General features: G+C 41.4%; 2 protein-coding genes across 7 annotated transcripts in view; both read left to right on the top strand.

The window, feature by feature from the left end:
• Positions 1 to 16,467, top strand: part of PGM2 (phosphoglucomutase 2) — a 17,719-nt gene extending 1,252 nt beyond the window's left edge. Inside the window, exons 2-14 of the mRNA XM_084285467.1 lie at positions 2,789 to 2,956; positions 3,781 to 3,887; positions 4,202 to 4,286; positions 5,929 to 6,012; positions 6,862 to 7,055; positions 8,229 to 8,418; positions 9,196 to 9,293; positions 10,631 to 10,811; positions 10,943 to 11,036; positions 11,935 to 12,064; positions 14,618 to 14,807; positions 15,479 to 15,612; positions 15,862 to 16,467. Coding sequence (XP_084141593.1) covers positions 2,789 to 2,956; positions 3,781 to 3,887; positions 4,202 to 4,286; positions 5,929 to 6,012; positions 6,862 to 7,055; positions 8,229 to 8,418; positions 9,196 to 9,293; positions 10,631 to 10,811; positions 10,943 to 11,036; positions 11,935 to 12,064; positions 14,618 to 14,807; positions 15,479 to 15,612; positions 15,862 to 15,964 — 1,758 coding nt within the window. The 3' untranslated portion in view covers positions 15,965 to 16,467. The remainder of the gene's footprint in view (positions 1 to 2,788; positions 2,957 to 3,780; positions 3,888 to 4,201; positions 4,287 to 5,928; positions 6,013 to 6,861; positions 7,056 to 8,228; positions 8,419 to 9,195; positions 9,294 to 10,630; positions 10,812 to 10,942; positions 11,037 to 11,934; positions 12,065 to 14,617; positions 14,808 to 15,478; positions 15,613 to 15,861) is intronic.
• A 7,641-nt stretch (positions 16,468 to 24,108) lies between these two features.
• On the top strand, positions 24,109 to 133,434 carry TBC1D1 (TBC1 domain family member 1). 6 transcript variants are annotated; one of them, XM_084286088.1, is made up of 22 exons: positions 24,109 to 24,184; positions 31,203 to 31,717; positions 73,614 to 74,147; positions 77,568 to 77,657; positions 80,731 to 80,835; positions 81,264 to 81,396; positions 82,812 to 82,903; positions 84,528 to 84,638; positions 87,039 to 87,167; positions 89,868 to 89,954; positions 91,652 to 91,941; positions 93,661 to 93,789; positions 96,074 to 96,193; positions 97,395 to 97,534; positions 109,421 to 109,606; positions 112,229 to 112,390; positions 114,984 to 115,142; positions 121,751 to 121,995; positions 122,468 to 122,627; positions 127,090 to 127,259; positions 129,570 to 129,740; positions 131,848 to 133,434. In XM_084286088.1, the coding sequence occupies exons 2-22, from the start codon at positions 31,301 to 31,303 to the stop codon at positions 132,046 to 132,048; spliced, it is 3,831 nt and encodes a 1,276-aa protein (XP_084142214.1). In that variant the 5' UTR covers positions 24,109 to 24,184; positions 31,203 to 31,300; the 3' UTR covers positions 132,049 to 133,434. The 6 variants fall into 6 exon arrangements, with proteins under 6 accessions (XP_084142214.1, XP_084142215.1, XP_084142213.1 ...); XM_084286089.1 differs by lacking the exon at positions 24,109 to 24,184 and adding an exon at positions 24,456 to 24,706 and having other exon boundaries at positions 91,652 to 91,902; XM_084286087.1 differs by lacking the exon at positions 24,109 to 24,184 and adding an exon at positions 24,456 to 24,706.
• Positions 133,435 to 144,179: the final 10,745 nt, after the last annotated feature.

Here is a 144,179-nt window from a genome sequence, read left to right as displayed (position 1 = left end):
TCAATTCATTTTAATTGGTTATTCCAATTATTTTGTGAAACCCTTGTGAAATTCAGCATCCCTTGAACTATCGTTACCTCTTTGAAGGCTAGCTCTTTGTTAACAGTTGCGTCTTTGACTGCAGTAATATTTGACCAGTATGCAATACCTCGTTGCAGATTGCTGAAAGCACCAAGGTATTGTCATTCATTTCTCAGGGAGCTCCTACAGTGTTTGCATTGAGCAACAGCCTAATCTGATATAACCCTTGTCCATTTACTCTGATATAAAAAAAAAAAAAAACTCCACGGGAAGGACTGCTTTTGAATTTGAAGGTAGAAGTTAATTTTTAATGATGATAAGCTGCACGTTTCTTGCAAAATAATAGTTTGCAAGAGCAAACCCTTACGCATGGAAATGGTCCTGCTGACTTCACTGGAGGTAACAATTACTGTGCATATTACCAGGCTCTTTTCGTCACTGTATTCATTACATAAGTATCATATTTGTAATTCATTCTTTTATCAAACATAAAATTATGGATAGAAGGTAGCTTCTCTTTTTAATAAAAACAAAACTTGTTTAGTCAGAAGCTGTCCCTCTACTTTAAAACCTTGAGAGGACTTTTTACACTGAGGAACCATCTCTAGGGCCTTCATTTAGTGTAAATAACTCATATGTAACAAGGTGATGTTTAAGTAAATTGCAGTAATGGATATTAATTCTGTATTATAACACCTGCTGCTGTAGTCAGAGACATCAGTATTCTCAAAATCTTATCCAACTTGTTTGAGAATAGAAAAAAGAGAGAAGCAAAGAGGAATGAAAAAAAGCAGCACTTCACTTCATCCTTCAGATACAATTGGGTCCTTTTATAGAGATTCTTCTGCTTTTAAAAAGTTGGTTTATTTTTGGTTGTTTTTTTTTTTTTTTTCCCAAAGCTATATACACTGATAATTCAGATAATACTCCCAGAGTTCTGCAAGGCTTGAAACAAAATGGGGACAATAGTATGTACATTCAAAAAGAAAAAAAAGAAAAAGAAAAGCAGATTCTTAGGAGAATATAGCCGTAAACAATTATAACAGTAATTCTGGAAAAATCATGTGTCCAAAAAAGTCCTGTGTTTGTATTAAACAGACTTGGGCTGAAATTTTACCATTATGTTTTTATAATGCTTCTAATGGGGCAGGGTCATAACACAGAGAACTGAAGGCACACAACCAAGCTTTTTCTGTCTAATTATCAGAATTAAGTTGAGCCTTCTGCAAGGATGGTTCAGTTGCAGCATTCCTGCATTGGTAAATTGCTAATTCTTAAGCTGGAATTCAGTAATTCAGGGGTACATACTTGCTTATTGCACCTGGGAAGAACAACTTTTTTCCGTACTGAGTCCAGCTTGTTCTGCATTATACAGTTTGCTTATTCACGCAAAGCCTTGTTAGCTTTTTGAGTATTTATTTAAACTACCACATTTGCCCTTCAGCAGCAGGTACGTAGATCAGTGATTAGGGCAGGAGGCATCCACAATTTTTAAGTGTAATATGATGTCTAAGAAAAACATGGTTTGGTTATTAGGTGTTACAAACTGTGGTCTCAGTTTGATGCACAGAAGGCTTAGGCACTTTCATAAAAGTTCACCCAGATGAGTGCTGTTGTGTGTGTTCTTCAGCACTTTCTGGAGATGCAGGGAAGAAAATCTATTTGTGCCCAGGATGATATGGCTTCGTTTGCTCTAAGCATGCCTGGGTTATCCAGGAAATAGTAAAGTCTGACTTTCATGAGGTCATTTGGTTGACCAGAAGTCAAAGCTCGTGATCATTTGGAAATAATAATCTTTGTACTCCAGTGTGAAGTGTGTGTAATGGTGCCGTGACTAACCTGTGGAGCATGCTGCCTCTTTGCATAACGCCGTTGCCTAGTGGCTGGAGTGTGCCATCTGTCCTCTCGGCTCATCAGCTTTCAGGGAGTCAAATGAATGTTAAACTTGACAAATCCCACGTTACTGAGGTGTTGCAGAATACAGGACTTCACTAATTCCAGAAAAAAAGAGCGGGTAATAGTTGTATCATGCAAGTAATGCACCAAGAAAAGGAGGATAACTTAGAAAATAAACTTTTCACTGTTTATAACAAGCCTGATGAGGCTGCACATCACTTATCTGCACAGTCATTGTATTTAGGAATTCCGCCTTAGTAGTCAAGCTTTCATCTTGAGTGTTACCTTTCATATATTTTCAAACACACACATATTTTGTGTCAATTGTTACCTTTATCTTCTGACCAGTCTGTTTAGTTTTGTTACTGCTCTTTCTTGTTAACCAACCCTCAGACAACCATATGTGTTTTTTGTTGGTTTGGTTGGTTGTTTTTAACTCACAGCACTGTGGAAGTAATATTTCGTAGTCATGAGCCTATCTTATTCTCTGCTAGTTTTAGAGTAATTGTGTTCTGATGACAAAAATTCTCTGAACTGCAAAGGCTGGGGTTTGTTTTAAAACAAGGAAAACTTAAATTTGACATCTCGGAAATCTTTCCACTTTCCTAATTGATATATATGCTGCTGCCAAAGCAGCACGTTTTTAAGGAGATAAAGCTAAGTAAGGAGTAGTTGAAATTGTACTGACTGCAGAAGTTCCAGGGTTCCAGAGGTGGTGTGCTGTTGTAATACTGAAGTAATCCAGTAGAGAACATGGGAAAGAATGTCAGTTCTATTAAGAAGCTTAAAGGTATTTGAAAACAAACCCCATGAAATTCAGATATTTTAGAAATGTTTTTTGTTTGTTTGTTTGTTTGTTTTTTACCTACAGAATCCAAAAACTTCTGCAATAGTGAAGCAACTGGTTGCTGAAGGAAATGTGGAAGAACTACAGAAATGCTTTGGCTTGCGGATGGAATTTGGCACAGCAGGGCTCAGGGCTGCCATGGGAGCAGGAATTTCTCACATGAATGACTTGACTATTATCCAGACAACACAGGTATTGTGTTCATCATATTATCTCATTTAGCTGGGTGGATGTAGGAATGGAAGGGCCTCACAACAAGCAAATGGTCATTCTGTGGAAGTACAAGTTTTTTGTTTGTTTTTTTACTGTTCTCCCAATTTTCAGAAGTCATTTAAATAATTTTTAGTGCTGATCGCCAAAAATATGCAGAGTGAAGCTCTTAAGCTGGTAAAATAAGTTACCTTCCATATTTGATTTGCAAATAAATTCATACACAGCTAGTTAAGCTAAGGATGAATTAATCCTGGCATAACAACTACAAAACAAAACAATAAAAAAGAAGGTAGCCAGCATTCAGCTAAACATCGTGCATGTTGCATGTAAATTTACATAAGTGCAGTGAGTATGTCTGCACGCATGTAGGTACTAAAGTAGATTAGTCCTTGAAATTGCTGCTGCGTGGACTGCTGCTGCCCTAAACAGGTGTCGTTATCAAGGATGAGATGCAATTCAGAAAGTGAAATGTTGGCCAGTTGTTCACTTCCTCGTCTGAGACCTAGAAAAACTAAATCATTTCTCAAAATCTGCGGTTCAGACTAATCGTGTTAAGTGTTTCTTTCTGGAATTGGTTCTCATTTCTGGAAAAGTGCATAAATGCTGGCAAACAGCATTATATTGATTTGAAGGGTTTTGGTGCCGGTGTTTGTTGGTCCTAGATGAATTGAATGGCAGTGCAGTTCAGTGAGATGGTGTGTGCTTACCTCTCTAAGACGTGAACATCTTAGTGATCATCTTAATACAATGATATATTAAATATTACGATTATGCTAATGAAGTGGATTTGTTGTTGTCTTCAGGGATTTTGCAGATACCTTGAAAAGAATTTCAGTGACCTGAAAAAGAGAGGAGTTGTGATTGGTTTTGATGCTCGTGCCCATCTTTCAAGTGGAGGTAGTAGCAAAAGGTACCATTTAGGTATTTTGTAGACGTCTTACACGATTTGTTATGGCCTTATAACCATTTAGACAATTTTTTATCTTTCTCTAGAATGAATTAATTCAAGGTTTTAGAATATTTTTATGTTTTCTTAATACCAAAGCAGTTCTTATAGTTGTGTTTTGTCCATTGGGAATAGGGAGTGAAAACATTTGAATTGCGTATAATATTTGGATTTATTTTATTTCTTAATTGGAGTGGGGGAGAGAAAGAATGTGAATTTTAGGAAATTAATTGGTGAGAAAAGGAATAAATTTCCACATTTTTTGTTCTTGTTAATAGGTTTGCAAGACTTGCTGCTAATACCTTCATCAGCCAGGGAGTTCCAGTTTATCTGTTCTCTGATATAACTCCAACGCCTTTTGTGGTAGGTTTTTCTATAACATATCTATATACACAAATTCTGTGAGATATCAAAAATTAATACATTAAGGAAAACTAGACAAATCGCTTTTGACATCTTAAACTCTAACTATAGTTTGTTTTATGCTTGTTTAGCTAGATTTGGTTTGCAACATCCACAGACATAGACTGAAGAAACTTAGTAGAATACCTATGACTGTGGGCCATGTTTGTATTCATTCACGCTTTCAGGAATATTTCCCGTAGAAAACATCTCATAGTTTCTAGTTTAATAGAATGATAGAATATCCCAAGTTGGAAGGGACTCTCAAGGATCATTGAGTCCAACTCCTGGCCCCATACAGGACCACCCAAAAATCAGACTAGATATTTGAGAACATTATCCAAATGCTTCTTGAACTCCAACAGGCTCGGTGCCATGGCCACTGCCCTGGGAGCCTGTCCCAGTGCCCGGCCACCTCTAGGTGCAGAACCTAACCCCCAGCCTGAACCTCCCCTGTCCCAGCTCCATGCCGTTCCCTCGGGTCCTGTCGCTGTCCCCAGAGAGCAGAGCTCAGCGCCTGCCCCTCCGCTCCCCTCGTGAGGAGGCTGCAGAGCTAGATGCTGGGGGAGTCTGAAATCTGACCGAACTAAGAAGTTTGAAACTTCTGAAACTTTGAAGTTTAGTTCGTGATTTTCTTTTTTCTTTTTTGGCATATTGAATCCATGGTAGCTTTCTGAAAATACAGGTTGTTAAGAGTGCATTAATGTTATGCCAGGAGTTACTGAATGTGTCTGAATGTACACCACCTAGGTGGAAATTAGACATGTAGGTGTATGTTACACTTAGGATCAGTGCTCTAGAACAATAAAGAGAAAAACTTACTGTTACACTACATGTAACAGTTTCTCCTCTGATAACTGTTGTTCCGGTGAAAGCTGCAGAGCATAGAGGGTTGAAGACTTTGTATGTAGCATTCTTTTATTGATTCAAATTTTGGTAGATACAGTGCCAGATTCTTCTTTGTGGAGCAGCTCAAAGCAGCGTTGCAAGAACTACAGTTGATTTTATTTGCTATTAAATAGAAATTAGATAGAAGTGAATTCCAGCTGGACCTTTGGTCACAAATAATGCTTTATTTCTGTTATTCACTCCATCCATTTTGGATTAATTTAGAATAGCTCTCTCCAGAACAATTCTCTTCTACACCATGATGGAGTAGTTGCTCAAAGAACTGCTCTCAAAAGAAGATATGGATGAGAATGCTGCAGTTTTCATTCTCTTTGCTGTACACGAAGTTCTGTCATGACCCCAACAGACGTTACATTCTTACACACCTGAGATATCTCAAGTCATTCTGCAGCAGGCAACACTTGCATTCACCTTCCCTCTATTAAAACACTACTTTCGTGAGCCACAAGGTATCTGAAGCAGTGGTAAATATATATTAATGGAAAGATGCACAAGAAGTGGCAAGGACTAAGGTTGTACCACACAGGGCATAGTGGATCAAGTACTGCTTAGCTTCTGCTTTAGGGAGTCAGTCTGTAGGAATCCTATCCTGACGTTTTTATTTAGCAGTATGGAAGTATTCTCATAAGAATGGGAATAAAACCTCCTATAATATTTTTTGTATTCTACTTCAATTAACCTTTTCTTGTTACAGCCATATACAGTAACTCATCTGAAACTTTGTGCTGGAATTATGGTTACAGCTTCCCACAATCCAAAACAAGATAACGGTTACAAGGTAATCCCGTATGATCTATTTTCTGGATTCTTTTTGATGGCTTTTTTACATCCATTTGGATGTTTTATCAATTACTTTTTAAATTAACTTCATTTTTGCTGATGTTTTTTGTTATTTGAGCTACATGTATGCATGACCCAGATGCTGTTAGTTATCTTTCTTTAAATCTGCGGTTTGTAAACCATCAGTAAGAGGAACTATGCCAACAACTGCCAAAAATTAAAACATAATTCTGTTTATACATAAAACGTAAAACCTGCTGTTGGATGTGTGGGCGACTAAAAATCAACAACAGAGGACTAAAGTAATGAACATCTTGAAGCTTAGTTGAATTTGTGCTTGCTATTGTGGCAAGGTTGCTGCTATAGGCAGCTACAGGGGTTTTATGCCTTTCTCTTTAATGTATTTTGTGATAAATGCATTTCATTGACAATTGACATTGACAATTTTTCCAAAGAATTCTTTTTATATAAAATGATTATATCTAAGAATCATGTGGAAAGTATCTGAAATGTCATGGGGAATTCAATATCATCAATTCCAAGGCTAGCAGCCAGACTGATATTTGAGTTTTCTCAGTAAATGAGCTGAGCCTTGTTTTGTGTTTCATTATGTATTTCAGCATACTCTGATAAAAAATTAATAGCTTTTTTTGTAGAACAAAACTAGTGTTTGAAATAAAACACTGAGAATATGAACAGAAAAATACTCTGGGTATACTTCAGTTGAATTTACTGTAATATCCTATCAAATACATCTTGGCCAACAAAAAAATTGCAAAGCTGTCCTACATTATTAATACTACATTATTAATGACCAAAATACTCTCTTACCACATTTATCATTTAGGTTTACTGGGAAAATGGTGCTCAGATCATTTCCCCTCATGACAAAGGAATTTCTCAGGCTATTGAGGAGAATCAAGAGCCGTGGCCTCAGGCTTGGGATGATAAACTAATTGACAGCAGTGTGCTACTTCATGACCCGTATGCCACTGTCAATAAGGAGTATTTCAAAGACATACAGAAGCAGTGCTTTCACAGGTAACTGGTGTTAACTCTGCTAAGGTACAGGATTTTCCAGCTGGTATGTCAGCATGGTAATTTAAATTGATCAAACTCAGGGCAGCCACAATTCTGTTGTGTTTTCCAGTTCTGTCTGTGCATTCCTGTGATCTTTTGCAGTAGTTCTGGCAGCAGTGCAGTAACATAGCAAGCCAGTTAATAAAGTTGTTCTGGCAGAAATCTAACCCAGCAAAAGCTAGTTTCTGATTATATTATCTCCCTGGACTAGTGTGGCCATGCATCAGCCAAATGCTGCTGGAAGATAGGGACTATCCTGTGTAGCTAGAGGCAAGCTAAGGGTTGGCACTGACTATCTAATTTAATGTTGTTGAATCACAGCCTTAAAATGAGCTGTTAAGAGAGAAGGTGAACCAGGCTTTTCAGACAGTTTTGACAGATGATCTTGCTCTATAATTCTAGCCTTGCATGTGCTCCTGGTAACCTCGGAAGCCTTGCACCAGTGTATTGCTGTCACTTGCTCAGCATAAGCTTCACCTAACGAAATGAAGTGGATGTTTCTCTTCGAGATTATCAGGTAGAATCAATTTGTGTTAGATAAGCAACAGCCTGTTAATCTGCCTACTTGCATCAAAATTTGAACTACCAGTAGTCGCTAGTAACTGGTGCTAAAATCTCAGTCAATGTTACTAGAAAGGCAAGCCTATATGAGAAATAATGTTCTTTTTTTTTTTTTTTTCTTTCTCCCGAATAGGAGGTAAATGTCTCAGGAGTTTGAATGCCTTTACGTGTCTCACATTTTTAGCAATGTAATTTATAAAAATGAATGAGTTCAAATGAGACATGCTCCAGCAGGTTCACTGTTCTTTGGAGATGGCTTAAATGCCAGAGTTGGGGATGAAGAATCTTACTAGTCAGTTTTATTTGTTTTCCACTCGCCTCCTTTGAGGTGTATAGAGCGTACTGTCTTATTCCGGTGGTTTGCGTGTACCAGAACATTAGATATTTCCAGTAACTCGCAGAGCTGAAAAATGTGGCTAAACCAATTTTGAAGTCATTACTTCTAAAAAGCAACCTCCTTTAGTTTTTCATGTTAACAGTGCTATAGAATAACAAGTCACATCAGTTCCCATACATAGTGAATTTTCATGTAGAATATCCTGCCATATTCAAGTTTAATCTGTTTTATTTCAGGAGTATCAACAAGGAAACAAACTTGAAATTTGTTCATACTTCTGTGCATGGTGTAGGTCATGAATTTGTGCAGTTGGCCTTTGAGGCATTTGACCTTAGACCTCCTTTTGCTGTTCCGGAGCAGAAGGATCCTGATCCAGAGTTTCCCACAGTGAAGTATCCAAATCCTGAGGAAGGCAAAGGTGTTCTGGTAAATATATATATTTATTACTTATCAATATTTATAAATATATATATATCTTTATAGTTACAAAATGTGTCAAGCAACTTGGCTGTTTCCTTTCTGCCAACAGTCATGGCTATAAATATTGGTTAAAAGATTATTTATTTCTGGTTTTAGATCTTAACATTTATCGAGGATTTTGTTTGTATCATTTCATTAAAATTCATAACTCTTTGAACCAGTCAGGTAATAATTAGCTATAACTTTAAACTGTATTTTATTCTCTCTATCAGAATGTGCATCATCTGCATGCAAAGCAAAGTAATACAGTTCTTTTTAAAAATTAATAAATAAAAAGTAAAGATCTTCACCTTCAATTTGGGAAAGTTTCTAGTTTACATCTGAAATACAAAGACTAAATTGTTCCCAAACCTCAGTGGCAATCCTGATCATTAGGAGGCTGGAATTTCTGATACAAGTATGATCATTTTATTATTAAAGACCCTATTGAATATATCTAGCTTTTGAATCAGGCTACAAAAGTGGAATGATGTCGGTGAAATTAAATATCCTGCTCATGCTCAACTGTTGCCAGGCTTATAGCCTGTGAGTTGGTTAAATGTAAATGAAGTGGTTGGAGTAGTGGTTTTTGTTGTTGTTTTGTTTGTTTGTAGACACACATCATGACTTTGGGTGTTTGAGATTAAATAAACCAGCTAAGTTTATTTAAAGTCTGTAAAGAACACAAAAAATATTATTTGGGAGTATTAATGCTTCTCTGATGTTGCTTATCACTGTTTCCAGACGTTATCTTTTGCTTTGGCTGAAAAAGATGGGGCAAAAATCGTTCTAGCAAATGATCCAGATGCTGATCGACTTGCAGTAGCTGAGAAACAGGAAAGGTATAGTAATAAATAGTAACAAATGCAAACCATTTTGGACTTAAAGGTCCGATAGATTTGAGGTATTCCAACTACCTGTGTTTCATAAGAAGATAGAATAGTTTTGTTTTTGTTTTTTGGACTAAGACGCAAAAATATGTAGTACGAATGAGCTCATGCTTTTTAACAATGAGAGAGAGAGATAAAATCATGGCAACAGTCCTTGGTACCCAAAACATGACATGGTTTCTTGAAAGATATCTTCACTGATTGCATAACTGATTTCAGGCTGAAATATTTGTCATCCACAAATTCCAAAAGCCCAGCAGAAGGAGATAGTGCAAGTATCCATTTTGCTCACCAGATAACGTGTTTTCATCTGGTACCACCTTCAAAGATGGCAGTTTTTCTTTTGCATTTTTTTTTTTCATTTGTCTAAAAACATAGCTACCACAGTCTCGGAGGGGGTTGTTAGTTTATTGTAATTACCACCATTGAGTGTATGGTGCTTTTGTTCTGCTGCCTCTTCGCTAATTGTTTAGCCAGCCTTAATTGTCACCTAACTTTTGGTCCTGCATCATTTCCAAATTCCACTGCAGCTCTTTATACACTAATCAGACACAAATATAGGCTTCCATAGTATTTGTATGTCTGCTTTGACACAAACTCCTGCTGGAGCACATTCTCTCAGCTCTTTTAGGCTAATTGTTACATTGCTTAGTGCCCGATGGCATCAATAAATGCAGGAGACCGAATCTGCTTCTCTTTCACAACAGGTGCTGTTTCTGTACGTATTCATTTTTGCCAATTTGACAGTTTCTCTGTCCCCTTTCATGATTGGCATTTTTGTGCTATTCTGACATCTGTTTTTTCCCTTTTTTTTTCCTTCAATTTTTCTTGTTCTAACAATGGGTCAGTTTTAATGTATATATTTTGGACTACTTGATTTCTGTTTCCACTTTTCTTTAATGACAGATTGATGTATTTGTTACCAAGTTGACCAAAACTACTGATTATTTGAGAACTGTATTTTCACATCTGTGCCATTGATTTTTGTGATCTGTATCGACTGGCTTTTTTTTTTTTTTTTTAATTTAAAATATGCTGGAAATATCATTTTCATCTTTGGACAAATTCATAAGCTGGTAAATATGACTGAGGAGTAATATAACTTCAGAATTCTTTGGGGAAGATTTTTTTTCTTAATGGATACAAAATGCCTTGCTACTGTCATTTGGAATTCAAATGTGGTGGGTTTATTTGCTAGTATTCATGTATGGAAGAACCACTAGATTTTTTTCCAGTACTGTCCTTTGAATTCATATACTTTCTTTTTTTTTTTTTTTTTTTATCTCCAGTGGTGAATGGAAGGTGTTTTCTGGAAATGAACTGGGAGCTCTTTTGGGGTGGTGGATCTTCACTTGCTGGAAAAATCAGAATAGGGATGCTTGTGCCATTAAAGATGTCTACATGTTATCTAGTACAGTATCTTCCAAAATCCTGAGAGCAATTGCACTAAAGGAAGGTTTTCACTTTGAGGTAAGCTGTTACAGGTTTATTCTATATCCTTTTATTTGCTTTCCTACACGGTGTTTTGTGTCCTCTATCTCTGTCAAACATTGTTTTTATTCTTAATGTTGTTGGTTTTTTTTTCATCCTCGCTGCTGTAGGAAACACTGACAGGTTTTAAATGGATGGGGAACCGTGCCAAACAGCTCATGGATCAGGGAAAAGCTGTTCTTTTTGCGTTTGAAGAGGCTATAGGTATGAAAGAGAATATTGCGTTGTAGAGTCCTGTGAAATAGTGAAAGTGGACTACTGCCAAAAATAGTTGTGTAGCCAAATGGCCTCAACTTAATAGGAGTAATTGATATCATCCATTTGGCTGATTGATATTACTAGTATGCAATCCTCATCTCTGTTTAGCACCAAGTATGGTGATGCAAGCTAGGTGGATATATTTTCAGTAATGGCCATGTAGACTTGGGCTGCAAATTCCCTACAAGCTATTTAAACACAAAATAAACCAAAAAAACACATTTCTTTAAATGTCAAGTTGAGTATGTGTAGCTGACACTTAAGTTTAAACATGAACAGCATAAAGTAAAAGCTCCTCCAAACAATCCTTGTAAACTGGAAAGACATGGGGAAAAGTTATTAGTATGTAAGACAGAGATTGTAAAGCTGTAGTACAATTTCTTGAGTATCTCAGTGCCTGAAGACCAGAGGAAATGTGACTACCTCATGGATAATTACCAGTGTTAACGTATGCTACTATGTAAGGATACTCACATTTAAGAGAAAATGCCATGCTTGTATTTTTCCTAAAGTGTGTGTTTCTTTTTATAAGAATTCCGAAAGTACTCAGGAGCATGTGGCACAGATAAGATACAAATAAGCGCTGAAAATTCATTAAATACTTTGATTATTGAGATTAATGTTGATTAGAAGGTAAATAATCTTCAAATCCTAGGCTATGCTGAAAATATTTTTGGTTTAATTCTGAAATGTGTGTAGTATGGCAATACGCATTTCTCCTTTGAACAATGTCCATTCTTATGTTCCCCTCCTCCACCAGTGCTACTCTTCTATTCCATACTATCTACTTTTCTTATAAAAATCAAATATGTAAATAATATACATAAATTTTTCCTTTGTTTAGGATATATGTGCTGTCCTGCTGTTCTGGACAAAGATGGTGTCAGCGCTGCTGTTATAACTGCAGAGATGGCTAGTTTTTTGGCAACCAGGAATATGTCTTTGTCTCAGCAGCTGAAAGCAGTCTATGATGAGTGAGTTTGTTTATAATTGTCTAATAATCAGATTTTCTCCATTCCACATACATTGGTTAATAGGACCTGATAGTAACCTACAGTACATGAAGAAATAGAAGTACAGGAGTATGGTAACAGTGATCTAGAAAGCTCTCCTATTTCGTGGGTATGAACACACATATGACTTGTTTTTATGTCATTTTAAGGTATTAAAAGAATAGAATTACTTTTTTAATTCTTAATCTGTTAATGAGATTTTTTCATAGCATTTCTGCTTGTCTTTCTGAAGGCTTTCCTCTATTTGAGAAGTTCTGCTCGTGGGCACTTTCTTGTACATAGGACTGAAGTTTTTTGTCTACTTTTGTTTTTACCAGAAGTATTGTTGCACTGTGGAGCTCACAGTGCTTCTTGCTGCTTAAACATACTAGATGCACACAAGCATTAATGGCAGAGTGTGCCTAAGTAGCTCTGGCATATTTATGTTACTCATTGAAGCCAGCTTGTTTCTGTCCTGCTTGCAGGGCTATTGGTGATTAAATTAATTCTAGATGGCGCTATAGCTATGCTATATCATTCTGTCTTTCATTTTTGGATCATTTTTGGATCAAACTAATGTGTTGGTTTGCCTTTCTGCTCCTGAATACTGATATTTGAGCTGATTCAGCTGAAGTTCTGTAACTGATTCTATTTGTTGTATCCAGCTGGATGTCCCTCTGAGAGCTTTCAGTATTAAGTGCTACTTCTTGTTTTTCTTTTAACATATTCTAGGACCTGCAGAAATCAATAGCTGAGACGGTTATTGGATTTCATGGGGCAGGGCATGTTTCTTATGAGGGTTTGGGGTTTGTAGTTGTTTGTGCTGAAGGAGCAGCACAGGCTGGTGGATATTTTCCACCTCTTCATGTCTGGTAGCATCACTAACAAAGCTGTGGTGGAACCTGAAGAAAGATTCATGGAAAACTCTAGCCTTGGTGTTGCTTGTTTCACCAGTCCTCAGAGCTCTCCTTTGTGTGCAGTACTAGACAAGCTTGTTTTATCAACAGTTTAAGAAGGAATCAGGTGGCAAAACCAATGCATAAATTGTGGAATTTATCAGCTGTTGTACATGGTAGCTTAGGTGGGTTCATGAAACAGTAGGACAAATACATGGAAGAGAAAATCATGCCTAGAGCTGCACATACAGTATCTGACTTGAGAGTTTCCTTAACTGCTAGTTCCTTGAGCACTCTGATGTGCTCTTTTAAATGCTCATTCAGTAAACACCTGCTTCAGCTTGCCTTCAAAATCACAAAATTTAGCTGAGTGGAACTTAGCAATGCCACAGTGCTGCTGTGGCCAGCCACTGAAGAGGCCTCTGAAGGTCCTAGCTTCTTTAGCATAAAAGCAGCCTGTAGGTGCAACGCAGAGTAAGACTGTTCATGTCAATGCACATGGCCACCATTCATGGGAAAGCTACAGATCCAGGGAAGAAAACAAATCTGTCTTCTTAACAGGTGCTTGGTAACTGTGGGGCTTTTCTTGTCTTGCTTTGCGGTTATTTTTGTTTGCTTGCTTTTGTGGCTAGTATAGTGTTCCACTTTTCTACTCCTTTACTTCTTTTTCTCCTGGTCAGGATTGTCTTGTGAACTGCTGTTGAAGCAGAAGAAACTCTACTCTGTATTTTGGAGGTATAGTACGGGGATCTGTTCTCATTGTTACCTCATCCCAAAGCCAAGGTAGATCAGGAAAAGGACACAGTCCTAACAGGTTCGTTACTTCTTTCAAATGTAGGATAGGCTTTTTTAATTCCCTTGCTGGATTCTCAAAACTGATTTAACAACTATTGATATTCAAGATTTCCATTTAGGTATAAATGTGTTGCTACTTTAGAAGCTTTCCAGATTTCTAGCATGAGCATCCTAGTGTTAGCGAAAGCTTCTGCCCTTCAGACTTTCCCTGGCACCAAGGATGCTCATTAACTGTTCATCTTTAGGAAAAGTTCACTTAAAGAAGCAGCCCAGGCTTGTATGCTTTCCAATAACATGCTTTTTTGAAAAGTCTGTATTATCAGGCAACTTGTTTTTGATGCAGATTCTGCATTATACTATCTGGCAGCAAATAGCTAATGTGAAGAGGTGATGTTCGGGAACAGTTTAGTTCAATAGAAGGACTTTAATGGGAAAGCAGCCTCTGAAGTTTGCTTGGAAAAAGGCCTGAAATTACTTTTACTCAGAAGAGATCAGCTAGCATCCAGTCAAGGGACCTATTTAGACACATTTGTTTCTCTTCCTGTGGTGTTCTGATCTTCACAAGGCAATAATGGCATCATTTTTTTTCCTTCTGATTTCAAAGTAAACTTTCTCATTTCCAATCAGTAAGGAAATTTCTGTGCAGAGACCTTTCCCTCTTAAAGTGTGTAAAATAGGACAATTAAGGTGTCAGAGCCTTTTAAAAAGTGTAACGGGGTGAAGTTATGCTACAGTTGGGTGACCATGTGCTTTTTTTCTTGCTGTATAGAGGGTTGTGTGTGTGTGGTGTGTAACTCTAATAAGAATGTTACTTTTTCAATTCATTGGTATCATGTCTTCACAGATACGGCCTCCATATTACCAAAGCTTCATATTTCATCTGTCACGATCCTAAAGTGATTCAACAGCTTTTTGACAACCTCAGGAATTATGATGGAGAAAACACATACCCAAAATCTTGTGGTAGATTTAAAGTTTCTGGAATAAGGGATCTAACTACTGGGTATGACAGCAGCCAGCCAGATCAAAAAGCTGTAAGTACATTTTTGTTACACACAATCATGTATATGTATGTGCAAACACATGTAAAAATACTCTGGAGAAATGCTCTAGAACATGTTATGTTCAATGTTGAGTCTAAGATGAGTTACGTTTGGGATGATTGTTTTGTTTCAATGGGGAGTAAATCAAGGTTGATTTCTTTTTTCCTTTTCTTTTTCGTCCTCTTCTCTCTCCCCATTTCCCCTCTTCCTCTGCCCTCCAAGGTGGCAGTCTGTAAAGGGAGGGAGGAGGATCTTGCTATAGCGCTGCAGCAATCTTCTGTTAATTTGTGTAAAAAGTGTAAGCTAGATGGTCTACTGAGATGCGGGTTGGGGTTCCTTAGTCTTCCATAAGCCACGTTTCTTCTTCCTCCTGGGGAAGCTCCTCATAAGGAAACTCCTGTTCACAGCCCAAACGTTGACTAGAGTTGAAATAAGTTACCCAGCAGTGATATTTAGCAGCAGTTTTACCAGCAGATTGAGGGTAAAGCTGTCATTTGCCTGTTGTGGTCACGAGACCACAATGTTGAAGGAAATGGAACAAAACTTACTTTTAGCTGATGCATTAGTTATATGACATCAGGTCATGGGGTTTGTTTTGAAGTCATTATAGTCCCCTTCTAAATGTTACATATATATAAATATATTCTTCTTACTATTTCTAGATACTTCCCACTAGTAAAAGTAGCCAAATGATTACGTTCACTTTTGCTAATGGAGGAGTGGCCACGATGCGAACCAGTGGGACAGAACCAAAAATCAAGTACTATTCTGAACTTTGTGCACCTCCTGGAAACAGGTATTGTCCCTTACAGGGGTAAATGCTGTGCAGTAGGGGCTGAGTGGCTTTTCTGCATTGCTTTGGTGGGGAAAGGGCTCTTCATTATTGAATAATACTCCTGTAGTCACCTTAAGAACTCAAGTATATATACTTCTATCATTGATAGGAAATATTTGCCTAAAACAATATATTAGGCTGTAAATGTTCTTTTTAACTTCTCTACTCTGACAGTGTTTTCTGTGTTTGTGTGGCTTTTTTTTTTTTTAGTGACGTCGAGCAATTGAAAAAGGAACTAGATGAACTGGTCAATGCTCTTGAAAAACACTTCTTTCAACCAGAAAAAAATAATCTTCAGCGAAAGACCGAGTAAAATAGAAAAATTACTATCATAGTGTGTTTTTTTGGCAGTCTTAGAAATGCATTATTTAAGAAGTAAGGATTTTTAGGACCAAATATCTGAGAATGCAGACTAAAAGGCTTCTGCTTTTATTAAGATCCATTCTGCATATTCTTGGATGTAGTATCTTGTTATGGAAGGGAAGCATGTCTACCCTTGAAGGACCAAAAAAAAAGCCAGTCAGCTTGTGAACAAAAAGTTGTCTCTGAATGTATTTCAAACAATACTTTTTTTAATTAAATACTCTAAGTAACATCTTGATTTCTGAAATCTAGCCTGTTTGGGGGGAACTTTTATTTCTTCTGTCTGTGTGTAATCTGATAATGATATGCAACTCTGTCTAGGTTTAGATTTGTAAAGCAAGTGTTCCTGTTAATAAGAGCTGAAAGCCTGTCGTGAAACTTTGGCAAAGGTGGGGGAGTTGTTTCAGAAGCAGTGCTCTTTTGATAGAGTTTTCAGCCCAAATAAACAAGGAAGTCACATGAATTTGCTGGAGAGCTTCTGTTTGCTGTGGGACTACATATCAAACTCCAGGTCGGAGATGCTAAGTGTGCTGAACTTTTCTTCCTTAGAAGTGCAAAATGCACTTGGCTTCAATACCATGAACATTTTAAGGCAGAATGTATCTGCACACAGCACCTTTCCGTTGCCTCATTGATCTAAGCATAATTTGTTCAATGCATACCCCGGTGTCAGGTCCTGTCCTGCTGTATGCTACATGACTTGCTGCAGAACTCCTCGTGTGGAATTTAGTGCAGGAGTTTCCGTTTCATTTCATGCTGTCACCTGCACATACAGGGTCCGAGGTGGTTATGTGGAAGTTACCATTGAACTTTAGTATAGGGTTTTTTTGCATTTTCAATATTTCCTTTGAGTATCAGTGTATCTCTAACAGCCCTAGTACATCTTGGGTGCGATCTTGGGTAAAGAAACCTCCTCACTGTAACTACTTGTGCTGTCCCATGACACTGACTAGTTGCTAGGTTAAGCGTAGATCAAATTTAGCAAATTATTCATCAGGAATCAAATCTGTCATTCTGTGCCCAGACTTACCTTGTTCTTTGCTTGCCATCTTAGCTAACGTGATGCCTGCTTTTGCCTTGTACTCTTTAGAGTTATAATCAGAGGATACAAAGACAGGAGTAGTCCCTGTGTTCTTTGGCTGACATTTCAGCTTTTCTTGGCTGTACAGAGTCAAAACCAGCATCTACATCTGTCATACTGAGGTCCAGCTATGTGGCACAGAAAATAAACTTTTAAGAAAAAGTAATAATAATATTGAGGAAACAGTGCGTATTGTTAATTGAATCCGAGTCCTTTAGAGCGGGAAGTCAGGAAGTAAGCACTTTCTGTGCAAATAACCTGCTCGTACCCTCCATTTCTTTGTTTCCATTTCTCCTATGGTAAACCAAATACTAGATAATTTTATTGATATATGTTTGTTTGGTGCCTTGAATAATGCAATCCATGTTCCTAAATAGGACCCTAGGGGTTACTGACTGTAGTAATAACTGTAAAGGGAGTCTCAGTGTTCACTTGAGTGCAATCAGCCTTCAGTGTGAAATTCCTACACATGTCAACTACTACTGTTTTGTCCTTCTGAAAATGAACTCAAATGACAAATTAAGGATTTAAAGTAAATATATAGGATTTTAGACTTTTTACATGTATGTGCTGAAAGTGTAAATCTGAACTGATTCTCAAAAGCAAAGTAGAACTTGCTAAGATACTGATTGATTGATTGGTAACCAGTCCATTTCCACTCAACCTTGTGGCAGAAAGGTTTTATTTATTATTAAAGACACTTTAATAATAGAGGGGGTAAATGATTAAATTGAGCTAGTATGTGGTGATTGTGTACACAAGTTGGAGGGAAATAGCTCCAGCTATTGACTTAGCTCCAGCCTTGATTTAAAAGAAAAGAGCAGGAGCATCAGAAGCAAAATGTAAGATAGGGGCACCTGATTCTCCTAACTTGTCCTTATTTTGTTCCTCCTGCCATTCCAGGTAGGAATCTTTCTGTCTTGAACATCTGCCCTAGAAAGTATGCTGTCTGTTGGGTGAGTGGGATAACAGCTGATGTAGGGTGTCATGTTTAGCTGCACCATCGCTTCTGGCAGAATAGGTAGGCAGACAAAGCTTGTAGGGGAGGTGGAAACTGCTTTGGTAACTGTGACTTGAATACATTTACAACCGTAACTATGTACTGCCCATAAATTCAAGACTTTATTGCTTTATTATCCTCCCAGAGGTCAGGTTCTCTATCCTTGCTTTTCTTCAACAGAGCTAGAAGGTTGCACTGGCTGTGCAGCTGGGAACTGCAAAAGAACCTCTGGAGAGCTCAAGAAACCTCTCAGCATCACAAGGGGAGGGCTACACATGCCATTCATGTTCAGCCATGACTGTTTTACCCCCCTTGTAGCTGTGATGGGCTCTTTCAGGAGTAATAAATTCTGGGTAGTTGTCTACCACCACCTGGTACCAGTCAGTTGCTCCCTGCATGGGACACGTGCTGCTCTCTAGCCCTATGTCAGGTTAGCAGAGAGGAGGGGGAGACAGTGCACAGTCCCAGAACAGGATTAGGGGGCCCTAGTTTGAGATGCTGGCTATGAGGGAAGTGGAAGGGTGAGTGCCGGGCCAGTACTTGAATTTCACTCTTGGTAGAGTTTAATGTGTGGCTTAACCACGGGCTACTCTTGCAAAACAGCTTCCTGTGCTGCACTGCATCCTGGCCTTCAAAGCAAACGGCCGTGCCCGAGCTCCCAGCGCAGAGCACTCGCTGCCTGGCCAGCCGACAGCGCTCCTGAGGCTGGTCTGTTTGTGGAATCCAGCCTCAGCCTCACCGCTGTGAACTGGGGTCAGCATTCAGACAGCCCACCCAGCAGCAGCGCCGCTGTCAGAAGATAGACGAGTAGGGACCACATCTTGTCTGGAGTGTGTGCCATCTTCCAGCACCCTCAAGGCTCTGGTTCCTTTCTGTGTGGCAATCCTGCCCCGGCTATGTTTGGCCTCAAGGCACAGTGCAGCTGGATGCACTGCTGCTGGCCGTGTTGCTTAGCTGGTGACATCCCTGGGCACGTGGGGCCCCATGTTTAGGTTCCAGAGAGCCCTGCCCGAGGCAGGGGGGCTTTGTGGATCTGTACAAGCCTGCAGTCCTGAGCTGCTTTTTGTTTTGCACTTGTAAGGCAGCAAGTCTTGCATTCCTTTTGTTACAGAATGTGACAAAGGACTCTTTCCTGAATTCATGGGGAAGATCTGAACACAGTAGGGTTAGAGGGCCTGATTACTTATTTATCGTAATTATTTTCTGTGTTTATCTGAATATCTACATAGGCTAGAGAGGTGTTTTTTTTTCACATCTGCATTTACATGCCAAGCACACACCTGGCTTTAGCTAGCGTTTTTTCTCTCTAGGAAAGCCATCTGTATTCAGCCTTGGCCAGAGTCCGCCAGGTGCCTCGGTCCTGAGGGATGCTAAGGAGATCCAGATGGTCAGCTCTGTTGCTCAGCTTCCCATGACAGGCTGAGATTCCACAGAGCTGATGCTGTTATTTGGGGGAGGATCTCCATGGCAGAGTTCCAGCTACACGTGCTAATTGCTACGTCTGTCCTGCCCCGAGATCTCCCAGCCAGTTCAGCTCTCGTGGGCAGGCAGTCCCTGACCGTGCTGGGATTCTTGGGGTGAGTGGGTGCCTGGTTCTGCCATCATGCTTATGGTGGGACCACCATTGTCACCATCCTTTAGTGGAGAACCTCCGTGTTCCTCCCTCATCTTCCACCTAACTGATCCCCTGAGCTGGTTACCTCTGCACAGTAGGACTGATTTACAGATACAGGCTCGACCATCCTCTTGACCATATCATCCTGGCTTCCCAGGGGCAGGGAATTTGCTTGCTCCATTCCATGCTCTGTTCAAAACAGAAGTTTAAACCTCTTGGGGGTGGAGGAATAAAAACGCTGGTTTCTCAAGTTGATGGAACAATTACAAATTGCAGAATTACAAGATGAAACTTAGTGGGGTCTGTCTTGCATTAGAGGAAGAGGATCTAGAGCTGCAATGAAGAACTGTACCGTAAGCAATAGGAATACACCCAAGAGCAGTCAGCATTGGGCACTGGAATGGGCGCTGAGCTTGAACCGTTTCACGGCAGGTCTCATTCCTCCATCAAAGGGGTGTGTAAAGTAATGAAGCCAATTTAGACAATACAGCGATGATTAGTCCCAGGACAGTCATTAAAAACCAGACAAACGTAATTTGCGAGCAACCACCCTTGAACTCGGAGCAGAGGCACTGATGTTTTATCCAGAAATGGCAATTGCCAAGACAGGAATAAAGAACGCTTGGAGTCTGGACGGAGCCCAAGTGTCAGGGAACTCCTGGCTGCTTCCAGAGAGAGACGCATCCCTGAGTTACCAAAAGCATGTAAAACCAGCCTGATTTGTATAACAGATGAATACTCATCGTTCTAATGAAAGTCAACACCAGCTGTAAACATTTGATCCAGTAGGAAATCGTGCCTGTGGGGGTGGGGAGGAAATGCCTGTTGACTAAGGAGAAATTACCCCAGTACTTACAACTCTGCCATAAGAATAAAAGCAGGGCAATGCTGTAAGGCTAGACTGATGCATTTCACTTGAAGGTTATTCGTTTGTTTACTAGTCACAGCTTAAAACCACCCTTGAATTTATTTTCATTTTTATTTCAGTAAACCTTATGAAACAGTTCAGACAGAAGTAAGCAAACACATTTCATCTTTCTTGCAGGCTGTGAACTTCATCCACAGCATGGCATGAAAAATACAAGTACTGTACTTGGGTTGCAGAAGGATTTATTTGAGACTTTTGCTGTATAACAACCAACCAGCCAGGGACAACTGGAATTCACTATAAAAATTTAATAGATAAGCAATTATTCTCATATTCATAAAGTATGTTTAAATCTGTAACTAATTTGTTTACAACATTTTCATAAACTTCCTGCTTGCTATTGCTTTCCAAAGTTCTGGTGCTTGTGCTTTTTATTTTGACACACCAGCAATATGCAAACCTTACATCCTAGCTTAACAGCCACTGTGAGCAGTGACATTAAACAGGGCAGGACCATTTGTTAAGCACCCACATAAATCTTTACAAGATTAGGGACTTTTAGGACACCGTGGCGGAGGGCACCTGGATGCCACACATTATGTAAAATTTAAACATTAATTGTAAATACTAATCACCAACAAAACTGTTCTCTGCCCACAAGTACAAAATAAATCAAAGGTAATCTTCACCTTTTGTACTACGTAAGTACACAAATCCATCAAGGATAGTGTTCCTCCTGTCCAACTTCCAAGTGGAAGCCAACATTTCTCTTTTGAATAGCGATTGCCAGGTCACCGAAATGAGGCCACGCACCACCAGAACATTGTGCATAACGGGGTGAGCCTATTAAACTATCTAATCATCTCCTAACATCCACCTAAATAAAAAGCAATACGAATGGTGGTGGCATAGCAACAGCAGCTCCCAAACAAAAGGAAAAGCTTGAAATGCTCACACAATCGCTGGTAAGTCATTTGCAGATGTATTTAGGGGAGTAAAGGGGAGGGAGGATTTATCACGAAATCTGAAAGGGCTGCAGGCAGGATCTGTAACAGTCACTCAGCTCTTTCATGACACTTTACTCATGATGACTGGTAACAGAAAGCCTCTTGTCTAGGAAGATAACCACTGAGAAAAGTGGCTGTCACGCATTTTTACAGAATATTAATCAGGCAAACATGACATAGTAAACAATTCATTCCAATAAATTTTGTTTATGGAATGTCTGGAACCATGTATAGAGAGTGTCTGGAGATACAGTGTCATTGGACAAGAATGTCGTACTTTATCAGGAGCTCATTTAAGTCAAAGGACTACAAAACAGTGTCAGGTCCTTAATGAGGCACTAAATTGATGCACACAAAACAAATCACAAATAAAGACTTGGACTTTTTTTTCTTTTTTAATAATAGAACTACAAATTGATTAATATGATTACCCAGGGGGAAAGCATAGACATTTCTAATGCAAGCACAGCAAGTAAATTTTCAAGCAAGTAAAGTAATTTTCAAGCAAGTAAAACACCCACCTTCTCAGTCCTAATCCAGATTGTTACTGCTCAGCTGTTGGCTAACTGTGGAGGAACTTCAGCTCTGAAAGTACCTTGGGTGGAAACTTTAGACTTCCTGTTTGCTTAGTCGTGCTTTAAAGGGTGAATCCACAATCACAGCTGCCCAAAGTTCTGCCTCTCCCCCTGTGCATATGTATTCAGCCTAAATTTCACTGATCTGCTTCGTGCTGGTCTACAAACCTACCTCAGCTAGGATCAAATGACCAGATGCTTCTCTTCCTTAGTCTTTAAGGAAAAAAAAAAAAAAAACAACACACATACACAAAGATTTACCATTTCAGAAAACCAAACAAAATTAGGAAGTCCGGTGTTCAGAGCTTTCACCTGAATACAGAAGATTCTGCTTTGGTATATTACATGTTCCTGGAACGCATGGAAGCATTTACTTCTCATGGATTCGAACCTATGACCCCCTTCTAGTTTTCTTCTTGTTTTCACAAATCAAACTTTTTTTTTCCCCTATAACTTTACCATTTCAGCAGGAAATAGGGAGAAGGAATGCTGTCCAATGTATCCTTGAGGTTCATCATTAGGAAACTTCCATGGAAAGTAGGTCGAACGTTCTGCTCAGTCCAAGCAGAAAACAAAATGGTCTTCCTGCATCCTGGGTAAATGTGTCACAGATGTACAAGCCAGAACGATCTTTTTGTTCTTCAAATACACTATGCAAATACTTATCTGCAGGAAAGCACAGCTGTTATATCATGAGGATGGTGAACCATATCTTGCAGCCCTGGGAAAGGTGCTAAAACCAGAAACAGAAGGTGACTTAATGCACAACCCTATTTCTCTGCATCATTTTAGGTACCTCATAGAATTTTTGTTACGCGGACTTTTAAATTAGTTTTGAAAAAACTAGAGTAGATTAAACTATTAAACCAATGTAAGTATAGTTCTTATCAGAGTCATTTCACTTTGCACATGAAATACTCTAGCTTAAGTAATTTGACCAAAAACATGCAAGGCAAAGAATTAAAACTCATGAGCTAAGAATAATAGAAAAAGTAAAAGAGACCCCTGTGAATGAGATCAGTCACGGTCCAACTTCTTTCCCAGCTATCCAGGAGGAGAATGAAGAGAGGATTTGTATTTGTGGTGCTCTAGACTTCTGTTGATGATCAGGGCTTTTCCAAGCAGGAAGAAATAGCCTTGTAGGATCCTTATCTGTTTCATTATCACCTTCTGAAAGGCAAAAGCTGTAAAAAAAAAAGTCTTCCTAAAATCCCAGTTTGATAACCTGGGATTATGTTAGTCTTGGCCAAAGTGCTGGAGCTGTGTAATTGGGGATTGCAGTTTGTTGTCTTCCATAACATGATTGACTACTAGGGGCATGAAATGCTCAGGCTGCAGGCTTAAAGCAAGTAAAAGGACTTGTCTCAGGTGCTAAGGTTGGCAGCTGGTAGCTCTACGTACCATTGTCCTTAGCTGTGATGGCTTGAAGACACGAGACTGGCGAGGCTTGCAGGGGTGGCATTCCTTGGGGATGCCACTGAAAGCACGAGGTGCTCCTGTGTCTGAACCCTGCGTCTGAAGGAGGAGCAGCAAGCCACAAACAAAGTACAGACTGGGAACAACTGCTCCGAGCAAGCTGCTGCTTTCATACTTTCACCCACACATCATCAATCCTATAAAAGTACACAGAGCAAGCAGAAGTCATGTAGATACAACCACTGCGCTCTTAGCAAGTATGGGATGTGCTTAGGGACCGAACTGCGGCTTGTTTGTCATAATCTGAGAAAACGCTGCGCTAGGATTTGACAGCCTACTTAATTACTTCCCTCATGGAGCAGCGCACGTTAGCAGCGGAGCAAATTTTCCGGAGCAAGCTTTGATTCCACTTACTTAAAAGCAAGCAAACCAGCCGCCTCAGTGCCAAGAAGAGCCGGAATTAATTGAGAGCCAGAGCGGGCTGCAGAGCCAGAGCCGGGACGCAGGGTGCCTCGGCCATCTGGAGAGCAGCGTAATTAAGTCCCCGGACCCCTAATTGCTGAGGCGGGCTGGCAGCACAAGGCCCAGCTGCTGTCAGGGGCGAGGAGGTGAGGCTGAGAGGCTCAGGGCTGTGCTGGGACCTGGGGGGGGGGGGTTCCTGCTGCTGCCTCCAGGGCTCGCACACAGCGCCGGGCCCCGCTCCCTGAGGCGATTTCCTTCCACAGCCCCTCCAAGCGCTGCAACTTGTGGTCACTTCGCACCCACCTGAGTCCCTCTAACCCCCCATAAACCTCCCTGACCCCTCAGCTCTGCCCTCTGGGGGCCGCCACCCCCCTGCTCCCCGCCCCGCTGCTATTTTTACCCTCGGAGGCTGCGGCGGGAGGCGGCGAGAAGCGGCTGCGGAGCCTCGGCCCTGCCCTGCCCTGCCCGCCTCAGGTGCGGGCGGCCCCGGGCTCGCCTCTCCCCGGGCGGTACCAGCAGGCGGCGGCCACCGGGAGCCATCTCGGGAGCCTCCTGCCCCCTGCCGAGCCCTCCCTCAGCCCCTTGGCGGCTCTGCCCTCTCCCCTCAGCGGCAGCGGGCGGGCGGCGCTGCCTCCTCGCAGCGAGCACATCCTGTGGCGGCGGCGGCGGTAAGAGGCGGCCCCGCTGAGGGACCGGGGGTGCGGGGGGAAGGCTGCTCGCTGCTGGGCTGGGAGGAGGAGGAGAAGGGCGGCTGGGGGCTGGGAGGAAGAGCAGGAGTGCGGGCGAGCCGCCCCCAGAGGGCTGCCAAAATGTCCCCCCCGCGGGGCTGCGGGCACCCGGCTGCTCCCCGCGGCTGCTCCGAGCCGCTCGGCTGGGCTGAGTTAAGGCAGTGCTGGGGGCTGGGTGTAACTCTCCTCCTCCTCCTCTTCCTCCTCCTTCCTCGTCCTTCACTGCGGGACGCCTCGGTGTAACTCTGCCACAGCCCGGTCCTGCCCGGAGCAGCCCCACAGCGACTCGCCCCCGGAGGGTAACGCCAAAGCTTCGTGGCTGGGGTTCACCCCCCAGCCTTAAACCTCCCCCGTTTTAACTTAACGAAGGAATGAGCTCCCGGTGAGGTGTTCCTGAGGGGTAGGAGCCGTGTGGTTATTTATAGAGGGGGAAGGAGAGGCTGAGACCTCGCTCGTGTGCTGTGTGTGGGCGCTGGGGCCGGCTGCTGCAGGAGCCTTCGTGGGAGAGGTGCTGCTGCCCGCACCAGAGGCTGAGCGGGACATCCAGGGCCAAAATTAATAAAATGGACACTCCATAAAGCTCAGACACTGCTGAGCCGGTGAATGAGCTTATGCCTTTAACGCTTGCAAGGGATGAGATTGAAAATCAGCACAGCTCGGTTTGTAGAAACACTGGAAGTCACAGGTAACATGCAAAGGCAGAAATACGTGCAGGTGAGGAAAATGGCAGGTTGGCAGGAAGGCCGAACAGATTCAATGGTATATGGACCTCTTGGCACTTTTTTTGCTCCATAATTTGGTTAACTGAAAAATTGGATGCGAGGAGTTTGGCTGTAGAGATGCAATTGAATGAAATGGAGCGGCGTTCGGGAGGCAATTGACACAGGGAGCTTTCTGTTACAAAGATTTGCTTAATTGCACTGCAGCGGTAGGGCAGCCTAATTTTGGTCAGGTCAGCGTGAGGCTGGCTCAGAAGCATCCAAGGTCCAACCTCAGTCATTACAATATCACTTTCTGTGGGCTGTACTGGGGAAGTAGCAACAGATGTCAAGGCTGGGAATGGGAAGCTGTTTTCTTCATTTGGTAGGTGATTGCATGTTTATAATTCAGAATATATTACCATTTGCTTTACTCTTTCCTTGCTATTAATCTATTTAATTGCTTTTAACCTATTTGAGGGGTGAAATAAATGCTGGCTGTATAGGCAAATGTTTTTAGGTGTGCTTATTTCCACAAAACCAAACAATTTGCTTGGAGTACGTGGCAGAACATTATTCAGGGTCATGTCCAAAGCTGCTGAAGGCATCAGAAAGACTCCTTAAAAAGTCAGCATTTAATGCAAGCATGTGAATAAAGAATGGAAATTAAAAATAACTTGTGAGGCAAACTGACTTCTGGATTTATACATGATGTTACTCACAACAAGTGGTTCCAGGAGGAAACAGCACGTAGTAAGCGACTGTCAGATAAAAAGAACAACCTTGTAAAGGAAGAGCACTTTGTGATTCCAATGCCAGTTTGAGTTAAATTAGAGCTATTTGAAAACTTAAGGCAACCTGTAGCATGATACCTAAATGGCCTTACTTCTCTAGAGAAAACAAGCCAGAAGTGTTGGTTGAAGCTGCAAGAAGAAAGATGGGGCTCACAACCAGCTGCCCCAGAGAGCGACCTAATGGATGCTGTGACACCAACAGAGAGATTTGTTTCACGTGGCGATGTAGAAGGACCCCTTCTCGGCAGTGTCCATATCACGACATGCCTAATACATGCTCCAATTTGTATTCTTCTGCATTTCCTGCTAGGTGGATAGAAAAATCTGTCAGCATGAGTGAAGCCAATGTAAATCTCGGTTAGGGATCAGAGGGAGGGAGGGGAGTGGTATTTCATTCTGGCTTGCTTTCCAGAGTTCTGGCTGCAGGCCAGGGCTCCTCATAATCCTCGACTGGGATGATATTTCTGCTAAAATAATCAGTGGTGAAGTGCAGCCAGTACCAGTGCCTCTGGTTCCATTTGTCGGGAGGGCTCAGCGCTAATGCCCTGCAGGGAAGAGCTGAACAAATCTGTGTTCTCTGGGACCAGCTGTTCTTCACGGGACCTTGCTGCGTGGCTGGAAGTGTTGCTTGGCTTCTTCAAGGGGAAGCAGAAAATGGACCTACAGAGACTGTGCTGTCAGCAGCTTGATGCAGGGTAACTGTACGGTTGTCTTGGATGAACTGCAAAGGCTGAGGAAGCGGGGGTCTTTGTTCAGCAGCCCCCAGGCCAAACTCCTGGTTTCATCACTGATGTGCAGAAGCCCTGACTGCTGCCTGCCTTGGCACAGTGTGAACTCAGCGCTTCTGATGTGTGTCTGGGACTTTTGGCTGCTTCTGCATCGAATTTAGCCTAGGCCAGGAGAAACAAAGGTTGTAGGATAGCTCTTAACCACTGTTGCAGTTCCTGCTTTCCTTGGTTTGTGTATGTACTTGAAGTTCAGGACAGTCTCTTCCCTCTTTATGTGGTTTTCTGTATTAGCCTGAGTCCATCCCAAAGCTGTCCGGACTCTTTCCAGCAGCAAAAAGGTAATTTTTATTGCCCCACACTGGAAACAATGCACATTAACCATATAGGTTCACTGTACAGCCTGTTCTCTGTACCCAAAAGGATTTTCCTTCCTAACCTCAAAGCTGACCCTGACCTCATCTAACCAAACTACACACAAAGTCTTCACCTTGTCCTCATGATCAAGTCTTAGCTCTCTTGGGATGAGGCGAGTTTTGAGAACTGCTGTCCTGCGTGATGCGCGGCTGCTTAGCCACGTACCTTCCTGCAGAGACAGCCTGGGCTCCAGAGGGTCGAGTACTGATTTTTGTAGCTCTTGCCTTCAAACTGTCCTGCCATCACGCTGGCTTCTTGCTGGTGGCATCCCTTTTATTTTCTGGTGTTGTAAAAAGGTGAGAATACAACCGAATTTGGGAAATTTAGAGAGTCTGAAGTGTATGTGTTTTTTAAGCACAGTATCAGATTTTGCTAGAACAAAGTTGAGTTGATCACATTGAAGGAAAAGTTAAGGACAGAGTACAACCATGCTCCTTTGTGCATCTTTCACATTAGTGCCAAGTCTGCTGTCCCCAAGTACAGAAGGTGGTATTGAGTTTGTTGGTATGGTTTTGCAGGGTTTGTTAGGCATAATTCTTTGACACCTGACTCGTGATAGCCTAAAAGTAGTGCCAGGGCAAGCAGTTTTGAATCCAACATGCAATACACAAAATTTATTTCATTTTTGTACTGCTTTTATTCATGTCACTGTACTGCAGTGTCACGTTTCCTGGGGAATGTGCTGGGTGGCAGCACCCAGAGGAGGGTGAAGGTGCTGTGGTGTCAGGGCAAACAGACGGGCTCAAAGCACAGCCACTCTTCAGTTATAAGGTGGGCTAAATTTCATGGCTAGGAATAGGCCTGTGGAGGTGATCAGAACTATTTTTAGGTCTAAATTCATCAAGGACATAAATACTCGAAGTGCAACCTTAGTCCTCGGTGTGAACGTAAAGGATTTTAACCTGAGCAATGTGCAATGGGTATAATTTCTGGTGGGATTTGAGTGTAAATTAAGATAAAGGTGGCAGCAGGAGCATAAATGGCAGGGAAAAGGGAGAAAACGTGCAGAACTGTGTGGTCCGGAGTGCAGGGGGCTCGGTCTGGAGACCTCTTAGTGCTGCTAAATCTGTGCTCTGAGAAGCTGCACTTTTAGCCCCTCTCCTAGAAAACATTCTAACTTCTAGTCCACTGTTTTGATTTAGTATCAACTGTTTTTCTTTAGAAATACCAAATGCAGAGACCAGAGTATTTATGTTGTCAACTTTGCGAGGTGTTTATTTTGTTGAGAAGAGATGGATGCCACGAAGCTTTGCATTTATATGAAATACATTCCAACAGCACAGTGTTGAAGTATGACAGAGTATTGACCTGTTTATTTAAAATATTGTTTGGTCCTTGTAGCTGGAGCTCAGAATGATGTATTATGCTGTGATATTTAATCCTATTTGGGGCTGCAGCCCTTTGTAGGCCCAGGGTAAAAAAGCATGGTAAATGATGGTGCTCCCAAGGAAACTTCTCTTCCTTAAGAAGTTGACTTAAATGACAGTAACTTTGTATTTTTACATGCACTTTATTTTTCTTCTTTAAAAACAAAAGCAAAAAGAGTTCTGAGAAACCAATTGAGAAATATGGTTACAAAGAGGATGTGGCTAATCAGTCATCATCTGTTCAGCTGCTCGCTCCTCCTGGTTTTCAACTGAGAATCGAGTTCTGTTAGGCTTTTTTGTCCTCAGGTTATTGTGTGTGCTACTAAACAACAAGAACACTAAAACCTATTGATGGATTTTTCATGTGTTTTGGACTGTGCACCGTTATAGACGTGAATGAATCCAGGCTTCCTTGCAAGATGTTGACCTAAATTTCACTGTTATGTTCAAGGAGAGCAAATTTGTAATAGTGTGTCAAAGAGGAAGAGAAGATACTGCTTCCTGACAGATGCAAAGCTATAATTGAGCGTAGCACTTCGTGTTGATAAGGTGTAAAAATACTTCTTGAAGCATATCCCATACCATGCAATGCATGTGTATCTATCTCACGAAAGCTGGGTGTCTTCTTGCTTGGGAAACAAACAAGTAAAATCATTTTAGTGTACTTGAAATGAGGTGTATGACTCCTGCCCATACATGTGCGCACATATAGAAAGGCTTTTTAAAAACTTGTTCCACGCTTTTATCATGCTACTTATACAAAGACTTTGTCAGTGTTTTTAAATTCCTGTGCTATTGGATTCTCTTTCTGAATTTGGTGTCCTTGGAATTGGCCGTGTTGCCACAGAGTTCATCTGTCATAAGATGCAGAAGTTCCCAAAAGGTAAATCTACCCAAACGCACGGCTTCTGCAAGTCTCTTGGTTTTCCAGTTTGCCAGTCACTGCAGAACCACTTTTCCCCATTTAGGCATCTGCAAATCAGTTGCATTTTAAGCAATTATTTAGTTTAAAATGAATTTCCATCTTGAAATTGTCTTTAAAAAAAAAAAAAAAAAAATCCTAAAATTTGTCTTCATTTTCAACAGAGGTGAAGTACTGCTGGAAAATATTTTCAGTTTGAAAATATTTGTGCAAGGACAAATAAAGGACAAAGTTTAGTGAAAACTTGTGAGAAAAATCCTGCTATTTTTGCCTGTGGTTGTAGATGAACAAAGAGCAGAAATACTGTTGCCACAGTAAACAGATGCCATTTATTAAATACTTGTTCAAATATAATTAAAAATGTTTTGTCAGGAGTTCTTGGGACTGCTCGTGTTGTTTTTAATAGGTCTTCCATGGGAAACTTTCAGAAGGCTGAGGGTAAGCTCGTGTCATGGTATTTAGATGTAGGCAATTATAGGCCTGTCAGCTTCCCATCAGTCTCACGCAGAATAATGCAACAGCTGAAACCAGATTCAATTAATAAAGAGTTAAAATGTGGTAATGTACCGAATGCCAAGCTGTGTGTTTTCCTAGACCATGTTTTGCAGAACTAAATGGGTAGATAAATGCAAGTACTGGATTTTCTTATGACTGTTCCTCTCTATATATCATTTTAGTAGTGGTGTATATGCTGGGTATAACTGGGTTATAAGAGGGCAATGTGTGACTTGGTTCCAGTTGATAATTGAGACAAACAAAATGATACAATATCAACGTGGTAAACATTACGTATTCTGGCTGGCCGACAAGGCCCTAAAACACAGCCACAAGTTGTGAATCCTCACTTGCCTTTTAGGGGGCTCCTACGAGGATTGTCGCTCCTCTGTGCCATCCGACAGGTGTGTTAGCGATGGGTCAGTTGGCTGCTGTAAGCTTTTACACATGACAAAGATTTCTGGGGTGTTAGCTAATGAGAAAGGTCTGCTTGGTCAGCAGGCGATACCCAAGAAAACAACTCCGTGTCAGGGGCTAAGTTCAAGCTCATCCACCCATGAACAAGAGAGATGACCTTTTCTTCTAATTTCATTTTCTTTTAAATGTGAAAGTGGCTCAGCAAGCATTGATTTCAAATGGCGTGCGGGTTATAATGCTAGTCTGAGTCCTCTCTCCAATAATGGGATTGATGAAGGCCGATGTGATCCACACCTGCCTGGCCATGAAACAAAAACAGACTAAAGAGAAAGCACACTCTTGAGTTTAGTTACTCATTAGATGATTTAACAGGGGTTACAAGAGTAGCTTTTTTAATCAGGACTGAGCTTTTTACAAGCAATATATTTAGTGCTATTATGTTTGTTGCACAGTAAGGCCCAAGGTAGGGGAAGTGTGCAGGTATGTCATGGCATACGGTCAGTATGTCTCTTTTGATATTAATCTGTGAAATATTTGTGTTGCTGACAGTTCATTTTTAATAGGGTTGCAGCACCTACATAACTGTCTCTTTTCCTTCCAGATTTCTTCTGTTCCTTAATTAAGGAGCCATCCAGAAATTGTCATTCCATGGAACTGATGTGCTGGTGAATTAGTCCGGGATCCCTAAAGGATTGTAAAATGGAGCCAATAACGTTCAAAGTTAAAAAATGCCAAGCACCTGGGGACTTCTCGGCAAGTTTCAGCCTCCAGTTTGTTGGCTCTCTGCCAGTGCATTCCCTGACCACCATGTCCATGCTGCCATGGGTTGTGGCGGAGATCCGGACGCTCAGTACCAAGTCTCCCAAAGAAGACCCCGGCACTAGCCAAATCCGGCTCTGTGTTTCACCAGCGAGCTTGCGATGTGAACCGGACATGGGGAAAGACCAGCAGTGGGATCCGTTGATTTGCTCCAGTTTGTTTGAGTACAAGCCACAGCAGGTCCACAAGCTGATCCACAACAGCCATGATCCCAGCTACTTTGCCTGTCTGATAAAGGATGGAGCAGCAAATCAGCAAAGTATCTGCTATGTGTTCAAAGCTGATGATCAAACGAAAGTAAGTAAAAAGTAAAAAAAAAAAAAACAAAAAAAAAAAAAACAAAAAAAAAACAAAAAAAAAACACAGGAAGCAACCCTCATAATCACACTTAAGAACGTGTTCTTGTTGTGTTATCTGATGCTTCACAGAGCGTGGCGTAAGTGGAGGAGCTGACACTACTTCTTTTAAAATGGAGTTGCTTTTGTGCTGTTGGAAACTTCCCTCCACAGTGTAAGATTTTAAGGTTGCATTTATAACTGAAGATTTTACCTCTCTAGAACTCACCAACAGGCTTCACTTTACTTGAGGTTAATGGTTCTGCTGAATTTGAACTGGTCAGTATGTGAAGGGAAAGGTGTGTAAATCGGCAGGATCGGAGCCTGAGTTTTGTTGTCTTAGAAGACACTTGGGGTACGAGCTGAAATCTTGGCCCTTGAGTCAGTGAGAGTTTTTCTGTTGATGTCACTGGGGCTAGGGTTTCACCCTTGAGTCATTGTGAACTTTATCTAATCCTACAGTCAGACCTCTCAAATTTCTGTTTTCCTGAGTTGAGATCTGTGTGACTGGGGAAGAGAGGTGCCTCCTTTCTCAGAAGAAGGAAGGAATGGGCTGGAGCCTCACGACATAGCATACCCTGAGACACAGGTCACTGTGAGCCTCTTCCCAGCTCTGCAATCCACGTGGTGGCAGAGAGGAAGAGAGGCCACAGCGCGGTGCTGCACAGCTGTGACCTGTGGGCTTGCTGCTGCTTATTGCAAGACAGGAGTCACACGTGTAAATGTCAGACTGTGGGTGAAATTCAGCTCTGTCTGCATGCAAATCATGTCCTTGCTGACAAGGTTGCGGCATTAAAAATAGACGGTTGGCTCTTTTGTTTGAGAGTAATGTGAGACAGGAACTGTCTGAGTGAAGAAGGTGAGCAGGGTTTTGCACAACGCTATTGCGGCAGGTTGAGTTGCTGTGGGCAAAACAGGGACACGTCCTTCACCTTTGGAAGGTAGGCTTCAGTGATCACGTTGGAAATCAGCAACTTGTGAGGCTTTTTTTGCCTTGTGAGAGATGTCCTGCTGAAGCACCTTGGAGGTGTTAAGCAAATATACACTGCACGTGGGATTTGTGCCAACCTGCCCAATAGCAAAACTCTGCGTGGTTCCAAATCCATGGGCTCAAGCTGAGTGCCCAAACCATATGGAAACAGCTTTAGTTAAATCACCCTAGGTAAAAAAGCAGTTCCAGTAAATTAGAAGGCAATTATGCTGTAAATCATAAGCGTTCAACTGAGAAATCGTGTCAAGTTAGAGTGCGGAATACCAGAGTTACATATGTTAAGAGAGCAGAAATAAGTGGGTCTGTCAGGACTTGGCACTGAATAGCAGCTGGTAAATGTATTTTGCAGTTTGCCTAAGCACTTCATCTTGTGGCTTGTGGTTTTACAGGATTATTTACAGTTAGTATGCGATGCTGGTCACTTCCAATATGTCGTCTTTTACAACAAAAGATTGAACAACAAGTACTGCTTCTTCATGTTTGATCAAATTCCTAGACCTGTTTGAAATGAAAGCACAGAAGGCTGTAGTCAAATTTGCAGCTGCCAACATGTTCTTGTAGGCACCCCCTGGAATTTTTGGATGCTTTCTGAAACTACCTAGCCCCAAGTTCACCCAGCTATCTGTCCTTTCAAAAACCTTCCCCCACCTCAGAAGGAAATCCAGTTCACACCTCTGAACTTGCCAAGGAGTGTTTCTCTTGACCTTTTTTTTTTTTGCCAGCGAGTTTCCTAACTAGGAGGTAGAGGCCCAAGCAGCATTTGTGGAGCTGTGTTTTGCTGAGAGGGTAATGGAAATGCCAAGTGATCTCTTCTCCAAAAGCAAAACCCTGCGTGTTTTACTGCCATTCAGTGTAATTACTGATTACATAAGGAACTTACTTCAAAGTTGGATTAATCAGTGTTGTTATTCTGCCTGCGTATTGTCACACAATGCCTTTTAGCTAATTGGTGTCTACGTGTTTCTGAAGAGGACTGAACTGATGTTACCTGTTTAGCAGATACACAGGGCACTCCAGCCCTTCCAAAGTGGGCATCTTTGTTACAAATTGAGGGAGCTGTTTGTTAAAGGTGAGGGAGTTGGGATGAAGAATTTAGCACTATGTTGCTGCAGTTTCTGTTCAGCTTCAGAAGAAAGAAATTTTAGAAGCAGGACCTTTGCAGCCTGTGTGACTAAGCAGACTCCTATGCTGGCACTCCTGCCTGTGAGTTCCTGCAACATCTCCTCTGAAGATTTAAAAGCAGTCTTACAAACTTAGTCTGCATTGTCAGGGTCATATTCTCCTCTGAGCCCAGAACAGACAAAAAATGTTGAACTTTTTTACAGAGCTGAAGCAAACAGGGAAAAAAATAAAAGACACAGTAGTCCAGATAGGTTTGGTCACAGAATTTGCATGTTAGTAACAAGTCCTCATCCAGTGGTCCTGAACATCTAAGCTTTTGTGGTAATTGCACTTCATCTATTTCTATTGGAAAAACAACATTGACAACCAAAGCAGGTTGCTAAGCATAATGCTGTAAACTACAGGAGCCACAGTTCTTTGTATCTTCGCAGACAAACTCATAGCAGGGCTTTATTTTACACGGAGTTCTCAGATTAGGGCATGTCTGACTGCAGATTTGAAATAGAGGGTACGTGTGGCTTCGCAAACAGGTTCTGACTGTATCCACACATTAGGGTAAGCAGAATGAAAGAGGGCAGAAGGCTCTGTAGGAGAAGTAGACTGGGCAGATGAAGACGAAAGCAGGTGAGTAGGAGACTAAACAGTGAAAGCCTTTAAAGAGGAGACAAGAAACTTGGACTTCATTCAGACTGAGAACTAGCACTGAAGGGGATAGAATGTGCAGAAACCAGGAACAGACGGGCCTTTAGCATGAGCATTGCAGATAGATAGCAGAACATCAGCTGTAGTTGGATTATTTTGTATACATACAGAGACAGAATACTCACTTGAGTGGTGAGAAACTATCCGACTGTATAATGGGAAAGCATTTTGTTAGTGGGAGGTGATTTTTTGCTGGGGAGTAATTAGCTAAAATCTAGAATTGATGGAGCAGTGGAAACATGCAATGTGTTTCCTGGATATGGATGCGGGGCTGTCAGGTTCCTTGTTGATCCATTACCAACACGTCCTCCTTAGAGAAGACATCAGTAGGCAAGTGATTAATGCTAAATAAAGGCAGGGTTCTTAGCCAGGGATTCTTTCTGCTGCTTCTCTTTAGAAGTGAAAGAACAGGCAGTGCCCGATTGTGGTGTTTGCTTCACTCTGTAGGATCTTGTATAATTATTTCCATTGCATCATTACGGCAGCATACAGCCCGCTTTCTGGACTGATAGAGCAGTGAATAGGGAAGGGTGGAAGAAGTGTTCCAGACAAACTGCTCCTTGGCACATTTCTTAAAAGCAAACTTGTGCATATAGGGATCATTCCACTCCACATAGTGCTAAAAGGAACAGTTTGCGTTGCCTACAGAGAGCTTCTGCTACGGATCAGGGTTCCCCTTTCTAAGAGGATCTGTTGTCTATAGGATCTGAATCCTTCCTTCCTCCATGTACAACCTCAGTAAATTTCCACTAGTTAAAGTTAGTGAAGTTTTTTATGCTTTCACCCTCACCATGCAAAGATTCTGATGGGGCCTCATGATTAAGTGGTTTCTGCCTGGTGCTGCGGCTGAAGTGTTCATGCATATTCCTTGCAGGTGCTCAGGAATGGAGCAGGACTCAATTATATTGCCTGTGGGGAGCTTGGAGGGGCTGCTAATAGGTCATAGATGGGGATTATGCATGCCGTGTTGAGTAATGATGGTGGAAGCTGGGGGAAAAAATGATCTCTCCAGTACATCTGTGCTTGCAGAACAGTTCCTTCATTGTAAGAACACAGAGTTGTTGAACAGCTTGGCCAGGGTGCCTGGGCACGATGTGTACCTGATGGCTCCAATGAGAACCTGCATGCTACCAGCCTGCCTGTCTTCCCAGTGACCTCTGCTCTGAAATTTATTTAGGCTCTACAGAAATGGGATGCTGTTGGCATTGTGGTTGTTGAACGCTGTTGACATTAAACATCACTGGCATTTTTGTCCTATACTTGGGTCGTGGTGGTTTGAAAGGTACAGTGCTGGGAACTCAGGCTGTGTGTTTCCTGAGGCGTGTTGCTTCCTTCATAAACTCATTGTCCACGAACACATTGTCCTTCCATATGACACCTTGCTTAGCACTTCTTTCACTCTGAGGCATGAGAGAGATTAATACCCTGTGTCAGCGTGCTCCTAGCTTCTCCTGATCTGTCTCCAACAAATACAGAGTAGCCAAAGCATTAGAGGAAGAGCAATTTCTGTTCTCTACTTTCAGTTCAGAAAAGCACTTCTACATCCCATTATGCTGGTTTTAGTTTGATGTATCAAATGATTTGTTTTTCTTAGGTATTTTTAATCTTAACTGATTCATGTTTTGGCTGGCAAGTGAAATATTGGTCACTGCAACGTATCTGAGAATGCCCTGGGCCAGTTGAGATTTAAGGCAGGTGAAACTTGTATTGTCCTCTATTATATTTTTATATTTATTGTCAATAAAGAATGACAGTTCTCATCTCAATGATTTCATGGAAGCCTGATGTGAAGAAGGCATTGTGTCCCTCAGCCTTTTGCATGTCCTGTGTCACCAGCAGCCCTGCCCCACTCAGCAGTAGGCCTACATTTCCCTTTGCCTTTTTGTCACCTGTGGACTTAGAGAAGCCCTTTTTGTTGCCTTTGACATCCCTCTCCAGATACAACTGTAGGTGAGTTTTGGCTTTCCAAGCAATGTCTTTACATCCTTGAGCAGTGTCTCTGTATTCCTCCGAGGTTACTGTCCCTGCTTCCACCTTCTGCATGCTTTGTCTGTTAGAGCTTTGCCAGCAGCTCCTTGTTCATCCATGCAGGCTGCTGGCATTTTTACCTGCCCACTGGGACAGCCTGCTCTGGAGCTGGAAGGAGGTAATCTTTGAGTAACAATCCACCTTCTTGGATCCCTCTTCCCTCCAGAGCCTTTATCCCGTGGGACTTTTTCAAGCAGATCCCTGAAGAGGGAGGCCAAAATCTGCTCACGTGAAGTCCGGGGCTGTGATCTGGCTTTTTGCCCTGCTTCCTCTTAGGATCCTGAGCCAAGGCTACCTTCAACCTTCACATCCCCAACAAGCCCTTCCTTGGTTGTGAGTACAAGGTCCTGCAGAGCACCTGTCCTCGTTGGGTTTTCTGTCAGTTTGGTCAGAAAGCTGTCACTGATGCTCTTTAGGAAGCTCCTGGACTGTTTATGCCCTGCAGTATTGTTCCTCCAGCTGCTATCAGGATGGTTCATGAGGACAGGGCCTGGGAACGTGAGCCTGCTCCTAGCTGGCTGTGGAGGGCAGTGTCCGCTTGTTCTTCCTGGCTGCAGGGTTCAGTAAGTTCCTGTATGCGGGGTACAAGTCAGCAGACAGCACTGCCACCTCTTGTAGTGAAGCAGATGCTCAGAAAGCTTGACTTTCCCTGTTTATTTCCTTTTGTGATACAAGCAGGAGGTTTAAAGGGTTTGAGGGAGAGCCTAGAAACTTGCAGCTGGTGTCTTCTCAGAAGAAATATTTCTCTGAGATTATCAATGATTATCAAGAGCTGGCGTATGAAGATATATGGAAAGTTTAGTGCAGGTTTTGAAAAGATTAAGGTAAGTTCTCTCTCTTTTCTAGAATCTCCATGCAAGTTGTCCCAGGAGATCTCTAATGTATGCTTGTGTGTACCAGAACTGTTAATGGCACAGCGGGAGAACGCTGGATGGGACTGTTCTTTTCCATGACATGGAGTGGGACTGTTCCTGATTGAAGTGGCCTCCCAGCTGCAGAACACATTCACAAGTCTGCTTGCTGCTTCTAAACCCTCATTCTGCAGTGTCACAAATCAGGGAGAGGTTTTGGCCCAGGAACTGGGCTTCTGTCAGCTGCGGGCATGTTGCCAGCAGAGTGGCAGTGCCTGCGTTTCTTGGCCCTGCAGTTGCTTTAAGAGCTCCTGCTTCTTAAACAACCTTCACCTGCTTTTATGAGTTACAATAGCTTATGTGCTTAAGGAGATCAGGCTGCATTACCTGCAATGCAATACGCTTTGTTGCGTGCTGTTTGGGAGCTGCTTATGGCCTGGAGCAGCTGGTTTCAGATAATCAACACTTAGGTCTCTGTGAGGCTGCACAGAGCTGAAGTTGGGAGTGAACTTCACATTATTCATCTATAAAAGGAACGGCGAAGGCCCCGTGAACTCCAAAGCAGTTGTTGCGAGGCTTAGCTTCGTGACAGAGGGTTCTTATGCAACTTGTTTTTACATTACACTTAAAGGTATGACCTCATAAGTAGCTCATTTTTAATAAGGCCATTTCCTTTTCTTAATGAATTCAGCAAGGTAACTGTAAATATGGAGGTATTTTGTGTGTTATTGCTTGATGAGTCTGGGGAGATTAAAATTTTGCAAGGGGCATAAAACTCTGCTGGAACAAAACACAGTAACTGGCCTTAGTGCAGCTGAGAGCTTGATTTGGCTGTTTTTTTCCCTCCTATTCACATGCACTTTTTTGCTTGCAATTAAGAAGGCTCCATCAGAAACCAAGTGCTAGCATTACTTCTCAGTTTAGGAAGTTTCTCATCTCCCAGATACCAACTGGAGAAATGCATGTTAAAAACAGAAGGAAAAAACACAGAACAAATGGAGAATCAAAGGCATGCCTGTGCACATATATAGTCTGCTATATGAAGTGGGTGAAAGTTTAGCTCTGTAAACCTTAACGGAGTATCCTGTGTAATGCAATAGCCAGCTCTGCTTTGGCCGTCCTCAGCAAGCAGACGGGCTTTTTGCTCATCCTGAGCCAGCCGTGTAACTGTCGCTGCACCAGCTCCATGCCTGGGGGCTGTTCCAGGGATTTAGGTATGGGAGCTTCCTCTGCTTTCAGGGGCTTTGGCAGTCACTGACCCCATCCCAGCAGTAATGTCCCAAGCCTTTCTGGTGCCATATCGGAATCTAGAGTGACTCTGTGGCATTCCTGGCTCAGCTAAGTTCTCCTTTGTTCACTCCTGTTTTATAAGAAATATTGTATGATTTCCCTCAGCCCCGCTTCTGATTGCCACATGGAGGAAATGATCTGTGCAATGCCACTTCCTGACTTGAAGTCAGAGATAACGTCTTAGCAGGGAAGATGAAATGCATCATATGGGTTGTTAGATAAATGTCTTCTCTCACAGTGGCAGCAACGTATAAAATTGTATTTTCCTGTGATTTCCTCAACCTGCTAAATCCTACCAAAAAATCTGCTCCAGAATGACTATAAAGAATTTTTAACAGGACTTTGACAGTACAGTATTCTGTATCAGAGGAGATTATTTGAGGATTTTTCAACTTAATATTGAAATGTTCTCTGTCTCACCTGATCTGTCATGTATGCTTCATTTTAGAGCCGAAGTTCATGCATGCTGACATTATTGATTGTTCCTTCACCTTTTCTGTTGGGTATTGTAGCAGAAACAACAGTGGAACTGATGCTAAAAAGTAACTAGCAGGCTTGGGACCGCTTCTCTTGGACTACTAACCATTCCTCTTGTCTTACCAGGTCTGATGCTGGTAATTTGTTTCCATCTGAAACTTCACGTAGGGAAGAACTGTGGTCTCCATTTTACAGATTGAGACCACAGAAGAGTTCAGGTACCCGTGTCTCACAGTGCAGGATTCATAGCCTCTATCTAAACCCATATCTGTAAGGCATCTTATATTTACACTTACGTTTTTCTACGCTTATATTTTTCATCAGTAAGAGTCCCTGGAATTAGTGTGCATGCCCAGAACAAATTCTGCCTTGGAAGGATGAAGCAGTTCAGCACCTGTCCTAGCTCTGCTTGGCAGGCTCCTGCTGCCACGGCCGCTGTGAGGATGCTGAGCAGAGCCACCAGGCAGGCTGGAGAGCAGAGCATTTGTACAGGAGGAGGGAAATGGAGCTCATTTCTTCCTCTTGGCCCAGGAAACTAAACACAGGGAATGAGCTCAGATCCTCTTCTATTTCTGTTCATAAGGCACTATTGAGCAACTGCAACACCAGCATGTTCCCAGCTGCCTCTGGTTTTTGTTACATTTTTACACAATTTTGGAGGTTGTCTATAGGCTCTGGGGGGCTTCCTTGCAGAATTCCTTCCTTACATCCTTACCTCCTTCCTTCCCTCTCTTGTGCAGAAAATCTTTCTGTCATTCTCCATTCCTTCCAGCATGGAAATTTGAGCTGATTTCCCAACAATCTCACCTAGACATTCCCCACACTTTAACAGACAAAGCATACTTGGGCCATAATGTTATAGGTACAGTGAGTGCCTGAAAAACACCATTGATTTAATTCAAGAATGATTTGTGTGTAAGTAGTCATCTACACATGCAGCATTGTGCACTGAAATGCAATTACATATGGTTTTGTACTACGGAAGCAAATAATTACAGGAGGAGGTTAAGTGTATGTTCCATAGGCTTTGATAAAGCTCTTTTACACTGTTTTTAAGATTTATTTTTCTATGAATTCTGGGTGCAGTAATTAAGATGGTAGGGGAGTGAAGGTGATGATAGAAAGGGAGAACTGAATTTTATCAGGCCAGGTCCACCTTGACTTTATTTCCAGTATTTGTAAGGCTTCATCCAAGTGTAGGAATCTACAGTCAGTGCATATGATTCAGAGGTCTCCTGAATCATCAAATTAAGTGTCTGCTTTTGCAGTCATCTGTTTGAAAACAGTTTATCCAGAATAACTCTATGAATTATAGTATTTAGGCAGTGGGCCAGATTTTTCCTTTGCATTGAATCACTTGCTTCATCCCGTGTTTGCAAAGATCATAAACCTGTGTGTCCTGAAGATGCATCCTCTGCAGGTACATTGTCAAGTGGTGCACGCTTAACCTCCACCATAATAAGTTCTTACCTTAGTGAGAATGGTGTTGGGAAGCAATTTCCCTAATTCTGGTGTTCCTTTGATCCCATGATTCTACTGTTGTCAAAAGGTGCTTTAGGCCTGTAGATATGGGGTCACATTTTAAAGTCCTGCCATAAAAATTGTCTTGTTTCCTTTCATCTTCTACTAAGCACACGTTGACTGACCTGTTTCTTTGCATATCTCCAAAGAGAAGCTCTCCCTTAGCCTAGCCTGGTGCAGCTGCTGGTGCCTGCACTCCCTTGGTTGCTGATCTGTGCAATCCCACTTTTCCCTCTACTCACATATCATGCTATGCTATCACTCACGGAGCCAGCTGAGAGCAATTTAAATATTCCAAAAGAAAAAGAGATGCATTCGTGAACAAATTGCCGTCCTGACCTGATCACAGTACGGCTTCATGAGCACCTTTGTGAGAGTTGGGGGAAGCAAGGCCACGCTTTCCGAAGCAGGTGGCACCTCAGGTCCCTGATTCAGACCTATACTTCCATGGGGTTTTAGTTCAAATGTAATCTGGTGATACTTTGAGTTGCTAATAGCTGTCCTCCCTCAAAAGAGGCAGTTAAATTGTTATTTCCTCTTCTGAGCCATCCCTTGACATACATTCTCAGTGTTTTCCCCTGTGCTGGCATTGATGGTTCTGCAGCCCTATGTTGAGCTGCTTTAGGACTAAAATAGCTGAGAAAACAATAATGCAGAAAAATTGAATTGCTTTCTGCTCCAGACCAGTTCAGCATACCCTGTTAGTTGACCTTATATGTTTTGTCATATTCCACAGATACAGAAACTGAAGTGAGAACATAAAGTAATTTGGGGCAAACTTTTCCTGGCATTTTTCCAAGCAGCTGGTGGAAATAGCGTGCAGCCCCAGAGGTGCCCTACAGGGCTGTGCAGCAGGAACCCTGATGGAATTTTTTATGGTGATCCTCAACGAATGGCTCTATGGGTGGAGGTACACTGGGAAGCATGGAGCCTTACTCAGCCTCAGTACAGGTAACACAGCCCCCTGGGCTCTGGAAGAGTCATGGGCCTTGAAATGTGCCCTGCTGGGAGGAAATCGCTGCGTCCCAGCCCAGTGAGCCCGCAGGCGGAGGTGCCTTGCTGAGCAGTCCCAAACAGCACGGGGACAATCTGTGTGCTGGTAAATAGCTTCGTACAGCCTTGTCTCTGCTGCTGGTGCTGTGATGGGAATTGAGAGCTTTTAGTACGCTTCTGTGATTTATACCTAATTGTCTTAGAATTACAAGTGAAGCTGTCTCTGAGGGGTTGAACGTGTTGTGAAAGGCTGTCACATGGCAGTTTCTTCATTTTTGTGGCTTTAGCCTCACTCTGGCACTAACTTACTGGTACTTATATACTGTTACCAAGAACTAAGTGAACCCTCTGTGACCAACTTCAAAAACATTGCGAGAGTCTTGGTGTTGCTACAGTATTCAAATCTGTTTGAAAAGCTTGCAGATAACTTAGTGTAAAAGATGAATTTGAAAACTTGATGGTTTCTAAATCCACACAGTTCTCGAAGAACAATGTAGGGCTTCAGTTGAGAGGCTATGTGTATCCATGCATTTACTCCAGCACTATACATTAGGTTCTCCAGCTTCAAAACTGCTAACAACAACTAAATTGGTACTGACAAAGTGACTCAGCTCACCTTACTGTAAGGTAGGAAGTCTGCCTTCTGCAAAGGTGTTGGATGCAATGCGCACAAAGTGAGTGTGTCTCACATCTCCTTGCAACGAAGTACGGGTTGTGCCTGTGCAAAAGAAAGAGAATTCAACCTGGGTTTCTAGATGCGTGTACAGAATTAAGAATTCAGAAAATACTGTTTGATTCATATCAATGTTGAATGTTAGCCTGAACGTAAGATACCACAGAGGATAACTAATCATAAGGGAGCTCTGCCGTGTTTCCTGTAGTTACCCATTGCTGTGGCTTATTAAAGTTGATTTGAGAATAGAGGACGCTTGGAAGAATGCAGCCTTGTTGAATGCCAAATGCAAGTCAGAAAATCTAATCTGGATTCAATAGACAGTTTATATTTTTCATGTAATTAATGATCGTAAGGAATTTAAAGTATGTGCAGTTGCGATGTTTTAAAATCAGTTTTGTGCTATGTGGTGCAGTGAGGGTTCTATGCAATTCAAAGCCAGAAAATATGTTTTAGAGGGGAAAATAGAACTGCTTTGGCAAAGAACAGTTTGTGTAAAGAGTCAGTCTTATTTAATGCAGTGTTAGTTTTCATGGCACACCATACAATAACATATTGAAAACAGTGTAATTCAGTTAGTGAAAGATAACATTTTTAAATGGGGGAGATTGCTCTCTCAAATATATGAAAAAACAAAGGCCATAGCTGTCATGTGGGTTAATGCAAAATATCCAGACAAACTCTTGCATAAATCAGGTTTTAGGACTGGGTCCTATGTCAGTGATCTTCCCTCAAGACGAGTAAAACCAAAAACTTTCTCTTTTTCTTTGCTTCACAAGTTTCTCCAAAAAGCTTGGGCTTTAGCTCCCTTGGAGATGCTTTAACATGTACGTTCGTGTTCCTGCAATTTATTCCTTTTTCAGGTTCTAAAGTGGCCCTAATGGATAAATTCAAGCCATACGCATTAAAACACAAAGATGCCAATTAATAAATAATGATACTGAATAAATCACCCTCCTGAAATAGCTCCTTGTTTTTCCACGCAATCAGCTTGTCATTTAGAGTTTTGCCTGCATGGCCCCGGCATTTCTGCTGTGCCCTCAGGGTCATCAGATGGGGGCTCTCTGCCTGGTGGAGCAGAGACCCTGAGCAGAGGAGGCGTATATAACTGCTCTATTTACTGCACTACCACGGTCTCCCATCCCAATATATGTCCAAGTGAATAATGGTAACAAATCACTATTATAAAATCGGTGCTTTCCCTTGCCTGCTGTAGACACAGTTGCTCTATATTTCTGTTATTTTACCCTCTCTGAGGACGTCAAGTTATGGGAAGGGTTGTGGGAAATATTTTCCTAAAGGATGATTTGTGTGACTGGACAAACACAGGCTTAAATGGGTATGTGTGCCTGCCCCAAAGGTTGAGCATCGACGATCTGATACAAGGATTGAGTGGATAATGCCAGTTTATCCTTGCCTTGTCCTTTGCAGGAAACTACAGCCCGATGCGTGCTGCTGCTTTCTTTCCCACCCTCCCCCTGCTTTTCCCTGTGACACTTACTGAGATGTATCAGGGCTGTAAAAACAGCTGGGCTGCTGATCCCTCCTGCCTTGGGCTAAGTTTCATCCTTCTGTGTAACTGATGGAGAGCTTTTAGTTTCCTAAAGCCTCTTGTTTCAGCCTTAACAAATAAACAAGCAAAGAAACAAAGCCCAGCCTGGCTTCAGGCACATGTAACGCGAGCGCGCTTGCAGGTACGTGGCTTCTGATTTCTGTGGTTAATTCCTTGAGAAAGATTTTCGATGAGACAAAACCACCTTCGAAACCAGATCAAAAGAAAGCAATAGCTGTCGTGCATTAGTGTGTTCAGGATGATTAGCACAGCTGATATAACACCCCTAGTAGGAAAATCAGGCTTATTCCTTTGATTAAAAATGTAAACGGGGGCCTGGCATTTGCCTAGGAAGTAATAACATGCTGAAGTCTTGAACAGCAAAGCTCCGTTCACCACTTTCACTTCTCTGTGGGCGCTTAGCCCCTGCTCTAAGGTCCCCTGAGCGAGTAGCTTTTTTCCCCTCTCCCTTCACAACAGTTCGCAGACTCATCACAGCTCGAGCCGAGGTGTTTAAGTGCCACTTAGTGGCTGTCCAGAGCAAATGTAAGATGCTGTGCTAGCTGGGACAGTTTCACCTCTCCTGCTATTGCACCAGCAGGGGAATGCCTCCTTGCCTTATCTTTGACAGCTTAAGATTGTCTGAAATCAATCCAAAAACCCTGGTGGGCTTTAGGTAAGAATTTCAGTGCCATTGAAACTTACTTGTTTCCAAATTTGAAGTTCTGTTTGCGTTCTCCTTGTGCCTTTTTTTGGCAATAAAAACTTGTAAAAGTATTGTGATGAGTTGCTATTTTGCTGTGTGGTGAGCTAGCACAGGACCCAACAGTGAGAAAAGGTGCTGCCTGAGAACCAAAATGCTGGCATTCCTAGAACTGCTAACAAAATGCACTTTATTCTTCACTATTAACACTGGAGGGGAAAAAATAAGGCACATGATTCATTGGGCTTAGTGTTTGGCATTAGCTGATGTTCTGGGATGTCTGCTCCTTAGCAGGATGGAAGTGAAAACTGACACGTTATGAGCATGATGTATGGATACCTGGTCCTAAGGACCGAGGTTTCTCTTCTCAAAACTGAAAGAACTTCAGAGTGTAACTTACCTCTAAGTTACTAATTCAATAATGAAATAGTTGCATCCAGAGGACAACAGACATGGGAGTGCATGCACTGTTTGTGTGCAGGCCTCCTCTTTGCTTGTAGGAGATTTTCAGTGGGTGCTCTGCAGGTTGTGAACTGTAGAAAACGTGCTTCCAATTTTCCATTAAAATGAAGACTTTTTGCCTTTTTGTTTTGTTTTGTTTCAGCAGAAGCTTTACAGTTGTTGTGTTTTTAAAGAGTACCTGTATGCCAGCTGTGTTTGCAAGAGTCAGAAATGTTCCCAGCAACATCAAACAAATAAAGTGTGGGTTTCGACTTACAGGCTCAAGTTACAGAATGCAAACTGGCAAGATCTCAGGATAAACCCATTCACACAACCTGAGATAGTGAACTTCCAACAAGTCGTATAAGAACTCTGTACATGATAAATTTTCCTTTTGCAGATAACGCGCAGTGCCTTGACTTTTACACACATACACACAGAGATATTTCAGTCTGCTCTAAAAGTCTTGATGCCACCTTAAGACAGCTCAGCCACAGCTGAACTAGACTTCCAGGAAGCAGTCTCAAGGGGAGTTCAATCCCAAGTGGGCTGTGAGTGAAGTCAAAGCACATGTATGGGGCTGACATTACAGATATGCAATGAGAGAATGTAGTATGTGTATTTTTTAAAACTCTTTCTGTTTGGCTGTATATTACATTTTTTGGATATTAGAAGCAAACTCAGAAAATGAATTAAAGCTAGCCAGAATTTAACTTATAAATCTGTTATGCTTGAAACAGCAGGCTGAGAATTCACTGGATGCCGGGGTAGAAAACCCTGCTCAGATAACTTCTGAGGTTCGCTTGTGAATTTGGGTCTCTGTGCCTGTGAATGCATTCAAATACGTGAGCTCAGCCCCAGGTTGCAGTGGTATCTGAACTTACCGTGTTCCAAATTAAGTTGTGTTGCTCTCCTCCTCCAGTGCTCCCACGGCAGGCAGATGGGATGTGAACTGTAGGGTGAGATTGCTGGAGTGAAGAGTCCGGCTGTCCAGCCCAGCCTTCCAGCTGTGTGCATTATTTTTCCGGAATACCAGAATTCCCTGTTGGTACTGGTAATGCTCAGGAGGGAGGAAACAGCAGAATCAGCCCTTGATTATTTTATTGTAACATCATTAATCTATTTCAATGGGGTAGCACAATCCCAGCTGTATTTGGGGCTTCATTCATGAGAACACGCACGCATTTTCTCAATTTTACCTACTCCAGGAGCCTCGTGGCTGCGAGTTCTAGGATATCTCTGCTGTAAGAAATGATTAAAGAGACCTGCAGGGAGCGAGTCCCTCTTGCCCGTGGGGATGGGTGGTTTGGGGAGAGCTGATTCAGCTGCCGAGGCTCCATTGTTCTCGCGGAGGAGCGGAAGCGCAGTCAGCACATGTGGCAGAAATGTGCAGCCGTGCCCTCCAGTAACGCATCCTGAGCCCTTTGAAGTGATCCGCCTTTATCAAAACCACAGAAGATCAATAAGGACGAGCCCCGTCGCTGGATTTTATGTCTCCGGCTCGTGTGTTGTATTTCACAAATGATTTCCAGCGTGTTTTTAGGAGTCAGACAGAACTGGCTTGGGACAGCTACACGCGGAGCGCTGTCTGTGGGGAAACCTGGGGCTGCAAGCTCCTGAAGGAGAAGTTAATGGGAAAAAGGGGGGTTTCAGAGCGGTAGAGACGGTGCCTGAATCCTGGTTTTAAAGGTGTTTTATTGCCGTTTTGTGGCTTTGCTGCTATTGAAAGACAGCGTGGCTTAGCCAAAACCAAATAAAATCTGACCCAAGAGCCCAGATCATTGACTACGATGTGCTTCGTAGGTGAATAAGCCCTGAGAAGAGGGTAGGAGGGGGAAATGTAAGAAGCAGTCAGTGAAAAGCGTGTGTGAGGGAGCTCTGCTGCTGAAACTTTCCACTGTCGGGATGGAAGAAGGAATGTAATCAGTGGCACAATACGGCAAGCGCAGAACTGCAGAGAGCTCAATAAAAACGCCGGTCTGTGGGCATCGTACAAAGTCACCCAGTGAGCAAATCGCAATACCGGGAGCTTTCCAGGCACGTTCCGGCTTCCGCACGGCACAGGAAACTTCGAGGGCAGGACCGTGCTGCAGCCTGCAACCCAAGGGAGGGCTGGCGATGGGAAGAGGTGCGGGGTGTGGGCTGGGCCGGGCTGCTCGGTGCACTTTTTAGGTTCCTGCGTTGGGTCCAGCTCTCCCAAGGAACCTGCAGCGAGTGGATCTCACCCCGGGTGGTGCACAGGAGGCCGCTGCTATGAGGGCGACGCTGCAGAAACTGAAGCTGCTTCAGCTCGACGCTGGGAAAGAGCAGGACAATGCGGTACTCCCTTCCTCTTCTTGTTTTATCTGTGTTTAAGGTGCATATAGCAACTCGGTCTGGGTTTTTGGCGGGGGCAGGATTAGGTCCTTTTCAGGCAAATAGCTTTTGCACCCGCGTGCTCTTTGTGTGCAATTTGCAGTAGCCCCATGGACAGTAGGTGAGTTCTGGCCCCTGCACCTGCTGAGGTGTAAACCTGGCCTGATAGCCTTTGTCATTTTCAGCAAAAACAAGAATATTATCATTTGATGAGGGAAAAGAAGCGTTAATGCTTAAAGTTTTACTCCAACTACCATTTTTTCCTTCTGTTTGTAGTGAAGTGGATGTTGCTTTAGAATATCTCAACTCCAGTATGCTTCCAGTAGACTTTGTGTACTGCCTGTGGGGACTGCTGCAGAACCCAGCTAGCAGTTGGTGTGATCTTTGCATATATCGGTGCTGTTAGGTTCGTGAAGCCATTAGTTTGTTATGGAGAACTGAGAAGACTGGCTACTTCTCAGGCTCTTCATATTGTGGCATTCAATATGCTTTCCTAGTCTGCTACTGTTGCAACTGAAGTGCACAAAATAATATGGCCAGGGTAGTGGGGCTATTTTCATGTTTATGGTTAATTATGGGAGCAGAGAGCTAGGCTATAACTAAGTACGTGTTATAAGTACGCATAAAGTATGCATTAAAAATTGTTCATATTGAAACTCATTACTGGACGTCTGTAATACAATGAAGTGCATGTGGACATCTTGACTAACACAAATCCCATTTTGTAGGCATTTGTAGGAACGCTTCACCCACAGCATGTGGAGTAGATAAGTTTTATGACTGGTTAAAAGAAACCAAAACACAGTTAAGATGTCACTTTCTGTTCATAGTCTGTTTTTCCTCAACACTTTCTAGAAGTCTCTTACTGCTTAACTTGTCCATTATTGGAAGTAGCAGCGTGTAGTATTTCCATGTTTTTTTCCAGTGTGAGTAGTGCCTCTGCACAAAGGAAATGAGACATTTTCAAATCAAGTGTCCGTCTTCCTATCCGAGTAACTTGGTTTAACTATTTAACTTTCAAGGCCAAGAAACACTTTAAGAGCAACCTTTTAATTGCATTTTAGAAAAGACTTCTTAAACGTCTGGAGGGTTTTTTGCTGGTGATTGCTGTGAGGAAGCAGGGGGAGGCTGGATGAGAAGGGTGCAAAATCCTTCCCTAGACATTTAGCTAATGCCAGGGGATGGTAATCCTTGTTTAATTGTCACATCCTTCACGTCCCACTGCCAGGGGTGGGGTGGCTGTTGAAATAAGCAGCCTTGCATCATTCATGTTTTAGGGTTTATCCAGTTATGTCCGTGTGTGTGTGCAGGTGTGCATTGTCCCTGTGGGTGCTGCTCTCTCCCCAGAGCTTTCTCAGCAGCTTGAAGAGCTCAGCTAGTTGTTGCTCAGCCTGGTCGCACTGAGAAGAACAAGAAATACTGGCCTCCAGGGAGAAAAACAGGAAGTTTCTAACCGTTTCAGATACGGTCAGGATCTCACTGATGATCTCGAGGGCTCCACCTCTGTCTTTGTCACCGCTTGTTGGCAGCATCCCCATATGTTTTGAGCTCCGTTCTCTGCTCCTGCAGTTTGCCAGTTTGCACTACCTGTGGTCTATGCTTCTTGATCCAGTTTCACAGCTGCTAGAAAACCCTCTGTCCCAAAAGAGAGTGAGTGCTTGGAACCTCTGATGCTTCTACGTGCAGAGTTTCCCCTGTTGTTTGCTTGCCACATTGTCCTTTTGGTTTTCTTGCCTCCAGCCATTCAAATTGAAGTGGTATCTCTGCAGGTCTGCCTGAACTTATCTTCAGATTCAGGCTGTGGTTTTTTGCTCATTTAGGGAGATCTGATCACTTGGTCACAACCGGCTCACTCAGCAGTGCACATTTGATCTTGGTCAAATGCAAACATATAATTACACTTTAGCTGAATTAGTCAGAAACCATGGCAGAGTTCCTGACAGCTTCAAGCTCTTTTTTTTAATTTTTCCTGTGAAGACAAAAAAAAAATACTCAATCCAGCATAAAGTTTGCCAATCCAAAGTTTACTCATCAGTGGTTTTGAAAGTATTTGAAGTGGCAGGATGATTTCAGCCCAGATGAGTATTATGCATCAGATGGCATCGGTGGTCGTGAATGGGTACCAGGACCCTAAAGCTGGATTGTGTTTATTGACACACTGATTGTATATAGCCTTGGTCTCTTTCTTTTTCTGTGTATTTTTATCCTAGTATCCCAAAAGTTATCTCTGTACCTGAATATGCCCAGAGAAGCTATGGATGCCCCATCCTTGGAGGTGTTCAAGGCCAGGTTGGATGAGGCTTTAAGCAATCTGGTCTAGTGGGAGGTGTCCCTGCCCCTGGCAGGGAGGTTGGAGCTAGATGGTCTTTAAGGTCCCTTGGACACAAACCATTCTGTGATTCTATACTATCTTGGATACCTTTGGTATCCCTTGTGTTTGTTGGTCAGATGCTATGCATCTAAAAGTGTCCCTTTGTCAGCTTCTCCTCCTGTAGCCAACTTCAGGTGCTGCAGGTAAAAGTACTTTTTCCTGGGTTTGGATTCTTTATACTCTTCATCCTTTTCATTAGAGGGGTCCCATATGGGATGATGGCAGCATTTTCCCCAGTCCCTTGTTTGATGAAAGACTTCCAAAACCTCTCTGCTCTGAACTTTCATCAAATGCTAAGAGATGCTCCATTCCATTCTGGGTACCTGCTGTCACCCACAGCTGCCTCATAGTAGGGCAGAAGAAGAGCAATTCATTTTCTCTCAATAGACCGTTTTCAAGGGAAAAAAACAAACAAAAAGACCTCTTTGGTCAAAACAGATCCATGGGGAAAAATCTTAAGAAAATGTTAGCAACTAGGAAAGACTTTAACCTTATACATCGTCTCGTGTTATCTCATATGCTCATGATCTCACTCTAGCTGATGAAACCTTGCCTGAAAGCTTTTGCCCAAGGAGGGTTTAATTCCATTGTCTGCTGAGCAATGTGGCCCTGGGGCTCTTGTTCTTCTCTTCTACGTGGTGCAGGATCACAGATCCCTTCACAAATCCCTCCTTCCCTTGGTCCTCTTGCTGACATCCAGGTTCCCAAATGAGCTCATGGTAACTCTTTTGCTCTGACACAGTTGGAGAGGGATGGTTCCTGCTGGCTGGGAAGAGGACAGCTAATCTGCCATCAAGGCTGTCTTTCACTCTCACACAGTCAACGGCAGGAAATGGTAATGCTATTCAAATCAAAGAATTTTGGCAATGACAAATTTGGTAGCTGAACGAGCAATCGTATGGAAGCTGAAACCAACAGAAGCGGCTGGAAAGGGTTCCGCTGCCGAGGTCAGTGCCCAGGGCTCTGGCAAGGAATCATTGCCTTCTGTCGGGCTGCTGCACAGGGAGGGGATTGCGTGTTATCTCTGGGCACCAGCCCAAAGTCTGGTGTTTTTCTTGCTTGCTGCTGGTTAGCAGATAGCCAAAATCCTTCAGTCTATGATCTTAACTGACTAACAGTGCAGAGATTACCCCAAACATCGTCATTTCCAGTATTCTTACAGAAGTAACTCTTTCCATCTTTTTCCTCTGACAAAAGAGAAACCATCTAACCTGCTATGGGGAGTGGGAAGGGTTGAGACAAGACTTAAAGACATCCTAATGAACAGTTAAAACTAAGTATTGAAGGATAAAAATTGTGGGTGTTTTTAAACAAAGGCCAAATAACAGATGGTGGTAATTACTGGCAGGTATATTCTTCTGTTGCATTTTATCAAAGACCTTGTGTAGGACAGACTTGAACAGGGAAAGAAGGGGTAAATGGAATATGTAATGGGTAATGTGAATAGAGGGGGTCATCCAAGAAAAGAAAGGCTTGCAAAAACATATTTATGGAAAAAGTTTCAGAGAAAGCTTCAAAAGGGAATAGGGTCTGCTATAAAACTACCACCAAAGTTAAAAGCAGCTGGAGAGGCCAGCTCTCAGGTGATTGTGGTTGTGGCTGCAATCTTAATGCAGTTTCTTGTTAGACTTTGCTCAGTGGTGACATACTGTGAAGACTCTTAAAAAATATTTACAGCCATTAAACCTAAAGAAAGCTAAAATCAGAAGAGAGCAAGTCAGAAAATGTTCCTTTTGAGTTAAAAGGTTGATTACATCAATGTGTCTTTATATCTCTCTCCTCTCTCTATCCTTATGTCCAACTGGTTTCTTTTAACGTGGAGAGCTTTGTTTGAGGAGAAATAATGAGGGTAATATTTGTGTATGTGTAAATTTATGAAGGACATCTGTAAAACTGAAAGATCCTTTTTCTGACGATGTAAGCTTTCAGTTGTGGCTTTGAAGCATTTTAATTGCTGCTATTTTAAAAACAGCCACAAATATCTTGTTAATATTTTCCATGATAACATGGAACAGTTCACAGGAATGAGGGTTTTGTCTCTCTTTTTTTTTTTTTTTTTTAAGATCATATGCTTAGATAAGATAGTGTCAAGTGCTACTTACTGTTTATGCAATACAGATGTCATTCCCGAGCCCTGAATTTTTCCATTTACCCAAAATGGATATATAGTATTTTTGGAGAGACAGTTATTTGCACAAGACAAACTTAAAATAGAAAAATACAGAGGTTCTTTTTTTAGAAAGTTGAACATCCTGAAAAATGAATGCAGTTATTGTTCCTACTACATTGCTGTTTTGGAAGGTGAGCAAAACAGTGACCTTTTCATTTACACTGAAGAATTCCATGCATTACCAAACATTTTTATATCTGAGCACTTAAGCCTTGCCACCAGCTCTTTCTCAAATGCTCTTGAGTGTACCCACTCCTTCCTTCAAGGCTGGCAAATATCACCTCCATTTAACAGATAAACTAAAACAGACAGTGGTGAAACAGCTTGCCTGAAAATCATGTTAACAGCGGAAGCTGGAATTCATTCACTGTTACTCTACCTCCTAATTCAGTGTCTTCACCACAAGACATCCCAGCCCTATAGCACGTAGAAGATTTCAGAGCGTACATAAAATCATACAGGCATCACTATAACAACTGCATGCAGCAGGTTTAGAAGCTGAGTGGCATGAAGTAACACACTGAGGATGCTTTTTGAGCTGGTGGCAGTCAGGGCTACAAGCCAGGTCTCCTGACTGACATCGGCATTTAAGAGACTCAGAGGATGTGTGTGTATTGTTAGCTGGAAACTGCGGAAGGGTGCCAGTCAGGAAGGGGGAGCTGGAAAAGCTCCCAAGCAGGCAGGATCCCCTCAGAAAAGGGGGCAGAAATAATCATTTAGACATGATATTGTTCACATTCAATGTTAGAGAAATGCAGCTCCAATGCTACCGTCACATGGTAGATATTATGTGCTGCTCATAGTTTTACAGTATGCTGTGGCATTGTTCTTGCATGAAATAAAAGTAGACCGAGTTTACATACTTAAAACCTAAGTATTTCTAGGTTTCTTGTAAGGTGCCTAGTTTAAAGCCCTAAGAACAGATTTCCCTTTATTCATGTACGTGCTCTGTACATCACGAGCAGTAGCAGCAGGAAAGTCTCTCCCCTCTATCATGCCAGTAAACCTTCTGGTGGGTACAACCACCAGAGTGAGTGCTGGTCACACTTAGTCATTATTAGGTTTATGGGTAAAGAAAGTCCATGCATTCAAATGGCCCACTGCCACTACCATAATGACAAGATAAACCATTGGCTATGCCTGTGAATGGCTTCTACTTTCACCTGTACAGTTATTAGAAAAACGGATCTCTGTTCTTTTATGAAATATTAAATGTATTTGTTATGGCTTTAATTATAGAAGCTGTAGCATAGGTTTTAAGTTAATTAAAAACAAGCTCTGGGGAGGCTTTGGGCTATCCAACCATGAGAAGGTAACTGCAAGTAAACTGCACGTTGCTTTTACAGCTCATATTGGTTAGGATTTTGTGGCTTCCTGGCAAATGTTGCTCAGGAAAAGGTGTCTACAGGATTTCAACCTTCCACATTATCTCTCTTCCTCTGACTGTGTGTCTTTGAGCAAGCCACCTAAACTGGTCAAGCCTTATGTTGATTTTACAGGTGGGTAAACTAATATTTAGGTTAAAGACTCAATTACTTAATTAAAGACTCAATGAGTCCTAATATCCAAGGGAAGGAGGTTTCCCCAGTCCCCCTGCCACCAGCCCAGCTTGGCCAGGGAGCTGCTGTGTAAGACCAAGGCTGGGCATGCACTGCTCTGCACTAGGTCTTGCATCCACCACGGTCAGATACTTTCAGCCGTAGGCTATCAGCAATGTGCTGTTCCAGACCAGAGACACTACTTCTCACGGACTCATTCCTTCATGCCGTGTGTGCTAGCCACCATCCCCAGGTAATTGTTAATATTCTCGGTCAGTGATCTGGTTTGGTTTTATGGTTTGTCTGGTGTTCCTCTGGAGGTGGGTGGAAGCGTTGTGTTTGGTATAGCAAAGACGCAAGCATGAGCTGTGCAGCTGAGCTTTTGTGTTGGTAAGGAGCTGGGCAATCCCCTCAGCCCGCTATGGCACACTATCACACGCCAGTGCCGTGATGCTCACCAAATCAGTGACAATCTGAGAAACACTGCTTGTCATTTAGTCTTAGTGTAACCTCTTAAAAATGCGCTCTGTCTAATTCAGTGCTGCTGAACTGGCCCTGTCAGCTGGAGGCAATAAGCTGTCTTGCTCACTTCGTATAAAACCAGGGCATGCAAGGCTGTGGGCAGGGGAGAAGGGGCCCAAACTGCCCATTTTCTGCCTCAATGAGCTGAAAGGGTGGCTCTGCTTCTCCCCAGCCCGCGTGCTGAGGTATCGCTCGGTGCTTCGCTGGATGCCCAGCGACTGGGACGAGTGGGACGGTGTCGGGTCTGAACCGGGAGGCGACTCCGTCAGCCCTAGGCCCACAAATGCTGGCACGTGCAGGACATTTGGCTGGCTGGAGGAAAGCAGCTTTGGGCAAAGTGGAGAGCTGAATCTGGCACTTCAACATCAGGCTTTGAGCAGCTGAACTGTCCTGGGGAGAAGCGCAGGGCAAAGCACGGTGCTTTTCTGTTGGGATTTCGCAAACCTGGTTCTTCGCTTTGTTTCTGTGAGGTGATGGAAAGTAAAGGGCTTTTTGTTTTGGCTGAAGCGGAGCATTTCCTTGAAATCCAAGCCTCTTTTCCCCCAGTTCTGTCCTGTTTCCCCCTCTGTCAGGGGGCAGGTCGCATCCCTTCACCCCCTCAGCTTTTAAATCTCTCCCTGATCCACCTGAAACACCACCAGCCGCCTGCCTGGGAACCTGCCGCCCTACGGGGGCTTTCAAAGGGGAAGATAATAACAAGAATCGGGCGAACTTCAGGCATGACTGCGATGCTGCCGTGCCCCCAGGAGGGTTTTTGGGGCCGAGGCCCATGAGCACAGCTTCTCAGGGCGAGTTACCCGAGGGGGGCGACCCGGCCCGGCCGGCAGCGGGCTGAGGCCGGAGCCCCGGAGGAGGCGGAGCGCGGCGGGGGCGGGCGCGGCCCCCGGCCCGGCCTCCGGCCCTTCCCTTCCTCCCTTCCCTTCCCTTTCCCTCGCCTCCTTCTCTTCCCTTCCCGGCCTTTCCCTTCCCTTCCCTTCCCGCCCGGGCGAGCGCTGTCGGAGGGCGGCCGGGGCCGCTCCCGGCCGGCGCATGAGGAGGCGGCGGGGAGCCCTGAGGGGCGCCCGCAGCGATGTCCCCGCTCTTCGGTTGGGTGGCCAAGGTGAGCCCGGGGGGTTGGAGGGGCTCGGAGAGGGCAAAGGAGGAAAGCTGGAAAACGGGGTTAAAAACGGGTAAAAAACGGGGTTAAAAGCGAAGCCCCGGCTGCGCTGCGGGGCTGTAGGGGGGGAAAGGTGCGAGTGAAAGCGCGCCCGGGGGTGCTCCGGGAACACCTCACAGCGATCCCGCTGCTTGGGTCCGACTCTTTCCTAAGTTTTTTTTTTGGCATTTGTGGAATTTATAGAGAGCGGTAGGCTAGTTTATGATGCGGGACTTAGTTAAGTGTGCCAACATATGGGACCTGCTGGCTCTTGCACCTGTGTGTCAGAGGCTCCAGCAGTGCTTGTGGAGCTCCGTGTGGGTACAAGGCAGCTGAGGTGGCTTAAGAAAGCCTGGAATTCAGTTTAAAGCTGATGTTTCAGAAGCAGGTTGGTTTTCTTGTTGGTTTCCCCCACACAAACACACACAGTGTAACAGTCCTGAGTGGAAAGTGACCTGTGTGAGATTCGGTGTGGAGGCACAAGGGAAAGTGCAGAAGAGGGGCAGGTGAGGCCGAGCCGTGTGACAGGCAAGAACTAGGGGTCCTTTGAGGAATTAGCCATAAAAATAAGACCATATCTTGAAGTTAAAAACTAATGGGCGGTCTAGTCCGTTAGGCAGACCCACAGAACCTGGTTCTCCCGTCTGCTTTGCTGGGTGTAAATGGGCAGCTGCTTAGCTGCTGTAATGCAGCCCCCTTCCCAGATCTGTAGGAGGCAGAGCACCCCTGGGAAAGGTGGTGGGGAGGGGAGCTCGGTGCTGACTGTGTCACCCCCATTCAGGTTCTCAGCCGGAAGGATTTGTTCTGATCTGTCCTAAAAAGGATAGGCTTTTTGTTTTTTAGCCGTGCCCTGAAAAGTAGAAGTGTATCCTTTCCTCTTCCTACTTGTGATCTTAATCTGTTTAAATAGCTACTGAGTGGGGCTTTTGCTTTTGTTATTTATTTATTGATTTTAAAGTAGTTCCTTCTGCCATCATTGCGGCTCTGTCCCATCAGTGGTGCAAGGCCTGATCTGCCGTGCGTTTACCTGAGGAAATGATCCCGTGCCGGCTGCCACAAGCACACCGATCCCGTCTACAGGTGGCTGCTGTTGAAAATGAGCGGCTCTGTTGAGTAAATACTGCAGGACGGAGCCGTGGGGCAGCCCCTTTACCCCCCCTCATTGTGAGTTTCCCGGCTGGACAAAGCCGCTAGTCAGAGAGGAGCGAGTCTTGGAAGAGGCACAAGGCAGAGCCTGTGGTGCGCAGACTTGGCTGCGCTTCTGGGGGGAGTAACAGGAGCTCCTGCAGAAACGCGCTCCTGGCTTCGCTCGGAGAAGTGTTTTCTGGGCTTTCAAAGCCAGTTATTACAGTGCTGCTTCCTTGCAAGTGTCTAGCATTAGTCTTTTAATGGCAGCTAATCGCCAGCCCTAACTTGGGAGGGAGAGCAAAGCGGTGTACTTAGAAAAATGAGGCTTGCTAACAGAGGAAGCCATCCAGCCTGCTAAAATTTGATCGGTAAAAATGTAGGAAATACTGCTGGATGCTTTCAACACAACGGCAAGCCTTGATGGGTTTTATAAGATGGTGGTCCCTTCCAGAAGAGGGAATGACTTGAGGGTGTGTGTGTGTGAACTGCCCCCCCTCGAAACAAAGCTGGGCAGCTGTTACTTAAAAAGAAAAAATGATTCCCTCACCCAGGAACCTAAGTGCTTAGTGTCCCTGTGCAAGTCCTCAGACCTGTAGGTGCTTACAAGTGAAGTAATTTACTCCCGTGTGCTATAAAATTGATCCCCGTTGTTTGTATAAGTGTTAGCTTTTAGCATGTCTTTATCGATATTTTACGTGCTGTTTTGCCTTGCTCATCTCCCATCTTCACACAGACTCCTCAGAGGTGAGCTCTGTCGTGTCGGTATTATCCACACTAGCAGTGTGGGTGCTGGCTAAACCACTGAGTGATGTTGTGGTAGATCGTGAACTCTTAAACACTGACTTATTGTAGTCTATTAAATGATTTATATGAAAGAGAATAGTTATACCTGCTGTTCCTGCATGGTTTTATACAAAATCAGACAACTGACTTCAGGGAAATCCTTGACTAAGCACCTTGAAACATAGCTTGTTCAAAGCGTAAGCTAACTGTAGGTAGACAATAGTCACTTTAATAACCAAAGATACTTTGGTTTAGTTCACTGCAATAACTGCTATAAAACATACATAATTTTGAAGTCAAAAACCCAAAGCTTTCCATCTGCAAATAAAAAATATACGGAAATGTGGGGTTCTTTAGCAATTTATGGTGTACTTGCATACCGTTAATTCATCAAAGAGAGATAACAGTGCAGTGATAGTTGCAAAGAGCTTTTTTATTTGGTTTAATTGTATTTAATACAGCTTTAGTTTAAGTAAGAAAAAAACAACTTTAGCGTTAGTCATCTACAATTGTGGCTTCATTTTATAATACAAGTTTCTATTCATAAGCTACCTGACAGAGCCACAATTAAGAAACGATCACTGAAGAAATAAAGAAATAAACTGCTCTTGGCATAATAAATTGTATAGATAGAGAATCTGAGTAAATGTGTCCTCAGCTTCTCAGCTAGTTAAGCAGTTTATGCATAGTGTCTGGCTAGTTACAAAGAAATGCTGTATATTATATAAAAGCTGTGTTTAGCTTCAGCTCATTTTCCCTATAGGATTATAAACCAACAAGGTAAAGTGAAGTAAGCTAATATAAAATGCTAAGCAAGGTTACATGATCTAAATTGAGTTTTTTTTCTACAACGATTTTGGTGGTGTGGATCGATCAACCCCTGTCGGCTGTCTCCACAGCCCCATCCCCTTCCAGCCTGCAGGACGGCAGGTCTCCCACCGTCCCCGAGAGGGAACGGGGTGCAGCAGGGCTTCACTGCAGCCCAAAGTACTTTCGAGAATGGGCCACCAGGCTGGCAAAAAAAGCACGCAGGCATTGCAGGGTGGGTTTGCCACGCCGCTGTCCCCATCTGGTTTGGCTAATCTTGCACCTTGCACTGAGAAGCTGATCGCTTGGACTTCTGTGCCAAAGAATGGGTTCTGGAGTGTGTTCACAATAGGTCCTCTCAAATTCCCTATAGCAAAGCAAGAAGTAGTTTTCTCAAGGACTGCTGAGGCAGAATCACCGGTGATCTTTATTCAGTGTAGGAAGCTCACAGAGCATTAGGAAAGAAAACTTGTATGCTACTTAGGGCAGCAGTGTGTGGATACCTGGCTATCATTACTTAAGTAAGATAATAAGACTAGAAATGCCACTAATTTTTCTTCGAATACTAATATAATTCAATAGGCAGTGGTAGAAGTGATTTTGCTCATGTTTTGCCTTTTTTTTTTCCCTATAACTTTCTAAATAACTGAGTGCCTAATAGACCTCTGGAGGAGAATGTGTGGGGGTAACCATCTACTTAGCTTATGTCAGAAGCTGCAAATGCAGTTCATTTGCCTTCTGGAAGAGAATGAGAAGGAATGACAGACTGAAAATCAGGAAGCACAAGAAATCCCTCCCCTTCCTTTTTTCCTTTTTATTCTGAAGGGCCTATCTTGTCTCTTTTCCTGGTCTGGTTTAGGGTACATCCTACTTGCACGTGGGTGTGTTTTGTTGTAACTGTACTCACTTGTCTTTCCTTTATTCCCCACTGCTTCTAGTCAAGCCGAGGACCCGTGGGCATCTTTAATCCCTCAGTGAATGGTTTGTGTTTTCGCCAAATGAATCAGGATTTGGTCTCATAAGGAGCCCTGATAACTGGTCATTTTAACACTACCAAAGGCTTGGTAAACTTTGAAGTTTATTAAGCCTTAGTTTTAAGTCCATCTTACTTGTAAGATGGTAAATTAGCTGGGGAGGTGAATCAATGTGCTTGTATCCTTTGGTGTACACCCTTGTTTGTGCTAGTGCAGTTACCCCCATAACCCTGTTTCTAAATAAATTCAGAGACTTGCAAGCTGAATCAAAAATCAGGGAGTTAATTGTGAATTAATGTCAAGGAAGATTTGGGGAGGAGTGGGGAAGGAATGCTCAGATGCTGCAGTTTCTCTTCTAGAAGAAACCTTTAACGTGGTGAGTAGAGCCAGGGGGACAGACCCTCACTTGTCTCCCATGCCAGATGCCTGCAACGCAGAAAAGAGAAACTTGAGATTTCTGCAGGAGCTGTGTTTCCGTGCCCGAGTTCATGCAGTGCCCCTGTCAGAGACTGCAGGACTGCTGTTTGGTGTATTTCTCCAGGTCAGGTTTTTTTTTTTTGGAGGGGGGGGAATGTTGTCACTGACTGCCAGCGTTGGGATAAGCGCCGATCCTCGTTGGCGTTCTGTATGCCAGTCACTCCCCGCCTTGCCCGCGGGTCTCGGCGATGACAGAGGAGCACGCGCTCAGCATCCCAATGAAGTGGGTCCCGCGGTCACACCGCTCCCTTACTCAGCACTTACACAGCTCTCTGGGGCTGCTCTGCCTCTGTTCTCCCTCCTTCCATTGCTTTCTTTGGACACGGTCCAGATTAGACCCACCTCACTTACACGTCCCGGGTTCCCTGGGAGAAACGCAGGACGCAGGCAGGCTCACACCGCTTCTGTGGGGCTGTACCATGCTGTGTGGCAGCGTCCTCTGCCTCTGTAAGGTGCTCGAAGGGAGCTTAGGAAGGAGCAGGTCTCTCTAGACTGAAATTCCTCATCATGTAGATTTCAGCTCACAAAGGCTTTTCTATTGAATCATTTATGCTTTTCTGAATTAATTTCTTATGAGCATCTACTTTCAGGTTCACGTCGACCTCCAGATTTATTAATAAGCCAAGGCTGACGAGGCTGCTTAGCTTGCTGTTTTACACAGGTCCTGCCCTCTGCAATTCAGACCAGAACTTTTAGACTCCAATTGAAAGCTGTTTGCTTTTCTGCTGAAAAGCTCTCCTGCAATCTTCACGTGGTAAACATGTTTTGGGCCAAACCAATAGCAAAGATACCAGTAGGTCCTGCAGGATCAGGGAGGGTTCCTGGTCCCATCAGAGACAGAGAGTACAGCTCAGTTTTGGGGTTTTATATATGTATATATGGCATGGCAGTTTACCTTTGGTTTACACGTTGATGATCTAAAATACTGCCTGAAATCATAGCCTGCTTTTCTGGAAGGCTGATATAATGAAAGTCTCCTGTGTGCAGTAGAAGTGTTTCTGAGAACGTGAAAGCAGCAGTTTGGCTCTGGGTTCCCCAAACAGAAATATCCGTAAGGCAAAAGTTGGGCAAAACACCACTTTGTGCAGAGATCAGCTCGCGGAGTTCCAGTTTGCATTGGCTTTCCAGCAGCCGGCATGGATGCGAGGAATGGGGCCCATCAGATATTTGCGTTGTTGGCTTGTTGACCTTCTGACTGCTGCTGTGTGAGAATCTCATGCCTGAAGAAGTAGCCCAGAGTTTCTGGGGTTTAGGCTACTTTTTTAGTCTGCCACGAAGTGGAGCACTGTGGAGAAAGACTGTAAAAGTGTGCATCTCCTTCTGTCCTCTGGGCAATGTGCACATGAGCCTGTGTGCGTTGATGGTGCCGTTCAAAAAAAAATATAAAAAATTACATGAATCTTGGCTGAAATACCTGGAAGCTTCTCCCCAGTGTAAAAGTTGCTGGCTGTGGACATGGGAATGCTTTTCTTACTGCCTTTTACAGCATCATCACAGGATTATTTTTTTTCCAGGGGGGATCTTTGATATGCAGTAACCAAACAGGATTTTCAGGTACACATATCCTGAGAAACTGCAGGTCTGAGGAGAGCAGACATAGTTAGTTACCCAGGCACACTCCCAACTACTGAAAATGGGAAAGATGAGCTAAATGAAGCAGTATTCCCTCTCCTCCCCCCCTTTTTTTTTGTGTGTGTGTGTTTATTTCCAGGAGCTCTGTAACCAGATGTCTTACTCTTACTAGATCCAATAACAGTTGCCTCTCTGCATTTACAGGACCCTTGGCCTGGTGCTATAGTACCAATGAGGTGAGCTCACTCAAGCTGTTGTCATGGAAATTTGGATGGCTAGCACTTTTCTCTAAATGTTTCATGCTGGTTTTGTTTCTTCAGACTTTTTTTTTTTTCTTTATAGCTTCCAATCTCCCCACAGGCAAGCCGTGGAAAAGGAGATTTGATAGAAATGCTTTGGAGTTCTAGGCGACGATGTGCAAGGAGCCTGTATTTAAAACTCTGTCGGTAGTTACCCAGAACCTGAACCAAAAATCCGTGCTGAAATTTTGGAATGAGGATAAATCCCACTGGAACACAGCCTGTAGGATTTAGCATCCCGTGGAAGCGACTGACAGTTCCCCTTGCTGTATAGCTGGGGGAGGCTGACTTGTGTGGACTTCAGAAACGTTTTTATTTGAAAACACAGTTTAGGGAGCTCATACTACATTTAGTGGGTGAATCACAGAGTCATATACAAAACTATTTATTGTGGGCTGTTATAATTCAGGCAGCATTTTGTCAGTTTGAAAGCATTATCGAATCTTTAAAAACACCACATATGTTTAAAAGAATCAATGCAGAAGAGCCCAGTCCACATGTGTGTTAGGTGGGGCTGAAATACCAGCAGTCCCCAGTGCTGACATCATGCTTGGGGTGGGAAAGAGACACAGACACAAAGGCTTTCCTTAAAATCTTGTCTTCTTTCCCTTACTGCTTTCCTTCAGCTGTTCTCACAGAGCACTGCCCTTGCGTCCCCCTCCAACTTTTTGTGGGGACCCTCTATGTCTGTGACGTCTGTTTTAGAAACGTTGAATACTCACCACTCCCTTTTGGGTTTCCTCTCTGAGTAAGGATTTAAATATAGAATACTTTGGAAATACCATGAAGGTCAGAATTCCCTCGCTGTGAAAGGGGTGTAACCGGCGAGTTGTCCAGCTTAGCTGAAGTTCAGTCCTTGTGGTTGTCCACCTGCCTTACCATTTCCTAATGGGGAACCCAGCTGTAACTTGTGGTGAAGAGAGGAATATGAACAAAAAAGGAATAATGGAAAATTTACTCTTGGAAGAAACAGGGTAGGTTTAAAATAGCTGTCTCATAACCCTGAATAGGGAAGAGGATCTGCATTTGTGTGCATCGTTACAGTTTGTGGCTCAATAAGGTATGATGTAGATCAGATTTGGTATTTATACAATACTAATGCAGATAAGTAGCAGGAGCTCCAGAAATGCTTACGATGATGGGCCAGCATATATTGTTGAACATCTTTGTTTACACTCTTATCAGTACAACTTTTTATTGATTAGGGTTCTCCCCTATCTTGCCCTATCATGTGGACACTTGGTTTGGAAAGGCCCCATGGCTGGGTCTGTGCGGTGACTGCTGGTTATCTCGCTTCCCATCAGTGCAGCGAGCTTGCCCTGACTACAGTGATGGAAGAGCATCATTAACATTTTAGTAGATATCTTGAGAATCGATCTTCCATTTTCAAACAAATCAGTTGGGTGCTGTGGTGTGTCCTTTCCACACTGTGTGCTTTTGGTTTTTTGTTGTTTTTTTTTTTTTTTTTCTTTCTGCATTGCTTTCTTACACAAAACAAGAAGACTCAAAGTAACTAATTGCCCTGAATTTCTTCTCTTGCTGTGTATTTATTACATAATTAGGGGTTCCAAACTCCTGGCAGGCATCAGGTAGGGCTGGATGCTGGTTCCGTGTTGTAAGGGCAGCTATCTGAAGAGACCAGATGATGCAGGTAAATGACCTGACTGCAGCTTCAGAGGATTGTTGATGATACTGTGTAATGGCTAATGGAGATAGAACAGGAGGATGGATTTCAGCTGTTACTCTTCAATTACTGGAGCCTTCCTAGATGAGTGCTGAACTGAGGTGATTGAAAGAAAGTTGTTGGCACAGGCTGCAGGTCTAGAGCTCTGTCCTTGTAGGGCTGTAGTGAGTTTGGTACGGGTCATTGACATTCTTGTTGGAGTTCTAGGCAGTGGGGAGAACCATTTTTATAATCTGGAAGCATTGCTAAAATTGCCTCTGGTTTCTTTTGTAGGGAGACACCTTGGCTTGTCCTTGGGGTGGCTTTCAGGAGTGATCCCTTAGCTGAATTTATCCTGGTGGTGCCTTTTATCCCTGTTTTGGCAACTCTTGTCCATGCAGGACTGAATGTGCAGCTTTATCTAAAAAGGACAGTGACATCTGTGTTTTGTCTTGGGTCATGCAAATTCACTTTTGGCTGTCAACACAGGGAGGAGGCTTGGCTGTCCTGTAGCAGTTAAAAGAGACCAGCCAGTGGGGATGCCAGCCTTTAGATGAAGAAACGAGGCCTGATTAACTGCCAGAAGCACAGGCAAGTGATAGCAGACGTGAAGTAGTGTGGTGTGGGGTGGTCTGCCAGACTTGGGATGCTTGGTTTTAGCTATGTTCCTATGACCCATGACGGCATTGGCAGTGAAATGCTGTCTTGCAGACAGTCTGTAATTATAAACAGCACATTTTTCACACTGATCATCTTCTTCTGAATACATCATTAAATATCTTCTTTAGACATCTAGCATCCCTTCTCTTTTTTTTCCTTGCTTCACTTTTCTAGCATCCTTACATACCTGATGTGAATATAATAGGCTTCTTACAGTGACTTTCAAAGGTACTTCAAGTAAGGGTTTATGGATCCAGTACTCTACAATGACACCTTTTTCCAAACTTTTTTTCCCCAGATTTTTGTCAAATCTGGATGTGAGACAGAACAGGTCACAGAAAAGTTTTCACCAACTTTAAAAGATGCAGCTGTCTTAAAATTCTACCAGGAGGGAAGAAGCAGGCTCTCATTTGTCTTTTATCAGCAGGAATTGGAAGCACTTGCTTTTTAGGACAATGATCCTTGACTCTTGGGAGGAAAAACTGGCAAATGTCCTTAATGTGATCTGGCTATATCTTAATGGAGGGAACCTTGAGTAAACAGTTTGCTCTTCCCATTACTTTCCTAAGGACGTTCTGCAGTTACAGGAAGCTATCAATGCGATGTTGGGCAGCAATGTGCTTTGGAGTGTCCTTGATTACAGGTTAGAAACTATTTCAGGAGAGTTAGAACCATGGCCTATCCTGTTGCAGCTAAATTTCCTTCCCCCTCCCCCCCGAAAAAAAAAAAGAAAAAGATTTTCATTCAAATTACATGATAAATGTTTTAGTTTAAATAGCCTTTAATGAATAATGGGAGGTGAGTGAGCTTTCTTTGAGTTGTTTGCTTCAAAAATCAAAGTACGGCTTAATTCTGTAGGTTGTTAACAATTTTTCTGTCTGTTCTCTAAATAGTAAGGGTCTTGATATCAGTTGTGGGTTACACTCAAGTGTATGTTTGTGTTGTTCTTCCTCTTCCATTACACTGAATGCACTGTGCCTTAGGAATGCCTGGTCAAAATCAGCAGCATTAACTTTAATCTTCAGATCAGCCTCTGTTAGTTCAGCGGAGTATCTTGCTTTTCCGAAGACAACCACCTAGGTAGGAAACAAAGGCTGGCAAACACCTAGTTTCAGTTCATATTCTCAAATGAAGTTAATTTTTGTAAACAAATACACTCTAACTCACCCAAAATAATAATGTATTTTAGAAAAAAATAAATATTAACAGCTAGTATCAACTACACGTGTGGATTTTTGGAACTGTACAGTTAGATGACCAGTTCTGGTAATGTCTAACCTGTCTTCAGAGATCACTAACTTGTCACATGAGAAGGTGATGTAAATCCTGCTTTTCCCAGATGGAAGTTGGGTACTTTTCAAGGCATTAACTTCTGTGAAATGGGATGTTCGTGGGCAGTTTAACTGTTCCAGTCCTGTCCATCTGTAAGCTGAGCTGAGGCAGGTGAGATCTGTTACCACGCGACACAGCTGCAGATCCTTGCTCCTCCAAGAGCAGATGGGTTCACGTGCCTGTTAAACATACCAGGCAGGCAGAGTGCTGGAAAAAAAGCTTCGTGCTTTCTGCATTCTGGTTCTCTTGGGACCTCCATAAGTTTAATGTCCGAGTAAGATTCTCCCCACAAAAAACACCGCATGTAGTTCTAGGGAGAAAGACCGTGGGGCTGTCTCATCCCTCAAGAGGTCTTCCTGAGCTCTCAGAGTAAGGGAGAAGTGTTGTGCTCTGTTGCAGGTAGAGCTGACTTACACACCAGATCAGTCAAAGGCACTCATAGGCTTTCCTTTTTCCCTCTCCAGTGACAATTTCAAAAGAAAAATCCACGGGAGGTGGATTTTTGACACTCACTTAGATCAGCCATCTGAAAAGGTTGTGTCACAACTAATCTCAGTTGTAATGAGGGCACACATCACAACTCGAATTTTCCTCCCTTGTTTGGAGTTGGATATTGCTTTTTAAAAAAGAGGCAGAACAATTTGAGGCTTTTTATCATCTGAAATCTGTTTTGCTAGCTCCTGTTTTGCCAGTTGTCCCTATGTAAACTGTGATAAAAGCTTTGAGAGCAAAGGAGGTGGGGAGAGGACCTGTCTTCTATTATGAAACTGGAATTTAATCTGATATTTTTTTGTTCCCAAAACGTTCTTAGTAACTCATTTCCTGTTCTAAATGCTCTTGTTGCCTTTCAGTTTAAAAACCAAAATGCCCCAACAACAAAACCTGTCCCGAAAGCTTTCAAATGTCATTGCTGTCTCTTTCCATTTATACCCATGTAGGAACAGGATTCCTCTTGTTCCCTTCCCTTAGCCTCCAGCTCTGCCCTGGGCCTGTCTCAGCCGTGTAAAAGGAGCTGCTTGCAATACCAAAGAGCAAAAAGGGATTTAATATCTGTTCATAATGAATGAGCACAGAGGTTCCTGGCTATTACTTTGCAACTGTTACTGCCTCCACATTAAGCAGTCACCTCATAACATGTGAGCCAGGAATCCTTCAGGTATGCCCAGTAATCATTGTTATGTCTTCAAGTGCCATTTTAATTCGTAAAACTGCACGGAAGGAGAACTTTGAAACAAACGACGGAGAAGGAAACACTATGAAGATGTTCACCTGCCACTTGAGATACCCGGTGACTTGCTTCATTTCACATTTGTTGCTTAAAGGTTGTGGTATTGAACAGAGGGGGGATGGAGCTGTACAAGACAAAAAGAAATGGTTTGGATTGCAAGCAGAGAGAGGGGCTGAGGAAGAACTACTACCATGTAATAAGCCCTCTGGGTATGAAGTAAACTATACCACCAGGTTTCTCAGGAGCAGATTTTGCAGGAATACCTCCTTCAGAGCCAGGCTCTGTGTTCAGAGCTGCACTGAAGCCCCACAGGGGCGTTCCATCAGCTGCAGTTTATTTTTGATCGTGCTTTTTCCCGGGGAAGGGTCCCAAAAATAAGCAGCAGTCCAGGAGACGGTGGCTCATTTGTGGCAAGTTGCCAGGTTTTGTCGTATTTGGGGCTTCAGGGAAGGTATGTCTTGAAAGCATGTAAATAAAACATCAAAGTGTGTCAGCAGCATGAGGCATCTGTCCTGGGGAGGAAACACTACCACAAAATAGAATAGCCCAGCTTCGCTGGAACATCAAGTACAATTATGTTCTATTTCTGAGCTTGTTTGCATTAATTTATAAAAGCTTTCTGCAAATATTGTTGGTTTTTTTTTTTTTTAGAAAGGACAGATCTTTTTGTGCCTGTTTAAGTTGCAAGGAGTGTTTTCCAACTCACGTTACTTTGGAAAAGATTACACTTCTTGCTTTGGTCTGAGGATTTGTGAGGAAGTTTCTCAAGCTATTTGTCTGTAGCAAAGGAGCGTGGTGGTGTGGGAGCAGCACGCTGTACTTGGAGCATCAGCCTGCAGTACTCAGCAGGTTTGTGACTTGTGGGAAGTACGGTCTCCTTTGACTTTTTATGATCACATGTAAACTAACAGCACACACGGAGTACCTGGAGCTATCGTTCCCTTCAGAGGATGCTGCTAGTGCCACTCGGCCACCAGGCTCCAAGTCAAAAAGAACTGGATTCACACAGGTGACTGCACACAGAACATCCTTGGAAAGTGAGTGCACTCTTGGTTATCAGCTTCCTGCACATCCCTGCAGAACTGGAGTCTCAGCCCCATCACCCTCACTTACCCCATTCTCTGTAGAGTGCCCATGTGAACCCTAACAAAGCAAACTGCACGTGCAAGCAGACCTGCAGTATGATCACTTCTCCTTTCCTAGGCCTGGGGTGATATTATTCAGCCATTGAGATTTTTGTGCTCCACCTTGTTCACTTTCAAGATATCACCAAGTTGTCTGGCTACGTGAGACACCTAATGCATGTTAGGTACTACAAAGAGAAATGATGCTGCCTATTATTATTATTTGTTTTCCCTTCTGCTTAGAACCCATGCAGCTTTGGTGGTGGTGGGTAGTAGGACTGTGAGATAGACCAACACGCCTGGATGGTAAAGCTGCTGGAATAAATTAAAATTTCACCACCACCAAAAGCTGAGCAGTGTGGGCGCAGCAGCAAAGCGCTGGGTCATACACATTGAGACGTGAAATGATGGAGCAAAGGTGAGCTGCCTCTCCATGCACCCACCGACCTCAAGTACTTAGAGAGCCTGGTTCGAGTCTTTGACTTGAAGTGTGGAAAACAAATGGACGGGAGCTTGGAAAGCATTATCGTTGTCCAGGGAATGGAGGAGCTGTAAACTTTCCACCTCCCTTTCTGAATTAAATTTTGGTTTAGAAAGAATTCCGTGGGAGGAGTGAAAGTCAACAAGTAGCACGGGAAGAAAACTAGTAATTAAAATACCGTTGAAAGACCTGTTGATTAGGAATCAAGGGCTGAAAATTTGGAAAATGAGAATTGCAGTTAATGACTGGAGAAAGTCAGTGAGGTCTAGGAGGCTGTAGAGTAGTTTCCAGGCAAGATAATAAAACCCTGTGACTACACTTAAGGTAAGACCAGAATACAAAAGGTCCTTCACTGAAATGGAAATGAATTGAAGATTGTTACTCTTTTCTACCTTTAATTTTTACTGATGTAGAACTGCAAGGAAATTCTGTTGCTTTGAAGACATCCTTTCATTCTCTTTCAGGGAGAGATTAAAGGCTGCGTTTGTACTTTATGTATTTAGTTCATTCTTTGGTTAAGCTAGCAGGCAAGGCTTCTCACGAAGGAAATCTCAGCTGGTTGTGTCTTGATGCCATTCTGGAAGCAGTCGGTTTGTTTCCCTTTGGGAACAGGAGGCTGTGGGGTCTGTGCTGGTGGGACTGCACAGAGCCGTCTGATCAGGTTTGAGGTTGGATCTTACTTGAAAGCTCGCCCTGCTTTGTGTGTAGGGTGGATGTACCTACACAGGTCGCTTCCAAATTAAATTTCTTTGTGATTCTTCTCCTGTGCAGTCTCAGCTTGTTTTTGAAATCATCCCAATGAAATCTGTAGATTTAAATGCGTTGGATCTAAAAATGCTAAGCTTTACATCCCTTGAATGAAAAAAAAATGTTCAAAAAAGGTTACTGACTACTCATGTGGGTTCATGGAGTGGTCAGGTTGGAAATGTCCATCTGTTTTATTACTGCCCAGTTGTTCTGCTGAAGTGTGCTGAAAACAGACCTGCTGTTTTTCAGTAAACATCACTCCTCAAATCAAGGATTCCACATGGTCTTTTAAAAATGCAAAGAAATACTTTGTTATATCATCTTTTTGTACATATTATGTGTCTCAGAAATGATTTTGCTTTCTTCAGTTCCTTCATTTCACAAAGTATTCCATGCTAGTAAACACTGTACTGGTGACAAGCATTGCTATAGGTCCTGATACAACTGGCTGGCTTCTCCAAACATATTTAGCCATGGACTGTGCTTCTCTTGTAGCAGGACTCCCTAATAAAACAGAGAAGGAATGGCAATAACAGCAAACAATGTGTTAGACTTCTTGACATATTTTATTGAGCTTGCAGTGGACAGAAGAGCAGGCAAGTAAATATCCTTAAAATAATTCAGATAGTTTGTCCTGGGATGCTTGAGTAGGAAGGCAAAGCTTGCTTAAGGAAAACATAACCTTTACTCGTTTCAAGAGCTTTGTGAAAGGTTGTTAAAGGTCTATTCCAGCCACTGCCATGTGCTGTCTTCTGAGGTTCAACTCCAGATCTTATCAGATCAGATCTTATCAGATCAACTCAAGATCTTATCCTAGTGATTTTCGGTCTGCAAGAGTTTACGTAGCGCATTACATAAAATCAGTTCCTGACAGCACAGGTCTTTACTTTAAACAAAACCACTTACTCCCTTGAAATAGTTAAGCCTGTGCTCAAGTCCTTCACTGACTTGAAGCATTTTGGAGGCACTGGTACCTCTAGTTATGAGGACTTTGCCACATTTGAAAAATCCTACTTTTTTTGCCCTGAGTCCTTACCAGCTGATGTGTTTGATGGCTCCTCTTCTGTGGCACACTTTGCCTGTGTGCCTACTGCGTGTTACAGAAGCAGGGAACCTTTTCGTAGTCTGTTACACCAAAAAGCAGCTGTTGCAGTCAGCTGTTACTGGTCTTTCTTCATTAAAATAGTTTCTTACTCTTTCTCAAATCCGAAATCTGCTGACAGGCTAAAGGCGTTTGGTGTCTTACTGTCTGTTAGCATGTGAACTTGCAGGGTGACGTCTGGCTGCAAGTGCAAGCTTCTCTTGCAGGGAAGGAAAGGGAAAAGAGCAGTTTCATGTTCTCCAGCTGCACCAAACCTGTGCATGCTTACAAACAGCTGCCTTTTCTCAAGATTTCATGTGTGGTGCGGGAGCTGTAGCTGTTAGTCTGTTAGTCTGGTATCAGACCAACAGGCATCAGGAAGTTCTGGGTGGTGGTTTGTGTTCAGCTTGCTTACCCAAGGATGAAGTCACAGGAATACTCAGCGTTATGCAGAGTAAGCACTCTAATCATAGCAGAAGTAAACGGTGTACTTAGTTTCAGTGGTTATAGGTGCGTCTTTTTCAATTAAGTTTCAATCGTATCTTCAATTCACCAGTCCTGTTTGGCCCAGGGAGAATGATGAGAAGGTCGTGTTCTGTGTTTATGTTTTGTCCTTGCTTATGCTGTTGTTCTCTGCTTACTTTTGTGGGTTTAGGGAAATAATTTTAGGTCATAAATATTTTTAAGGGGCATAATTTTGGTTTTTCTGATTACAGAAATAATCTTCACCCACTAATTACTTATTTATATGGAGAAACAAGTCAGAAAACACAAAAATAGAAGTATTCTAGAAAACAGTTTGTACAGCAGGAGGAAATCCTATATGTACACAGTAGGCTTGCCCTGCTGTCTTATGTGAGTTAGGCCAGCAGGCACTCGTGCCTACAGAGATGTGGGTACCTCAGTCACCATGCTGAGGCAGGAGGGGACCTCTGGGGGATGTGTAGTTCAGCAGGGCCACCTACAGCGTGCTGCTCAGGGCTGTGTCCAGGCAGGTTGAGTCTGCCCAGGACTGGAGACTGCAGCCTCTCTGGGTAACTTGTGCCAGTGTCTGGCCAGCCTTACAGAGATTTTTTTTCTTATGTTTGGGTGGAATTTCGTGCATTGCCTCTTTTCCCTTCACTGAGCGCCATGAGAAGAGGTGAGCTTTTCTTGGAGGGGATGATCCTTGAAAATCAACCTGCAATCCTAGATCCTGCTTCTTTCCAGGGCCATATCCCAGGGAGTTCTTCCACTCAGATCCACGAGCTAGCCAAGAGCTGCTCTCCTCAAGAACAGAGCTGTGATCATGCTCTCTGCCCTGTTTCACAAGGTGGTCCTTGCAGTGAAGGTTGCTCCCGAACGTCACATACCCTGCTGTTTCTTCCTTTTTATTAAGTAACGGGTCCAGCAGTGCGCCCTCCCTGCTTAGCTCCTACATCACCTCTGTTAAAGGCTATCATCAGTGTGCTCCAGGTACCTCCTGGCCTGCTTCTGGCTTGCTCTGTTGCCCTCCCAGCAGATCGGCTATTCCTTAAGAGCCTATTTCTGGTCCCTGTGCATGCCCACAGGTCAAGCCTGGGTCCTTGTCGCCATCAGGCTCTTCACAAGTAGTGAGGTGGGAATGCAAAAACACAGGGAGCGCTCAAAGCTTGTTTTAAGCTTGTGTTAGCTTCATGCATTTTAAAAGTGTCTAGAGAGAGGTAGGAAGGTAGTAAGAATAGGTGCTCTGAGCTAACTCTTGCAATAGGTGGGTCATATAAAAATACATATAAATTACATATTTTATATAAATATTACTAACATGTAATAAATTATTTTAATATTGTATATTTAAATGTATATTTATATATATATATGGTTTATACTTTTAATGTAAAACAGATGTATATATCTGTTTCCTGCTCGTGAAGGTAGGCTTGTACTCCCAAACTAGCAGGAAAATGTCCCTCTCCACAGATGGAAGTTCCTCCAGCCCCTACATCATCCCCGGTGTACGAACTGGCAATCCTCTTCTTTGTAAAGCAGCTTTATTATTCCCATTGTTGTTACTCTATGCAGGCTTGGATTACTGTTTACCAAACTCCAAGCAACATTACCTTAATTCAGTAGCAACTTGAGCTCTACTGCTTTTTGATGCAGATCAAAGAGGCAAAACCTGATACGATTTAAATTTGGATGAATTGCTGGTTTGGAGGAGATGTGGTTACTGGTAGCTGTGCTCCTTGATCTGGAAAAATCCCAGCTGTGGTTAATAAACGTTTGCCAGGATAGAGCCTGGTAGTTTATTTTGATAATTCAAAGAAAAGCTGTATTTATACATTTCAGATTTCTTTCTTTTGTTGTTATTTATTTATTTATTGCATGTTCACATAGCCAGCACCCGGGGCTATTTGCTGAGGGAGCTCGGCAGCGCCTGCGCCTCTGCTCTCCGGATACCTGCGCTGAGGGCCCGGGGTGGTACAGGAAGGTGAAGAGAGCACAATCGTTGGTCAAGCCAAGAACAGTTCCACAGGAAAATGCACTTTGTCCTTCCCTTATTCATCGTAGCACCGCGTCTGTATTGATGAAGGGATGAACTTTTAACGTACATAACAGTCACAGGAAAGGCAGGTGGTGGCTTGCTGCTTCTGTAGCAATATCTGTTACCTAATCAGAGGTAATAAAAAGCTATTAATAGATTGTGAGGTTGTTTAGGTGAATGAACAAGAACAGAGGAGTCCATGGTTTTCATTAAGCGTGGCCTAGAAGCCAGCTGGTCCTTCTAAGTGACATATTTCTCCTCACACATGCTAAGGCTTGAATTAAATACTCCCCTTCGTTTTCATCAACGGGCCCACTAAGTCTCTTCAGACACGAAGTTTACTGACTGCAAAGTAATTCTGAGGGTTGTAGTCTCTAACTAAAGTCCAAGGTGTTTGATAACAAACCCACTGAAGAAACCAAATTCAATAGGAGCGCATCTGTGGTGGATCCCAAACGCGCAGCCTGGGCCTCACCTCAGCTCCAACCCTTGCAGTAATTGGGTAATGGGAGGGTGGCTGCCTGTAGCTGGAGAGCCTGGGCACTTCCATCAGGGTCAGATGTATCTATTGGAAAATACTGAGGCATTTGCAGCTTGAAGTATGGCTAGAACCAAGTCGTCTGCTTCACCCTCGTCCTGACGTGTTAGGTGACTAAGAGCTGTGTGAAGGAGTGCCAGGTAAATACAGCTGAGGTGAGCTTTGGGCTGACTGTGGAGTAAATACGTATTATGTGAGGTAATAGAGGTTCTATAACAAACCTTAAAGGTATAATCCTTTAAGTTCTTCTTGTATGTGACTTAAAAACAATGAGGCAGGAAGCTGCCAGAGCCAGGGCTTTCCGGCTGCTAAGTGCCACCGCTGGGAGCAGGCTCCTGAAGTCATGACCTTTGCCTTCCCCGTCGGCCTGCCTGTGCAATCAGCTGGTGGCTCAGGGGTGAGCTAATGCTTTCCGAGCCACGTGGGCTGTTCTGTCACCTCGTACTGGGTGTTTGAAACCCGCTAGCTGGTGTGTGTGTGCATTTCCTTGTCTAGAAAAAGCATCTCCTGCTCCCTTACTCCCTTTGTGCTCTCTGCAGCCAAGCACTTGGGAAGTAAGCTATTGATTCTCGATGGAGGAAATTTTGTTCTGTCAGGGAACTGACACACGTAGCATGACTTGTTCTCAAAGTAATTTGGGGGAATTAAAAAGCTGGCAGAATTATCTGCTGTAACCATAAGTCGTGGCCCCGCAGCAGCAGCACGTGCTGCAGGAGAACCTTCATCTGTGAGATGAATCACAGCAGTGCTCCGTAACCAGGTGCTGGCAAAGCTCTTCCAATGACATGTTGATGATGCTGGACCTCCTGACGGGGAAGCAAGTGAGCAATTTACCTAGTCAGTGTTTAACGTATAAAAGCATAGGTCTGTTGGAGAAATACAAGAGCACTTCAGCTGGTCTTTCAGAAAATGAAAACAAATCAGCCACGCAAGAAAAATAACAGCAGGGAGCACCTCTGAGTGTTGCAGCTTGTTTGTTTTAAAGCACCAGATGCTAATTTTTTGTTTATTTTTCCCCTCTTCTAGGTGCCTGAGATTATAAGCTCGATTCGACAAGCTGGAAAAATTGCTCGTCAGGAAGAGTTTCAGAATAATCTCTCAGATGTTGAAGACCCTTTTGCCAAAAAGTTTGAGGTGCTCTTCTGTGGACGTGTGACTGTAGCACACAAAAACGCACCCCCGGCACTCATAGATGAATGCATTGAGAAATTTAATCATGCGAGTTGTACCAAAAACTCAGATTTTAACTCATCGACCCAACAAAATGAAACTGCCAGTAACTCTGGAGGCTTCTCTTTCGGCAGCAAATTTCGGTCTGTCTTCCAGCCCTTGATGGGTGAAGAGGAGGAGAAGAGGCCAATTAGGAAGTCCTTTTCTCAGCCTGGGCTTCGTTCCTTAGCTTTTAAGAAGGATTTTCAAGAGGGAAGCCATAGGAGTAACAGCTTTGTCAGGTCTTTTGAAGAAGATGCGGTTTCGCTGAACCTAAAAAGTCAACTTATCTATGGACACAGTGTTGTGCAGCCAACAGACATTGCAGAAAACCGGACGATGTTGTTTACGGTAAAGCAAGATTTTGCATCTCTGGGCGATGGTGTTTCCACGTCTCGGAGTTTGGAAGGGCAAACACCAAAGCAGATCTCCAGACGGATGGCAGTTGCCTCTTTAATAACTTAATTGCAATTACCAGAGCTTAGCTTAAACTCGCCTACTTCTTTATAAAGTATTACCAGTCTGTATAAATTGTTTGATGTAGTCAAAATAAGGTTATGCTACGTAGTTTTAAACAGCATTATCCAAAACACTGGGCTTCTAAAGACAGCACTTAGCAAATTAGTTGCTACTTACACAATTGCAACGTGGTGTGTATAATTACACTAGCTAGTAACAGAAGAAATGATTTGCCTGTAAATAGAGCAGAAGGACCAAACCATGACGTGAGCTAGTGGTATTTATGTCCACTGATAAGCAACTTCATTTTTATTCAGCTGCCAGCATGTCTGTGTAGTGATAGAGCAGTGCAGTAACTCCCTTTGCTACTCCACTGCCTCCACTCCTGTCCTGCCTTTATGTGGCTGGCAATGCTCTTGCCTTGGTGGGTAAGCAGCAACAAATATATTTTGAAGACCTCAGAAAGAAGTACAAAATCAGAGAATGGTTTGAATTGGAAGGGACCCTAAAGATCACCTGGTTCCAGCCCCCTGCCACGGGCAGGGACACCTCCAACAACAACAGGCTGCCCAAGGCCCCATCCAGCCTGGCCTTGAACACCTCCAGAGATGGGGCACCCACAGCTTCTCTGGGCAACCTGTGCCAGTGCCTCACCACCCTCACAGTACCAAATTTCTTCCTTACATCTAATTTAATCTCTCCTCTTTTAGTTCAAAGCCATTACTCCTTGTCCTATCACTCCACTCCCTGACAAAGAGCCCCTGCCCAGCTTTCCTGTAGGCCCCTTTAGGTACTGGAAGGCTGCTGTAAGGTCTCCCCGGAGCCTTCTCTTCAGACTGAACAAACCCCAACTCCCTCAGCTCTTCTTAGGAGAGCTGCTCCAGCCCCTTGATCATCTTTGTGGCCCCTCTCTGCACTCATAGGTGTTGTGCTGGGGGCCCAGAGCTGAATGCAGGGCTCCAGATGGGGTCTCACAAGAGCAGAGCAGAGGGGGACAATCCCCTCCCTCGCCCTGCTGGCCATGCTGCCCAGGATACGTTTGGCTTTCTGCAAGAACTACAGAAAAGCAAGGGCTGCAGGTGCACTTTGCCAGCTCATGCTGAGCTTCTCATCAACCAGCACCCCCACGTCCTCCTCAGGGCTGCTCTCCATCCATTCTCTGCCCAGCCTGTGTTTGTGCTTGGGGTTGCCCCAGCCCAGATGCTTGTTAAGATGTTTTTAAGAACAGTAACAGAGTGGAGTAGATGTGGTTACAGCAGTTTTTTGGAGGAGAGAAAGAGAAGTGCTGCTTTAACAAGGGTCACTGAACTGTTACACCTGGGAAAAAAAAAAAAAAGAAAAAAAGAAGAGCACAGTGAGAGGTACGGTGAGCTGTGGCAGGCTAGCAACAGAGAGTGAGATGGAAGAAGGTGGAGAGAAATCTTGTGCTTCAATAAAAATTACATCTTTACCTTCTTCCCCTGAGCATGTATTTCACACGGCAAATATAAATGCCTATGTAGTAATGCCTAATTACTTTAAAAAAAAATCCTGATTCTGTTATTAATTCATATACATATATTAAACCAGCAGCTCTCAGGGAGGCGTGCAGCTCCAGCTTGAATGCAACATCAGCCACCTGCTGATAGCCTCCCTTCCAAATTGTACAGCTCTGCTGACCTGGCTTTCTATTTTGAGTTGTTTTTTGCCTTGAAATACAGCGTTTAATGCTCACTGTTGGGTTCCACTGCCATTCAGCCATGCTGAGTTTAGCTGAACGTAAGGACGTGAAGTAGCCGTGCTTTGTGACTCTGGTGCCCCCAGCCTCGTGGCACAGCCGAGCTGTGGGCAGCCAGCCCCCGTGGCCATCGGGTTCTGAATCAACGTGCACCGTGCACAGGTTTCCACCTTTGCTTACTGGTTTGTGTGTGGCTGCGTATGAAATGCTCCACAGTAACTTCTTACCCAGAGGAGCAAAATAGTTTGTATTGTGAGGTGAAGAAACTTGGATTTTCCCCAAGACTGCAGGGGAGGCTGGTGTATGAGGTCTGAAAAGCTTCAGATAAGTTGTCTGCTGACTCTGCCAACCTGGTTCAGGCAGTCTGGATTTTTAATCTCATCCTGAAGAGCTGCTTTCCTAGCCAATTTCTTAGGTTTTTGTTTGCTTTTATTTTTTAGGTTTTTCTCCCCGGTGTTTCTGTTGCTGTTTTTGTCGTGCTCAGCTGGCTTCAAATGCTTTCTGCTGCCCTGTGACCAAGTATGAAAGGCATGCGTGGGGCTGAGCTGAGAGCGAGCCTCTTAGGAAGGGAGCAGGGGGAGGCTGCTGGGTGGGTGTGAGCAGGAAAAAACCCCACAGCAGCAGCCCTGGGGGTGATAGGAGCAAAGTGGGAAAATGGTTTTGGCTAGCTGGAGTGAAGGAGGAGGTGGAAGGTGAGCACACAGGGCTGTCTTTAGACACACAGAAGTGGCACGTCTCACTCTTAACCTTTTCCACGCAGGATTCTCCCCCTACCCCTTAAGAAGCTCTGGGTGCCTTGGTGACACTGATCTTCTGGTGTGTGTGTGTTGGGATTTGGTGGTAGCTGAAGCTCCAGCAAGTTTGTCTAAGCCAAACTTGTGAATGGATCCAGATTCTGCGCATCTTCCCCAAAAGCTAATACAAGACTTATCCTTAGCAGGTTTTCTGATGTGCTGGGAGCTGTGAGGAATCTAAACACATCTGCAGAAATGTTAAAGAGATGTTGCCAGCAGCTGAAAATTCAAAAGCAATAATTTCACCTTAAAAACAATCCTTGCCTATCAAAATTTCACATCAGCTCTTGGGGCACTGCTGTACTAGTGGCCTACAGATGAAATTAAGAAGATACACTCCAAAAAGCTTATTTTTATAGTTTGAGATAAAGCCTTTAAATCAAATGCTATGAGCATCTTAATAAAATACAGGTAGAGAGAATACACTTGAATTTAAATTTTGGGACAGTTTCATTAAGTAGCTTTTGGGAATACGGTGTGTGTCAAGCCTGTTGAAAGTAAGAGAAGAGTGTGAATGTTTTCTCAGTGTAAAATTAATTACTTGTGGTATAAGATTACACTTATGTAGTGAAACATGATTCTCAGCTTCATGTCTCAATGAAACTAAATCACAGTTCAGTAACACGCAGTGCTCTGATCACCAAACCAATGCTGTTTGTTCTCTTTGTGCAGTAATAATACACTAATTGGTTTAGAAATCCAGATAGAAAACTGTTTGAGATTTTGTCCAGGAAACGTTTTTGCGGTGAGACAAAAGTAAGTGTAATGTTACTTGTTATCTTGTTATTCTGCTTTTTTTAGATTGGCCAGTCTGAAGTTTACCTTATCAGTCCTGACACTAAAAAAGTAGCAATTGAAAAAAGCTTTAAGGAAATATCCTTTTGTTCTCAGGTAAGATTGGGAGTGTACTTTTTCTTAAGAAAAAAATATATGTATATACATGTGTATGTTCTTCACTTGTGAATGTTCGTGTCCTTCTTTCTCCCAGCTTTTCAAATGGATTCTCACCCAAGTGGTTGCAGTAATTGCTATTGACTAACAAGCTGCTGGTTAATCAGTAATTCTGTAAAACTGTCATTCTTCCCTCCTGCTTTGCATTGTAACTTCTGAGATAAAGGCTCACTTCCTTGACCGGTGAATGAATAATATGAGCCAGAAGAAATAACCTCATCATTTCTGGTTTGAAACTGCAGCAGGTGTGCTTCACAGTTGTGTAAATGTGAGCTGGATTGGGGTATTTTTCAGGGAGTGCTCATGGAAGGGAATAAACAATGTGCAAAAGTTATGTGAAAAACACTTCTAAAAGATGTATGTTTTTCAAGACTGTGAATTGCACGTGTGTTAAACACAACCGTCATTGCAGCTGTTCATAAAGACATTTCCTAGAGTTTAATTCACTAAACGAGGATAGATTCCTTAGGGAACATTTAATTCCTTTAAAACCTCTTGCGGATTCTCTTAGTTTAAAGCCCTGAGAAATTAACACAAACTGCAATTACATAAATAAATGTACATTTATTGAGGAATGGGTGTTTCCACTAGCTTAACTAAAAGTTCACCTTCAATTAAACCAGTTCAGGAGGGAGTAAGACCTGGTGTACTGAGATGTAAATCTTGCCACTCTTTCTAGCACCGTTTTGCACTTGCTTACTTGTACAGTGCAATTCTGTTCAGTGCATCACAGGCTCTGGTCTAAATGATATTGGGGCAGAACTAGAAAGTTTGCAATAGGTTTAATTAGCAATTTTTAAATGTAGGGATTATGATTTGCTATTATTCTCTTCTACCTTTTTGTTTTGAGATTGATTTTTATTTTTTTTACCCAATGAGGATTGCTTTCATCATTAAACATGCAGGTGTTTATTCTGAAAATGTCAGAGTACACATCACCAGTTTGCATGATGTCAGATCAAGAGCTTTGAAGAGAGCTCCTTGATCCCAGAAAAATCTTTATCCCATCCCCTTAGGCAGGAGGTAGTTGAGTAGACTTTGTGCCCTGCCCTGCAGGCTCCTCAGGGCAGTAGGAAGCAGATTGATCCAGTCTCCCCTTGTGCCTGAAGGATGTGTTGCTGGGCAGATCTTGTCACCTGGCAAAATAGTGGGGTAGGGGTTCAGGCCCAAGGGCTTTTACCCCAAGTATGCAAACTGCAGAAGACTCGCCAGAACCATCTTGCAAATTTATCTTGATTGTACTTCACTTAATCTTTTCTTGGAGGCAGTGGAAATAAATTATAGGGGAAATCGGAATCAGTACTTAACTTCCAAAATTCCCAGTCTGTCAGATATTGGAAATGGTTGGAAAAAGTACGTCATCCTGGGGCAGTGTCAGTATTAGCTACACAAACAGCTAAGTGTGTGATCGCTCCTGGTGCCTTGCAGTTCTGAGATCTGAGGGCTGTGATCCCAGGTGGCTTCCTCCACTGTAGCAGTTGGGTTTTCAGGAGAAATATGGACAGGGGAGTCCATGAAGGGGCACAGATGCGTTCTGAGCACGTCTCTGATGTGAGTGATGGAGGAAAACAGCCTGTGGGTTGTATCAGCCTGTTGGTGCATTATCACATAACTGCCTCCCAAAATGCTTTAGCCTGGGCATCCAACGGAGCTAGAGGGGGAAGAGCTGAGGACTTCACATCACTTCAACGTCCTTTTGATCTGCTTGTTCTCATGGTATATCAGTGCCTGGTGGTTGTCTGTGTAATTAAGCCTTTGTTGTCTATGCATAGATGCCACGCTTTGAGAAACTGGGTATCTCCATATGTGTTGAACTATTTTCCTTTATTCAGCTGGCACGCTTTGAAGGTTTTTGTTAGTATTTCAAACAATTTATTGTTAGACCAACATGGTTTGGATTGCTTCAGGATATTTGATGCTATTACATATTCTTTTTTAGGCCACCCACCCATTCTGTTCTATAGAAGTGCTTTTTATGCTTAAACACCATTATATGCTCTTTTATGTTGTTCTTATTTTTTATTATTATATGCCTTTTTGTTTTTATTATTTTTTCTTTGTGATGAAATGACAAAGAGAATATTCAAAGATTCTTGCCCTATTAATAGGGAAACAGGAGTTGGGGGGGAGAAGTCCTGCAGCCATCTTCAGATTATGAAAAATCGTGACTTTGATTTAATAATAAATCAGAAATTTCAGTGACATTTGAACAATTTATTGCCTCACTTTAATATGGTTGTGCCATGACAGCTACAAGGTAGCAAAAAGGTGCTGAGTGTAACTGATTTGTATAGGTAGGTTCTCCCACTGTGCGCATCACTCAACACCGTAAGTTTTTACCACAAATTGTGCACTGAGGAGACATGTACAGGTCTGACCTAATTCTCCTAATTCATAAAAGAAAATATTCCAGCAATTCAATAAATTCAGCGTTTTGCTAGGAGGTAATGCTTATCTACTGTTGCAAGTAGATCGTGCCTGACTTTTGCATGCCTTTTAGGAGCAATAAACGCTTCCACAAGTGATCTTTAATATATTATAACCATTTTCATGTTTAAACAGACAGGCTTTTCTTGAAAAAAAGCTTTCTTTGAAAAAAGAAAAAACAGTTTTCACAGATGCTTTGATTTACTCTTACAAATCTAAAACAATTGTGTGACCACTTAAGCAAAAGGCAAGAAAAAGAGTTACCTTGGTTTCCCTGCTGTTTCCAATATTGAGTAAAATACCACTCAATATGTCTTTCTTCATCTTTGTGTTTTCCAATGGATCTATAATACTTCTTCTATAAAAACAAAACAAATTGAACTCTGGCTAAAGTGAAACTTAAAATATTAATGAAATAGTAAATGCAATAAGAGAATCCTTTTTTTAATGGCCAGATGATTTTAAGGTAGCTGTAACATAGATATGTGATGCCTGTTGTGCTGTTGGGCCTTTCATGCTTTTTTTATAGGAAAAAAAACATTTAATGTAAATGAGACTGCTTCATTACTGCTATCTTTTATGCTAGGGAATCAGACATGTGGATCACTTTGGATTCATCTGCAGAGAATCTTCAGAAAATGGCGGCTTCCACTTTGTTTGCTACGTGTTTCAGTGTACAGATGAAGCATTGGTAAGTAAAAGAAAGGCCTACTGTAACCTTCTGTTCAGTTCTCTGTATTTTGCTGAATGTTTTCTACGCGAGGACTGCACTACTGTGCTGTGGGTCAAGTCAGTGCCTCACAACTGCAGTAGATTTTTGTTTTGTTTGTTTGTTTTTCTTTTTATCATAACATAAAAAAGGTTTCTAGATAGAAGTAATATCTTTTACTAGACCACAAAAATAAAAATGGTTGGCCTGGAAGAGATAGGACTTCGTGATAAGTTTTGTCTTGTGTATGCTTTTGTGCACAGAAAGAGCACAGCAACAGCTCTTCTTTTTTAACATAAGCACCTTCCCAGACATGACAGTGTCATTCTGAATGACTGTTTTTGTGTTAAGGAAAACAGAAGCTCTGTGGAGAAGTGAAATTCTGTTCTTTAGCACTCTGTTCTTTTCAGGTTGATGAAATCATGATGACATTGAAACAGGCTTTCACTGTAGCTGCTGTACAACAAACTTCCAAGGCCCAGCCCCAGCTCTGCGAAGGATGTCCTATGCAAAGCTTGCATAAACTCTGTGAAAAGATAGAAGGTGAGGTTCAAATAATTTTCTGGTCAAATATCTTTTTTTTAACAACTTTATCAATGGACAATATTACCTGTGAACCTGTAAGGAAAGGAATGCTTAAATAGAACTTGGGATGTGGGAAGTAGGGTTGAATATCAGTCTCTTCTATTAAGAGGACTGCAATATAAAGTTATCTATAAGCTAATAACAATTTCCAAACAAAATCTAAGCTTTCGGTTTATTTTTGAAAAATAATTGTTTAAATATAATTGAATTACAGCTAGCCTGACTCTGTTAGCCATTTAGATACAGAGAACTGTAGATAATGAACTTCTTAACAATATATGCAGCAATAGCAATGACCTGCTGTCCTATTGATCCCAATTAGACAATGGTATTACACTGCCTCTAAACATGAACCAGCAAGATTTCAATATGCATGTTTATGTTGATCTGTGCTCCCTCATTTAAATGGAGTAGTTAAAACTGTAGTTGTGGCGTAGAAAACAAGCTCAAGACAAAAAAAAAAAATGTGTTTCAGCAAATCTCAGAGTTAGGTTTTAGTCCAATAAGCTAAAGTTGCGATCTGACAAGATGTTGTTGTGCTTAATTACACCAGACATCACTTAATACTAGGTAAGTTTTGTTAATTTAACTTGATGAACCTGGAGAACTTTCAAAACTATTTTTCACTTTGTTTTGCCCTTCAGTTAGTGATATTTTTTGGGAAAGTTATTCAAGGGAAAAGAATCGTAATGTCTTTACTCGTACCATCTGGTTAATCAAAGCAGATGAAGGAGAAATGCCAGATGATGCCAAGAAAGTTAAGTACAGAATACTGCTGATGGTTTGCTGTTTTTCCACAGAAAATAGAGAGAAGCAACTTAATCCAGGATGAGAGCAGAAAAAAGTAATCTGAATGAGAGGGCAGTCAGCTTCAGATTGTCAGTAAATCTTTTCTGTGAAGTTCTCCTTTGCCTCTTGCTAACACGCAATAGTTCTGCTATTTTAAGGAGAGGCCAAGGCATACAAATGGGAGGAAATCAATAGAAAATATATTTGTACCACAAAGTCCAAGCAGTTACTGCATCAACCAGGAAAATAGTCTGCTAAAATGCTGTAATGTAGATTGTGGATTTATTTTATTTTGTGTGATGATGGACTCTTCTAGATCAGCTAAGAGTATAATCCTGGTCTGTGCTCAGTAAATCTCCTTGTTGCAAAGAGTTCATGTCCCTCATTTTAAAGATGAGAGTTCAGCAGTAGCTTTAAATTAACCTATGGTTCTTTCGGATGCCCTGTTATGAAATCAAGGCAAAGGGTCAGCTCACATAACTGGTACTGATGAGCTTTAGCTTACGTTTTGTGCATATTTATGCAGTTGATTAATTCTGACTAATTTGACCCCATGATTTGTTCTTTTTTGTTCTTCATGTTAGGGCTACCCCCTTTTAAGACTAAACTAGAACTACAAAAGCATCTAACAACACTAAATAGCCAGGAGCAAGCCTCTGTTTTTGAAGAGGTTAAGGTAAGCTCTATGTCTCGTATGAGGTTTTAACTCAATTAATGTTTTTTTTGCTAACATTATTGTGAAGCTCTGCATGTTTTTTTTTGTGAATTATGCATTAACTTTATATCATAGGCTATTAATCAGCTTGTGCTTTAATTTCTGTATGATTTTTTTGATATATTTTGATCTTGAAAAGGGCTTACTTTACTAATTTTTCTTCCCCTAATATTATTTTTTTCCATAAAAGCGAAGTCTTCCTCTCTGAGGAGGACTGCATACAGACTTCTTGTGGGTGAAGGCAGTAACTTGTACTTTGAGAATGTTCAGTTATTACTTTGAACAAAACAAAGGAGTGTAACATTCCCAAATTGGAAAATGTCCTGCCTGAAAGTTAACCTGGGTCTTAATACTTGTCAAGCTAACTAAAAAAAAATTTGACTTTTGATCTTCTGAATGAAATGCAGGTTAGCATGGAGGAAAACATAGTTGGATTTAAGACATATGATGGCCATTGAAGGCAATGTCATTGGGTTTGGCACATTAGTAAAGATTAGGAAACTTCAGACTTTTTAAAAATGTTTCCTTCCTCTCTTGAGTCATTTCAGTCTCCGTCTTTGTTTCCTTGTGGCAATTAATCATCTAGTACCAAATTTGGAAGTTGCTCTATGGGAGTGATTCCATGACCTAAGTAATTTTTTTAGTATATAGCAGCTAGCTGGCACTGTTGCCTTTTTAGTAGTCTATACACATTTTAATGGTCTGGAGCTTCTAGTAGTTACAGGAAATGAACATAACTGTTAATGCTTCTGGTAAGAGTTTGCAAACACTTAACTTGGTAAAACCAAGGGTAAAGTATGTCTCTCTTTCATATCCTTTTCTTTTTTTTTTTTGCGTTGGAGTGACAGAAATTTTAGTTATTGCATTTTTACAGCTCCACATGTTGTAACCATGATTTGCATTTTTAGATAACTGCCTAGGGGGATTTTAATTAATCTAAGGTGCTCCCCTGGCCTTAGCTACTTTATGCCATATCCTCTGCATTACCTCAGTAAGGCTTAAAACCATGTCTTATGGGATTAAATTCTATCATAAATAAATTTTAAAATTATTTTCTCATGCAGTGTGTCAGATCTAAATAGAATGCAGCAGAGATGGATATATTTAGCTTATACGTTTTTGTGCACTAATTTTTAAAACATCTGTGTTACTTTCCACAAAAAGTTAAGTTTCTAATGAGAAAGTTTTCTAGGAGAAGCATCAGGCACCATTGACATACTTATTGTATTCTACAAGCTCTTTTTTATTTTTTCCTCAAAATCAAGTGGGCAAAAATATACTTTGAAATCGTTATTTGCATTTGGTAGTTTAATACCTGTAAGGGTGGCCTTTAGTTTTCATGTAAAGTTTACATTTTAATGTAAAGTTTCTAAGTTTCACTTAGGAAGTCCAGTTTAAGTGTTTCTCTGGCTGTTGGTGCTTTGCTTGGGATGCTGCTGTCCTCTGGTGGACTGATACGGTAGCATCTAAGTTCAACTTGTTCTTCCACTAACTACATAGTAACAGACAAAATGAAAAGGGTGAGGTATTTGCTAGTCATTTTATGAATGTGTAGTGACTGTGTTTGTGGTGTTTTTAATTAAAGAAATTAAGACCAAGAAATGATCAAAAAGAGAATGAGTTGATTATCTCTATTTTGAGAAACATGTATGAAGAAAAACAGAAGGACCACGTTCACGTTTGGGAAGCAAAACAGGTAAGTAACCATTCAGTTTTAGCCCGTGTAAGAGGGAGCCAGGAATAATCTTCCATTCCATACTTGTCTTTCCAAGGCAGCTTTCCATCACTGGCATTTTGGTACTTCAAACTGTAGGCAGCAGTGAACTCTGCTTTTCCTTATGGCTAGTGTCATGTGCCAAGACAGGCGTATGTCACGTATTTTGAGATAGCTGATACATTCTTGGAGACAGAGATGCAGTCTAGGCAGGCCACTAATGTGGTTCTTTCTTTCCTGTCACCACAATGACAATTCAGCATATGTCAGAGAATATATACAGAATTTATATATAACTGCTCTCAGCTAATCTGTGGCATTTGCCATCCCCCTGTCTGTATGAGCCAATGTCCTGACAACACATTGGACTTGATCCTTGATAAAAACCATTACATGTAGTTGATAGCTGAAAACTATTTCTTGTGTGCAAACCACCACTTGAATTGGCCTCAAGGAGGAGTAGCTGAGGAGCGTTGCTGCAGAAACAGCAGCAGAGATTGTCATGTTTCCAAAGAGCTGAACTATTTATTCTGCATCAGATTGTGTCAGTGTTGTTTAATCGGCTTTATTTTTACAGCACAGTTAATATTTTTTAGAAGGAATTTATGGTTTTATATGCCTTCACTTGTGACTGACTGATGTGAGACACTTTGAGGAGATCTGTATTTCAAAAGAGGATCAGTTCTCTGAAAACTTTCAGTTCTGATCATTTGACCCTTTCCAAAATATTGGCTGACTTCCACCACTGCTGCCTGGTAATCCCACTGTGATGATAGCTATTGATGATTTGTGATATAAACTAGTAAATGAATATATGGGCAGTAATTAGGCCTCTGAAGAAACTGGGGAAATAAAAGGAAGTCTTCATTTACTACTACTTTATTTTGCTAGTCTGTTTTTATTTTATGGCTTACTAGTTAATTATTGACCTTTTTGAGAAAGCAGGAAGAAAACTGTGCATGTTTAGTTCTGATTACTTAGTTTGCACATCACACCAGAAATATGCTTTTAGGAAAAAAAGAGGAGGAGAAAAGAAAGCACAACACTTGACAGGAAGAAACATTGCCTGAGGTTCTTTATCATCATATCTGAAATACCTTTATTTGGTCTAATGCCAGCTATCAAATAGTTGTCAGTTATGAATGGCTTAGAAGTAGGGATATATGAAGCAACATAATATCTTAATGTATCTTTGGTGTGATCTGAAAATTCTTAAGACCTGCTGCAGTTTGCTCAGCTCCTGGAACCAAAACTGGTTCATCTGGCACTTGCAAAGGTGCCAAGGCTGTAAGAACAGTTGGCTTGCCCCTAGTCCATCATTTGTCTTAACATAACATTTTATATTTACTCTGATAATTTATCTCCAGAGCTGTGTAACAGCAGATACCTTTGAACATGTACTCTGGCAATGTTATTTGCCTCAGCAATCATTAACCCATAACACCCTGGTGTCTTTCATAAGAACATTGCAGCAGACAGCATCCAATTTGCCCTTTGAGGTTAACATTAATGAAAATGAAAAGAAAATACAGAAGTCTGTAATTTTGTTGTCCTGGAAATAGGTTGCTATAAAACTACATCTATACAGGACTATTTGGTGATGCTAGCGTCTGACAGATGTTAAGTTGTCCACGTACTGATAGTTACATAGATTAACATTCAAATCTCTTAAATTAGGGCCAGGTAGAGAGGGCTGCAGTGCCTGACAGCCTCAAGATGAAACCCCCCAAAAATAACACTGAAAACTGTGCTCTCGTTTCTACTGCAGGTGTTAGGTTTGGATGGTAGTATTTGCATTGTAGCATCATTTTTGTGTTTGCTACACCAATCTTCACAAGCATTAAAAATGGACTGAAATGCTTATTTAAAAAGCAGAACTCTCAATAGACTGTTAGCTTTAAAGTGGAAGTGTGTTTACTGGTGAAATATATAGAGTTAGATTATCTATTATATGTGTTTGTGGCACTTAGCCCCATATTTATGTGATGAAGACTCTTCAGAGTTCTTATTAAGTATATCTTGCCTGAAGAAAAGTAAATCTATTAGAAATCTTCAGCCTGTTACACATAAACATTTAGAACTTGTACAATTGTATTGTGGCATTAAAGAACATTTGTTGATAGAGCTATAAATCCCTATTGAAATGGCAGTTCTTCTGGAAGTGTGTTACTGCACTCTACAAATATAATCTGAAGACATTTTCTAGTCTTACGTTAGGATAGTTTGGTAAATGTCAATGTAAGTGTAAGTAGAGAAAGACATGAAAAACCAAGGACGCCATGAGAAAGTATTGATAGATTTTACAGAGGTCTTTAGATTGTTCACTGAAATTCTGCTCCGTGCTGTTTTGTATTTCACACTTGTGTTTTTAAACACTTACAGACTTCACAATCCCCGGCTGAGAATGCTGCAAATGAGGTGCCCAGCAGTGCTTCAAGATTCAGATTAGATATGTTAAAGAACAAAGCAAAAAGATCTCTGACAGAATCATTTGAAAGTATTTTATCACGTGTAAGTATCTTCATGTTTACTGTCTCTGAATGTAGTTTCATTGTTTTATTTATTGAGCAGTAGATATGCTGCATTTGCTAGCCTTTTGGGTTACAGCTAAGTGGTAAAGTCAGAGTGAAAAAGTACTTGAGTGTTCACGTTACAAGATAACAAAACAAAGAAGGGCTTTGCTAAAGAAAATACTAAGTCATGAAAGAAGTGAACTAATTACTAGATAAACAATAGTATATATATTCATTTTTAAAAATGAACATGAAGCTGAGCATGAGAACTTATGAAAAGCTGCCATTGTTTTATTTCTCTTTAGGAATTAGAAAATAAAAGTAATCACAAATGTTCACTTCTTTTTATGTAGAAAGAAGTGATTAGGGAACTGACTAAGCGCTCCAAATGAGACTGTATTTATTAATGACAGAAGAACTGATGATTAATGAGGCAACTGAGCTTTTAAATGCTGGTGTCCAGGTTTTGGCTGGGATAAAATTAATTTTCTTCCTGGAAACTGGTATGGTGCTGTGTTTTGGATTTAGGATGAGAATAATGTTGATAACTCCCTGATGTTTTAGTTGTTGCAGAGCAGTGCTTACACAGAGCCAAGGACTTTTCAGCTTCTCGCTCTGTCTTGCCAGCGGGCAGACTGGGCGTGCAGCAGGAGCTGGGAGGGGACAGAACCAGGACAGCTGACCCAAACTGGCCAAAGGGATGTCCCATACCAAATGGCATCATGCTGAACAATAAAACTGGGAGGAGTTGGCTGGGAGGGCTGCCATTGCTTGGAGACTGGCTGGGCATCGGTCAATGGGTGGTGAGCAATTGCATTGCGCATCACTTGTTTTGTGTATTCTTTTATAGTTGTTGTTATTCCTATTATTTTATTTTCCCTTTTCTGTCCTGTTACACTGTCTTCATCTCAATACACAAGTTTTACTTTTTTTCACTGATTCTGTCTCCCAACCCCTGTGTGGGGAGAGTGAGCAAACGGCTGTGTGGTTCTTAGCTGCCTGCTGGTTTAAACCATAACAGTTAGAGACTACCTAAAGGCAAGCAATGTAAAGAACTTCAGAAAGCACTAGGAATATGCAGGCATGTGGGCAATATCACATCAATTCTTCACAAACAATGTCTGTCAGTACCTGTTATGGGAACAACTAACTTCTATGTGACAGTGATCCCCAAGAAAACACATTGGGAAAATGTTTATCATGAACAAATGGCTGAAACTATCTCCTAATTATACAGCAGCATCTAAGAAAACAAATCAGATGTCAGATTTAAGTACTACTTAATCCCCCAGAGAGTTGTCTCATTCATATATTATTTGTTTTTGCGCTTCATTTCAAAACAGAGTGCAAAGTAGAAGGGGTTCAGGGAGATGCCTGAGGAAACCTGTAAGATTTGGAAAGACTTCTGCTTGACAAATGATTAAAAGAATCAGAACTTTCAGAGAGCTGACATGCAACAAAACCAAACAGCAAATAGTAAGGAATACAAATGAGGACACTCTCATTTCTTTTAGGCAAACTGTTAAGTTGAGGGAAGATCTAGTTTAGTTTATCTGCAAAATACTTCCTCAGAAATGCAGTTTGTAGTGACAAACTAGGCTTTCAAAGCCTATTTCAGCTGTCATACCTAACCTGTTCCCTAGAAGCAAATGATGGCAAAAGAATGGCCATGGTAAATGGCTTATTCTCACTGGTATAATTATGCATATGCTGAGGATTTGTAGTTGCATATCTCCCCTCATAACTGCCTGACCACTGTTCATAGAGTTCATCCCCACAGAATCCTGTTGTGCATGTGTTTGGGAGGTGAAACATGCTATTAGCATCGTTCTTGATTTTGCCAATTTGTCCAAAGACACATAAGCTATTGTCATATAAGCACAGTTGTGTACAGTTGTATATTGGTTGCATTTTCACCGTCATGGGTGTTTTGATGAAAGTTCTTGATTTTGTACAGATCTGAGGCAAAGCAAAAGCACTTTGCCTCGGCTTCAAGGAAGCAATATTCACTATTGTGAATAATGCTAACATATTAAATTATAGTTAGAATAGCAGTTCAAAGAGATCATACGCCTTTGCTTCAGAACATAATGTAGTATTACTCTCTAAGGTTAGGAGGATATGAGTTACATAGTTGTGTTAACAAGTAAAAATCCATCAATAGGTTTCTTGATATTTCTGTTAGTTGCATAAAGCATTAGAGTTCAACACATTATACAAAAAATATTGTCAAAAATTGCACAGAAATACTTGTCTTCTGACTGATGTTATAATACCAGAAATTATGTTTGGTGTATATTAAATTGATACAGTTTTCAGTCCTTTTTTAATAGCCCTTTCAACTTTTTGTATCTTGATAGTAAGTATCTAGTATGACAATTTCCTGGTTAGACTACTGTTAGAAGGTATTTTAATAGTGGTTATAGTGCATACGTGCAATATGTGATTATATTCATACCATGGAAAGCACATAATTGCCCATGAGAATTCCCTAATTACATAGGAATCCTTTAAAATGTCAGTGACTGCCCTGAATAAAGTCTTTGTTTCTCACAGGGACTAAGGCTATTGCTAGGCATTTTGGAAAATTAAATTTGTTGCTGTCTTTGAAAGCTACAGATTCTATCAATTCTATGCAAGCCCTTTTTGGTATGCCTCATGTTATAATTTTAATTGATGATGTGCTTTTTCTCTACAGGGCAGTAAAGCCAGAGGTCCACTTGACAGCTCTAGTGCTGTAGATCTAGAGAGCTCTGTGTCCAGTACCTTAAGCAGCACAAATAAAGTGAGTAAAGCCTGTAGTGTCTGTATATAGTGAGAAACTCCTGTTAGTATTACCTGAAACAACTAGTCAGATGTGAGGTGTAGTCACTAACTGATCACATAACTGTTTTGTTCTAACATCTTGCATTTTGTTTTCGTTATATTCGGGGAGTGGATAACCTAACAGATTGTGTGTGAAAACAAAGGAACCCCAGAACATCCACACAGAAGGATAAAATCAGTATCACTGAGTAGGGCTTAGGTATGCTTTCTTCCAAGAGTCCTGCTGCCACTTGATGGTCCATTGGTGCATTTCTTTATTCCTGTGCCAAATCCCTCTGAGGGTGATGGGGATGTACACACTGCAGGTAGCCTCTCTGGTCAGTCACTGTCTTCCCCTTCACTTTCCCAGCTTGAAACAATTTTTCCATTTTTTTGAATTTTTAAGTTGGTTACCCAAACCACTTTTCACGTGTATAATATGTTAAATGTATTTGAATCATCTGAGAACAACTTGAACAAAGTAATTTCACAATTCATTCTGGTAACAGGTTCAGATTAAGAAATAACAGTCACATGCTAACAGATGATCACGTATAAGGTGCTGTCATCTATAGAGTTTCACCAAAGACTTCTATTCTTTTTGATAAGTTGGGACTTAGTAAAAGTTTATATTCCTGTTCTCCAGAAGTTTCAAGTTGCCGTTAGGCCTTTCCTTGTGTTTTCTTGTGTTCCTTCTCCTATAGAAAATAATGGTGCAAGAGGGATTCCATTTGAAGTAGGAATGTGTTGGACTATATACAAATACATATTTTGTATCTGTTTCCTATCATGTGAATCCATAGATGTGAAATAAAATATTACCGAACATAATCTGAATCCAGCAAAACAAATTTGATAATTACCATATTGCTGACCCTGATCTAGCTAGCTTCAGCCCTGCAAGTACATACCATGAATGCAGGACTGCATACATGAGAAGTATAAAACTAAACCAAGAAGTGGAGTAATTTCCCACTTTGCATGGTTAGAAAGTTTTTAGTCTGAACAAAGTAATATAAACAAATAACCTAGAAGAAAGCCAGTCATCTTCCTTGGATGCAGCCTAGCACTCTGCAGACTTGGATGCAGTTACCAATTCTGCTCCAGTGCCTGGTCACCTACAGTGTACTCCTGAGTGCAGGTAATGGAGAGTCTTCTCTCCATGTTTACGATTCTGAAAGAATGGCTGACTTTGCAAAAATCACAGAAGGTGGGAAGTGAAGAAAAATACATGATTTGGGGCTGAAACAGGCATTTAGTCATAGGATTAAAGTCCTTTGTGTGAGTCTTAAAATGGAAAAAAGGAATCTTACGTTGTAAAATGGGGTGCTAAATAAACAGTACTCTGAAATGCTGCCTTTTCATTGCTGTCATTGTTACCCAAACCTGACCCACCTGTTAATTTTCCCTTCCTTCTGAGTTGTGTTCAACATACTGTAAAATGCAATCACTCTCAAAATTATTTTTTCCTCTGTAGAATGGAGACTGTAATTTGATGACCCAAATGCTTAAGAACAAAAACCACTGAATATCAGTGATTCTTTCTTTGAGATATTGTGATAAAAATGTGCAAGTCTGAAGCAGATCTCTGTGGGGGGTGACTAACGACATGGAACTGCAATCCCCCAAACCAATGGTAAAACCACATATCAGTAACCTTGTATTTTGCTCTGCTAGGAACCACCGTTGTGTGAAAAGGAGAGAGACAGACTTCCTACACTTCCTACAGAGAATGCTGTCAAGACCAGTGGATCAGTGGGTGATCTCTCCAGCGACACAGATAGTTACCCAATTGAGCAGTCTGTTACATTACCTCAGCAAAGCTTTCGAAGGCGAGCAAACACACTGAGTCATTTACCGTCAGAAAGCCAGGAGTCTCTGGTACCTGTTGAAACATCGCCATCTGTTTCCCAGAGGAAACTTATGAGGTATCACTCAGTGAGCACAGAGACTCCTCACATGAGAAAGTAAGACTTACTAAAAGCAGGCTGTGCTTTCATTTGGTGAAGGCATATTTGGGGATGGTGATTGCATACCTGGTGTGTGTTCTTAGTGGATAAGAAATGTCACAGCAGGGTGTCACTCTTCGGAGGTTTGTAGGTATCCTGTTTAGAAACACTTCTGTCCTGCGTGCTCCACGGTGTTAGTTTCCATGAGCTTCAGGGGAGATGAAACATGAGACATGTAGTTCCACACTTTGTCACAAAGCTAAGTAGGATCTCTCCTAAGGCATTAGATGATATTTTTGCAAGCTATATTCAGTAATTTTTGTTGTTTCGATCTGCAAGCATTGTAAATAAATGCTCCATCTACACAGTCTATTTGTAGAGAAAAATAACATAGCATTTCTGATGCTGAAAACCTTACTGTTTGGTGAATTCATGTGTGGTTTTAAAGTAACACACAAAACTGACAGTATTGTTAGTAGAGCTAAGGCTCCTGTGCAGTGTTTCAGTGAGCCTATGTAAATTTTACTTGCAAAAGCAAGCTACTGACTGCCTTAATGCTAATATTCTTCAAGCTATCTTCCTTTGTAATCCTGCCTCAGCATTTTCAAAGTCTCTGAATGTTATGGCAGTTTTCTTTCCTCCCTCTATCTGGCTTTTTCCAATTACTATGGAAACACTTCTGTCTGTAGACTTCCATTTCACTGCCAAAACTGCTCGTTTACACAAGTTAGACAGTAGGAAATCTGTATGTGTTCCAACTTACTTTTCCCTGCAGGAGGCAGGGCAATAAAAGAACATGCCTGAAATAGGTGATGACAGGGAAAAGAAGAATTATAGCATTTAAAAGGAAACATAACCCAGGTTGCCTTTTTGTCCCTTTCTTGAACCTTTTTAATTCTTAAATACTGGAATGTGTTTGTAATGCAGTTTAGAACTTGTGCTGTTGGTCTGTTACCTTCATGAAAGTTGCCCTGACGCTTGTTGTAGCTTGTTCAGTCAGTTCCTATCTTAATATAGGAATGCAGTTAAAAATTAAGTATATTTTTAATTTGCTTGGTTATTGCTATTTGACTATGTAATTTTTACTAAGGCCTAAGTCTGTCTGCTCTTTCACACAACTCAGCCCAAAAAAAGAAATTACTCTTGTGTACCTTTCATAGGAAACATACAAAACAAGACACAGAAGAAAACAGTACTTTGAACAAGTCATGTATGTTTTGTGAGCATTTTTTGAATAGCTTACCCTGATTGTTAAGTTGTTTTCAAAGTGTGAATGGGTCCAAATCTTCAAAACATCTAACACTTCACTTCTCATCCATGAAGTCTCTTGATCATATGCCTGACTTTATCGTAGAAACCAAGGGGAAGCAATATGAGGGAGAAGAAACAGGGTTGTTATTAACATACTTTAGGAATTTGAATTTATCATTCACTGAAATGCCTCGCTAAAGATTCGGAGTGTTTGTTTCAGGCTTTGTTGATTGGGTTAAAATGTTCAGCCTCTTGCAGTTACTACATTAACTGCGAAAAATGTACAAAATGGCTGATTTGTGTTTGTTACAAATATTTGTTACTTTCAAAGATTAGAGAAGAAATTTCACTTTTATTTATTTTTTAGCTCTCCCCTTCCCATTCCCTCTCTCTTACTGTGTTTTGTTCTTTCTGCTACCTCAACTCCGTTCCTTTGGTTGGAATCCCACTGTACGATATGAACGCATCTGTCGGCGAATCTAAAAGTTCTTCTGGTCAACTTGCACGTTCTCCTACTCTAGCTCGTCTTAACCCCTCGGCCTCTTCACCCAACTTTTTTAAATATCTAAGGCATAATTCAAGTGGAGAACAAAGTGGGCATTTTGCACAAAAGAGGTGAGATAGCACCTGGACCTAGTTTGGGGTAGGGTTTGTTTTACCGTGCTGTAAATATAAAGCTCTGTAGGCAGATAATTAAAGCAATTTCATAAAGACTAAGGGGTGGTAGATTTTTATGGGAGGGGGAACTCAACTGCTCCACTACTGAGTGTAGCGCTGATAGCTGTGTAACTTTTTCTTTTAATGAATAAAATTTTCAGATGCATGACATTCTTTGGAGACAGTTGCTCCAAAGCAGCTTCTTGTTATGCAGCAGACAGCAGCACTACTTCAAATTGTGCCAGTGATAAGTTGCCAAGAACCTGTAATCTAGCTCGCTCTGCCTCTCCTGAATCATTCAGTTCTGTTCAGCTTTGTTCATGGTAACAGAGAAACATATTAATATCCTTTTGTGCCTGACATTTAAAGGAAAATTTACTAAGTTAACCAAAATAGGCAAGAAGTAGCTGAACTGTGGACAACCAGTACAGAAAAGGAAAAAGGGAGCTTATGTGTTTGTCTTGGTTAAATTGTCTTTAATAGCAATATCAAATGATATTTTTCTGTTCCTTATTTCTTAAAACAGAAATGTGCATAGGGAGTATTGACATGAACCTTTTATTTTCCTGAGAACCTGAAACGAGTGGCTTCTTAAAAATCTTAACTGTGAAACCCCTTCTAGTTAAACTTCTTTTAGCTCCAAAGGCTAATGAGGCTAAATGTCCTTCAAAGCACGGTCAGCATCACTGACCATTGGCAAGCAAATTTTATTGCTGTTTGTTGTTCCTTTTCTGTTTCCTTGTATGAAAGCTTCCTGTTTCCCAAGGTGCTGTTTTTTTTGCTCCTGAGAAAGTACTCAGCCCACAACCAGTCCCTTCAGTTGCATTTGCTGAGCACTTGCTAGCGTCCCTCTCCATTTAGCTTCACCTCAGAGGTATGGTATTGCTCAGGGGAGGAAACACGAGTCTGCAGTGTCCTCTTTACTGTGTTTTAACAACACTTACCCAGGCCTGAACACCACACTAATGCCCCTTTATTTGAATCCTGAAGGTCGAATTCTTAAAAGTAGGTTCTTCCACCGTAGATTTGGTGATACATTCTGCAGTAGCACTTTCTACTTCCCCTTCCCTGTTGTTTATGGGTGTACTGCAGTGAAACTCTAAATGAGACAGAGAACTGAAATGGATAGGGACATCAAATAAATTAATGAATTGAAATCAGGAAGTCAAACTGCCTAGGTTGATTGTATTCCTCTAAGTGAAATTACCAAGTAACCATAATTGATTTACTGTAAGCATAACCTGATTACAGTTACACTGTGCTACAGCAGAATCTTCCTCATGCTTAGTACCAGCTACTAAAGAACTGTGTCACTTCGTACTTCTGGTGTTCCCAGGTTATCCCCCCCATCCCTGTTCACATCTTCAGGAGACAGAACTAAATGCCATCCAAACATAACATTAAGGTTTATCAGAAGCTTTTCTCAATAAAACTTAGTTTGTCAGGAGTAAATTTTCCTATTCACGTGATTTTGTGTGCTCTTCTGAGGAAAGGTCTTCAGTCTCATCAGCCAAATAACTTTCTATGTTTTCATTCCATACAGAAACTTTCCATTAACTGAGTTGTTCTTACTTCCTTCTATTAACTGTCTCCTGAGTGTGTTGGGAGCTGGTTATTTTAAACTAAAGAGCAGAGCTACGTAGGATGTTGTCCAGAAAACTGATGAAATTTGATTAGTGCTCCTGTCTGTTGCATCCTGAAGCTTTATTTAGGATAAATCAATCCTAAATAATGTCAGAAAGCTCAGCTTTTAGCTTAAAAGTTCCAAGCTTGTCTGAATAAAACCCTATTAAAGCTTTACAAAATGCTCTTTGCCAAAGTCTTTTTTTTCATTTGCTGGTTCAATGATTATCAGTGCCAGCTTTTCCTAACCTTTTCCTCCAAACTTGGTCAATTGTCACAACTAATATTTAAGTAAATTTTCAGTTGTAAAGCTGGCATCAGTTCCTACTAGGTTAAAGGAATTTACTTGAAACACGCACTGAAAATCTTGTGCTGTGTTAAAGAATAACAAATTTGCCCGAAGTATATTTATTTATATTGGAACATTTTAGTTTGCCCAAAGAAACATGTATTGCAAAGTATCACTTTGTTAGTGGTTTTAACTTTGACTTTGGTTTCTTTGGTATTCATGCCTTGAAGATTTAGCTGCTTTTTGTTTAAAATTTAGCGGTATGTGTTTTTATTCTGTGGATTTGTACTTCCTTGTTCTAAACTATACTTTTCCCAACTGCACTCTCAGCATCTCCTACCGTACTGCCTTAAGGAAAAAGCTTCATTCTTCTTCTTCTGTGCCAAATTTCTTAAAATTTCTGGCTCCTGTAGATGAAAATAACACCTCTGACTTTAGGAGCGCAACAAGGTAGGGTTCTCTCTTTAAGCCTGGAGGTAAAACTGTGTTATTATTCAAAGGTTTCTTAGTTTGAAATATTTCAAATGCTTCTTGCACTTGCAAAATCTGACTTGTGCAACAATTCACTTGCATGTATTCTGCATGTGATTGCTGTCAAAAAGGTGGAACCATTCCCAACTCCTCTCTTACAAAGTTTGCAGCGCTTATCCATGTTGATGTTGTGATGGTTGTGCAACTTCCATCTCTCCACTTCTGTGATTATTCCTGCCAAAGGACTATGTTTGCTGTTTTCAGTTAAGAGAATATATGTGGTTCATCCTAAGCAATGTCAGCGTCCTTGAGGTGGAAGGAGAGGACAGCCTGTGAAATGCTGTTCCCAGTTGCCAGAGCTGTTGAAAGTTCATTTATCACTCTCAGCTTGAACAAAGACCGATGTAATCACTTAGCCAATGGTTGGAGTAAAACAATGACTTGTTTAAAAATGTAATGGCTTAAATTCATTAGTGGGATTTTCAATAGGAAGACATTATCACTGTTCATTACTTCATTTAATATTCTGAATAAAAAGCTCTGTGTGTAGTTTGTGGATTTCATCAAAGGTGTAACATGTAAGGTACCTGGATTCTGTTCACAACTTTGTTGCTTATTTCAGATGGTGACTTGGGAACACAAAGGTTAAAATTTTTGTTCTGAGTCTGTGTTGTAAAGGTGTATGCTACCTATCTGGTTCACAGAAGGCTGGAATTTTAATTAAGGTTTATAAAACTCCTTGATGTTTGCTGATAAAAGGCATCAACAGAACTCTTATCTCCTATGAGTCGCTACTAGATATTGTGGATGGCGTGGTAGTGATGGTATAGATGGTAGCAGGGCACTAAAGGTACACTATGGTGTATGTTTAAGTATCTTTAATTCGTTGTGTTTCAAGTACTGCCACAAAGAAAGCTGAAAATTAAATAAAACTTCAGAAAGCAGATTGCACAGAGCTGCCAGCTCCTTCTGGTGAACCTGAGTGATGTTTGCAGCCTTATAAAAGCATGCTGCCACTGAGCAAGTTTCACCCACCTGCTGCTTATGGCTTGACACAGCATGTGCACTGCACACTGTATGCCTTAGCTGATGGTTTTTGTTATATTCCCTGAACTGTATCGCTGTTCCTGGCAAATTCGGGTAACCTCCTGACAAGCCATTCTGTGTTCTGCGATTTTAGTGACTACGAATCCCAACACAGCCAGCAGGCTGTTGGTGCTGACAGCCCCATAAGGACTCGCCGGCATTCATGGAGACAACAGATATTCCTGCGAGTGGCGACCCCTCAGAAAGCGTGTGATTCTCCCAGTCGCTATGATGGTAAGTCTTGGCTTATGTGCTTCCATGAAGGTTGTTAGCAGCTATAATCTGTGAAGTGTGGACTGTTTTGTTTTCTGAGTGGGAATATTTGCCCAGTGCTCTGTTTGTACTGTCTGTGTGATTTCCCATTCACATTTCAGTCACGCAAAGCTCATCAGCTTTTGGACTTTTTATTTTTCAGCTGTATATGTAACATAGTTCTGATAGTATAAAATTAACTAACCAGAGAAGAAATGATTTTGTAGATACACTGTTCTGATGAGTTCTGGGGGAAAAAAATGCATCACCAATGTTGCTCTGAAGAAAACACGATGCTTCTATTTCATCTTTCCATGTTAGACTATGGAACTAAGGACCAGAAAAATCCAACCCTAGCAGAAGGAATTAAATTTCTTTCATGACTTGAGTTGAGTTCTGTAGTGTGTACTTCATACCATACTGAATTTGATCTCATGTATGCAGCTTCAGTCTGTAATCCTTTACCACTTTAACCGTGATTATCCACTGTTATCTTATTTCTTTCTTAAATTTCTGTAGAGCTAAAGAACCACAGACCAGGGGGAAAAAAAAAAACAAAACACCGCAAATGAGTGTGCAAGTGCATCATTTCATGTATCTCACCTTATGTGAGTTAGACAATACACCACACACTGGGACAAAAAATGCCTCAGAGAACCTTGTGTCTCCAGATAATAGTCTCTGGTTCACTGAGGTTTGAATTTCACAGCTTGAGCTCTGAAAATTCTACCCTCTGACTGCAAGGCCATAGTATAAGAATCACAAGGAACCATAGAGAACAATACACTGTAGTAAATATAGTAAACAGTAATAGTCTTAATGTTTGAAATGACTGGGAAAGCTGTCAGGTTAACAGTCATTGAAACATTTTTATTGCATCTTAAAAAGAGACCTTGGCTAACTGGACACTGCACATACCAAAACATTTGTCATTAATGAGTTGCTTGGAATGTAATTGGACTTAATATGGGGTAAGCTGCATATGGGCATAGATGCCTCTCGAATGCTTCTTCAAAGCTCAGTGACCTCAGGAGCATGTCTGTGTATACAGAACATGTGAAGGGGTCTCATATGCTTCAAGGTAATGAAGGGGATGTTCAACCTCAGCAAAGCTACTGTTTTTGTGAGTTTGATGCATCTTTTTGTGACTGAAAGTAGTCTTACTAGTTTTTCAAAGCCACAAAACCTTCCATGTTAAATAGGAAAAACAAACAAACAAATGAAATTGCCTGTTCAGACCTTTCCTATGAGACATAATAGCCGCAAGATACAATCTTAACAATCTACAGCTGGATAAGCAGAACAGTTGGAGAAAAAAGTGTGGCCAAAAAGGAAAATAGGAAATGCTATTAATAGGAGGAACAATTTAAAATAACTGGCCTTTTTCTTCACTCTTCTTGGCTTTTTCTGGTTTTGTTCCAATGTACATACTCAGTTTGTGAACAAAGGGAGAAAACTTTTTTTTCTTTTAACAGGTATTTGATTTTTTGTGCATCTCCTGAAGCATTTTTGGCAGTAAAGGATGCTTAGTCACAATCAAGTCTGTAGCCTTAAAGAGGACTCTGTATGTGCAATCTTATATTGGAACTCCCTACCACAGTTAATTTAGTAATCTCTGTGGTTCCAGAGAAACTGTAGCTAGCTATTGTTCATCACCTTGTTCCCTCTTCTTTCATCTTCGCTCAAGGAGAAGCTACACATGAAGCAGAGTCGATCAGTGTGACAAGAGTTACCTGTAGTTGATTTTATTTTTAAGGCTTCCTTGCTCATTTTAGACTGTTCTCCTTTGGAAACAGTCTTTGTACAAACAGCTGATGTATGACCAAAAGATCAGTTTCAACCAAAATGGATGGAGGAGGAGGAAGATTTTAAAGATACCATTTTTTGTTGCATTCCAAAAGTAGTCAGGCAGAGGAAAGCGAGACAACATTCATGTGTTTCCTGTTATAAGCAGTGATTCCATTAACCAATTTTTCTGGCCAAATGTAGTATCCCACACACCACTTCAGGGTACTGAACAGGAGAGCAGTAAGGAAAGAAGGGCTGGGATTTATTTATTTTTTAAAGTAAGTCAGCCAACCAAGAGTCTTAGATTTCTGAGTCAGAGGTGATAATTTTTTACAGGCTTAGCTCAGGCTGCTTTACTAAACTCTGTGTTAAGTACTAAATCTACCAGCATGCCTGAACTGCATGCTGTGTTGACTAAGCGTGGGCAGGCACTGCCAACCGAATGAAACTGCTCTGTTGCTGTAAAGTCTTTGGATTTTAATCATTAAGTACACGTGTAAAATGTGACAACTAGAGACAACTTTAAGCTTTATACACATGTGAGTCCATTTGCATAGACAAGTGGGGAGCTGAACCTCAAGTTGCATCCTGTCCATTGCCACTCTGTGTGGAAGGAAGGTGTGTAAAAATAACTTAAGAAGAATAAAGCTCAGATAATACTGATATAAAACTGATAAATAGCTTATGTAGAATTTTTGAGCTTAATCTTATGAGGTACTGAGTTTAAGAGATGTCTAATGTCCTGAGTTACCATATGAAGCTGACTGCACCAAGTCCCACTGTCTTGCACTTCTGGAGCCTTTACTTCTTTAGGAGGTGTTCATTAGTAGTTTGAGTGCTCTTTGAGCTAAATTTTCGTTTCCTGTAGCTCAGCTGGAATGTTTGCTAGCTGTGTCTTGATAGCTGCATTGTGTATGGCAAGGCAGAGAGCACCTTGTTTTCCAGGCTCCTTTATTTAAATGTACCACTTGCCTTGAAGGAAACCTTTCAGTTCTTAATAGTTTGGGAGTAGAATGAAAAACAGTCCTAAATCAGTAGAGCCACAACCAACCATATATGCTAGAAATGTTAAAATGCCTTTTTTGCTTGCCAGTCGTGATTCCTGCCTTCTCTGATGACTGGACTCAATCCAGCCCCATTTGGACAAGGTGAGCACTCTGAGACAACAGAAAGCCTTGGGTACAGGAAACCATTACTTCTGGCTGTTGAAGGAGCAACAATCATGTGCGTGCCCTTCCTCTAGCCACCTCCTGCTAGTGGGTGCTGCTATTTTCACACACTTCTTTGTGTAAGCAAAGTGCAAGGAACAAATGCAATCTTGGGGCTAAGCTCACAGCTGGGTCCTGTCCCCCTGCCACCTTCCCAAGGCAGCACTGAAGCTGAAGGGACTGTAATGTTTGATGATGAAGCACACAGCAGACGCATCACGCGGTTTGCATGGCAGGACAGCCTGTCACAGCCTCCTGCCAGCAGCTCAGCCTCTGGTGAGCCTGAAGAGGCCACTGGCTTCCAGTTTTTAGGGATCTTGAAAGGATTTTCTGTGTAGGCAAAACGACCTGTAGAGACTGTTACTGCTTTCCAGCTGGTAGCTGAAAGTTTTCAGGATTGAATTGTGTTAGTTCTGACATAGCAAGCTACAGTGCAACCTCTCTTCTCCAGCTGTTTGCCCCTTGCTGTGTCCCAGAACTCCTCTTATACTCCTTTTGTTAGTGTCAGAAGGGTTTGTAGATTTAAATGATACGGTTTTCTTTCCTTTTTTTCTATTTGTTAGAATTGACACGTGGCAAAATCATTCAACCAGCCACTTGTGCTTGGAAAAAAAAGGTCTAAAATACAGTTTCAGAACAGTAATGTTTTTTGTGAATACAGTTTTTCTTCAGTGTCCAAAAAAGAGTGATTTAGGGAAAGCTCCTGAGCGTAGAGCCCAGACCATGCTGGAGAGGTGAGGAGCAAGGAGTGGCTGTGCTGCTGTGGGTGCTGTGGAGCACTGGGGGGCAGCGTTTCTCTCCTCCAGCTGGATACAAGCTCAGTACCTTTTGCTCTGGTATTTCTCTTTATTTTTTCATTTGTGTGGGTAGAATGAGTGTTGTATCTTACGAAGTGAGGAGATGGAAGAGGAGGAGCACAGGTCATTAACAAAATCAATCATGCTATAATCTGATGCAGTGCTATATTTCTCTTGAAAGGAGGTGTTCATTAACTTTTTTCTATGCTTTTTTTTGGCCCGTTTTCTGTAAATGATTGCATAAAATTCACTCTGGCTCTCACATTCATTATTCTAAACATTTTAAATTAATTTTAAAAGTGTTTCTTCAGTTCTTTGATTTTTAGCTCCTTGCCCTGCTTGCACCCAGGTCTTCATGCTTACGTGGAGACTCTTTAACAGAAATAGCATTCTGCAGCTGTGCCACCAGGGTTGAAAAAGACCTTCAAGACCAAGTCCAACCACCAACCTGACTTACTGTGTCCCATCAGCAAACCACGTCCCTTAGTCCCTTCCCCCTTTGGGAAGGGTTTGTTTCCTATCTCTTTTCCCCACTAGGGAAGGGATTGCACGAGGGGGGCAGTCCCTTCCCCAGTCCTACTGGCCATGTTATTTCTGATGCAGGCCAGGATGCCACTGGCCTTGCTGACCCCTAGGCTCACTGCTGGCTCTTGTTTGGCTGCCTGCTGACCAGCACCCCCCAGGCCTTTTCTGCCTGGCAGCTTCCCAGCCACCCTTCCCCAGGCCCGTACCGCCACATGGGGTTGCCGTGATCCAGGTGTAGGACCTGGAACTTGGCCCTGTTGAACATCACACAAATGGATGTGGCCCATGGGCACAGCCTGTCCAGGTCCCTCACAGAGCCCTCCTACCCTCAGGCAGATCGACGCTGCCACCCAGCTTGGTCTCACCTGTGAGCTCAGTGAGGGTGTACTTGATCCCCACATCCAGAACATCGATAAAAATACTAAATAAAATGGACCCCAGTACTGAGCCCTGGGGAGTGCCACTGGGGAGCAGGCACCAGCTGGGTTGAACTCCACTCACTAGGGCTCTTTGAGCCTGGCCATGCAGCCAGTTCTACACCCAGCAATCATACGCCCATCCAAGCCACGAGCAGCCAGCTTCTCCAAGAGAATAACAAGGGAAAACGTGTCAAAAGCTTCACTAAAATCCAGGTAAACCACATCCACAACCTTTCCCTCATCTACTTATCAGGTCATCTTTCCATATGTGGTGGTTTTACACCATAGAAGGACAGCAGATCAGACTTTGTTACGGGCTCTCCTTATGGGTAAAATGATGAAGGGAAGAGCCTGGCCATTATTTTAAATCAGCCAAAGTATGGGCTTCACTCAAAGGTGAATAGTTTTCCGTGGGATCAGTTTTCTAAGCTCATTGACAGTATTACACAAGGATTAGGGCAGGCACAAGGAGGATGGCAGGGGCACGTGTCTAGAAGCAGAGGGTGGGTGCTCTTGCCCTTCTCAGGGGCAGTATGCGCTTCAAGCAGTGCAGAGTGATCATGAAACTTCAGCTTGCACTGTAGCACAGCACTATATTTACATACTTGAACTCAATATCTACAAATCTCTGTGCAGTGGACTTTTTTCACTATGGTTTTTGCATAATGACTATTCAGAATTGGTCATAGTGGGAAAACTGTTTTGCAGACTGTCAGGAGCTCCCAGCAGAGTAAAGCCGAACGCTAGATCTAAAGGGTGTGTGAATTGTTCTCTGAAATATACGGTGGGAAAGTAATGGCTCATGTAGTCAGCATTCTTCCTGTGGGAGGTAGCTGGCAAGATTTTTATAACAGCTCTGTCAGTTTTAGGTTGGGGAATGGGTGATCTGTTTTAAGCTGGGCATTAGGGTGGAGTTGCATGTTGAAAGAGAGTAATTTGGAGGAATGAAATGTTGTGTATTGTTTAGCAGTACACAGGAAAAAAAGAAAAAGGAACTTTAGCCAGAACAACTATGTAGTAGTTGAAAACTTGACTTGCAGAAGGATCTTTCAGAAAGTACAAGCATCTCCATACAGGAAAAAGAAACAACCCACACCTTAATTCATTCATTACAAGGATTTGGGTGTCAGTCTCTGGTAGACAGAAGGAGCAGGCTGTTAAATCAGAAGTGCTGAAGAGAGCTTCCTATAAAAATTTGGATGTGAAGAACTGTTATTAAAACAAGTTGTATTTAGCACCTACCCATTTGTTTATTTGCTTGTGGTGAGGTGTTCCATTATTTACGTAAAAGTATTTTAACTATCATTTTGTAGTAATATTGCACATACTGTAAAGTCTCATTATAGCATTCTATACTGAGAATGTACTTAGAATTTTTACGTAGTGTAAATTATTTGCAGTGTGTTCTCCAGAGCTGTTGAAGTGTTTTTTTAGCAAAGAAATGATTGTTAACTAGCAACAAGTTTTGTAAATGCTGTAATAAATCCCATTTATTAGAATTGATCACTCAGTTGTGTCCCTTTCAGAATGTGCATATGCTGATAATCTTGATTTGCAGAATAGGAGCTGGGCTATCAGCAGTACCACAAATCATGTGCAATGTCTTCCGTGACCACTGGAATATCAAGGCATTCCTTTCTCAGTGTTTGATAATATTAATAAATGGGGTGAGTTCTGAAGGTGGTGATTACTTTTGAAGAAGCTCTTTGCTTTAACTCGAAAATCAAACTCTTCAAAACCATCTTTCAGAGCTGTTTTTAACCAATTGTACTGAAATACACAGATTTTCAGCAATTCTATGTTCAGTAGTTCCCTGAAGTTGTATGTGAGGCTAGAAGAACTTGCTGCTGCTTGTGATTCCAAATCTAAATTTTCCAGTAATGCAAAGCATCTGGTCATGCTACTTGAGCGATTATGAAGATCCTCTTGTTTGTTTGGTGAGCTGAAATCTGTGATGCTTAAAATGCAACAAACTAAAATAGTCTGGTGCAAAAAATGAAATGCTCAGCTGGGATTCTTCCATGCACGTTCTTAATGAGGTATCTTACCTGATTTATTAACCCTGGAGAAAGGATGTGGCTGGTAAACAGTACATTTAGATAGTGACGTGTAAATAACTCCATAGTGAAAATGGCAGTAGCACTTCATATTTGAACCTCCTCTCTCTTAGCTTCATGTAAAACCAAAAACAAACGCTAAAATAAAACCATTTTCTACATGAAGGGTTGCAGCTTCTATTCAAAGATGAATCTTGTAGTCTTGTTTTTGATATTTGAAGTTGGTTAGGCTAAGCACTTGTGAAAGAATGTTTTGAAAATTTGGGCTTTTAGGTGGGTTTGTCACTTCTATTGTTTTTGACTGTGTGGTTTCTCTTAGTGGGTTTCATTTTTTTCTTCTTGTTTTTGCAAAGCCTCATTTAGTACTGAGACTGGTTGAATAAGAAACTATTGATCAATTAAAGTTAGTCAATTACAAATTAACTTTCATAAAAATAAGGCTTAAGGCAGCATTTTGATAATTCGCTGTTGGAATACTTTAATGTCCTCCTATAGAAGAGGACATGAATTTGTGTTCATTGCAGCTCCTTCTGGAGCTGATGGAATTTCCTCTTTATATCTCTACCCAAGTAATGAAATATTGGCCCTTTGAATGACTGCTGCAGTCATCCACTAGCTTTTCATTTACAAAGTTTCCTTACGTGGTCCAGCAACAAACATACCGTGACACTTTCCTATAACCATGCCTACTTTGTTTTGTGTATAATGTATGCACATGACAATTTTGTGCAATACACATGTTGATCCTTTTGGAGCGTAGGGCATCTTAGGACTAAAGCACTGCAACACAAAGCCAAAGAGTTGGGTACAAATAAGTGGATTTGCTGCACAAATGCCATCTCAGTTCATTCTTTCTTGGGTGAGAGGTGGGAGCATCAGAGCAGTACTTGTGAGGTAAGTGTGGATGCACTAGTTCATTTGTACAACATTTCCAGGAGCAGTTTCACCTGTAGCTCTTTACCTTGCAGCAAGTTCTTACCAGCACAGAACTGTTTGTCTTTCCCAGTGAAGTACACACTTTCTCAGGGAATACTCAGTTTGGACCCACAGACTTAAAGATGTCCATGGTGCAGAAAAGTAATATGGACTTCCTATGGAAAATAACCTGTATGATGATAAGATACAATAATGATTACCGAGTCAACTTGCCCAGTCCTGAACCTGAGTTGCTGAAGTATGGCAGGCCTGTAGAAACAGCATGTATGGAGGCTGGATTTTATATGGAGCTGCAGTGAGGGGTGCAATATATTTGAAAGAAGTACAGGTCAAACGTGGACTAGGGATCAGCAAGAGCCAACGAGGTTAGCAGTTGAACAGGGAAGCAGTCTTTCTGTGTGTGCTGACACACTTAGTGTGCTGAAGTGCACCTACTAATCTAATGCAAGTTTTGAAAGCTGCAATGGCAATGAGTTGGGTTTTCACACATGGCAGTTTGATTCGGTGGAATGTGCGCTCTTTGTTATGTTCAGTTCGGTTGCTCTACTGCTCGTCTTTGCTTTCTCTGCTGTCCTCTGGATCTTTTGTGCATAACAATGAAATGTTCGGTTTCTTGTTACAGTATTTCTTCTCTGGTCTCTTCTATATATGAAAGCTGGATGGCATATCTGCCAATGGCTCTGTTATATGTTTGTGGACGTGGATTAGTGTTGACTTACCAAACGTGCGTTATTTTATACTTTACTTTGAGGGCTTACCTGCCCATTCCACCTCCCTGCCTTTGCCAGCCAAACAGCTGACGCAACTCTGCAAACTGAACAAGCCACCTGAGCAGTTAAACTGGTTCATTTTGGTTTCTATACATCCTGGCACATGCCAGGATGGTGATGGGAGGGAAGGCAGGTTGTGAATGTGTTGGTCTTTATCAGAGTGGACTTTGGACTTTCTGTTAAATGTCCACAAGTGATAAGAAGAAAGGAAGAAAAGATAGAAAAGGAGCTGCCATTTGGAAGGCAAAACCAAGCCTAGGACTCTTCCACAGAGGAATTAGAGGTAGGGTTGATAATGATAATAGTTCAGCCTATAGAATTTTATAATTTCTTTCTGTCGTCTTATTTTTTGTTTTATAGCCTTAACTTCTGTGAGCTAAATTTCTCTTAGTGTCTTCACTAAAGGTTACTTGGTAACAAGACAAGAATTTTCCATCTTAAATGGAAGCAGGACCATGCTCGCGAATGGTTAATGCTCTGCAGTGGTTACAAGCCTTGCTACAGTAAGGTTGATCACTGGAGGACTAGAAATTTTCCAATAAATTAGAAGGTGATCTTTCATTAAGTTGGTCCTTGGAGAACAATTCACAAAATTTGCACTGGGAAAGTAGAGGGTATTATGTTAACAGGAGAATGTTAGGGTCATTCTTGCTTTAGGAAAACAATGTGTGGATGTATGTAATTCATTTCCTTGCATGTGTTTTCACAGCCTGTTTTTTGTTTTGTTTTGTTTTGTTTTCCATAAGTGGGTATCCATAAGCTGTCTCTGTAGGTAGTTTGATAATTTCTAACGCATTACATGTACATGTATATGCACATACAAGTCCAGATTACATGTCTGACACTGAGATCCATAAACCACTGAGAGGATGAGTAGGGTGGGAAGAGATTTGTTCCCCCCAAGATGTATGTGCATCTTACTGGATGCTCTGAGAATGTACCAAGTGAAAGGTTACAGACAGTGTAGTGGATAAGGATGTTCCTATCTATATCACTCTTACTTTTTACACTAATGTTTGTTGACCATTTGGGGGAATTCCTTTTTTCTTAAGGCAATGTTATTATTTGCATGCAGTGCTGTCTTAAAGAAAATGAAAGGCTTTCTTTAAAGATGGAAAGTGTGTTGTTTTCCTCCAAGTTCCCTATCTATTAATGGAAATGAAGCCAGTTCAGCTAGTATTAAGAGCCTTTCTCTTATAATATTATTTAATATAAATTGAAAAGTGATGAAACCTACTATATGCAGTCATTGCAGTCATTCTACATAAAATTTACAGAACATCAGCGTACACACTATACCATCACAAAAGCAACAAATCCAAATAATTTTCCTTTGATTCTCAATGCAATTTGAGAATTATCAGGTGACTTCTCTACCTGATGACATTTACCTAAAGCTCTTTTACAGTTGCAAGTCTTTGCCTAGGGACATCTTTTCATTTACCTGTAAAGAAAAAGTGAAATGAATGTTTCCCAGTTTATTTTGAAGGATCTGATGTAATTTCTTTATTGTGTTGATAATACTCAGCTGTGTTTCTGAATGCATACGTGTCAGTGCTTCCTACTTCTTTGTGACACGTGGTGGTTGCCTTTAAAGAGTCAAATATTTGTCCTTTGCTTAGTTCACCATCCCATGAAGCTCATTGTTCTATGAAATGCTGTAGATGCCCAAAGTCTGGGTATCCGCACTTCTATAAACTCAGACTTTGTATATATATTTTTAAATTGTGCCTGGTAGCCAAAGAGGTTGCATTTATTTTTATATGTATTTAGTACTTGAGTTTAGTACTTGTGTGGTAGCACACAAATAAATGTTGTATAAGGAAGCAGGTGGTATTTGGACCCACCCTATTCCTCTCTAACTCTTCAAGAGGAAAAAACAGACAGAGGCAAAGTGTAGAAAAGCAGAAGCCAACAGCTGTGAACATTTCCATTCATATTTAGCCGTCAGCTCAGTTGTGTGAGTGCCTTCAAACAAACAAGAAAAGAATAGCTGCATATGAACTGTGTGAGTCAACATATGGTAGCTTTCTGAGCAGAATTTAAAGGGATAAAAGCCCTTCTGTTTTGTTAGTTTGTAGAGATGTGATAATTTGTGTGTGTATGTTTGGTTTGAAATACTTATCGCTGTGCTAGCCAGTGATAAAGAAATGGACCACTGAGCTACCATGCAGAATGATTGTTTCAGGAATGCTTCTTCTCCAGGAGCATGCACGGATGGACATGTCTTTGAGTCAAGTGAGTGGGGAATAGTTCTAGTTACACTGATCTTAAAGCATTTTCTTGTGTGTGTAATTGGTCAGCTTCTCCTCAGGGAAATGTTCCTCTGCCATTCCCTTTGGCTAAGGGAGAAGTGCTGTTGTGATGACTTTCCATTTGGAGTTCAGTAGAAAGAGAGGGGTGGTTTTGTTTGATCATTCATTTTAAAGGTGGTAAATTAAGTATTTTTTCTTCTAAATATATCAAAGACTACTGAGCCTTCAGAAAAGCTATATAAAACAATGGTAGAATTAAGTGATACTACATCAGGCATTAAGAAAGCAAAGTACAAGTACTTGGACTTTTTACATTGAGGGCTTGATTAAAAACAATGTTGTTTACCCTTTCCCTAAGAAGAAAAAACTTCTCAATTTGTATGAGATATATTTAAGGATCTCTTTCTTTTGTAGTGATATCAGTCTTTTTAGAATTACCTTGCGTTCGTACCAAAAAGATGCATTTTGTGGTAGACCAATTGAAGCCAAAAGAAAAAGTGCAGAAGGTTGTGATGTGGTTAAAAATTAGAAGTGAGAACAAAGGTGTCTTAAGTGTTTATCTCCCTTTCTGAATGTTTACTTTAAGAAAAGGTAATTTAGCCCGTTGTATGGCCTTAGTTGGTGTTGTGTGTGTGTAGCTAAGGGTGTGTGCTTTCTTTTTCAAGCAGAGTTTAGAGATTATTTTTTTAAATTAAGAGGGTGCTATTTTTGATTTTATATCCTATTTGAATCAGCTGTTTTCAACTGTAGTTTGTATATCTGCAGGTTTTCAGACCTCTTCCCTTTTATTTCTGTCTTGTAAAGCTGTAATTAGTAAGTGGTGGTGTTGGCATATGACACAAAGTTTAAAAAAAAGGAATGTCCGGGCTTTGGCCCATAATGATTCTTATTCAGAAGAAACAAAAAAAAAAAAGTAAATCTGCTTGAAATTGTCACCTGGGAAATCTTGCTTGGTATTGCTGCCTCCTGTGTGCGTGTGTGTTTCTGAGTATGTATATATATGTATAAGTATGTATACAGATATATAGTTATATATGTAATCTTTGAAAATTGTCCCTTCTTTCACCTATTCATGAAGTCTAAGTAGTTCACAACAGCTTCTCTCTTTCAAAGATTACTCTGAACTGGGAGAACTTCCACCCAGATCGCCACTGGAACCAGTGTGTGAAGATGGCCCCTTTGGTCCTGTGAATGAAGAAAGGAAACGGACACCCCGTGAGCTTCGTGAGTTGTGGAAGAAAGCCATCATTCAGCAGATACTGCTGCTCAGAATGGAGAAAGAAAACCAGAAATTACAAGGTTGGTGAAGCTCTTTGTTACACACTGTTGCGGTACAAGTTCAGATCTTGATTTGCTCTGTGGCCTTGGTAGTGGATTGGACCAAACCTTAATGAAATGTATTAGGGACATACAGGTAAATCAGTTTGGTAGCATCTCCCTCAGCTCTCATTATGGTAGATAATGATTTACAGTTTATTTATTTGAAGTACTTAACCTTATAATTCATTTACTTCCTCTTAATTAATAATCTTTTAGTTTACAGTGGCTGAAGTGTTTTAGTCTGGTGTTTACAGTGGCTGAAGTGTTTTAGTCTGGTGTCTAGAAGTGATAATAAGGAATGTAGCACAGTCACTTGTTTTCTACGTTTGCATTCATTGGCCTCTGTGTAAGCATTGATCACTGCAGTGTTCTGCTTAGCCAGTTTGGGAGTTGAATTGAAGCTCTTAAGGCACTGGCTGAGGACTTCAGCCCATGGGTGCCCGTTGTAGTACATGCACTGTGCAAGCAAGCTTTGTATGAGGTAGCAATGACTTAGACCTGTCAGAAGTATGATGAGAAGGAAGATAAGAAACTTGAAGTTGCAGTGGTTCTTAACATAATTTTTCTGTGGCCAAATGCTTCCTACAAGTCTGTCATGGTGGCTGTTTTGACTCGTAAAGTCAAAATGCAGGTCATTAAGACCTTCGATTTTATTGTGGCAGCTGCAAGTGACTGTCCGTGAGAGGAGCTCTTTTGAGGATATGACTTAGGAGGACAGAAATGTTTATCTGGCTGGTTTTAGATGTTCAGGAAGGGAGTAGCCGCCTGGGTGTGGGGTACCTGGCATAAAAATGGCCATTCTTATTTGCCTTTGTGTAAACTTGGGGAAGGATTGCCTTCCATGAAGAACAGCTGTGTCGAGTAAGGACCCAGCAGTGTGAAAAGTTCAGTATACCAAATGTGAAATCATTTTTTAAACTTGGGCTGAGACTTCTGGGTGTAGGAGAAAACGCCTCTCTTGGACATTGCATATGGTCCCCCACAGCACTTACCCTGCCTGCAAGCTATTTGCTGCTGGTAGTGTAGCTCTATTTAGGTCCCGATATCTGAAGAATTACAATAATGCATCCTCACAACAATGAGGTATGGTGAATGTATCACAGCAACGTTATTAAAAAGCATGGTTGCTTTTTGATATAGTCTTTCATAAACATGGTTCCAAATCTTTCAATTTGCAATTTGCTCAATGGCCATTATTGAAAAGCAGTATTTTTTTGTTTTTGTTTTATACTTACAGATCCTTTTCAGTCCTTTCTTATTCTTGAACCTGTGCCCTGCTGGTTTTGCAGGCAGAGAGCTGCTGCCCATATCCCAGAACTCTTGTGCTGGGACTGCATGTGTTGAGTCTACAGCCACATTACCATCCAGTTAAATTAAAAAAAAAAAAAAAAACAAAAAACAACTGGGACACTCACTGTTAGACTCTGACAAGTCAATGGAGAATCTATTTACTCCACTCTCCTTGTAGTTTTGTCTAGGTTTCCTTGTAGTGTATTCTTTCAGCATTTCCTCCCTTTTAGGAATAGATGTCTGACACCCTTCCATCTCTTCAGCACAGCATCTTTTTTTTTCCAGAAAAAGCTGAAAAATCTCTTCTGTTTTTATGGTCTTGTGATCTGCACAAATTCATTCCGTGTTCCAAAAGGTCTTTAGTTTACATGAATGCCACTAATAAACCATTTGTTCCAGATACACTTTCACACTTTATCTGTGAAAACAAACAAACAAAACAGAAATGAAACTTAAATATTTTGCCAGTAGTCCCTTTGAAATTTTCACTCCAGTTCCAAACTTTGGAATTCATGTGCAGATACAGAATTTATTTTCATTTTTGCAACCGTTCTTTGATCCTTTCCTTCAGCGTTTAAAGGATTATTTAATACAGTGCAATATTCTTGTAACTCAGAATCTGAGAAGAGCACAAAAATACAATGCATCCCTGCTTAACAAGCTGTGGTGATCTAAAAGGCCTTATTTAAGCCTGAGTTACATGCTGACCCTTGTTCTGATTTCTTCAATGACGACTTCAAGAGAGCCTGCATATTGTTCTACATTCAGTTTGTGTTCAAGGTTTTGAAGCTTTCTACACTTGAATTTTCCTTTTTTTATGTGGACTATAAAGCATCATAATAAGTAGATGCTACTTTTGTGTGTGTGTGTTTTTTTGTTTGTTTGTTTTTTTGTGGTGCAAGTCTTGTGCACTAATTTTTTCTAAGAGTTTGGATATGGAAATATCATGATAGGAAAATCTTGGCTTTTATTTTTGAGTCATTGTCTCTCATGTTTCTTCAGATTTAAGAGATGCCTAGCAGTAAGGAGCTTCATTTAACAGGCCAAACACTGTTAATGTATGTAACTGCATGTAACAAAATAAACAAAAACAAAACAAAACAAACAAAAAAAACCCCACCCACATCACCACCAACAAAAACCCACACCACAATCACAGCAATTTTTACCCTTAATGTTTCAGAATTAATTGGCTTCAGTTTTTGGTGGCTTGCAGGATAACTGTTCTCATGATGAAGTTCTAAGTTAAATTAACCCATTTTGCAAATATTAAACAATATTAACTGGTGCATTCATGATATCATTTCCCAGCTTCGGAAAACAATTTGCAGAACAGACGTCTGAAACTTGACTATGAAGAAATCACACCATGCTTAAAAGAAGTGACTTTGATTTGGGAAAAAATGTTGAGTACACCTGGAAGGTCAAAGACTAAATTTGATGTGGAAAAAATACACTCTGCTGTTGGGCAAGGTAAGCACTGTTTGGTATTTTGAGTTGTTGAAGTGTGCATAAATTGAAAAGGAATAGGGTGACTCTTTAACTACTCCTTATAACCAGGTTCTTGCTGGAGCTGTTTCTCAGGTTGCTGACTACACGAGTAACAATGTTTGGTATCTTCACAGTTATTTATATGCATGTAACTTTCCCTTTCAGCAATAGCTGCAGCTGTATTAATGGGGTTAAAATACTTGAGGTTCTCTTTTTTTAAACTTAAACTCTGCTTACAGGAAAGGTGTATAGTACCTCTGTGTATCATAATAGTTGCAACCCAATTTTATAAACAAAGTTATAATTAAAGAAATAAGTCTGGATAATGCCAAAGACGTGACTGTATAAAGAACTGAAGAAGCTGTGTGCACTGGAAATTCTGGAAATTCTGTTCCAGCCTGGCTAGTACATGTACATACAAACACTGTACATTGCTATCTCTCTAGAACTGTTTGTTGTTTTTTTTTGTTTTGTTTTTTTTTTCTGAGATGAGCAAAGCATGTGCCTCCAGACACCACTTGCAGTCTTCCTTGGAAATGCACTGTATGCTCAGTGCTGTATGTTGCTGATGTTGAAGACAGCTTCTCCAAGGAGCTTTCTATAGTTCTATACAAAGTTTTTCAATGTGTAAAGGAAGTATTAAGAATTCACTGCTAGCAGATGCTGTTTAATGTTGTAAATACTGAACCTACCTATATATTGTTATCCGAGCAAGTTGCAACAAATTGTCCATTTCTAATGACTGTGTAGCTCTAGATTTCTGATAAATATTCTAACAAATATCCCAAACACGAATCTCTGCAGAGTACAGAAAATTCATTACCACAGCTGTCCTTCCTTTCATACAGATAAAGTCCAGTCAGTACGTGAACATGAGAAAAACTTGATTTCGGTTGATAGTCCAGTGATGCTGGCCTGTGTTGGTGTTCAAACTAGCACTTTAACTTGAAGCGATGCTAAATAAACAAATAAATAAATCTCTGCTTAATGAATTGCTACTAATAAACAGATACAAGTAGCCAGCAGATGGGTAAATAATCCATAGATCTTAATGCTACAAACATCTCTGTAGAGCCTAACTGTGGTAAAACCAAGCGGTTAGAGTGATGTCAAATTTCATATAAATGCAGAAATTAAAAATGCATTTAAATTCAACTGAGCAAGTTCTAGTTTAGACCAAAACTGTTAAAAATGACTTGAGTAAGCAAGGCAAATGAGCAAGAAATACAAGATTCAGTAGGCATGGGGCTTAAATTAGGATAGTAAATGTGTAGTATTGACCCATAACATACACTGTTGTAGCTGTTAAGTATAATGCATATTTCGCTTACATGTACAATGCAGCATCCAGAGATGAACTCGACAGGGAACTATTCCTCTTAAGGGAACTTTAATTCACTTGTAATTTTGCATCTGTAGATGTGCTCTATTAAGCCAATTCTACCCTATGTGTGACATTCAACCTCACTGAGGTTAGCAGAACTTTATATGGATATCTGAAGAGGCACTTTCCCTCACTGCTTCATGTTGGAGACTTTCAGTAATCAGGGTTAAGCTCCCTAAAGTAATTTACAGACACACGCTCTAAATATACTTGTGGTTTGGATTCAAATGCCATACAGATATACTAGCATTTCATGGGAAAGTAGTTGTTTCTGAGTTACAGTAGTCTAGTAAAAATAAGTATTACTGAAAAACTTAAAGCCATAGGCTACTTCAAACTGTAATACCTTGTTCCAGTATATCATGGATTAGGCAGAATACTTTCCCAAAGAATAGGATATTGAGTTCTTGTGTAGATGGTATAATAGTGCCAATCTTGTGCTGAATAAAGTATTCATGTAATAATAACCTTTCTGTTCCTTTCAGAGCTCTGCATATAGATGCAGAGAAAGGTTACTGTTACATATGTGAAATAGTTAAGTAGCTTCATCCCTTGATACAGAGAAAGAAATTTAGGCTTTAATACATTTTTACTTGCACCAGTCATTCAGCAAGCCCATAGCAAAACTGGAGATTAAATACTTGCTTCCTGATTGCATGGCTGTTGTTGTAGTCTCTAGACCACATCTCATTTGTACTTGTTAATACTTTGGGTACACATGCATCCTAGCTTCCTGAAATTTACTCCCAACAGCAATGTCAGTGCTGTATTTGGGGAAAATGTCAATTACTTCTACTGCAGAGCTTTATCATATATTTTAATGTGGAAAATGAATGATAAGCATATAGTTTTTCAGAGAAGAGCATTACAATTTTTGCTGCCTCCTCTAGTACTTTTTAGACTGAATGCAACTGCTAACCTTAGACTTAGGCAAGCTCACCCTGTTTCCACCTTAAATCTGTCCTGGTACGTTGCTGGTGTCTTTTATTGGTGAAGGAAGTACAAGCACACTAGTTCGATCTGCTTCTATGGTCTACTGGAGGCAGCAGATAGATATCTGGCAGATATGGATCTGCTTGCATATCTAGATACAAGATACAGATCTTCAGTTCCTGAACCCTGTTAGTTCAACTGTAGCTGAACCCTCAGAATGAGTGGGAATTTACTGTATTAATGACCTTCTTCTCTCAGGAGTACCACGTCACCACCGTGGGGAGATCTGGAAGTTTCTAGCAGAGCAATACCATCTTAAACATCATTTTCCAAATAAACAACAACCAAAGGACACACCTTACAAAGAACTCCTGAAACAGCTAACTTCCCAGCAACATGCAATACTTATTGACCTAGGTAAGTACAGTAGTGCTGTGAAATTAAAATAAGGGTTTTGAGATCTCCAGAAGAGAAATAAATAAAAGAAAGTAACACATAAAAAGCCTCTCAACATTTAATAATATGTTGTGGGTAAAAACTGCTTTTGATCTGGTGTGAGTGAGAACTGTTACTTGGCACCACAAAGAAAATGTAAAATCTACACTTCAAGCACAAAGGTCCTTTGCAACATGTGGTAATTAGAGGCAGCTAGATGCATCTCTAATGCATTTGTGTTTCAGGTATTGATGGTGAACTCCACAGACCAGTGGAATACAAATTGTCAAGAAAAGAAGTCAACATTTAAGTGCAGTTGCTTGAGTAGCAGGTGCTATTCATTCCTAATGTCCAGTGTATTGCTGTATCTTTAGAACCTTTGCCTGAAATATTGCAGAAGTTTGGTTTGTTTGTTTGTTTTCTTTTGGGGGGGTGGTGTTAAACGGGTATCCACTCAATAGCTCTTTTTTATGGCAATTCTCAGCAGGGTGTTCTGCCTAATTGTAAGCAGTAGCTGGCTCCTAATTTAGGACAGTGAATTGGTCTGTGGAGGCACATCTGCTTCACTCCACTGAGTACAGTAGAGATTAGAAACCAAAGCTTGTGAATTTTTGAAGTGTCTGTTATAGAATCACAGAATGATTTGTGTTGGTTTCCACCCCCTGCCACGGGCAAGGACACCTCCCACCAGACCAGGTTGCTCAAAGCCCCATCCAGCCTGGCCTTGAACACCTCCAGGGATGGGGCATCCATAGCTTCTCTGGGCAACCTGTGCCAGTGCCTCACTACCCTATGAGTGAAGAATTTCTTCCTAATGTCTAATGTAAATCTACCCTTTTTTTGTTTAAAGCCATTACTCCTATCATTATTCCCCCTGACAAAGAGTCCTTCCTCAACTTTCCTGTAGGCCCCCTTTAGATATTAGAAGGACACCATAAGGTCTCCCCCGAGCCTTCTCTTCTCCGGGCTGAACAACCCCAACTCCCTCAGCTCTTTTTAGGAGAGTTGCTCCAGCCCCTTGATCGTCTTTGTGGCCGTACTCTGGACTTGCTCCAGCTGATCCATGTCTTTCTTGTGCTGGGGGCCCCAGAGCTGAACACAGGGCTCCAGGTGGGGCCTCACAAGAGCAGAGCAGAGGGGGAGAATCACCTCCCTCACCCTGCTGGCCACAGCTTTTGATGCAGATCAAGATAAAGTTGGCTTTCTGGGCTGTAAGCTTGCATTGCTGGCAGGTAGGTGGGCTTCATACAGGCTTTTGGTCTTCTTAATTAGTTTTCCCTTTTTCCTTACATTTATTGTTCAATCCATATAAAATTGTTTCTAATATTAGGAAGAAGCACAAGAAAGGAAATCTAAATGCAATGAAAGGATTGCGTCCAGTAGGTGGGAGCAGAAAAGGCTGCTGAAAATACATGTAATCATGGAAGAACAGTTCTTATGCACTTCAGAAAAACTATGCCATGCTTAACTTTTCCTTCTACATTTCCTGTTCCTTTATCGCTTGGGGTTCCTTTTTGTAAAATAATTTTCATTGATTGACTCTTGCTACGGGTAGGCTAAGATCACCAAACCAGGAACACCAAAAATCAGCTCGTTCTGTAAGACATGGATCACTGCTAAACATCGTTACCGGTTGCTGTTGCTCCCACACAGTTCTGTTAAGGTCTGTATCAGTGGCAGTAACTCCTCCACCCTCCACTTCAGAAGCCACGAGTTGGCCATTTGTTTCATAGAGCTCGCAAAGTCTTTTGGCATCCTCTCCTTCCCTCACAAAGGCTTCTCCCTTTTCTTTGTGGTTCAGCCCCCAGGCAGCATGCTGCACATGGCTGCTCCTCAGCTGGGCTAAGAATTCTGTGGTATCTTCAGTCATTAAGGGATTTTAACGTGACAGTAATTGTTCAAATATATGCAGCTGTTGAGTCAGATGCTCACATGTCTAACCTTTACCTTTGCAAAAGTGCTTGAAAGCAAGACATCTGATGCAAGTTTTTAACACCTCACTGGTTTATGTCTGAATCAGACGTTTTATAGTTAATCCATCGGCTATTCTTGGGAATATAGAGTTGTGGATATTTCTTTTAAGATACTGTTCTCTCCTGCCTTGGATATTTCGGATATCTCAGAAACCAAGAGCCATCCTCGTTTTTCCACGAGGATGTCGCCTCTTGCATATGGGGTAATTTTTACTCTCATTGTTCATCATGTTCTTTCATAGTGAAGGACAAAATAATCTCTTCTTCCAGAGAATGACAGAATTTACAAAGGCTTTTGTGTGGTAGCGTTTGTGGTTTGGGTCTGAGGAGCTGTGCGGAGCAGTGTAAGAGTTCCGTAATAACTACGTTTAAATGAATGAATTTACCGTGGAAAAACCTGTTGTTGGGGAAATTTATGCACCGTTAGCTAACGCCATGTCATGCGATAGGATCGTGATAATTTACAGGAAAATGTGTACTTGGTTTGGTCTGAATGACTGATACATGGTGTATTATTTTCACTTAGGTCTTTTCTGTACGATCTCATAGAGTTACTCTGTTGTACTTCTGTTCTTTACAACTATACTCAAACAGTATTTGAATATATTCCAGTGTAAGTAGAAGGCTATCCACCCTTTCTGCCACGTCTTATAGGGATCATCTATACTGAGAGCTGTTCAGGGGCACCTACTTCTTAATAACTCTGTACAGTCTTCAGCGTGTACCCAACTGTGAGACGATTTGTCAAGTTTAGGTGGTGAACTAAGCTTTACGTGGTAAATGAGAATATTTGCCCCATCTTTCAGCCAGTGTTTTGCAACATTTAGTAAAGTCAAAATGTCAAGGCAGTGCATGCAAAACAAAAATCTGGTGGAACAGGCACAGTTCTGCTAAAACTCGTGTGAGCTGAGCTGGGGAGAGTGGCTTGGTCTCACCTTTGCTCCATTTGTCTCGCCTGCCAGGCTGAGGAGTGGCACTGGGAAGTGTGTGACACTGCAGGGAGCCTTAAGTGGCCAGCTGGGAACAGGCAGTTGCAATATGTGCAGATTGTTTCCCTCAGGACTTGGTCACGCTGATTCTAGGAATTCCGCTGGATTGCACAGTGCCAGAAGTATTTTTTTGAGAGACACTTAAGTGCTGACACAGATCATTTGCTAACCATCCCATCAGTCAAGTCAGCGTATGTGGTATCGATACCCCTGGCAATGTGCGTGGGGATTCTGTCACACCAAAGTGCTGCAGTAATGGGTGAAGGGCTTTGTTAGTGAGTTGGTTGAGTAAAGCTGAGTCCATAACGTGGCAGAGCTCACACAGGAGAGGGTGCAATAACTGGCAGCTGGAAGCATAGCCAGCCTGAGGGTGGTTTTCTTACACAGCGCTGGGGCTTGCTGGCTGTTCATGTTTTCTGTCTGGTTCTACACACAAGTACTTTCTCTTCATAGCCACGTGCTCTGCTTGGAGAGACAAATAGCTGCAGGCATTGGTGAATCAGTAACTGCATGTATTTGTTTTTGTGCAAAGTGATTTTGTGGGGTAGCTGTTTGCTAGCCCATTCGCTGAGGGAAGGATGGGGTCCTGGTATTTCCTTAAGATGAAAGTAGGAAGCTGAAAACCTTAATGATTCACGTTAAAACAGAGTAGTACAGTGCAGTAACAGTGCAATTGGATAGGCAGCTTGAAAGAATTTGCATGTTTTGACTTGTGTTTCATTAGATTTTTAGAAGTGTTTCTCTTAAACAGATCTTCAGGAATCCTTCTGAAAGCATCCACATCTCCCTTGAGAAAGAACTTACATTCTTGCAATGTGTAGTTTTAATATTTTTAAAAAAAATTCTCAAATTAAGCCCCAAATGTCTTGCTGACACAATGTGAGGCAAAACCATAATGGGATTGCCCACACTTAGTTGAACTGATGGATTTTCTGGATGGAACTGCTTCCTGAGAATGAGGAGCATCTGGATGCAGAGTTAAGGTACAGCAGCCACTCTCCTGGCCCAGTGTACTTGTCGCTGTGCTACTTCAATACATGGACAAAAACAAAGCCACAGTTCTGTGCAGGTTGTTTTTTTTGTGTGTGTATTTCCTTCTCTGGCCCCATTTGCACAACTGCTGCAGTCAGTGGGGATTTCAGCTCCTGAACATTAGCTTTATGTTCAGTAAATAATTTCTTTTCCTGCTAAGTTAGAGTAAACTGATCTCCAGATGCTATCAGTGTAGGAAACTGCTGTACTCATCACTGGGTGTTTGCTGAACACAGTAGAAAATTTTGTTACATTATTTTCTGGAAATGAAGTAGTTGGTATAGGTACTTACTTTCTCATCCTGGCACTCTTGGGGTATCAGAGTTCATTTCAGTCTCTTCTCAGCAGGGCTAGAAATTGGTCCTAAGGAAACGCTGAAATTCTTAGTTAAGTCAGAGATGGGGCACTTGGAAAAAAATCAGCTAATGAGTTCAGCACTTCGACTCCTCCATTTACTGTTGTTGTTTTTCTGGCTTTTGTTTTAAGCTTCTTGGCATTTTTATTCTTGCTCAGCTTACGGTTTTTCTTCATGACTTGTATGACAAGAAACTTGCCACAGGTCTGCCTATAAACTGCGCTGTAGGAACTTCAGGCGGAGAAGTCTCTGCAAAGGAGCGCAAGCTCCCCTATACGTGTGGAAGCTAAAAGCATCACTTCTATAGCGTTCAGTTATGTGACCGCGCCTGGCCTGGGGAGGCCTGCTGAGAAATGGCATGCTGGAGTCCTGTGTGACAGGCCAGAGCAGCTACCGGATGGCAGAAGGACTCTGCCCCGGGCTTTGTCTTCTTGAAACAGGAGCTCTGATGTTATCTGGCAGCACAGCAGCATTCCAGGAGCTAGAGGGTGGGGTGGTGTTTAACAAGTGGGCAACTGAAAAACAAGCTCCACTTACTACTAGAATAAAAGAAGTATTCAAATTTCCTCTCAGTTCAGGTATGTAGCAGGGGAAATGTGATAGGGCGAGGCTTTTTTTTTTTCTCTTTTTCTGGAGATGAAAATACTGTCCTTGTAAACATCTTCTGAAATATCTGTAGAAGTGAGGCTGTTAATGTGTCTGCTCACAGAACCAGGATATGACTGAATGGCTGAGGTTGGAAGAGACCTCTGGAGAGCATCTGCTCCAGCCCCCTGCTGAATTCCTGTCAGCCCATTTCTCTGCCTTTCAGGCCCCTCTGAATGGCAACACAGCCCTCTGGTGTATCAGCCACTATTCCCAATTTTGTGACATCTGCAGACCTGTTGAGGGTGCACTCTGTCCCATCATCTAGGTCTTTAATGAGCCTCCTTAATCAGGAATCATCTAGAATAAAGGCAACAAGCATCCTGACGAAGATCAAGGGCAGCTGGCAGAGTTCATAAGAAGCTGCTAGAGCTGCCCTTGCTTTAGCCTTAGCCTTACCTGCCAGCAGCAGGCACCCTCTGCTTCTTAGAAATGCAGTCCCAGGGAAAAAGTGCCCAGAAGCTCAAGAATTCAGAGGAACAGGGCCCAGAAGCTACTGCACAAACTGCTGTTTTCCTGATTACATATCATGGCTCAAACTAATCATTTAAGTTACTTATTTGGATTGGTTTGTTATAAGGACATGTGGGTTCCAGTTCTGTATGAAAGTTTACACAGGTAAATCAGTCTGGGATGGAAATTACCATCGTGTTCCAGAACTGAAAGGCTGGGAATGGTTCAGTTTTACTGCTACAGCTCTGGAACTAATACTGTTTACCAGAGGCTGGAATCTAAAGAAATGTGGCAAATAAATCCAAAGCCCATCACTACTGGGAAAAAGTCATGCTCCTACAACTCACTCCTGCTCTCCAAGCACCTGTCACTTGTGGTGGTGCTCATGGGGCACCTCAGTACAGTGGAGTGATGGGGCAGAAGAACTAAGCCCCCAAAAATGGGATTCTACTGCCAGGTTAGTGAACTGGATCAGCTCATGTAAGAGTCTGAGCTTCGTGGTGCAGGAAAGAAGGAAGGACCCATAAGACTGGGAGGGACCAAGATGGGGTGGGAGGTGATGAGATGCACTTACTGGAAGGAAAAACAAGAAGAAAAGAAGAGAATGAACCCTGACCCAGAGAACTTGGGTGTTGTAAATCTATGTTTGGATCCTAATAGTTATCTAAAATCTAACACTGTTTAATTTGACAGAAGAGGACTGGGTGAGTCACTGAGCCTCTGAATTGAGTCTCACTATTTTAAGCAACCACCTCCTTGCTATAAGCCCTTGAACAAACTGATCAAGTTCCAGTCACAAGGACCAGATACTTAGCTGTTCCACACAGCAGTCTGTCCCCATCCCAGAGCCTGTCTTCTCTGGCAATTTCCAAATTCATTTTGCAGCTACTGTAGCAAAACTACTTAGAGAAACCCTTAGCTGTAGAGTATGAATCAATAGTTTTATATTGTCAACTTTCTTACAGACTTCCTGAAGGTTGACTCAGAATCTGTCTTCCAAAAGAATCTACCTTTTGAAAGACTGTTCAATTTGATAACGTGACAAGTTTTGTGTCATTGTTCTGTTGTTTTGTTTGTTCATGGGTTTTCTGGTGTTTTTGGCTATTCTTTAGTGTAAATCACTAACCTCTGCTATTTTCACAGGACGCACATTTCCAACACATCCGTACTTCTCAGCACAGCTGGGAGCTGGGCAGCTGTCCCTCTACAATATTTTGAAGGCCTATTCTCTTCTGGACCAGGAAGTAGGATACTGCCAGGGCCTTAGTTTTGTAGCAGGAGTTTTACTACTTCATATGAGCGAAGAAGATGCTTTTAAAATGCTAAAGTTCCTCATGTTTGATGTGGGGCTGAGAAAACAATATCGTCCTGACATGACAATCTTACAGGTATGATTTGTTTTTCTAATACAAGAATGTTAATGTTACATTATAATAAAACAATATAGGTAGCATTGTCAACATCTAGAGTTGAACTTAATTTCACTTCTCTAGAATGCAGATGATGATCTGGAAGAATATATCAACTTAAATGCACGAGTTTCAAATAAAAAAGGGGTACCAGGGAAATTATGAAAACCACAACAGCAAGAAGCTATATATTGTATGAGGTTCAGATGACCATGCATATAAGCCTATTGTAGACTCATGGGTGACACATCCTGGGTCTTCTAAGTGGTTTCTGAGTCTTTCTGTTCTTCACAAAAGCCAGTCCAAACACCAGTTGACAAGTGTCTTTCACAGTTTTTAGTAAGAGTGTGCAGCATGGCCTTTGCTACTGTGACTGTTAAAACATATTTATCTTTATTCTTTCTTTCTTTTTTTTTTTTTTTTTTTAAATCTTTATTCTTTATCCATGTAGATCCAGATGTATCAACTGTCCCGACTCCTTCATGACTACCATCGAGATCTCTATAACCACCTTGAGGAACATGAGATTGGCCCCAGCCTCTACGCAGCTCCCTGGTTTCTCACCATGTTTGCCTCCCAGTTTCCCCTTGGATTTGTAGCCAGGGTGTTTGGTAATTCTTTATAAAAGTTCTATATGTTCTTTTTGAAACCTTGTACTTGGAATCTTGTTACTAGGAATGCCATATCACCCAACCTGTTTCAGACATTCAGAATTAGTATTTGCTTTCTATTGATGAACAGAACAACAAAACTGACTTCATGCTACAGAGCATATAGAGTTTGCAATAAAATGAAAAGAGAGAAGAATGTATGACTGTTCCAAATTGCCCCATCTTTTCATCTGTTACCATTTCCCACCCTGTAATCACTTGTAGAGAGTGTGTAAGATTTGATGCCATGAAAGCATAGTGGTATGACAAAGGCACTTAAACACCTAGAATTACTTAGTTTCAGGCTGAAGAGAGACATAATCAAGGCATCATCTCAGGAAATATATCCACTTACTCCATTATCATCACCTCCAACACTGTCAGTGGAAAATGATTTGGAAGGTTATGTTCTTAGAATATGCACGGAGGTGGGTGGCCCTTACAGTTTAATCACAGATTTACTCTCCGGAAGCACAGAGCTTTTAAACTACTGTTGGTTATCCTTACACTTCTAGCCTGAAAGATAATCTTCTTACTTTCCAAAAACTGGAAAATGTTTTGAAGCATATGGTGTTTAGGCTCTAAAGTCAATTCTGTTACCTATTTTTGGAATCTACAGAGTAGTGTTCTATTTTTTAATTGAAATTCACATTAAGAATTTACCTTGATGCCATTTTATGGATGCATTCCATAGATTGTTTGGTATTTGAAAGGATGCTTTATTTCCTTCTCAGTTACTTGGTTTTTGATTTCATTATGTTGTACTGGATCTTCCATGATGAGCAGGATAGAATGGAGCTCTCCTCTTGCTTTCTGTCTCCTAATAGGAACACAGTTGCATTTTCCTTAGTCAGTCTCACTTAGGAGATGTAATTAATCAATGATTAATATTAACAATTTCCTGTCATTTAAAGTTACAGTCTCACCTACCACAGTAACAAATAATAAATGTAGATTCCAAGATAAGCCAACAAAGATTTAGTCCTGTTTCTGGTTAACATCATGCTACACATAGTGTTAGAAGAAATCACAGTGATAAGGATGGTGTATGCTAAGTAGAACTACACGTCCTGTAATTAGGATCTTAACTCCAGGGAAAACAGTATTTTTATTTATTTTATTTATTTATTTTGTGGAACAGTTAGGTTAACTTCCACTGACAAATATCTAGCTGGCAACGATAGTATTTAGAAACTAAATGAGGTGTTGTATGCAAGTGTCATATACTGGGATTATCATCAGTTCATCTTTCGGTTGTTCTTAATCTATCACAGTATTGCACACAATAATAACAGTCTTTGAATTGAGCTATTAACTGCACTGAGAGTATAAAAGGGCCTTCTGTATCCAGTATATTTGGGTTTCTGCCTTAATATGCAGATTAGTATTTTATCTGTCATTGGAGGATTGCAGAGCTTTAAAAAGCAAAGATTTTTACATTAAAATAGAAGGCAAAGATATATGATCTGCATATAGCAGATTTTAGGTCAAGAAAGAAAAGCATGTGTGACTGAAACTGTCACCTGAAATCTTTGTTTCCTTGAAAGAAAGTGCAGCATAACCAACACTTGCAAGTTTTTAATGTCTCAAAGTATTTAGAAGTTTCTTAAAACAATGGTTACTGGAATTATGTAAATAGTGAGCCCTGGGGATTCTTGTACATTGGAAAATAAAATCTTGTCTTCATCCATGCTGAAGACTGAAGCAAATGTAAATCTGAAAGAGGCTGAGTCTGTTGCTTTATTGGTGGCTGCTGTTAGCATTATTACAAATCAGGATCGAACCACGTCTGACCCCAGTGTTCACACACTTTTGCAGAATGTGTGTATGCTTTCAATGCTCATTTCTTGGAATTCTTGAGATGAATGTTGCCTTTAAAGTCTAAGTAACTCATCTGTAGGCTATTGAGACTGAGTGCACTGCCATTTTCTAACGTGCTGTCTATGAACCCTTGATATGTGAAGCCCTGCTGCTATTTAATGCACTGGTTACAGAACACTTCCCACAGATTTACATAGAGCATGTATTTTTTGAGTATTTTACAAATACTATCTAGAAACAGTAGGCTAGAAAGAGGATAACCTAAAGACCGTTTTATGAGTCAAATAGAAAAACTGTATTTTACTTTTTAATTATCTGGCCAACTTTCAGCACTTCTGAGTAGAATCTAATGAAAGTACAGCATAACAAAGATGTATTCTTTAATACCCCTATTTACTTATCAGTGGAGGAGACTTGATGGAAAAATTTTTATTTTGTTTCAAGATTATAGATAAAACTTGAGTTTGAAATCCTCTGGGCAGCCAGTCACGCTGCCATGAATTTGGGTACCTTCACTGTGCTGTCACTGGCTGGCAGCCCACCTAACAGGAAGCGTGGGGAGTGGATAACAAATGGCTCTTTGTTAAGTACTTGCTATTTTAAATGAGAGAAGGATTTCAGCCGTGTATTACCAGCTCAGCTCATACAGGCGTTCGTTAACAACTTACAGGTCACCTTGAGTTAAACTACAAGTCTTTGTGGGCAAGTGCTGAATCATAGATGTATGTTATTCTCAGCTCTGTTTTATAATCGCTTAGTGTTTCCCAGCTGTTCTTTAGCATCCCATGTCATAATATATAGCTTTCCCTATAAGGCATTTTCCTATAATGTACTATTTCAGTTTGCAATTGGGGCAGATGCCTACTCTGTTATCCCTTTCCAATCATTGCTGCCTTTGGACTTCATGTTGAATCAGAGTTGAACAACTTTACACCACTTTTAGGATGAATGGCAGCCAAGATTTATGGTTGGTTAGTACTTGTGCTTTTCTTTCTCGAAGAGGGAGAAAGAGTAGTGGAATGAGTTGCAACTTCAACATAAAATGTAGAAGAGCGCAAGAGGGGGATTTCATTCTGATACAAATTTGGAAAGAAAAAAAAAACAACTTTTTTTTTTTTTTTTTTTTTTTTACTAAGAAAGGCAGTTATCCAGCGTTTTCATATGCTCTTTACTACATCAGAGATATCTGTGGTTTTGCTAGTAATCACTTCCCTTATTGTGTGTTTTTTTCTTCCTTTTTTTGATCATGAAGACATACTATTTATTTGGTGTCATTGTGCTACTTCGTAAGTGATTGTGGCTTCATTCATAGCTTCAAATGCAAGGAAGGGGAAAAGTAAAGCCCTTTTAAAAATAAAAATATACTTAGAAAATACGGAATAAAACTACATTATCTTTTCTTCTTTACAAGTGATACATCAAAGCAGTGGGCTAGAAGGAGGTTAACCTACAGACTGTTTTATGAGTCAAATAGAAAACCTGCATTTTACTTTTTAATTATATGCCCAACTTTCAGCACTTGTCCTAATGAAAGCCCAGTGTAACAAAGGCTTGTCCACCAATACCATTTCGTATGTTAGATGCTTTTGCCTGTAGTGAATCTTTCAGTAAAACCAGTAGAGGATTCTGAGTTCTAGTAGCAGGAAAGTCAAATGCAAGGCAACGCTGTTTATATTGATGGGCTGGGGAGGACAAATGGGTTTGGTTCTTGTCTGATGCTTTGATTGCAGTCCTCCAAATCTTGCCTCTATAAAGACAGAGGAAATTTGTAAAGGAAAAGAAAAGAAAGGGAGTTGAAGTAAAAAGACATTATATACTGTGGCTTCAGTGTGCTTGAATGTATGCCAGGGTGCTGTCACTGCAGGGCCACCTGTAATATTAGCACTTAAGCTGTATTACTAAGATTTCAAGGTACTTATTCGTATAGCTATTAGAATATTAATGTAAGTGGTTGAGACACCTACTAAAATAAGCACATGCCCATTAAACTTGATACTGCTGAAAAATGCGCATTTAGTCTTGTGTGCTCAGAGTTGGCTCACTGAGAACTTGCAGCATTGTCCTCCAGAGCAGAAAAGTACAGAACTTCAGATCTTCAGTTACTTCTTCAGGTGTAGATTTTGCCCTTTGTTATGAAGATTTTAAATGTCATCAGGAGTAGAATTCTGTTCAAGTTCAGAACTGAAGACTTAGCAGTAAATTCCACAATTGCTGGTTTATTTCCTCATTCCCATGAATATTTCAAAAGAAAAAAGCCCACAAAGCTAGTACGTGCACAAAAAGCAGCAATGCTGCCAAATTTGACTACCTGGCTTATTACATGTGTTTAGCTTAAATTTGAATTGGATTTATTGGTTGAAAACTCACTGAACAAATTAAATAATTGATTGTTAGTCAAGTGTGCTGTTCACAGTAATAATGCTGATCCTGTAAGATATCTAAAGCTGTAGCCTCAGTAACAAAAGGACGTGTCTGGCAGAAAATATCTAGCCTCCAGATTGCCCTTAGGAGAAGTTGTTATCCTTGGACAGTTTATTGTTTTAATATTCGTGTCAAAAAATGTGCTTGCTTGATGTACTCTGTTTTTTGTTTGTTTTCACAGATATGCTCTTCCTTCAAGGATCAGAGGCTATATTTAAAGTAGCCTTAAGCCTTTTGGGAAGCCATAAGCCCTTGATTCTGCAGCATGAGAACCTAGAAACTATTGTTGATTTTATTAAAAACACTCTCCCCAACTTGGGTTTGGTACAGATGGAAAAGACCATTAGTCAGGTATGAAATTATCTGAACGTATGAGTAGAATGCAAAAGAAATAAGGCTTTTTTTTAAACAAGGTTTTGGCAGAAAAACCCCAACGATGTGTTACTTCCAGCTGAGAAGAATTTTGTTATTGTAGTTTTGAAGATGTTGAAATCTTTTGGAAGCATATGACTGGTGTAGCACCTCTGTATTCTTACATGTACAAGTTGGTTATGATCACTTTATGAACCCTTAATGAAAATGTTTACTTTTTCAGAGGTGTGCATAATGGCTGTTACTGGCAGCAATATTACAACCCATGTGCGGTGCACTCCACAAAAAAGCAGCAAGGTGTGCTAAAAGCCTGCTGAGTTTTCACATCTCCAAATAATCTGGCTCTCCAAGTTAATTTCTGGAGCAAAAGCTGAATTACAGGAGCCTCACAAATGCTGACTTCGCATTAGCAAAAGTAGAGACCTCCCTTTGTTGACTTTGTCTATAATGGCTGAAAAGAGCAGCAGGTCGACATGCCCTGCAGTCCGTACACAGCTCCTGGGCTAATCCCCATCCTCCTCACCCCTTCTGCAGCGTGGCTGTGGGATTACATGCCTTAGTTTGCCTTCAGTTGGTTAGCTTTCAAGTCCAACTTTTGATTTGCCTCATGTTTCATCCTTTTCAAATATGATACTCTGGGTATGACGGCAGGGATTTCCCTCCCTTCTCAAGAGCAGAAAGGCTAGAAGTGGCAGAGGTGGTGAGAGGAGCTAACAGTCTGCCCTGCTGAATTGTACCGTTTTTTCCAGAGATGCTCAGAGCATGCAGAAAGAGAGTTCCATATGTATAGCCGAACCCAGATGAAATGTGTTTCAGCCTTCAGTGTTTAGATTTGTATTTCTTCTGTACAACCACTTGAGATTATCTTTACAGCATATGTAACAGGTGTCATGACCATTTCATAAACCTAATGTTTTCTTTAACTATATCTAACAGTTTGTCTGCAGCGCAGATGAACAAAATAGGAAATAATTCTTGATATTTCGTCAGATATTTAAGATAGCACTTGATTTTTTTGACTCATTTCCAAGAGTTATAAACAACAAGAGGTTTAAATATAAAAAGAATAATATAATCATAGAATCATTCAGGTTGGAAAAGACCTCTAAGATCATCTAATCCAACTTCTAGCCTAGTACTAAAGTCTACCACTAAACCACGTTACTAAGTTGTAAATCTACACATTTCTTGAAGACCTCCAGGGATGGTGACTCAACCACTTCCCTTGGCAGCATATTCTAGTGACGTAGAACCCTTTCAGTAAAGAAATTTCTCCTAACATCCAACCTCAGCCTCCCCTGGTGCAGCCTGAGGCCATTTCCCCTCATCTTATCAGTTGGTGCGTGGGAGAAGAGCCCAATCCCCACCTCGCTAATGCTAACCCATGCACTTCTAATTATGGGCTGTTTCCCAGGTGCATTTTAAAATCAACTTGAGTTTGGTTTCTGATATATTCTGTTATTGGCCACTTGTCCATTCCATTTAGCTGCTTTTTCCCTGCTTTCAAGGGAGATAACTGTCTTGGGGACCTTAGAATCATGTTTCCTGAATAATTTGAAAGCAGGTGTTTGCCAAAACCTAGAGAAAGGAAAATACAATAGCAGGGCTTTTTTCCCTTGGGTGTCTCTCAATTTATTTATCTGCTCTTAAAATCCAAGATTTTCTTAATACTCTTGTATAAGATTGAGCACTCATTTCAGTGATTTGTAGTTAATAATTATAGAAATATGTTTTTACATTACATAACATTTAAGGTGTATTTGTGTGAGGATAGATTATTTCATTTTCTTTCAGCCTCTCAGAGTATAGTAGAATCATAAATAAACCTAGTAATGTTTACTGTTCTTCATTTGAAGCTTTCATTTTGCTGTGCTGCTGCAAAAGTCTTACACTTTTATGGCACAGCGGCTTGGACTGCACTTTTCTAACGTGACATCTAATTCTGAATATGTCCAGGAGATTTTATGCCAAAATGAGATGCATTAAATTTGAAATCTAGAAAAGGGAATGCCCTACAAATTCTACATTTCTTGAAAGCATGAGTGATTTTGCTGAAGGCAGACAGTAAATTAGTAGTAAAGTTTTAAATAGAATCCAGATCCAATGCCATTGTATTGAACTCTACTTCCTCAATCTTGCCATCTCCAGAGTAGGAAATGTAAATGACAAAAATTGTCTTTTTTGTATACAGCAATTACGTATCTAAGTCTAGATCCATGGGATTTAAGGCATTGAATGAGATATAGTTTTTATCTTCACAACACCTAATAACTTTTCTATATACAACAGGTGTTTGAAATGGATATTGCCAAGCAGTTGCAAGCTTATGAAGTCGAATACCATGTGCTTCAGGATGAGCTTATAGATTCATCTTTAAATGACAATCAGAGACTGGATAAATTAGAAAAGGCAAACAGTAGCTTGCGCAAACAGAACTTTGATCTCCTGGAAGAACTGCAGGTACGATTTATATTTCATATTTAACATTCTAATTTATCGACCTTTTCAGAAGACACCGTCTCATACTAAGGCACAGAAGAGGCTGGTGGTTGGTCTAGTGACCTAAAAGCTTGGCCGCTTATTGTTTTATTTAGTTTAACATTTAAAGTTTAAAGAAATTCTCAGAGTAGGTTGTGGATAGAGCATGTGCTTGCAATTAGTGAAAAGCTGATTCACTGTACACTCTCTTTTCTTGTAATTAAAATCATAGTTATAAAAGACTAAAAATACGTAAGGTGCTTTCACAACTTTATTTTTACATTTTTCAGTCACTACGTTATTACAGTGGGGGATACTAATCTACTATGAAGGGGAAAGCTAATGCTAGTGTCACAAATTAGGGCTGCATCATCTATGGGATTTATTGTCTGTAAAGTGGTCTGTCTTGCAAGATTTGGGGTGTTGTTGTTTTATTTATATATATTTTTTAAACTGTTATCTAGATGGCTTAGATAATATATGAAATAATAATGTTTAATATATGTTCTGTGCCTGTTCAGTCTGCAGCTTTTTTGAGAGGCAGTACACCTGGTCTCTGTAGGGGTTATTCTTTGCTTAAGTGTTCAAGAAGTCAGCTTTCTGGCTGCTTTACAACAGGACATTTGTTGTAAAACTTCCAACCACACAATTAATTTGATGAATAAAGGGAGTTCAAGGGTAAGAAGCAGACAATGTGCTCTGTTTGCAGCTTTCAGCCTCTAGATTATTGTCAAAGACATAGACTTCGTAAGGCAGTAGGTGAAGGAAGGAGTTCAGGTTTCTCAGCCATTGGTCCTATGTCACAACTAAAGCCAGCCAGCAGTGCAGACCCAGGTTGCTTTTCCTAACAAAAGTCTGCTTAATATGTAAATTCTGACTGTGTGAGGTCTGAACGTGAGCCTGTTCCAGGTGCTAGGATGAATCTTAGAGATCTCAGAACAAGAGAAACTCCTCTGCAAGACATTTTCATAAAGCTTCAGGCACATCGGCAAGGAAATGGTTGAATGCGGCACAGGGAAGAGGGATTTCTGGGATGAGATTCAAGATGAGATGTCCTATATAGATACCTGCATCAGGACATCTTCCACCCTCTTGCCCTTAAAGACTCTGCAGCCCTAAGCATTTTGTTTTAAAAGCTCATCTTCACTTGAGTGCAACTCAGCACCTAGCATCATGGTGGGGAACTATCTGTAGTGTTGCAGCAGTCCCTTTTTCTTTTAGGTGGGTCTCACTAGCCTTCCTTTCCTATGGTGAAAGGTGACCCATTGCTGACATGAGGAAAATACATTACCAAAACATGTGGGTCATGGTTTGTCCATATTTTGTCCCTAAAGTGTGAACTTGATAAACCACCATAATTACAAGAACAGTGAGCTCATCAGAAACAAGAAATACTGCCCTGAAAGTTGAGACCACCCAAATGGTCTTTTCGAATGTTATCCATGATGAAACTTCCAAACAGATCTCTGCTTTTGACAAAGCACCTCAGCTTCAGGTCTCATGTGATGAATTTGAATGATCTCATGCTTTGTTTCACCATGAATTAGCACAGCAATATGTGCAGCCTCTTGAAGGAGAATGAGGAATACACAAAAACTGGAATTTTTCAAGATTTGTTGTCTGTCTGTATGTTACACTAAATCCTCATCTTGCTTGCCTCCAAGTCCAACATTTGTTGGACTCAATGTGGAGAAGAAATGAGGTGTAACTAACGGGCTAAGTTGTTCTTGCTTTGCAAACAGTGTAGAATTCAACAAATGTGGTTGGACAAAAATGTCTTCCAGCTGGCCCATGCAGAGACTTATCTTAACCTGCCATTCTTTGGTATGTAATTTGCAGACTTAATAACTTTCTCATTTGATCTACCTTGCATTATATTGTAAGGTTAACTGTGAATGTGTCAAAGCAGTCGAGTTGAGAGAGAGAGGTTTCTTGTTACAAGGAACACTATAGTAATTGTCTGAAGTGCACAGGTCTAATAGCGTTCAGACTTGCGTTTTACTTTTGCAATTTTCCATCATTTTGGAATGTATTTTATCAGTTATTAATTTCTTTTTTTTTTTCCCTCTCTTCCCTCTTACTTTGAAAGGTGGCTAATGGAAAGATCCAAAACCTTGAAGCCACGGTAGAGCTTTTGTTGACTAATGAAAGCAAACTGAAGGAGTCAATTCTCACTCTTGAGCAGGAGCGAACAGCTTTGCAGAAGGCAGTGGAAGAGATGCGGAAAAAGATTGGTGACACGGATGAGAAACCTCTGCTCACTAGGCAAGAGCACCTGGACGCTGACTGAGATCTGTTGTTGTAACAGAGCAGAGAAGCTGAGCAAAAAAGAAGGGAAGAACTGGTTCTTTTTGTCATGATTCCTGGGGATTTGACACTGTTACCTTCATTGTACAAGCCGTCCTGTAGCAAAAAGCAAGATACAGGTGCGGTGGCTGCCCAGATCAGAGAAACTGGTTCCTCCGGGAGATGGCTCTTTCTTCTTAGTATGTAGAAATGCTATGAACAGTAAGATGCCACATCATAATAAGCAAGAGAAAATTAATAGTGTGTGCGTTCATACACAATATGCTGTAAAGATGTCATGGATTCTTCCATAAGTGCTTCTAAACCTAAGTGCTTTGTTTGTTACATATTTTGTGTGTAGATCAACACCATGCTAAATAGCACATCCTGTAGAAGCTCCTCTGAAGAAATATGGCAGTGTAAAACCTTTGAATGGATGGCTGCCTCACTGCAGCTATGCAGTGGTAAAATTTGGAGAGTTTTGTGATTGGACTTGAGGTAATTTTGTCAGTGTGCTTCCCCTGCAGCTTGACTTGGTTCTGTTAATTATGTTGTTTATGCCTCAGATAACTGTTTCCTGATGCTTGAAGGTGTCAGTCTATTGGACTCCAGAGAGCTGGACTTTGTCATATGTAACTACGCGTAATTAGGGGTTGCCATCTGTTTTCATAAGTATGTTGTTTTAATATATTTTTGGTTAACATCCATTAGTTTAGTGTATTGTTAGTTGGCATTATCTGCTAAACGTACATAATGTATATAGTAATTGCGTTATGCTTAACAAAATACACTGACATTGGTTTGGTGAAGCCTGTGACTCCTGCAACATTATCCAAGGTTTTATATTCAGACTCCTCAAGTTTCATTTTATTTATTTCTGATCTGCTGTGTGATGTAAGACATCATTTTGCTGGGAAGCTAATGCCCACAATCTCTTTTTCCTCTTTATTTGGTACTCTATGCCCACCCATCCTCTGGGTAAGGTTGTTCTTTAAGACTTTTTTCTAAGCATTGGAGGCATTTGGAGAGTTTCATGTTGTGCCAGAGATTCTTAAACTGCTTTACAAAGGGTATGGCAGTTTGAATTAGGACACCATTCTTCTGCCTCTCTTGAGTATGATTACACATGTAAAAAAAACATCAGTTTCCTTAATATGGTGAGAGTAGTTTTCAGGCCAGTTGAAGCACCACTGCTACAAGTGCAATAATGTCTGTGGATATCCAGTTGTTTGGGTTTGCTTCAGAATTAAATAGTCCTGTTTAGTTTTGTTTTATCCCCAAGCACAGAGTTAATAGGCATCATTGTGTTGTCTTGGTGGAGATTTACCCAGGAGATGTGACTTTTTTTTTTCCTTCTTAAATTGTTATTTTTATTTTTAAAACTTCAAAGCACAGAGTTTTGTTTTCTGACTGGCAGTGCAGAAAAGGTTTTATTTTGCTTTTTCCCTTTCTTCATGGAAGTTCTTCTGATGCATTGTGGTTGTAGTTTAACATTCATCTACTGTGCAAAACGAATACCTCTATGTAGTTCAAAAAGAAAAAAAGAATTTACTGTTCAATTTCTAAATCTTTGTTTGACTCTGTCATGTCTTAAATATGGCTAGTTCTTGCAAATCCACTCTGTTTTCACTTAGTATTAAAATTCCAGATTAATTATTATTAATCCATTTACCTCAAAAGCTTGCTTTTATTTGGAAATCCATATTGAAGCTCATGCTTCATATTTAAAACCTTGTTAGAATGGACCTCATACTGTTAGAGCACTCCATAACGTTGCATTTTTACACCATCGTGCCATAATTCATACACTGACTTTTTAACAAGAGCAATAAAAATAATAATCTATGCCTACATCAACGCTTGTAATTTATTTTTACATTTAAAAATAAAAAAGTAGTTTGTGGGGTGGCAGTTCAGAACTGTGTGAGACTGTCCCTGAAACTGCAGTGACAATTAATGAGACCTCATAAACATGCTCAGGATCCAGTTGTGATCTTGGGACCTGCACCTGCAAACGTTGACTAAGCTGAAGCACATCCTGCATGACTCCAGGGATGCATTCCTTTTTTTGGTGTTTTGCTTCTCTCAGGATTGAAGGGGAGGATTACTTCCAGTACTTCATCACGAATCTGCATAATTGCACAAGTGTACGGTGTAGATCAGAACTACAGTAACTGTTCTCTGAATGCACAAACATGGTAAGCAGATAATAAAGAAATGTTTGCTTTTTTAACCATCTAACTGTTTCAAATTCAGCAGGGAGCCGAATTTTCTGTAGGTACGCAGGAATTTTCTGTTTGTACATATGCAAATTAATACAAATTTGTTAATCATGCAAATGGCTGGCAAGCATGGGGTCATACTATCCACAAGTCCAGGATCTGAACATGAATGAGGTAGCTGAATTAAGACTTTCTGCCACTTACACTGAAACAGATATATGTAGTATATTGCTTCATTAATCTTCAGATGTCTTTCCCCATCTTATTATGCTCATTTTTGTCACCAGGCCTCTCCAGGTCAAGGGGCCAAAAGTGGAAGAATATGGAGGGAGGTGATATCGTGCACCCAGTTCCCAATTTTCAAGAAGCTTGGAACTTTTCCCTTCAGAAGTATGAGAAGTAATTAGAGCCCTGAGGCAGTCCCAGGCACTTGCATCTTCCTCTTACTCCATTCCGTATGTGAAGAGCCTTATGGATATGTAAAATTAGATTCCCTGTTGTCTGAGTAATAGTAATCGTCATCATGTAATGTATTCCATGTGAACAGTAATTTCCAATTCCAAACTGAATGTTCTAAAAACAAACAAACCAATACCCTGCAAATCCATACACTGATCCTCAGAAGGCATCCCAACTGAACCGTTCTTGGAAAATCCAAATTGAAATAATCAACATATTCTCTATCTCCCTTCTTCTACAGATAAAAATCTTCAGGACTTTTGCTTAGCTATCGAAGAAAAGAAAAACAGCAGCAGGGTGCTGTGCCAGGGTGCTGGTGCATGACATTGATGCAGTAGTCCAGAAAGAGGTTAGTCTAAAACATGGAAGGAACTAGTGTTGGTATGTGCAATGAGAAAAAGGTAGTGACTGTAAATCTACAGCACCGAACAGCACTCCGTAGCTGAAGGACCTGATGTGGCGCGGTGTGTCACCCTGTTCAGGTTTGATTTTTTCCAGCTAGTGCACGTGGTAGTGTGTGGTAGGTACTTGAGCCTCCCTGTGCTTTCGGGCGCCTGATGTACTGTTGTAATTTTGTCTTGTCTGTTTCCAGAAATCACTGCTTAATATGGAATCTGAGAATGCTGGTGCAGTGCCTATTGAGTGGGAAGGTCAAAAGCACTTCATGAAAGGCACATATTTACAGGCCTTCCCTTGTGCAGAGCCAGAATTGAGTCACCAAGTTGTTCAATGACTTGCACGAAATATTACAGTTTCTTATTTATCACCGGCACTGAAATGAAGATCTAAGTCATGGTCAAGCTGTCTAGCTAGTTGTCCAAAAGATTGTTCCAGAAGGTCTGTAATGTACTCAGCACTCAGCCCTGCCAAAAGCAAAAAATGGGAAGCACAGTCACTGGAGCCTTGTCCTTTCCTGGCAGCTTTACCTCTCTCCCAACAGTAACTCAGTCCTACTAAAGCACACTCCTTACTGGGTCCTCTGCAGGTATCTAATACCTCCAGCTCTCACTCGGTGTGCTGGAGCAGGTGCACTGCTAGCAGTTCTGAGTAGCAAGGATTGGAATGTATCACCGCTAGTCAACCTAGGTGTGTTTTTTTCCCTCAAATGTAGTAATCTTTGGTAACAGTTGCTGTTACTGAGGACAAAATCATGGAACTGCAGCTAGAAGGACACTGAATGAAGGACAGTAATTTGCATGGAGCATGGAGGACACCACCACTCGTCATTTTCTCCTTTGGGAGGTGGTCTGACAGCACATAGAGGAACAAAGAACTGGATCAATTTTTTCCGAGTTCAAGACCACCACAGCTGCTGCAATTTTACTGTAAGCAAGCAGCCCGGTACCCCAAGATGGCACAGCACCCCACTGCTGCTTAGCCAAGTGAGCTGGGGTAGTGTCATGCCCTGAGCCCATTCCCCTCTATCCCTCTGTCAGTAGGATGCTCCTCGTGCTTGCCTGCTTGTCACTTTGAGCTCAGAGCTCACTTTTCCCTTCAGAGCCACACCTGCCCTTACTGCTCCCACCACCCAGCACAGAACACAGCTCCAGTTACCTCCCTGCTGCTGAATCCAGTGCTGGTCTGGTCAGAGCTTGTTTCGGTGTGTCTGCGTGCCACTGTGCATTGAGCAAACACACCGATTCTCTTGGAGCTTGCACAGGGACCTCCAACACAAAAGTCACACTGTGTAGAAGGACCTTTATCAGTCTCCTACCTATTTCAGAATATTGTGATCACGATCTTTTCTGCTTCAAAGAGGGTACTGTGTTTACATGCTATGTTGAAGACCCCCAAAAAAGTGCCTATATCGAAAGGAGAATGCATTTTTTGACTACAGCTGGATGAATGCCATGATCGCTTGAAGCAAGAGGCACCTTAGATCATTGTACAGTACTCACACAGTGTCACGCCCTGTGATGTGAAATATTTCTTCCTTAACAGAGCTTTACTCGCACAGGTACGTGGGAGGGAGAAGAATGCTGGCAGCCAAGCTAGCCGACAGGAGCGCAACCCAGGCATTGCCTTCAGAAGGCACATGTGTGGCTTACACCCACTGCGCTTTACATAACCTAAATTAGGGTGGATGACTGGGTACTCATTTGCTCTTGCAGCTGCCAGGAAATGTTCCTTTCATCTAAACAAACCTGAGGCCTCAAGAATTCAGTGCCTCAAAGTAGGCCTTTTCAGCGTAACCCGAAGCAAATCAGCAAGTACTTCATTATGTAGGAGATGCTCCTTTATATAAATGGATTTTTTTTCCTTCTATCTAATTGCATCATAAATTTCCAGGGGTTTTGAAAAGCTTTTGGGCTATAGATGCTAAAAGATGATGAAACTCCTCTAACAGAGGAGCTTTAATGAACAGGGTTCATTAAAACCGAAGTTCTGGAGAAGCTTGTACTGGCTCCCTGCCCCCAGCTTTTCTCATGCAGCCTTTCAGAATGCTGAAGAGATTTTAGGAAAGTTTCCTGACAGTTCTATAGGATTGTATTTCACATGTAGACGCTGCTGGAAGCAGGATTCTGCTTTTGGTTTGGAGTAAAATGACCAACAAGGATGTTCTGACAGTGGGCATTGGGCCCAGACTCAAATGGATGCCTGCGCCTTTCTGTCACTGCCCATCACTGTTCTGTAATCCCTTTCTGTCCAGTAACATTTTGCAGTAGACTGCCTGCCTACGAAGGTGATAGAAATCCATTTTTCATTTTCTAGCTAAAAGCAGAATATGATAATTACCTTTTGTATCTATTCTTCTGTTAGTAATGAGGCGGTGAGTTTCCATTTCTCACTAGTTATTAGCAAGTCAGTCTAATCATGATAGTCCTCAGGGGAAAAAATAGTTGTCTTGCTACAGTTTGACTTCTATTGAAAGTGATGGGTTTTTATTAACTGTTTAACTAGCACGTAAGAAGTTTTTCTCTGCATCCAGGTTCTGTTTTCACAGATATTTTTTTTCATAAGCTGTTATAAGATGAACAAATACTTGGAGTACTCCTATTTGGAGTATTTTTCCATGTTAGGAAAAGCATCCTGATGCTCAGGATATTGTCTCTTTAGAAAATGAAATGTCTTGCAATGTCAAAAACTTGGAATTGCTAAGTTGACTGAGAGGACGTGTCTCTTCCATGTGTTAGTTAACTGAGTAGTTTGAAGACCTGGCCACTGGTTGGGACTTGGAGCTCACAAAGCCACCGATTCTTGATGGGATCAGCAGGATGTGTATGTCTCCCCAGCTTGCCATTTCCACTTTTCTCTTAGGGCAAAAATAAGACCCCTAAACAAAAGTTAAAAATTGAAGTGTGATTGCTGTTCAGTATTTAATGGCCTGCTACAACAACTGTGTCTAGTGTTTTTTAGTAAGGAGTTTCAAATGGTGGTTTCAGCGGTTAGAGACAGAGGTAACAAGGAGATACAGAGAAGCAGTGAACCTTGCAATTGGCAAAGTAGCAGAGTAATTAACAGTGTGTAAGTAAGGAATGATTTTAAAGAATTTGGATTGGCATTACGGTCACTTTGAGAGTAGAAAATACTAAGATGCCTTTTAAAAATAGAAAGAGATGGACTGTCAAGAAGAGAATGTGTAGGGATGACCATGATAAAAGTCATGGTATTTTCAAGGCCTGAATCTCTGCAGTAGGATGCTTAATAACCCATAAAGAGAGGAGTGCAAATATCCATTGAACAGGGGCAACAGGAATCTGAGCATAGTGAAATAATCTCCATACACTTCAGAAAGCCGTCAGGTATTGTTTGTTGTTGTTGTTGTTGTTTTAGGTGTGGGTTTTTGTTTTTTTCAGTTCATGGTGGAGTGCATAGAGGCAGGCCTCAGTGCAAACAAGGTTTCTTCTCAGATGAAGAAAATGTGTTGTTCTTTTCAAACGGTGGCAAAAGCCAGCTAAGACCTGATCACCTAACCTAGTCATCTGGTCAGGAAAGAATGCTTCCTGCTGGAGTAGAAAATAAAGGAAGGCTTTTTAATACAGCTACACCCTCCAGCAGCCTCCGGCATGTCCCTGGGGTACACTGGTATCTTCATGGTGATGAAATCAAGCTTCAGTTTCAATAATTCTTAGAAATAACAACTAAATAACAACATAACAACTTCCAGCCATAGTCACTTCCACAATACCTAAACTCAGTGGATCTGAAGTGCAGGCAGACCGTGATGCTGGTCCATTATCATAAAGTCTCTGCTTGGAACTTCTCTTGTTGGTCCCTGCTACCTACCTTACCTTTAAAAACAATAAAAAGTTATTTATTCATAAAATTTGGATTTTTTAAAATTGTCAAATCCTCTTTTTTTTTTTTTTTTTTTTTTTGGCATTAAGCTGCTAAACTTTGTAAATGTGTAAACTACATTGACACAGTAGAAGGCTTGCTTTAATACACTGACTTTGCAGGAGGACAAAAAATTGGATGGTGGTCCAGAATGTAAGACAGCATTTTATCCTACCTGTACAAAGAATATGTCTGCAGGAACTGCAGATGGCTCACTCAGCTCCTGCAGGACTTACTAAGATTGTGTGATGGACCTGTGTACAGCTACTGTCTTTTATGTTAAATTATGCTAGTTCAGATGGGCTGGGCAGTGTGAAAGGTGCCATAGCAAACCATTCTCCATACTCTGGTAGCTGTCAAGCTCCGTATGGAGAAAGAAAAATAAGTCTGTGTTAGCATAAATCAAGCATGCATAAACAGCATGTTCTGTCATCAGAGCATCTTTAAGGCATCCAAAAATTACCAGCATTTATGTTAAAAAAAAAAAAAAAAGGCAACATTTCCAATTCTCTCTTTTTTTTTTTTTTAAGTTGTGGCAGATACTTACAAGGTGTTACTAAATGGGTTTAGAATAGGGCAATAATTGCTTGAAATTGTGGGCAAATTAAGGAATATCTATTTGGACATTTGAGTGGATCCATGCTAATTGTTTGCTGAATGTGTGTCCCAAGTACAGTAAATTCTCATTTCCCCTTTTAAAAAAAATCATGGCTTAACAAAGGACAAAAACTTCAATTGTCAGCTTTTGCTTAAAAAAGAAGTAGGAAGTCCTCTGATTAAAGGAACACAAGTGTATGTGAGAGAAGGAGGAATCGAGAGTTTCAGAGGCAAAGAGCTGACAGCAGGGATTTACCCAAACCCTTTCTGTGACCTTGCGATCCCAGCAAACAACAAGCAGCATCTCACTGCTCTGTGGCCTACAAATTCCAGGAATATTTACTCACAGCAATGTGATCTCAGAGAAAAGGTTATGGTATACTTTCCCTTGAAAGCCCCTTCTGCATTCCCCTGCCACCAGCTGCCCTGTCTTGCAACATGAAGATGGACGTGCACATAACAGGGACCTAAGGCAGTGTCTGCAAGCTCCCATCTCGCACTTAACCAACACATCACAGTGAAATGCCAAAGCTAACCAGATAAGATGGAGAACTTTCATCTCTGGCAACTAAGGTATGTGCTTCAGCTTGTGGGGTCAGCTTTGTAGTGACTGATCCCGTGCATTTTGGTGAAGCCAACCTTCTGGAAAACCAGCAGGTGATGATGCCACACAGGTCAAGAGATGATGACTCTTAAAGCAGAAAGTCAAACATCAATGAAAGACTGAAAACCAGAGCCAACCATCATCTTTTGTGGCCAGGCAGATCAACCGTTGGAACAAAGAGCTCTTGAAAGATTTGACATTTTCTCCCCCATCACCTTTGTGACCACGTTTGGTCTATGCCCAGCAATAGCTAGTGCAATGAGCCCTATCATCCATACCAAGGAAACCAAGGGCATGGGAAGTCTGAAAGCTTTTATGAGTGTCAGGATCTTGCTTTTTCAGCCTGTGGAGGATGTCTGTTGGGCCATGTCCCAGCCCTGGTGCATGGTTTCACGTTGGCCTACACCACTCCAGTAGCCATACTTTGGGTGTCAGCTTCAAGGCTACCTCTTGACTAAGGTCTGCTGAATATGCAAGTGTTGTGAAGCATTTTTCCAGCCCTTGGCCAGTTAGGCTGTGGGCTTTGGTACTTCCTACCATTTTTAATCATTGAAGGACAGGCGCAGAAATGGCACACAGTGTTCCATTGCCAGTGTTCTCTAAATCCCGGATTAGCCCTTGGTCTCCATGTTTGCAGATGATGTTAGACTTCTTGTCCTAGCACACCCTGGGAACTCACACTTGCTGACAATGGCAGCAGCTCCTAAGGCTTTTCAGCTACGGGCATTTCCCACGATCCCAGTGCCTGTTCTGTAGCTGTGGCACAGATTATTTGTTCCCAGCTTCATAATTTTTCATTTCACTGCTTTAAAACTTTTGATTTCTTTAAGCCTGCATCCTGTTAAGGCAATCAACATCACTCAGAAGCCTTCCTAACCATGTATCTTCTAAAAAACCACTGGGGGAACAGAACTTCTGTAACTATATTTCTCATCCCACTGTGAGGTTTGCAAGAGCCACCTAAGTTCCCAGTTTGGAAGTTCATACACCATGATCAAGGAGCTGCTGCTGTTTCCAGCCCCCTCTGCTACATGGGTGAGCAAGCACTGAGCTGAGGCCACAATGCCTGCTGAACTTTTGAACGCAGGAGCAAATTTTAAGTACAAGCATCTCAGTAGTAGCCAACTGTGCTAACTTCCCAAGCTGCCTGGACGTTCAGCATGTACTAAGGTTCTCGCCAGCTACCAAACTGGCATGATTTTGGAGGCAAAAAAAAAGCAGTTATTGAATCATGTGGGAGGTTAGAAGGAATGGTGAAATTTGTGCTGAATATTCCACACCAAGAAAAAAAGGCCAAGCTCATTCCCTTGCCATAATTCATTTGGCCATTTGTCCTAACCATTCTGTGGCAGTAGTGTGAGTGCTTTTTCCCACTCTCTCCAATCATCTTTTGCACAAGGATTGCAAAGCTTCAGGCAATTAGCCTGGCTATGCAGCCATTGCTGTTTCTGGGGGCGGTTTAGAAATTAAACAGCTGTCATACCCAAACCTATCACAAAAATCAGGCTGATTATAATATGAGCTTACACTAGGCAGATGGTAACTGTCTTCTTAATTGCAAGTTTTGGGGACTTTCTGTCTCCCAGACCTCGAATGTTCTATCTATATAAGGGAAGAAATGCCAGCGTAGTAAAGTCTTACCCTCCTGCATCTTATCAGGAAAGGAAGAAAATTGATTTTAAAAAGAAAGCCCACAAAACTTCTGGCAGAGATTTAAACTTCTTTATTTGTTGCTGCTTCATTCTACTTTTCCTTTACTGCCTGATATTAAAGGACCCATATTTGTTCCTGGGGAGGGGGGAATGTAATCCCCTATTCCAGCAGGAACAAGCTGGTCCCCTTGTTATTCCTGCCTCAGATAACATTCTGCCCCTGGGGCAGTTTTTTTGTTGCTGGGTTATTTTTGAATGTGTTTATTACCCTTAGAGTTTAAGACCTAAGCCTATAATCTCCCAAGCAAAGCAGCGACTGTGACCCTAAGCAAAGGAGGTGCTGTAATGCTTTTGTTCAGCATTATGCAAGATGCTGAGTGCTGTGCTGTGCAGAGCGCTTCCATCTCCTGCAGACATCAGCTTCTACAGGATGTAGTTTTTCTAAACAACATGGGAAAAACAGGAGAGTAGAGGAATTGAACCAAATCCTCGGTACAACTCTGCACACGTGGCTCTAGGCAGACACCTTCGATAGGTGAAGATCTGCGCTGACGTGCAGCTTGTTGTGTCAAAGGCTGTGCAAGGCAAGCAACTTGTGGAGCACCTTTGAGAAACCCAATAAACAAACTGGGCACTGGGGAGAAACTGTAGAAAGGGCTGGGTGGAGGTGTGGGATGGGAGAGCCCTGCAAGCAGCAGGACAGGCCAGCCACCGCCAGCATCTGTCCTGCACATCTCTCCTGTACGTAGCGCAAGGGATGCTCAGTGCTCAGATGTCAGATCTCCTGCCTGCAAGGGGAAGCATTTGAGGGATGGCTGGTGGGTCCCAGTGACAATTCCAGAAGCAGACATGCTTGGGCTGAGCCTGCCTCAGAATTTCCATTTACACCAAACCTGTGGATTTTACTTTGATTTTTATTGATTAACGCTGGGCTCTAACTTTTACATAGTTTGTATATAGGATAATTGCATTTCTCTGTTCTCTCTTTCACAGGTTTAGGTTTAGCTGCTTTACCAGAGTGAATATCAAACAATGCTTCCTTCTGCAAATCTCAGGGAATTAAAACTTATTTGGTGAGTGTGGTATTGATTTCCTGCTTTAACGTTACTGATCCACACTATGACTCAAAGACTCTTCCACTCTTAAACTAAAGCAGTCCGTCAACCTCAGGCACTGAGTTTCAAAACAAATATTTAATTCACTTCCTAATTCGGCATTTGTGCAACACTCACAAAGCGTGTTGTTATTTCTGTGCTAGGGAATTCATTTCAGTGGTGGAACAAAATCTCCACTAGATGGTAATGTTGTTTCAGATGACTTGTGCTCAAAGGGACTTCTCTGCCAACAGCTCCTCAAGGAAGTGGAAGCCGTGAGATTTGTCCAGGAAATTATATTTGGAATTTTGGATGACTTGGGGAAGAAAAGTTTTGATTGATTAAACAATAAATAAAATAATTTTGGTTTGAAAAAGCTTTGATGAAAACTTCTTATGAGCTGTAATTATAGGATCATGTGAGTCTTAGTCCATGAAACAACTTCTAGAACTTGTAAAAGCAAGGAATTAATTGATGGAGAATGCAGGAGACAAACAGAATGATCTCTGTCTGCCTTATGCTCTTACCCAGCACTCATCATCGTAGCTGAGGGCTCTGGGTAAGAGCTGGTGGTGCTAGGCAGTGAGGCTGGGGAGCATCGCAATGCTACCCTACAGCAGAATAAATCAGCTGGGCACAAACGCCTTACTATCCACAGTGAATGTGGGCTGTAGAGCCCACCAAAGGGGGCCTTTATCACAAAAAAAAAAAAAAAAAAAAAAAAAAAAAGTAATTTACCTTTATTTGAAGTCAGCAAAACACAAACACTGTGAAAAAAAAAAGAACACCAAAAGCCAACCTGCCCCACAAGATGAAACACAGTTCCTGTATGTGCTACAAACAAACAGCTGCAGGATTACTCCTAAGCAATATCTCAGGCCAGTGGAGCTCTGGAAAATGTTTTAATAAGTCTTTAAATAGCACATAGCATTAAAGCTAAATACGGTTTCCACTTTGGATCTCGACCTGAGGTTTCCAGCTCCTGTACTAGGATTTAGCATGAAATTCACTGAACAATTTTTTACATTCATTTTTACCTTAGTGTGCTGACAGATCTAAACTACAGCATTACAAACACTCAACTAAAATCAGCTCCGTTTGTTTCCTAGAGGTAATCCACTGATTTTATGAGCTAAAAGCAGAATTGTGCTATTTGCAAACAGTAATATGCTCTCCACCAGCACCGGCTGAGAGAACATTGTCACTTAGCTTACATTAAGTTCGAGTCC

This window comes from Netta rufina, assembly GCF_964035555.1.
Source record: "Netta rufina genome assembly, chromosome: 4".
In the NCBI taxonomy this organism is placed as follows: domain Eukaryota; kingdom Metazoa; phylum Chordata; class Aves; order Anseriformes; family Anatidae; genus Netta; species Netta rufina.
The sequence above is the reverse complement of the archived record's forward strand: the minus strand, read 5'-3'. Positions and strand labels throughout refer to the sequence as shown.

Excerpts from the sequence above, each read along its gene's own strand:
- TBC1D1 (XM_084286088.1), top strand. The coding sequence starts at position 31,301 with ATGGAGCCAATAACGTTCAAAGTTAAAAAATGCCAAGCACCTGGGGAC. Across the intron at positions 82,904-84,527 it reads CTGTTTTTGAAGAGGTTAAG|AAATTAAGACCAAGAAATGA; the intron begins GTAAGCTCTATG and ends TTTTAATTAAAG. Across the intron at positions 84,639-87,038 it reads ACGTTTGGGAAGCAAAACAG|ACTTCACAATCCCCGGCTGA; the intron begins GTAAGTAACCAT and ends AAACACTTACAG.